Source organism: Musca domestica, unplaced genomic scaffold (assembly GCF_030504385.1).
Source record: "Musca domestica strain aabys unplaced genomic scaffold, Musca_domestica.polishedcontigs.V.1.1 8, whole genome shotgun sequence".
Taxonomy (NCBI): Eukaryota; Metazoa; Arthropoda; class Insecta; order Diptera; family Muscidae; genus Musca; species Musca domestica.
This window is the reverse complement of record NW_026712409.1, coordinates 13,482,545-13,601,121: the sequence shown is the minus strand read 5'-3', so window position 1 is coordinate 13,601,121 and position 118,577 is coordinate 13,482,545. Positions and strand designations below refer to the sequence as shown.

The following is a 118,577-nucleotide window of genomic DNA, read 5'->3' as shown; positions in this document are numbered from 1 at the left end:
GGTATAGGGTATCATAAAGTCGGCCCCGCCCGACTTTAGAACTTTCTTTACTGGTTTTTAAAGTAAATTTGGATAATTTCGTAGCATTGTTCAAGCGTGAGTCTATTCATGATGATTTGTCAGAGTATACTGAAACAAATAAAAAAAGTTTCATCAAAATTTAATTTTTTGTGTTATTTTTTACAATTTCAAGTTCTGTCTAGCTTAAAAAACGTCCTATATTTTATTATCCCAGGTCAATTGAAAATTGTGTCGTTTAGCAATGGATGGGGGTGGCGTATGATGAACATCAACACAATTTATTACTCATACCTACCATGGACCCCCAAACGAAATCCTTGTAAACATCAGACAATTTATAATTAAATATATGTTCTTTCCTTTTATTGTTATTATTGTTGTTGTATTTAAAAATGAATTTATTTCAAAATATTTCTTCTTTAAATTTATTTTACTTAACATAATTCTTTTTCTTTTATAATTCACTTAGACTTAATTTAGTTTCAATAGTTTGTTATCGTTAAATGATTAGCCTATAAAAAACACAATTGTTTTGTTGTTGTTGTTGTTTTTGTTAACAGTTTATAATTTCTTTGTTTTGTTGTAGTTGTTGTTGTTACGGTTGTCATCATTTTATCATCATTTCAGTTTAACTAAAAGTTTAATGAATTCTAATGAAAAATAGAAAGAAAAAATAAAATTAAAAAGCAAACGATTTGAAGGCCTATCCATCCTTCACTGTTTAGGGGGTGTATGTATGTATGTGTGTGTGTGTGTTATTGTTTGTTAGAATATTTGCATGTTTTCTGTCAATTTTCAGAATTTTAGAAATATATTTGCATTTTATTTTAAATAGAAAAAATATATAAATCAATATTTGCTTTATACATATAAATTTTGTTTGCTGTTCACTTATTTAAATATTTTTATATTATTTGCCTTCTGTTTTTTACATTAAATATTTACAAAATATTTTATTTCTTTTTAGATTAGTAGTGTTTTTGTAGTTTTTGCACGATATGCTCCCCTTTTTTTGTGTTTCTTTAATAGCTAATTATATATGTCTGACATATATATTTTTGTACTGAACATATCAGGTGAAATCAGGAGAAATGACTTAAACTGTGCGAAATCTATGGAATCTGAGAACTAGTTTGAGAAATGGATACTGGGTTGAAATCTTAGTTTATATTGGGAATTTATGTGAATTATATGATTTCGGTAAGAATTATATTAAAAAACCAGTAAAGAAAGTCTTAAAGTCGGGCGGGGCCGACTTTATGATACCCTACACCACTTTGCTAATTAAGTAGAGCTCCACATAACAATTAAAAGTTTTCATGGAAGAGTTCAATCATACACGCTACGTTTATAATTATAATTTAAAGTTCAAAAAACTCAATATGCCGAAGCATTTGTATCTTTTTAATTCGGACTTGTATTGCCCATTTGGTGCACAAATTATTTGAAATTGGATAAAGATATATATGGGAGCTATATCCAAATCGGAACCGATCTCGATAAAATTTGGCAAAGATATTTCTGAGCTGTATTCGATAAATTTCCCTGAAAATCGTTGTTACGGAGTGCATAATACGGCTGTGGGTAGCAAATACAACAAATCGGATGAACATTATATATGGGAGCTATAGCTATATCTGAACCGATCTTCACCAAATTTGACATACTAGCTTCTAGACTCAATTCGGTCGTAAGTGCCAAATTCCATCCCATTTGGACAAATATTAGACGTTTGGTGCACAAAAAAGGGTAAATCGGACGAAGTTATATATGGGAGCTATATCCAAATCTGAACCGATCTCGATAAAATTTAACAAAGGTATTTATGAGCTGCATTTGATATATTTCCCCAAATATTGTTGTTACATAATACATATTACGGCTGCGGAGGACAAAAATAACAAATCGGATGGACAATATATATGGGAGCTATAGCTATTTCTGAACCGATTTCGATCAAATTTGGCATTTTTATTTTCAGGCCTAATTTGGTTGTATGTGCAAAATTTCATACTATTCGGGCTGATATTACACGTTTGGTGCACCATAAAAGGCAAATCGGACGAAGATATATATGGGAGCTATATCTAAATTTTTACCGATTATCTCCAATTTCAATAAGGTTCATCCTTGGGCCAAACAAATGTTGTTTAGAAAATTTCTTCTCAATGATGATAAATTGGACCTGCATTTTGTTCACAAAAATACTTGGAGAGACGGACGGACGGGCGGACATGCATAAATCGACTTAGAAAGTGATTCCATGAATGTTATAAAGGCACCAAAACATAAAACCCTTACAAACCAAAGCGAGTCACTATTTGGTGTAGATTTTCGTTAAAAGGCATAATTGGGCTATTTTTCTTCGAAAATGAGCAAGCATTTTCCGTTACTTTATCCGACCCTGCAGAGCAATTTTCTTTTTTTTAAAATGAAAAGGAAGATATGGGCAACATTTGTTTTCGCAAGGTCGGCGCTACGAGTCACAAAGTCGAAGACCGTGCCACAAAGCAGTCGATTTGAAAAAAAATCAGGTGAAAAAGCCGTATGTCCGGCCTGGCTCCACCATTTGGTAAAAATATAAAAATTTAAAAAAAAAAATTATAAAAATTAGATTCGATAAAAATTCTGTAAAAATTTTAAAAATATGAGATGTTTTGTTTTTCAAGATATTGAAACCTATATTGTGGTGGTATATTGGGTGTAACCCGAAGAAATGGTTCGATCTCTAACATCTTTATAACAGATCTTGTGTTCATGGAGATGTTGAGATATGCCAAATCAGAATGGAATCGGATGTTAATTTCGCGTTTTATTAGCTTCATGAATATTCAAAATATTGGCCCTTTGTGGAGGAGGTACCAGAAGGAGTGAACCGATATATTCCATCTTCACACCAGATCTTGGGTTACTAAAAATATTGCGATGTGTGCAATTTGAAGACAATCGGACTCTCAAATCACCTTTTACAAGAGTTATGATTATTCCAAATATTGACAATTTTTGGGGGAAGGTACTTTAGGGAGTTGACCGATATTGTCCATTTTCGCACTTGACCTAACACTGATGCAAATATTAGGATTTGCAAAGTTGGAGCAAAATCGGATTGTCCTTTTTCTCTCTGTGCAGTAAAATATTTTCTTTAACAATTCCGACCTTTTGTGGGGTAAGTACCAGAAGGAGTTGACCGATATTGGCCATCTCCGAACTCGACCTAAGTTTGACAATAATATTGCGATGTAACAAGTTTGGACCAAATCGGATACTCGCTTCGAGAGTTATCGTGTGCACTAGCCAGCCAGTCAGACAGACAGACTGACGGACGAACGTGCCTCATCGAAATAACTTTTTTAGACACTGGGTTTCTTTGAACCAAATCCGTTTCAGAACATTTGGAGTCGTTTTAGCGATGTCCGTTTGTCTGTCCATTTCTCTGTCTGGCTCTCGAAGGGAGTACTCGATTTGGTCCAAACTTTGTACATCAAAATATAATTATCAAACTTAGATCGAATTCGGAGATGGGAAATATCAGTTCACTCCTTCTGGTACCTCCCCACCCCATCGGTTGGAATGCCTCTCAGGCTTCTTGATCTAGAGGTACTCGCTTATAGATCGTGTATGTCCTTCCTGACACGCCTGGGTGGGGGAGTTGTATCCACCATATTATGGTTGGGATGACTCTCACTGTAACACCCAAGTAGGTACTGGAACGAAAGCACATGATTATGCTGACGTAAGGGAAAGACTTTCGCCTCCTCATGTAGATGGTGCACTGGTGTCATGAGAAGGCACCCTGTCGCAGTTCTCAGGGCAGCGTTTTGGCAGGTCTGGATGTGCTTCCACTGCTTAGCACTAGTATTTGCGGACCACACTGGAGCCACATAGCTGACCACAGACCGACCTGTCGCGTTATACTCGTTTTGTTGATATTCATTTCACTGTCGTTAATATTACCGAAATGATCAGGAGATCCTTGCAAAATTTCTTAAAACATAGTGATTTTTCGTCAGGAAGTCCATGGAAAAAATCTTAAAAAAATCGACGACGGTCGTACTGAAGTTCCTTGGTAAAAATTCTTAAAAAATCGCAAGTATTATTCAGGAAGAGAAAAATCTATTAAAAATTTCACGAAGTTTATTCAAGCGATTCTTAAGAAATATTTCGCAAAAAATCTAATATTTTTAGAAATCTTAGGTCCTAGAAATAATTATTTCTGGTCATGAAACAATGATTTCTGGTCAGGATGTACTTTGAAGAATTCTCGCAAAATGTATTTTTGGTTAGGAAGTCCGTGGAAAAATTCTTCAAAAATCCATACTTTCTTGGTTTAATGGCCTACAAAGATTTTTGGCCAGGTGGTCCTTGAAACGATGCCTTCCAACAAGGAAGTCCTTTTCAAAAAAAAAAAAAAAAAAAAAAAAAAAACCCACGATTTAAGGGTATTGAGATTCCTTTAAAATATTTCTTTAAAAATCTGAGATATGCACCAAGAAAGTCCTTGAAAAAAAAACTTTAAAAGTCTACAAGTATAGCTCAGGAATTCATTGACATTTTTTATTAGGATTTTTGTTGAAAAAATCTTAAAGAATCTAAGATTTTTGACCAGGAGGTTCTTGGAAAAAAAATTAAAAAAATTGAGGATTATTGTTCGCGATGCCCTTGAAACAAATAATTTTTTTTTAAATAGATTTTTGTCAAAATAACCTTTAAATTTTTTTAAAAAAGTCCATGATTTTTAGTCAATGTTTTCAGGTCAGGAAGTACCTAATAATATAATTTAGAAAAATTTAGAAAATGTCCTTCGAAAATGTCTTCAAAAATTAGATTTTCGTCAAAATAACCTTGAGCATTTTTCTAAAAAATCCTAGATTTTTAGTCAGAAATTTCTTGAAACAATGATTTTTGGGTAGCAAGAAATGCATCAAAGAAGTCCTTGACAAAAATCTTAAAATTTACGAACATTGGTCCGGAGGTCCTTGAAATTTTTTCTTAAAAAAAAACCTGATTTTTGTTCAGGAAGTCCTTAAAACAATAATTAAAAAAAAACATTATTTTTAGCCAAGCCTTAAGAAAATCTCAAAAAAAATTTAAGATTTTTGTTCAAAAATTCCTTGAAAAAAAAAAATACGATTATTGGTCGACCCTAAAAACTTAAAATGAACGATTCCAAGGAGTATAAATACGAAAAATGCAGAAAGTCTCGAAGAGTATGTAAATTGTCCGCTTCCCTTATTTTGGCGTAATTTCAATGTAAAAAAAAAATCCGACTATATTTAAAATGCCGAAACAAGTGTCTTTTTTTAGCTCTTATTCCATAATCTACTGATTCTTTTTCTAATAATTTTTTTGTTGCACGGTGTAATTGTAAGTTCTTTTGATGTAAGTTTGAAAATAAAATATGTTGTTGGTTAGTTATGTTCAATACAAAAATATTTTAATGAAACAACAATTTTTATAGCTTCCCTCTCCCTTCCTATCTTTCTCTCTCCGTCTCTCTTAAACTAAAACTCCCTGATTAAATTTCAATCTATTTTTGACCTTTCAATTAGGAAACATTTTTTTCACTTTGTATTATTCATTTCATGAGGTACATTCGACTCCTTGTAACAGTTTCTTAAGTAGTGGGGAAATTGTTTTTTTTTATTAGATTTTATTAATTATTCTAATTTATTTGTGTATACATAAATACATATAATTGGTTTATGCCAAACACATACTTTTTTAATCATTTATTAGATATATTTTACTCACAAAATATATTTTATAAAATTATACTTCGTCATATTTTTGTTTGTCTTCCATTAGCTTAGTTGAGATAAATTTTAGAGCCTACCTTTTTTTAGATGTACTTTTGTTAAGATGATAATTTCTATATAGCCTAAGAAAAAAAAAAAATTAAAATTATTTGTTTTCTTTATTAAAATATAGCTAAATCTCTATAGTGTTCTTTTTTTAAACATAATTTTTCTAATACATAATTTTTTAAAAATTACTTTGAGGCACATTATCTTTTTTGTTTAACATACGTTTCTTATATTTTTTTTTTCACTTAAATTTCATATTTTCTAAATTATAGTGGAAAATTAGTTTTTATGTTTATTTTAAAAATATATACTTTTTTTGTTTTTCTTAAGTCTTAATTTTAAAATTTAATGTTAACATTCACATTTATTTGGGAGAAAAGAAAAATAAAAATAATGGTATTTTATTGGCAAATTTCTAGGTATGATGAGGAGAAGAAAATACATTTGCAATGTTTTTAAATAAAATTCAAAACAATTCTTAATAGGATTTAAATCTGATTTTCAATTCCTCTTAAAAAAATTGAACCAACATTTAATTGTTTCCTTGGCATTCACATTTTTTTGCTCCATTTCAACTGAAAAAAAACGAAAATGTTTAGGTATTCCTCCGCACGACCACACAATGTTTGACATTCTGCGACAAAGGGGAAAATATAAAACTTTAGATTTCTTTGAAACCATCGTCACCAACTGTGGAAAATCGCTGCCAGCATTTTCCGGCCAAAATCAATTTTACAATGTGTTCTGTTTATTATTTTCGATGGACTTGGAAGCGGTTATTGGTCTTGGCCTTGGACGTTTTTTGGGTTGCAGTGAATACAAACGGCCACTGCGTGGTGGTCGGGCATGCTGTTCCGTGAGTGCACTGTTTTGTGTTAATTGGTAACTGAAAAAAATGGTAAGAAAAAAGAAACAGCGAATGAAATAGAGAAGTCAATTAGTGGATGGATGCAATTAAATTTGAAGAAAAATAAAAGAAATACAAGCAACAACAATTTTAAGGAGCTATGCAATAACGGTCGATTTTTTCAGAGTAAATGTTTTTCTCAAGAAAATAATTTTGGAGTCAATTTTTTCGACAGAAAATAATTTTGGAGTCAATTTTTTCTATAGAAAGTAATTTCGGAGTTTATGTTTTCCAACGAAAATAATTTCGGAGCCGTTTTTTTCTATAGAAAATAATTTCGGAGCCGTTTTTTTCTATAGAAAATAATTTCGGAGTAATTTTTCCATAGAAAATAATTTCGGAGTCGATTTTTTCTATAGAAAATAATTTCCGAGTGATTTTTTCCTAATTTTAATTTCGGAGTCAATTTTTTCGATAGAAAATAATTTCGGAGTCAAATTTTTCTATAGAAATTAATCTCGGAATCAATTATTTCTATAGAAAATAATTTCGGAGTCGATTTTTTCCAGAGAAAATAATTTCGGAGCCGATTTTTTCTATAGAAAATAATTTCGGAGTCGATTTTTTCTATAAAAAATAAATTCGGAGTCGATTTTTTCTATAAAAAATTAATTCGGAGCGATTTTTTTTATAAAAAATCATTTTGGAGTAAATTTTTTTAAAGATAATAATTTCGGAGTAAATTTTTTTTAAAAAAAAAAATAATTTCGGAGTACATTTTTTCAAAAAAAAAAAAAAAAAAAATAAATAAATAAATAACTAATTTGGGAGTAAATTGTTTCTAAAGAAAACAATTTCGAAGTAAAAATTTTTCTAAAGAAAACAATTTCGGAGAAAATTTTTTTCTAAAGAAAACAATTTCAGAGTAAAATTTTTTCTAAAGAAAAGAATTTCGGAGTAAAATTTTTTCTAAAAAAAAACTATTTCGGAGTAATATTCGGAGTAAAAAAAAAACAATTTCGGTGTAAAATTTTTTCTAAAGAAAACAATTTCGTTGTAAATTTTTTTCTAAAGAAAACAATTTCGGAGTAAAATTTTTTCTATGGAAAATAATTTTGATGTAAATTTTTTCTATAGAAAATAATTTCGAAGTCGAGTTTTTCTATAGAAAATAATTTCGAAGTCGATTTTTTCTATAGAAAATAATTTCGAAATCGATTTTTTCTATAGAAAATAATTTCGAAATCGATTTTTTCTATAGAAAATAATTTCGAAATCGATTTTTTCTGTAGAAAATAATTTCGAAGTCGATTTTTTCTAAAGAAAATAATTTCGAAGTCGATTTTTTCTATAGAAAATAATTTCGAAGTCGATTTTTTCTATAGAAAATAATTTCGAAGTCGATTTTTTCTATAGAAAATAATTTCGAAGTCGATTTTTTCTATAGAAAATAATTTCGAAGTCGATTTTTTCTATAGAAAATAATTTCGAAGTCGATTTTTTCTATAGAAAATAATTTCGAAGTCGATTTTTTCTATAGAAAATAATTTCGAAGTCATTTTTTTCTATAGAAAATAATTTCGAAGTCATTTTTTTCTATAGAAAATAATTTCGAAGTCATTTTTTTCTATAGAAAATAATTTCGAAGTCATCTTTTTCTATAGAAAATAATTTCGAAGTCATTTTTTTCTATAGAAAATAATTTCGAAGTCAATTTGTTTCTGTAGAAAATAATTTCGAAATCGATTTTTTCTATAGAAAATAATTTCGAAGTCGATTTTTTCTATAGAAAATAATTTCGAAGTCGATTTTTTCTATAGAAAATAATTTCGAAATCGATTTTTTCTATGGAAAATAATTTCGAAATCGATTTTTTCTATGGAAAATAATTTCGAAATCGATTTTTTCTATAGAAAATAATTTCGAAGTCGATTTTTTCTGTAGAAAATAATTTCGAAGTCGATTTTTTCTATAGAAAATAATTTCGAAGTCGATTTTTTCTACAGAAAATAATTTCGAAGTCGATTTTTTCTATAGAAAATAATTTCGAAGTCGATTTTTTCTATAGAAAATAATTTCGAAGTAAATAATTTCGAAGTCAATTTTTTCTAAAGAAAATAATTTCGAAGTCGATTTTTTCTATAGAAAATAATTTCGATGTCGATTTTTTCTATAGAAAATAATTTCGAAGTCGATTTTTTCTATAGAAAATAATTTCGAAGTCATTTTTTCTATAGAAAATAATTTCGAAGTCATTTTATTCTATAGAAAATAATTTCGAAGTCAATTTTTTCTATAGAAAATAATTTCGAAGTCATCTTTTTCTATAGAAAATAATTTCGAAGTCATTTTTTTCTATAGAAAATAATTTCGAAGTCAATTTGTTTCTGTAGAAAATAATTTTGGAGACGATTGTTTTCTGTAGAAAATAATTTTGGTGACGATTTTTTTCTGTAGAAAATAATTTTGGAGTCGATTTTTTCTATAGAAAATAATTTTGGACACAATATTTCTACAAAAAATTATTTCGGAGTAAACTTTTTTTTTCAAATTTGAAAACTCCCTAAATTATAACTTACTTCAGTTCCAGTTTGGCCAAACGCTGTTTCATCTTGGCCTGGCTGGCCGTATACTCGGCCAGCAGACGTGCCAGACGCATATTGAGATTTTCCACAGAAAGTTCCAGTTTTTCAATGCCACTCTCGATGGTGTCATGGACACGCTGGGAATCTGTAACACAAAAACAAGGAAAACCACCGACAAATCGCATTAATTTTAACATGGCATTGAAAAATAAACTGCCAACACCACCAACCACCGGCAGACAACTTACCCGCAAACACTTGTTCATCCAGCAAACCATCTTTGCGCAACAACTGGCATCCTCTCTCCGTTAGGGTGGCCCTTGCTTCCGGATAATCGGCCAGCGTCTCCCACAAATCACGTTTGGCCAAACAGAATAAATCCGAATAGCCCAAGGAACGAACATTGGCTGTGCGTCTATTACCCGTACGATTGCCAGCAATCTCCAGGACAGACACCTCACCGAATACCGAACCAGCACCGAGGGTGGCAAACACCGTTACCCCATCATCGGCCACCACCGACAATTTGCCACGCTTGACTATGTACATTTCTTTGCCGACATCCCCCTTGCGACAGATGTAATCACCAGGACTAAAGACTTGCAGCTTGAGTTTCAACACCAATGCCTCCAGCAAGCCCGGCTCGGTGTCATGGAAGATACGCACTTGTCTCAGCGTATCCATGTGCACTTGAATGGCGATTTCCGCCTTTAGTTTGTCGGGCAGTGCAGCCAGAACCCGTTCCTCATCCAGGGCGCCACTCTGCGACCAGGTGTAGGCAAACCATCGAATGACGCGGGCCTCCAGTTCATGGCCCACCTTACGAAAGGCCATGTATTGTTTAACGCCATCCATGCGATTTTGAAACTCTACACGGGCCACATTCATGTTGGAGATCATGGAACCGATGTTACCTATGGAACGGAAAGGTGTGGTGTAAGGGGAAGATATTAGATAAGTTTTCTTCAAAAATAATTGGGAAGTAATTTCTCTCCTTTTCGGAGAATATAGAAGATAATTTCGAATAATTTAGAATATATTTTTTAAATTAAAATAACTTTTAAAAATGGTTTCGAAAAATAAAATTATGGCTTAATCGGTTGGCTTCGAAATCTTTTAAATCTGTGTTCACCATTTGTTACAGAATTGATCCAAGAGGTCTAGCGTTTTTAGCGGCTTTTCCAACACCTTGATTTATTTTCAAGGTAAAGTTAAGGTAAAATTTGTACAATTTACAAAGATTCCTTTGCTATGAGGTCCTTAAAAATGTCTACACAATTTGTTGTTCAACTACTTTTTGGCCAGGAAGTCATAAAAATATTTAGCAGGCAGTCCTTAAAATATGAATTTACCAGAATATCTTTAAAAAATGAATTGAAAAGGGAGTCGTGAAAAATATACACGATTTTTGTCAAGAGAAATATTAAAAGCATTCCTCAAAAATCAAAAATGTTTGTATTTATTAAAAAACAAGTAAGCAAAGGCTACAGTCGAGCGGGGCCGACCGTTGAATACCCTACAACACTATAATAAACGATACAGTTTATATAGGCGAGATACTCGAAAGAATTCCACAAGATATTGTGACAAATTATAAAAGAAAACCATCAGGTTTCGTTCTCTAATTTTCGAATAATAGCAGCTTAAACTAATTTGCTCATTTCCAATTTATTTGTAGATGTTGCACTTAAATGGTATTCCTAGATCTGGAACCAATATTTCCCAAAGACCCATAATCTCTCAGAAGTGGCAAAAGATTAACATTTATTATTGGTTTTTAACTGAAACGCATCTATATGAGATACAGACATTTGACTATATTCTTCAAGGAAATAGTGAGAAGTACGTCTTTCCTGTATTTGTGAATTCTCCAAAAAGTCACTGGAATGGACATTTTTGTATTTTGTCTACAAAAGTTGGCAAACTACTTCACACATTGAATATTTTTGGATGGCCATCCGAAACTGCTTGGCTTTTGCAATGTGCGGTAACCCCCATTCAAATGTGTGTGAGGATTGGGCGATAATTACGACCTGCCGACAATTTTGCAGTTTTTTGGTCCATTTCAACCCCTAAATATATGGCGATCATCTCCAAACAGAGTAGGCTTCTATTCTGATCCTCATCTTATCCCCATGCAAAATTTCGTAAGGATCGGGCCATAAATGCGATCTGTATATGATATTCTGATGTCATAACTACTTAGTTTCGTTAGCTGTAGAAATATTACCAAATGTTTAATTCAAAATGAAAATATGCCAAAAATATGACAAAATTGAAAAAATATGAGAAAATATTACAAAATCAATATTTTCATCTTTAGAGAGATATTTTTATGCGATTTTTTTAGACGTTCTTTCTTTCCTGCCAAGAGGCCATTCTGAATTAATGAGAACTGTCGAAATCAGTTCAGCCGTTCTCGACATATAAGAGATTGTTCAAGCATATCTTCTTTGATAAACGTATATATCGCACATATTTTGCTATATATCCGATTTGTTGGATGTTAACATCAATGTAAAGGTCAGAAGTAACCTTGTCATGGCTTTGTGATTTCGCCGGGATTTAAAATATTCGCGGTTTAATGAAAAATTTGGAATTTTTTCAACACAAAATATATGGTCTATTTTACCCGCTAAATATTATCCGATGACCACCCAGATTGGTAGGCTTCTTCCCCTCCCTGAACTCTAGCTACATGCGAAATTCCGCATCGATTGGTCTATAATTGCGACCTGTATAGCTACTGCAAAATCCGACATTTTTTCAGTATTTGGTCCATTTCAACCCCTAAACATTTGGCGATCATCTCAAAAAGAAATAGGGTTCTATTCTGGCCCAACCCCGACCTCCATTCCAAATTTCGTGAAGATCAGGCCATAATTGCGACCTGTAGAGTGATTACAAATTAACATGGATAGACGGACAGACGGACAGACGGACGGACATACATAGCTAGATCGACTCAGCTCGGCGAGCTAGGATGATCCATATATACTTTCCTATATGGGAAACCAATATTTCGTGGTGTTACATAATTTTTGGCCCAATCAAACTTATAATACCCCCAACACATAGTGTTGTAGGGTATAAAAACTCAGGTTCGTATATTGTTTAAATAAATTCTTAAAAAAAGGATAGTTTTGCTGAGGAGATCCTTCCTTAAAATATTCTCAAAAAAAAAAAAAAAAAACTCAAAATTGTGCTTTAGAAACTTTTTGCAAAAATTTTTCTCAGGAGGTCCTTGGAAAGGAACTTCTCAAGTGATGAGGTCCCTGACATTATTTCTTAAAAATCCCACGACCTTCGGACCAGAAAGATTGGTCCTTGAAAACCTTAGAAGTTTTTGGTTGTTACTAAAGTCATCAATTTCGGTCTCGAGTCCTCTGAAGAGTCCAAGATTCTTGCCCAGAAAGTCTATTAAAAGTCGTCCTTGTCCTTGACAAATATTTTTAATGCAATATCCATAACTTTTTCGACAGGAAGCTCTCTAATAAAATCAGACTCACGATTTTTGCCAGCATGTCCTTAATTTTTTTAACGTGCATAATGTTGGGCATGATGTCATTGGAATTAGTTTAAAAAATCCATACTCTTTTGCAGGGAAGCTCTTAGGGAAGGAAATCCATGAAATATTCTACAATTTTCGGCCAGGTTACCTTACATATTATTCTTAAAAAAACAAAGATTTTTATACAGGAGGTCCTTGAATACCTTTAAAAATTGCATGATTCCTTGAAATAAAGGCCGGGAAATCCCTGAAATTTCTTAAAACATTACGATTTTTGTTAAGGAAGTCCTAGAAAAAAATCTTAAAAAATCGATGATCTGGAGGTCCTTGATAAAAAATCTTAAAAATCACAATTCTTGGTCAGGAAGAACCAAAATTCTTTTGTAAAAATCTAAGAGTTTTAGTTAGAGGGTCCTTGAAACAATCATTTTTAATCAGGAGGATCTTGTAAAAATTTTCTAAAAAGTTCACGATTTCCGGTCAAGATGTCCAGCAATGATTTCTTAACAAATCTAAGATTTTGGCCAGGAGGTTTAAGGTTTTTTTGCCCACGATTTTTGGTCAAGATTGAAGAAATCACGATTTTTAGTCAAGATTGAAGAGATTTCCTAAAATATCGGTAAAGTTTGGCAAGTATGTCCTTGAAAATTTTTTTTAAATTCCATTATTCTTTGAAACAATGATTTTTTCAGCATATCCTGAAAAACATTTCTAAAAATCATCCCGATTTTTCGGAAGGAAATCTTTGAAAATATTTCTTAAAAACTCCAGACTTGTCGTAAGGAAGAAAATCTTAAAAATATGGATGAAAAAAATTCTTAAAGTAATCACTTTGTTTGGTCAGAAAAAAAAAATCAATTAAAAATTTCATGAAATGTATTCAGACAGTTCTTAAAAATCCTAGAAACAATGAAACTAGAAACATTGTTTTGGTCAAGATGTCCTTGTAAGAATTTTCGCGAAAATATGTCGATTTTTGGTCAAGATATCCGTGGAAAAATACATGATTTGACCTCAAATGTCCTGCAAAGATTTTTTTTAAAATATAAGATTTTTGTGCAGGTTGTCCTTGAAAAAAATTTTTGACCAGAAAGTCCTTGAAAAAAAATTTAAAAAATTCGGATTTTTTGCATAAGGATTCCTTGAAAAGGTTTCTTTTAAAATTTTACAAAGATTGAATAAATCTACGAATGACGGTCAGAAAGTCCTTGATTTCTTTTTAAAGCAGGATTTGTGTTCAGGAATTACATAAAAAAAACATAATTTAGAAACGAATTTTTAGTCAGGAAGTCCTTGAAAAAATCTTGAGTAGCTACGATAATTGTCCAGGAGACCCTTGAAAAAAAAAAACTAAAAAAAATTGATTATTATTGATCCCGATGTCCTTGACAAAATGTTTTTCAAAACTGATTTTTATCAAAATAACCTCGAACATTTTTTAGTCCATGTTTTAAGTTGGTCCTTGGACAATTTTTTTAAAAAGATTTAATTTTTTTTGTTCAGGATATTGATTATTATTGATCTTGATGTCCTCGACAAAATGTTTTTCAAAACAGATTTTTGTCAAAATAACATTGAACATTTTTTAGTCCATATTTTGGTAAGTTGGTCCTTGGACAAATTTTTTATGAACATTCAAATTTTTTGTTAAGGAAAAAAATTGTTTCAATATTTCCTAAAAAATCTAAGATATTTAGGCCGGAGGTCCTTGAAAAAACACTTAAAACATCCACGATTTTCGATCAAGAGGTCCTTGAAAATATTTATTTACATGATTGTGAGTTTTTTAGGAAGTCTTTGAAAGAAATTCTTTAAAAATGCACCAGGAAGTCCATGAAAAAAACTTAAAAATCGGGGATTATTTATCAAGAGCTCCTTGAGAATGTTCTTAACAAATCAGGATTTTTGGTCAGAAAGTAACTAATAATTTAAAAATTAAATATTTTAAATTAGGACGTCATTGTAAAAATTCTTATAAAATCGGAAGGTTTGAAATTGTTCAGAAGGTTCTTGAAAAAAAAAAAAAATAAAATAAAAAGTGGTCATTATTGGTCGGGAGGTCATCGATTTTTGGTCAGGAAGTTCCTAAAAAAATTATATAAAAATCTATGATTTTTAATTTGAAAGTCCTTGAATTATTTTGGGGGAGGAGATTCTTCCAACAATGCTTCAAAAATATTCACGATTTTCTATCGAAAGTTCCTTCAAAAAAATTGTTCACCAAAATTAAGATTTCTTATCTTATCCTTAAAAGAATTTTATAAAAAATGCACCAAAGAAGACCTTGAAAATTTTTCTTAAAGAAAGTCTTTGAAAAATAGTAACGATTATTGGTCGGGATGTCCTTGAAAAAATGTCTTTGGAAAACAGATTTTCGTCAAAATGAGCATTTTCTATAAAAAATCATGATTTTTATTCAGATTGTCTTTGAAGCACTTATTTTTTGTGAGGACCTCCTCAACTCCTTTACAAAAATGTATCAAAAAATTTACAATTTTTGTTTGGGAAGTCCTTTAAACTTTTTCTTTAAAGTCTAAGATTGTTTGGCCAGAATGTCCTTGAACATTTTTTTTATGATACGATGATGATTTTTAGTCAAAAGGAATGATTTTTGAAAAGGAGTTTCAACAAGAGTTTCTAAAAAAATCTTGATGTTTGGTTAGAAGTCCTTAAAAGTTCTTAAAAAATCGACTTTCGAGTCCGTTGGCCCTCAAAAAACATTTTTTATTTATTTTTTTTTGTTTTTGGTCCAGGAGTTCCTTTATAAAATGAATTTAACAATTCCATGATTGAAGAAGATGAAGGTCCTTAAAACAAAGATTTTCGGTACTTGAGCAAATTTTTCAAAAAATCCCATTTTTGTTCAGGACTATTTAGGACTTTAGGACTTTAGGTCAAGAGGCCCCTACATCAAATTCTTAAAAATTGTACGATTTTTATTTAGGTTGTCCCAAAATTACCTACAAATCCACAACTTTAGTCAGAAGGTCCTTGAAAAATGTACTTAAAAACCAAGGTATTTTCTCTAGGAAAATGGGTTATTTTTTTACGGAAGAATTTTTAAAATAATATCAGATCCACAAGATTTCTGCCAGGAAATTCTTCAAAATATGAACGAAAATTCCCACGGGTTTGGTCAAGGAAATTTTAAAAATATGTTTAAACCATCTAAAATTTTTGGTCAGATGGACTTCTTTCTGTTTGTCTTCCCGGTCAGTGAAAAAATACTTTTAAAGAAATTTAAGTTTTAAAGCTTTCACATGGGGGGAATGCAAAAAATTTTGCCCCAGTTGATTTTAACACCCTCTTAATTTTTCTTTCCCAAACTAAATTCCTGCTTCCCAAGAATTTCGTTTCTTGTTTTTCTACAGCCTTAAAAAATAACCTTTCCTTTTCGCACTGCCACCTCAGTGAGAGAAATTATCTAATTTCTCTGGCCAGTAAATTCCTGGTAATCTTTCATTGAAGAACATCTTCCCACCTTATGACAGCCTTGTAGCCATGGCAAGACAAAAAAAAACTGATGATACACAATTTCTGATGCAATCACCCAAACAACAAGTTAGTAGCACAGCCCCACCCCCTTCTCCACGACAAGGTGAAGTTGGGTAGGAAGTGTCCCTAAAAATATAACTAATGGTAATTGTGAAAAATCTTAAAAGCATGTCATCGCAGTCGTCGTCATAGCCACGCGTTGATAATTAATGCTTCCGCCATTAACCACTCGACTCGATTCTATTCTACAGGGCAAAATGGCTGGTCATCCATTCCAGAAACGAGTATTAATGACAATGATGTCTTTATGTTCCCAGTGTCCGATAGGCAGTAATGGCTCTGGTTGGCTAAAAACATGCCACTTGACCATAACTTCGGGACTAAGTAAACAAATTAAAGGGAGGCCACTAACACACACACATACGCACGCACACACATACAAAACCAACCACATACCGACAAACAGGAAAAGGAAGAGAAGCCAATGTAAAAGAGACATCAATATCATCATTATGGATGGATGGTATATTTTTTTGTTGTTTTTGTTGTTGTCACCATTATTATTATCATCATCATCATCATCATCCATGTTGTCATGTTTGGCAATGCAATCATTCTTTTGTTTAGTCATTGCCCATCGTTTTTGTCTTTTTATTGCTATTGTATTTTTTTGCTGTTCTTTCAATCTAATTAATATTTTAGCGCTAACAAAGAAAAGTTTTCCAATCCTCCAATAGCCAATATTGAATGGAAATTGTTTTGTTGCCAGCGGCATCAGTCTCAGAATTAAATGAATGAATGCTTGGAGCGGAACGGACCAGACCAGGCCAGACTCTGTGGATAATGGGCTGCATTGTTTGTTGGTAGTGTGGGTGAATGTGGGTGTTGCGAATGAATTGTTGCTACTGTTCGGGAATTTAAGTTCAGGAATTGGGAACATCAATTTATTAAAATTTTTTATTAATAATTTTATTATTATTAATGTTATTACTATTATTAATTACAAAAAAAAAAATCCTCTTCTCTAAGAAGATCTACCTTCTGTTTGAAAACGGATCTCCTGTTCAAAGACCTATTATTCTTCTGCAAGAGAAAGAAAATTTATACATTCCCTCGGAGAAGATCTATATATGTCTCATTAGAATATCCACAAGGACCTAGAGATCTTCTACAGGTACCCTAACAGAAATCTTACAGATGTGAGATTATCTATAAATCTTCAGAGAAAATGCAGGAATTTCTATCTTTCTCCAGAAGATCGAAAGAAATTCTTTGCAAAGGCCTAGAGATTTGGAGAGACTTACATTTTTTCCAAAATCTTGAAATTTTCTATAAAAAAAAGACATATAGATGTTTAAAGAGAAGATCTAGAGATCTTCTTTGAGAGGATCAACAGAACATAATTAAGAAGATAAGGAGATCATCAATGAGAAAACCTGTAGATTTTTTTTGAGGAGATCTTGAAAAAATCTCAAGATTTTTTCTAAGAAAAACGGTAGTGTTTTTTTTTTTTTTTTTTGGAGAAGATCTGCAAGTATACTATGGGAAGACCTGGATATCTCTGATAGGATCTGGATATCTTCTATAAGAGTTTCTGAATGTCTACATTGAGAAGATCCTGAAACCTTATTTGAAAAGATTTGAAGTTCATTTTCACTGAGAAAAACTGAAGATAAGAATATCAGCACGTCCTCTTTGAAAAGATCTCGTGACCTTCTTTGGGGAGAATTAGATATATATTTTGAGAAGATCCAGAGATCCCACTTGGAAAGACCTGAAGATCTTCCTTGAGAAAATCTGGAGATCTTCTTTGAGAAAATCTGGAGATCTTCTTTGAGAAGATCTGGAGATCTTCCTTGAGAAGATCTGAAGATCTTCCTTGAGAAGATCTGAACATCTTCCTTGAGAAGATCTGGAGATATTCCTTGCGAAGATTTAAAGATCTAGGGATCCTCGTTGAGAAGTTACGTGTGTCTTTTTTGAGACGATCAGCAGATCTTCTTGAGGTCTGTCTAGATATATTTTTTAGAAGATCTTATAATCATCCTTAAGAAGATTTGGAGATCTTCTTTGAGAAGATTTCGATAACTTCTTTGAGAAGATCTAGCGATCTTCTTTGAGCAGTTCTGGTGATCTCCTTTGAGAAAATCAGGACATCTGTTTTTGAGGAGATCTAGATATTTTTTTAGAAGTTTTGAATATCTCTTTGGGAAGGTCAGTAGATCTTTCTTAAGAAAGTCAAAATTTGTCTTTTAGAAGGTCGGGATATCTTCCATGTGAAAAGGAGGAGGTCTTTTTTGGGAAAATCGGGAGATCTTTTTTGAGAAAATGGGAAAGTATTCTTCTTTTGGGAGATTTTCTTAGAGTCGATCAAAATACCTCTTTTAAGGTCTTTCTTGAGAAGATCTTTCCGGATAAGATCAGCAGTTCTTCCTTGAAAGATCTTTGATTGGATCTGGAGATCTTCTTTGAGAAGATCTGGTGATCTTCCTTGAGTAGATCTAAAGATATGGAGATCATTCTTGTGTTTACGTTTTTTAATAATATTTCTCAAGGACTTTTAGGCTACAATGATGATTATATTTCAAAGGACATTCAGAGCTATAACGGTGGAATTTTTAAGAATCGTGTGCAAAGGCTTTTTTTGGATATTCAGAGCTACAATCGTGGAATGAATAACTAAGAAGGGATAAGGGCTACAATAAATTTTGTTTAAAAAAACAATTGAGGATGTCAAGAGTATTTTCTAAAGAACATTCAGGGTGGATTTTTTAAGAATGTTTTCCAAAGGATATTCAAGGATACAATCGTGGATATTTTAAGAATATTTTCCATAGGATATTCAAGGATATAAAAGTGGATATTTTAAGAATATTTTCCATAGAATATTCAAGGATATAAAAATTGATTTTTTAAGAATATTTTCCAAAGGATATTCCAGGATATAATAGTGGATATTTCAAGAATATTTTCCAAAAGATATTCCAGGATATAAAAGTGGATATTTTAAGAATATTTTCCAAAGAATATTCTAGGACATAAAAGTGGATTTTTTATGAATATTTTCCAAAGGATATTCCAGGATATAATAGTAGATATTTCAAGAATATTTTCCAAAGCATATTCAAGGATACAATCGTGGATACTTTAAGAATAGTTTCCATTGGATATAAAAGTTGATTTTTTAAGAATATTTTGCAAAGGATATTCCAGGATATAAAAGTGGATACTTCAAGAATATTTTTCCTAAGGATAAATTTCCGAATTCTATGTCAAACTGTTAGAAATGAAGTAAGGTCTATTAAATCCTGTTTTCCGGCAATATTTTTATCCATGTCCATAGATGTAATTTTTAAAGTTCTCCCCCTTAGCTGTTTAAACAAAATCAATTGTGGAGTTAGTTTCCTAAAATTTTCCAAAGCATATTTCGGTTCTGCTTAAAATCAATTTTTCAAACATTTCTTTAGGCAAAAACGTCTACACAAACATGTTTTTTAATCGAACACCATCAATTCCACCAAAATATCTAACAACCCCTCTCCACCCCTCTCCAAAAAAAAAAAAAACCCAAAAACAACTCAAAAACCCACAACATCCAACTTACCCACAATGGTGGCAAATATCAAAACACCAGCCAAAAAGTCGGCGACCACAAACAAATATTCAGCATCGTTTTCCGGCGTTGGAGTCTCGCCAATCGTTGTTAGTGTCAGTGTTGACCAGTAGAAGCTGTAAATGTACTGGCGCTGTAGCGTACTATTTCGTTCGCCATGCAAATTGTACACCCAATTGTCAGTGCCAAAGCCCAGCGCATAGCTAATGACAAAATACATGCACGCATTCCAATGGATGAGGACCAAAATGGCCAGGACGACTTTGCAGATGCGAAAGGCATTCGGATAGCTGGTGGCAGTTTCGGTGCGATCGAACCACTCCCACATGCGGGGCAGCCGTAGCAGGCGATTGAGGCGGACGATCACAGAACAGGGCAGCAGGGTGGGACCACATTTGCTTGGGGACCACCAGATGTAGGAGATGTCGGTGGGCAGCATGGACAGGACATCGATGTACCAACCTTTGTTGGAGAAATAGTGGCGTCTCAGCTTGTAGGCATCGCGCACCAGCAGACCTTGGTCCAGATAACCTAGAAGAAGAAAAATGCGAAGAAGAAAATGTAAATTTGAGTAAAACTTGAAAAGATAAACAGCCAATTTACAAAATAATAATCATAACAATGAAATCAAATTTAGCTTTATCCCCCTCTCTCCCCCTTCCCCACCTCATCCTAATTTTTGGGAAAACTTAAGTTGCTGTTTGTCTTGTCCATTATTTTTTTATTTTTTTTTTTTTTTTGCCACGACTATTGTTGCCATTTTGTTGTCCTTGAGCTGGCCGCCTGACAATGCCATCATTTCGCTTGTCTTCCAGTGATTAGTGCCGTTGTTTGTCGTGTCGTGTCTTGTCATTTCTCAGCTTCTTTTCAATTCCCCAGATAATGACTTTTTATGCCACTGACTGTGTTGAATATTAAATGCAACAACGTTTTGTTTTCTTTGAAGGGTACAAACGAAGAAGAAGAGGGAAAAATATAACCAAACTATGCAGTTTTTGGCACAAAGGACGATTTTCGTTTCGGCAAGGATGGAGAAGGGTGTTAGCAATTCTAATGGGAATTTTTCTATTGTGAGTTCCAAAGAAAACTGTGGCCATATTCAATTTCAAGTAACCGAAAATTATTTGTATTTTTGTGAAAAGTGTGGTTTGAACGCATTTTCCTTAGGTCAAAGGTCAGATTTTTGATAACTGTAAAGTGATTTGTGAAAGAGGTTATTTTGAGGAAAATTTGTGAGCAGATATATTTTTGGCCATTTTTGTAAATGGTTTAGTACTGTTGTCAAGTATTTGAGGAAAAAATCTGACCGAAACCAAAGATTTTTTCCAGCTTTGAAGCGTTTCCTGGATCTTGTATGCAAAAGATCTGCAGATGCTTTGCGCCTTAGATCTTCCCTTTGGGACAATTAGGACTGAAACCGAAAAATGTTCCAGCTGTAAATGAATTGCTGGATTTTTTATGGAAAGATCTACAGATGCTTTGCTTCTCCTCTCAGGAGGATAATATCTTCTCTTCGGTGATAAAAAAATACTGAGAAGATCTTTCTCGGAAGAAAATCAACAAGTCTTCATTGAGTAGAAACCTGAGAGAGAGAGAGTATCTTCAGATTTTCTCTTCGAATATCTAAAAATCTTATCTGAGAAAAATGGCACATCTTCTATGAGAACATCTATTGGGCTTCTCCGGAAAACCTTAAGGCTTTTTCAAAGAAAATCCTGACTCTATAGCTCAACGAGACAAGGATATTCTCTTTACCAAATAAACAAAGATTTTTTTTCTGAATGGACTTTAAGGATAATAATCTTGGTTTTATTCTAAAGAACTATAAGGAAAATCTGTTAAAACAAATTTTTACAAAATCCAAGATTATAGCCCTGAATGCCCTTCAGGAAAAAACTCTTAAAAATTATCGATTATTTCTGAAGGATATGCAGAGTTTAACTCATTTTATCGATAATAAGGCTATAAACGTTGATTTTTGATGAAGATTTTCTAAAGGACATCTATGAAAGTAATCACAAATATTTAAGAATAGTTTTTCTAAATTACTTCCTGGATATAACAGTGAATTTTTAAGGATATTTTCTGAAAATAAATCGATATTTGGAATTGCAAGCGTGGGTTTTCAGATTTTTTATTTTTTGTTTTTTTTTTTCTAAAGAATTTTGAAGAACATTTTCCTAAGGCATATGCGTTAAATATTCAATGATTTTTTAAAAATAATTTTTAAAGGACCTTCAAGACTAAAATCTTGGGATTTTTAAAAAGAAATTCCAAAAGGACAATCGTGGTATTTTTAAGAATATTTCTAAAGGACTATATTATTGGTTTTTTATGAGAAATTTAAAAGGAAATTTCGGGTTATTAAGGATTTTTTAAAATAATTTTGTAAATTACTATCTGCACTTAAAATAGTGAATTTTTAAGTAGGACTTTTTGGGATAATTTTTGGACGATATTCAGTGCTATAGTTATATTTTATAAATATATTCAACAGGACATTTAGAGCTATAATAGATTTTGATTCAAAAAAATAAAAAAAAATATTGAGGATTTTAAGAGTATTTCCTTAAGGACATTTAGGGATTTTTTTGGGAATATTTTCTCAAGGATTTTTAAGAGTGTTTCCTAAAGGATATTCAAGGATATAATCTTGGGTTTTTTAAAAATATTTTCTAAAGGATTTTAAGAGTATATTCTAAAGGACATTCAAGTCTAAATTTGTTATTTTTTAAGAATTTTTTCTAAAGGACATTCAAGGCTTTAATGGTGGATATTTCCGGTATATTTTCTAAAGGACACCTAAGGCTATAATAATGGATATTTTAAGAATGTTTTCTGAGGGATTTTGGGAATATTTTCGAAAGGACGTTCAAGGCTATATTCTTGGACTTTTTAAGAATATTTTCCGAAGGATTTTTAAGATTATTTTCTAGAGGCATATATATTTTCTAAAGGACATTCAAGGCCATAATCGTGAATTTTCTAAGAATATTTTCAGAAAATATCTAAAAAAATTTTAAAATAGATAAAAGAAAGATTAAAGAAAGGACATTCAAGGCTCTAATAGTGAATATTTTAATAATATTTCTAAAAAAAGTTCAAGGATTTTTAAAAATATTTTTTAAAGGATTTTCAAGTGAATTTTCTAAAGGGCATTTATTTTTGGACGATATTCAGTGCTATAGTCGTGGAAGTTTTATAAATATATTCAACGGGGAATTTAGGGCTATAATAGATTTTGATTCAAAAAAAATATAGAGGATTTTAAGAGTATTTCCTTAAGGACATTTAGGGATTTTTTTGGGAATATTTTCGCAAGGATTTATAAGAGTGGTTCCTAAAGGATATTCAAGGATATAATCTTGGTTTTTTTAAAAATATTTTCTAAAGGATTTTAAGAGTATATTCTAAAGGACATTCAAGTCTAAATTGTCATTTTTTAAGAATATTTTCTAAAGGACATTCAAGGCTTTAATAGTGGATATTTAAGGTATATTTTCGAAACAACACTTCCTAAAGGATATTCAAGGATATAATCTTGGGTTTTTTAAAAATATTTTCTAAAGGATTATAAGAGTATACATTTAAGTTAAAAATCGTAATTTTTTAAAAATATTTTCTTAAGGACATTCAAGGATTTAATCTTGGATATTTAAGGTATATTTTCGAAACATACTTAAAGTTATAATAATAGCTATTTTTAGAATATTTTCTGAGTGATTTTGGGAATACTTTTTAAGGCTATAATTAAGGCTATAATCCTGGATTTTTTAAGAATATTTTTCAAAGGATTTTGAAGAGTATTTTCTAAAGGACATTCAGAATATTTTCAAAAGAATTTTTAAGAAAAATTTCTAAAGGACATTCAAGGCCATAATCGTGAATTTTTTTAAGAATATTTTCAGAAAATTTCTAAAGAATTTTTAAAAAAGACATTCCAAAGGACACTCAAAGCTATAAAAGTGGATATTTTAAGAATATTTTTAAAAAGAAGTTCAATGATTTTTAAGATTATATTCTAAAGAATTTTCTAAAGGACTTTTAATGCAATTATCTTGAAGCTTTTAAGAATATTTTCTAAAGAATATACAAGGCTATAATAGTGGATATTAGAATAGTTTCTAATGGACGTTAAAAAATGTTTAAGGATATATATTTTTAAGTGTTTTTTTAAAGAATATTCTAAAGGACATTTAGGGTTATTATCTTGGATCTTTCAATTAATTTTCTAAAGAAAATTCAGTGCTATAAGAGTGAATATTTTATGATTATTTTCTAAAGGACATTCAAGGATTTTAAAGAATATTTTCTAAAGGATTTTTCAAAGAACTTTATTAAGGACATTTAATATCTTTTAAAACTATTTTCTCAAGGATATTCAGTGCTATAATGATATTAATAATGGATATTTTAAGAATATTTTCTAAAGGACATTCAAGGATTTTTAAGAATATTTTCTATAGAGTTTTATTAAGGACATTTAGGGCTATTATCTTGGATCTTTTAAGAATATTTACTGAATGATATTCAGGGCCGTAATAATGTAGTACGGGAAAGGAATTTTAAGGATATTTTGTAAAGCACTCTTGTATTTTCTAAAGGACATTCAGGGCTAAAATCGTAGATATTTTAAGAATATTTTCTAAAGGACATTCAAGGCTACACTAGTGGATATTTTAAGAATACTTTCTGACGTAGGTTCAAGGACTTCTAAGAATATTATTCAAAGGACTCTTAATAGCATTTTCTAAAGGGCAAAAATTACGGATTTTCTTCAAATATTTTTAAGGCCTTTGCGGGCACTTAAAGTGATTTTTGTAAGAATATTTTCTAAAGGACATTCAAGGATATAATCGTGGATTTTTTATGACGATTTTTAAATGACTTTTCTAAAAGAATTTTCTAAAGCATATGCAGGGCTAGTGTGGAGGTTTTGTTAAGATTTTTTGCTAAATGAGATTCAAGGCTATAGACGTGAATCTTCAAGGACTATTTCCTAAAGGACATTCAATGCTATAATAGCATATATTTGAAAAATATTTTTGAAGGACATTCAAGGAAATAAAAGCAGACATTTTAAAATTTTTACTGGACTTCTAGGAGTATTTTTAAAGGATAATGTTATAATGGTAGATATTTTAAAACATATTTTTAAAGAACATTCAGGACTACAATTGTAATTTTTTAGGGAAGTTTTTAAAGGATATTGCAGACTAGACTAGAATATTTTAAGAAAATAAACCTTAGAACCATAATCGAGGATCTTTAAAGCACATCCTCTAAAGGATATCCAGGACAATAATCGTACATCTTCTAAAGGAATTTTTAGAGAATTTCATAATGGACCTTCATAGCTTTAATCGTAGAATTTTATGAACTTTTAGAACTAAAATTATGGACTTTCAAAAGGATATCTTCTTAAATAATTTTTAAGAGTGTTTTAGAAAGGACAATTATGACTAAAGTCCTGATTTTTTTAAATAAAATTTTCTACAGGACATCCACTATTTTTTCAGGAATATATTCTAAGGGACATTAAAGTCCAAAATCGTAGAGTTTTTGAGAATATTTTCGAAATGGCACTCTAGGCTTTAATCGTAGAGTTTTGAAGAAAACATTCCGAAGGGCATGCAGGGCAACAATGGTTGATTTTTAAAAAAATTATTTTCTTAAGAATATTCATGGCAATAATCATGTACTTTAATTTCTAACCGTTTTCAAGAGTATTCTCGAAAGGACATGCTGGATTTTATCCGTGGATTTTTTTAATATTTTTTAAAGCTTCTTAGGGCTATTATCGAGAATATTTTCTAAAGAACTTTCAGGATAAAAAATGGATCTTCTCAGAATTCTTTCATAAAAATTTTTAAGCAGTTTTACGACGAAAATCCTTTATATTCTAAAATAATTTCTTAAGGTATTTCAGAGAATATCCATATATTTTTAAAGAATTTTTAGTAGCTTACAATTTTTAAAGGGGTTTCATGATGGTAACCCCGGATTTTGTCAAAATAATTTCCAAAGCTTTATCGGAACTATAATCATTTTTAGGAATATATTTAAAGGTCTTACAGAGTTTGGGAATTCAGAGGACAATAATACTAAGAATTTTCTAAAGGACATTTTGTTTCTTACAATATTTTCGAAAGGATAAGAATATTTTTAAGACAAACATGTAGCACTTTTCAAGGATATTTATTCTAGAATTTTTAAAGGATATTTTTTCTAGGACAAACAGACAAATTTTAAGGAACTTCAAAGGATTTTTCAAAAAAAATTTAAGGATATGCTATTCAAGGACAATCTGATCTATTAACATGCAATTTTTGAAGGATATTTTTAAGGACTGTCGTGGAATTTTAAAGGATATTATTTTAAAAAGTTTCAAAGGATAAATAATTATCCTTAACTCAAGCAACCAATTAAGTGCAACTTTTAATTTTTTTTAGTTTTTTCGTAAATTTGACCCATTGTTCCATTTGATGGTCTTCATAAAATCATAATCTCAGATTGTCTGTCCATGTATTTTGTGTGAATAAAGTGCAGGTCGCATTAATTGTTCGCATGAGATGAAATTTTCTCCCAAATTACTTGATTGACCCAAGGACGAACCCTGTTGGTGAGAATCGGTTCAAATCTATATGTAGCTCCCATATAAATTTTCTTCCGATTTAAATTTTATTGTGCGCCATATGCGTAATATTCGTCCAAATAGAATGATACTAATTTCGGTCCATCCAACCGATTCCAACCTAGAAGCAAGTACTTCAAATTTCTTGAAAATTGGGTATGATATGGTTATAGCTCCAATATATATGTTTCATTCGATTTCATATTTGAGTCCTTCACATCCGTAATTTTCCCTACACAACTATGATATTTGGCACCAAATATCAGGTACAGCTCAGAAATACCGATTTCTGTTGAGGGTAGCTCGACTAAATATAAATTGTGGTGTGGTGTACCATATAGTCGGCCGCACCCAACTTTTGACCTTCTTTACTGGTTTATGTACAGCCCGATTAATAAAATGTAAATTTCAACCTTCAAAGTATCTCCCGCGCCCAAAACTTACCTTCATGCATATGCACCAACGTGTCCATCAGATATATGAAATCACATAAATAGTCAAGGAAATACCAAACTGGTGTGGCGCGCTGATTAATTTCCCAAAAAACGGCACGGCCCACCACAAAGATGATATTATATAACACAGCTAGGGACACCACTGCCAGCCACTGAAACAAAACGAAACAATCAAAACAAAAAGCCATTAAGAGAATTCATCAATTTTATTTTGCCCATCCACTTACCCTATAATGTGACTGCAATGATGGATTGACAGATAGACGATTACACAGTCTACTTGAGCCACGTATCTCACATGCCGGACCCGAATCCGCCTCGGCTGAGGTACTTTCATTGGTCGTACTGACCTGTGTTGAGGCTGGGTTCTTGCCGATTTTATCGGCATTGGTGTTGTTGGAGAAACGTTCCACAAACCAATCGGGCGGTTTGGCGCGATTCCGTTTCGTTAGACGTTGACGCAGGGCATTTAGGGTGCGACGCAGTGTTGAGGGTTTGGAATGTTTTGTTTGGTCCTGAAAAAGAGGAAGGAGAGAGAGAGAGAGAAGATGTTAGTATTAGCCATGTTAATGGATTTATGAAATGTATATCACTTTGTCTAAAAATGAAGAAAATAAAATGTTTTCAAGGACAACAAGGCCAAAAAATAATTCCTGTCTCATTAACAATTTTTGCCAAGGTCTAGTATAGCTCGAATTTTGTATTTTTTAATTAATATTTTTGAGTAGCCGGAGCAAATAGCATAAATGGAGAATTGTGAAGGATGAAGAAATAAAATAGTATCAACATTTTTTTTATGAATTGTTATTGACAAATTATGGATTTTAATATATTTTCAGATTTTCTATTATTTCTATTACTATTATGTTAATACTACTGAATTTTTCATAAAATTTCAAGGAATATTAAGCCATACATGTGCATTTTTTTGTAACAGGCAAAAGGAAACGAAATAGACCCGTAGTTCCTTTTGATGATCTGCATAGAATCACATTCTGAGTCGATTTATGCATGTCCGTCCGTCCGTCTGTCCATGTATTTTTGTAAACAAAGTACAGTTCGCATTTATTGCCCTATCCAGATGAAATTTTGCACAAATCATTTTTTTGGCCCAAGGACGAACCCTATTGAAATTGGAGATAATCGGTCAAAATTTATATATAGCTCCAATGTATAACATCGTCCGATTTACCTTTTATTGTGCACCAAACGTCTAATATTTGTCCAAATGGGATGGAATTTTGCATATACACCCAAATTAGGCCTGAAAATATGTATGCCAAATTTGAATCGGTTCAGATATAGCTATAGCTCCCATATATATTGTTCATCCGATTTGTTATTTTTGTCCTCCGCAGCCGTAATATGCACTCTGTAACAACAATATTTGGGGAAATATATCAAACGCAGCTCAGAAATACCTTTGCTTAATTTTATCGAGATCGGTTCAGATTTAGATATAGCTCCCATATATAACTTCGTCCGATTTACCTTTTATTGTGCACCAAACTTCTAATATTTGTCCAAATGGGATGGAATTTGGCACATACGATGGAATTGAGTCTAGAAGCTAGTATGTCAAATTTGGTGAAGATCGGGCCAGATATAGCTATAGCTCCCATATATAAAGTTCATCCGATTTGTTATATTTGTTACCCACAGCCGTAATATGTACTCCGTAACAACGATATTCAGGGAAATATTTCAAATACAGCTCAGAAATATCTTTACCAAATTATATCGAGATCGGTTCCGATTTCGATAAAGCTCCCATATATATTTTTATCCGATTTCAAATTAATTGTGCACTAAATGGATACAAGTCTAAATTTAAAAGATACAAATGCTACGGCATATTTAGTCCTTTGAATTTTAAAGTATAATCATAGCGTGTATGATTGAATTCTCCCATAGAAACTTTTAATTGTTATGCGGAGCTCTACTAAATTAGCAAAGTGGTGTAGGGTATCATAAAGTCGGCCCCGCTCGACTTTAAGACTTTCTTTACTGTTTTTTTTTTTTTTTTTGTTATTGTGAAAGTATGTCTACAAAGGGTCTAGAAAAATTCCCGACAGAGTTGCTCAGATACAGGCATTGTAATAATATTTTGACTTTTTCGAGTTTGTGTCAAAACTTGTAGCCAAGCTAAATAAATCATTTAGAGAGCAGATCTTTTGGGTCAATAGTTCAATGCTTTCGAAAACAATTCAACAATTTTATGGCTATATTACAACTACAACAACAACAACAACCTGCAGTCCATCATCACACAAATAAGCAATCCTATGTATGTGCGAGTCTCACGAAGAAGAATGGATGGCTATTTAATCAAGGACATGTCATATTGTCGTGACAAACGGGGTTTTGCAACTTCAAGGATTTAATGTCAAGATATCTTTAACTTGTCGACGGCACACATACAAACTTATGGAATTGTGTGTGTGTAAGTAAAATAAATATTAAATTAATTCGACTGACATTTTCACACACACACATATGCACATCCAAATGTGGCGCCCAATCGCACGTGTGAGTAGTAATGTGTTCTGGAATTTGTTGACACTCACTTTGTATCCAGCCCCCCAAGAAGTCTCAAAAACAATGTAGCCGAGTGCAAATCTCTTGGAAGTCATGTCGGAGAGGATAAAAGAAAAAGGAAAACAACGGAAAAACGCAAACGTATGTCTGGTCCCAAAGAAGATAAAAGTACTTAACATTGTGGCTAAGTAGACGGTGAATATACATGTGCATCCAGCCAGTCAGCTTACCAGCCAACCATTCATCCATTCATCCATCCATCGAGTCATCCATCTATCTTCGATGAGTCTCCACTTGAATTCCCTTGAACGAGCTATGAAACCATGAAGTGTGAGAAAGTGTGTGTGTGTGAGAGAGAGAGAGTGCGTTTTAATACACTGATGCTATTAAACTCATTGATGTGACTGTGGCCGTCTTAGGTGGAGATAACGCGATATAATCACAAATTCAATATTGTCAACGACAGATGACATATACAGGTATATAGACACAAACATACCTAGATCTATTCCTTATCCTGTTAGCCACATGCCAACCTGTGTGGCAGAACAAATCGGATTAAATTTTAATTTTTAAATTAAGAATATTTTGTTTTTTGCACGTCTTCGTTTTTTTTTTTTTTTGCCAAAGTAACTCTCATCTCACATCTGCTGCACATAGAAACCGCTGTGGTTTCATTAGACACTTTTTCCTGCCTCCAAATGGCAAATGGAAAACCCACAAATGAAATGTAAGAGGAAATGAAGCCACGTGCCTTGGCACTTCATGTGGTAATCATAAAAATTAAATCAAGAGTAAATCTGCAAGGATATGGGGGCTATGAAATCTATATGACCCACAAAAAAAAATTAGAGATTTCAATTTTTATAATCGGTAAAGGTGAATGGAAGTTGAAGATAGGATTTGGTCATTAAACACATGTTTTCTAGGTTTGATGTCCGCAAAATCCGAAATGCTTACATTTTATCATTATTTATTACTGTTATATGACCTATCTTAATAATCGCATTGCATGATAGGATATTATTACGACCAGCAGTAAATGCATGCAACCAATTTTTAGAACGTCATTAACATAAACTGTGTGATGACCCAAAATAAATTGCCATTTTACAGGTTCATTGCAACAGAAATCTTTAAATAGCGGATATAAATGAACGAAACAAATGTTCCGCAAAATTACATATATGCATTGAAAACATTACGAGAAGAATAGAATATTGGCTTAAAAATGTTGTGCAGGTGTGATAACAAAAAAAACAGGTGAGGGATTTGTGAAATTATGAGGTATCGATTTCATAACCAACTGTAGAGTAGATAAGCTCAGAGGTCAGCTACTGTAGAGTAGATGAGCTGAGAGGTCAGCTACTGTAGAGTAGATGAGCTTAGAGGTCAGCTACTGCAGAGTAGATAAGGTCAGGGGTCAGCTACTGTAGTGTAGATGAGCTTAGAGGTCAGATACTGCAGAGTAGATGAGCTCAGAGGTCAGCTATTGTAGAGTAGATGAGCTCAGAGGTCAGCTATTGTAGAGTATATGAGCTCAGAGGTTAGCTACTGTAGAGTAGATAAGCTCAGAGGTCAGCTACTGTAGAGTAGATGAGCTGAGAGGTCAGCTATTGCAGAGTGGATGACCTCAGAGGTCAGCTACTGCAGAGTGGATGAGCTCAGAGGTCATTTACTACGGAGTAGATGAGCACAGAAGTTTGATATGATTGATGAGTTTAGCAGCATTATTTACCGGAATTGTTTCAAATTTGGTATTTGAAGTTCGTAATGCAGGTTCTCGTCTTCGTGTAGCCCCCATATAACGATACCTCCCAATATTCGGTATTTTGATGATTTTAGCGGTACTTTTCACCAGAATTGTTTCAAATTTCGTAAATTAAGTTCGTAATGGGTTCTACAGTCTATGACAAAAAATACTTATGAAGGAAAACGTATATCCCCCATATAAGGGGTTTCATTTGAGAGGCATTTTTTGCGGAGTTCTGTTTTTTTTATGAAATTTTCAAGTTGCTTCAAAATGGTGGAGGGTATTAAAAGTTCCGCCCTTTGCTGCTTTTTACTTTTTTATATAGTTTCACAAATCGGTAGATCCTTCGTATAAGTTACAGATGATAATAAATTTAGAGGTTTGCAGCCATGGTACAATAAGGAGGTAGAATAGCTTCGTAAAACTACAGAATTACAGCCTTGAGGCTATGCCCGCTTCCTGTCAGAATTTTTCAAAATTATCCAGAACAAGTTGTTTTCATTAAATTTGATATTTTTCCCCAATTTTGAAAAAGAGTTAAAAAGCCCAAAAGATGAATGAAATGTCTGAATTTTCTTTCAAAAATATGATTCGAACTATTTAATCTTTCAATTCCATGGCACAAAAGGTTATAACCTTTGCAATATAAGTTTCTTCCAATCATTGATTTTGAAAATATTTCGTTTTTGGTTTTCAAACCAATAAATACATACACAAAATTGGCAGAAGTCATTATTTCTTAATGAAATTTTTGGTTTAAATTTCCACCCGACCTTACTCATAGCTCTTCACTTCACTTGTTTTTTACATAATTTTTTTTATTTTTTTTTGTTGTTGTTTAAATTTATTCACTTTAATTAATTTATTAATTAAATTACATACAAAAGCAGCTACAAACATAAATATTTACCATTTCATTGTGACCTGTTATGGCTGCAATGTCGATGGCTTGAACCATGGCTGCGATGTCTGCTGCAGACGAAGGAGGCTTTGGCAGACAACGACGATGATGATGACGATGGTGATTCCGGCGTCAGGGCTGATGATTCAATGGCACTTGATTTCATTCAAAAGCGATTGGAATTTTTCAATTGATTTACTTGACTCGATAATTGTTTACAGATCACATGAGATTACAGGGTTTTGGGGTTGTTGGGGTATTTAAAATTAACACACCGACATTACATTGGCCTTCACAGCCTCGGCGGTGGGTAGTTAAGTTGGTTTGGAATATTTTATTTTTGAAACAAACTAATTACAAACACTGCGGGAAAATATATTTTCAACACTATTTCAAAAAAATATTTACAACACAATTCTTTTTTTTTCACTTGGCTGCGTTTGCACATGCGCCACTTGGAAGTATGACTTCAACTTTTTTTCTCGAACTTCTGTTTAAGGTCTGAGCCCAATTAGTTTTGCACTTTTATTGTTTGTTTTATGGGATATTTTTTTATTTCGCTTTTTCGTTTTTCGCTTTGATTGATTCTTAAACTTTAAACACAGAATTTATAAACGAGACACAGGCGGACAAATGGTGGCCACCGCACCACTGCCAAGCGAGCCATGTCTGTGATTGGGCGATAAGTGAGGGAGGCACAGCATTTACAAAATATTTCTCATTTGCCGCATTAAAATTCCAATAACGTTTTTTCAATTTTTTTGTCAAGTTAGTTTGTCGTTTTATTTGTCATTGCTTTTCATAAATAAATTTTGTTGGCATTTTTGTAACTTGTTTTGTATTTTTTATTTTTAGTTTTCAATTTTTCATTTGTTGTTGAAAAAAAAACACTCATTGGCAAAGGTTGGTTATGAGAATTGGGTTTGTGGCACTCTTTGGGGGGAAATTTGCATAAACTTCATTATTTTTAGCTTGGAGTTTATTCTGGAGTTTCCCTTTTTTGAAATGCACAACTGCAATGCTGTCACTCACACACACACACACGATGTTATAATTACATGTTCTGGGTTATCTTGATAACCTGATTCAGCTCGATCCGATATTTTGATAATATTTCATGCCACATTGTTGATGGCATTTGTAATACTAGCGGTTGGCTTTTGTGCGACAACAATTATCATTTGATTGAAATATTTGGAAAATATCTGAAAAATGTTCATGAGATTGTAATCAAGCAATGCGTTGCACATACATATGTACGTAATTTACACTGTTTTACAAAATGGGAACAGATTTCTGTTTTCACATATCAATTGTGGGGGCAAGAGAAAAAGAGTTCTGTGGGTGACTTTTAAGTGTGGGATGAAATTGACCAATACAACAACAAGTTAAACCAGTATAGAAAGTCCTAAAGTCGGGCGGAGCCGACTTTATGATACCCTACACCACTTTGCTAATTTAGTAGAGCTCCGCATAACAATTCAAAGTCTTTATGGGAGAATTCAATCATACACCCTATGATTATAATTTAAAGTTCAAAGGACCTTATGTGCCGAAGCATTTACATCTTTTAAATTCGGACTTGTATTACCCATTTAGTGCAAAATTAATTTGAAATCATATAAATATATATCGGGGAGCTATATCCAAATCGGAACCGATCTCAATAAAATTTGGCAAGGATATTTCTGAGCTGTATTTGATATATTTCCCTGAATATTGTTGTTACGGAGTGCATATTATGGCTGTGGGTAACAAATATAACAAATCGGATGAACAGTATATATGGAAGCTATAGCTATATCAGAACCGATCTTCAACAAATTTGGCATACTAGCTTCTAGACTCAATTCAGTCGTAAGTGCCAAATTTCATCCCATTTGCACAAATATTAGACATTTGGTGCACAATCAAAGGTAAATCGGACGAAGTTATATATGGGAGTTATATCCAAATCTGAACCGATCTCGATAAAATTTAGCAAAGGTATTTCTGACCTGCATTTGATATATTTCACCAAATATTGTTGTTACGGAGTACATATTACGGCTGCGGAGGACAAAAATAACAAATCGGATAAACAATATATATGGGAGCTTTAGCTATATCTGAAGCGATTTCGATCAAATTTGGCATACTTATTTTCAGGCCTAAATCGGTTGTATGTGCAAAATTCCATACTATTCGGGCTGGTATTACACGTTTTGTGCACAATAAAAGGCAAATCGGACGAAGATATATATGGGAGCTATATCTAAATTTTGACCGATTATCTCCAAATTCAGTCCAATAGGGGTTCGTCCTTGGGCCAAATAAATGATTTGTGCAAAATTTCATCTGGATCGGGTAATAAATGCGAACTATACTTTGTTCGCAAAAATACATGGACAGACGGACGGACATGCATAAATCGACTCAGAATTTGATTCTATGTTATAAAACCAGTAAAGAAAGCCTAAAGGTCGGGCGGGATGAGTTTAAGATATCATACACCCCTTTGCATATTTAGTAGAGCTTCATAAAAAAAAATAAAATAAGTAAAAAAGCAGTAAGTTTGAATACCCTCCACAATTTGGAACGAATTTAAAATTTTTCAAAAAATAAAATCCTTAAAAAATTCTGTTAAAATTTAAAAACGCCAAATATAGCCATTATAATGAGGCCTATACGACGTGGACGTACACAGGCATTGTTTGTCATAAGCCATTACCATATTCAAATTCGAAACATGAAATAAACGGTCAATAATGTAGCTAAAATCATCAAAATATCGTATATAGGGAGGTACCGTTATATCGGAGCTGTGCATAGACCTGGACCAGCATAGACAATTTTCTGTCATAGGCTGAAGCATCCATTACGAACTTCAAATACGACATCTCAAACAATTTTGGTGGGTATTGTACCTAAACTCATCAAAATACCGAATATATGCCTATACGAAGACCTGGACGTGCATAGACAATTTTCTGTCACATACAGTAGTTCTCATTACGAACTCTCGATACGTAATTTGAAACAATTCCGGTGAAAAATGTCGCTAAAATCACCAAAATACCGAATATCGGGAGATACCGATATAAGGGTGCTATACGAAGACGTGGACCGGCACAGACAATATTCTGTTATAGGCTGTAGTATCCATTACGGACATTAAATTCCAAAATTGAAACAATTCGGGTGAATAATATCGTTAAAATCATCAAAATACCGAATATCGGGAGGTACCGTTATATAGGAAGACGTGGACCTGCACTAACAACTTTCTGTCATAGGCTTCAGTATCCATTACGAACTTCAAATACCAAATTTGAAACAATTCCGGTGACTAGTGTCGCTAAAATCATCAAAATGCCGAATATCCGAAGGTACCGTTATATGGGGGCTATACGAAGACGTGGTCCTGCACTGCCAATTTTCTGTCTTAGGATGTAGTATCCATTACGAACTTCAAATACCAAATTTGAAACAATTCTGGTGAATAATGCCGCTAAAATTATCAAAATACCGAATATCGGGTGGTACCGGTATATGGGGGCTATACGAAGACGTGGAACTACATGGCCCATTTTCAATATCAAAAATCCTGCAGACATAATATGCATTTGAGTATTTTTTTTAATACATGGACAGACAGACGGACTTGCACAAAAACTACTCAGAATGTGATTTAAAATCTCGAACCCAATGTGGAAGAGGTACCAAAAGAAATGCTCTGATCTCTACCATATTTATAAGAAATCCCGTGTTGAAGGAAATATTGAGATGTACCAGGTCTGAATGGAAATATTGGAATCGGATGCCAATTTCACGTTTTATGGACTTCATGGATATTCAAAATTTTGTGGGGGAGATACAAGAATGAGTGGACCGATATATCCCATCTTCATAGCAGATATTGTGTTAGTAGATATAATGAGATGTGTGAAACATGAAGAGAGCTGGATGGTTATTTCGGATTTTATGATCGTTTTGGTTATTCAAAATTTTAACCCCAAGAAGGAGTTGATCAATATATCCCATCTTCGCAACAGATCTTGTGTTAGAGGAAATAATGGGATGTGTGAAATATGAAGTTAACCGGATGCTCATTTCGGAATCTAATGTCGTATTGTTTATTCGAAACTTTGACCCTTTGTGGGGGAGGTACAAGAAGGAATGATCTGATCTCTACCATATTTATAACAGATCTTATGTTGGTGGAAATATTAGAATGTGCCAAGTCTGAATGAAACCGGATGTTATTTTCGCGTTTTATGAGCTTAATGAATATGCAATGAATTTTTACCCTTTGTGTAGAAGGTACCAGAAGGAGTGAACCGATTTATCCCATTTTCACACTAGGCCTTGGATTAATAAAAATAATCTGATGTATCTCAATATTGATTTATAATTATTCAAAATGTTGACCCTTTGTGGAGGTATTGGATGTAGTGAACCGATATTGTCCATTTTCGCAACTAGAACTTATGCAAATGTTGGGATTTGCAAAGTAGGAGCAAAATCGGATTAGCCTTTCTCTTTCTCTGTAGTTAATTATTTTCTTTGAAAATGTTGAAATTTTGTGGGGGAGGTTCCAGAAGAAGTGGAGCGATATTGCTTATCTCCGAACTCGATCTAAGTTTGACAATAATATTACGATGTATCGAGTTCGGATCAAATCGGATACTTCATTCGAGAGTATTCTAGTGCACCAGCCAGTCAGACGGATAGACGGACGGACGGAAGGACAACCCCAGATCGACTCCAAGTGTCCTGAAACGGATTTGGTCCAAAGAAACCGACACGTTTTGGCCGTATCAAATGATATATACTCTCTCTAGCCATATGGCTGAAGGTATATAACAACATTTTTGACATCGTGTACGTTGATCAGTTTTTTTGTGGATCACCTATTTACTGGGCGTGAAAATGCGAGCAAAAACGTGGGGTTTTTAATCAAAATGATCCGTTTAAAAGTGTGAGTAGATGACATATGGGGGTTCTAGCAGAACACCACAAAATGGTTTCATATTTGACTTTGCAGCATTGCCAACTTCCAGTATTTAACAGCAATGGAAATGTGTTCCGAGTCTCTGCTTGACAAGTACAAAAGGTTGGTAACACCACATTGTGTAATATAAACCGTTTTGCTATTGAGCCCCCATAAACCATCTACCGATCTACAAGTGAAAAAGGTTGGTAACACCACATTGTCTAATATGAACCGTTTTGCAATTGAGCCCCCATAAACCATCTACCGATATTAAATTCAGATTTGTTGTTAAAATATCCTGTCGCCATTTATTATTTCTCTTTAGCAGCCCATTGCTAATCTCAACATGAGTTTATTTATCTAGAAGTGTGGTTCAAAGGTATTAGTAGAAAGTTTATGGGGTTCCTACCACACATTGTAAGAATGAGTCATATTACACTTGGGAATGTTGCCAACGGGGAAATTGGTCCGTGTCTTAGCTTAACCAGTTGTAAAAGTTGGCAACACGGCGAAGAGTAATATGATATGAGTTTGCTGTAGAACCCCCACTAAATATCTACTGTTATTCAGTTCACATAATATCTCTTACAATATCTTCTGCGTATATGAAATATAAACAATTTTATATACAGTAGCAATATTTTATCTCTTAAAATGATTTCTCTTTTCTAAAAAAAAATGTTGAAAATCCTTTTATTTATCTAAACTAAATTAAAATAACTTCTATCTATGTAAATTCCATTAAAAACTGTTCCTTCTACAGAAACCCCTTCAAAGCTGCTTTAAACCCTGGACAAATATTTGTATGGGCTCATATTTTAAAATGCGATACATTTTTTTATTTACGTATTTATTTTATTTTTATTTTTTGTATTTCAGTGTATGTTTTCGGTTTTAATTTGAAATTCATTAAACGAATGTTATTTTCAACATTGCCACTTCATTTATTTTCCAATATCAAAGATGTTGATTAATTTATGATTTTTATTATTTAATATTTTAAACGGTGATTTTTCTTCTCGAATAAACATAAAGTCAGTTGAGGTATGTCGTTTGGAATTCAAATCGATATTAAACTGGGGGATTTCCGCTGGTGTATCAAATGGGGAATGTATACCCGTCGTCAGATATAATATCAACGAAAATTTTGAAAATGGCTTCAAGAGAAATTAGAAATCTGGGAAGAGTTGCAAAGGAAAGAGAAATGAGACAGAGAAATTTTGTTCCCATAACATCGGGCAAAAGATTTAATTTGCTTTGAAAAAATTCCATCGCCTCAATATTGGAGCTAGACAAGATCGCAGGAAAAACACTTTTTGGGAGCTCCAAAAATTGAAGGGGTCAAAATAGACAAGTCCCGTGCACGAAATAAATAAATAGTACATTATTTAATATGGGGTTAACATATAGTGCTTGAAATCTGAAATTTAGAATTGATATGGGAGATTGTTTCGGAAATATGTACTATATTTGCACCAAAAGTATGAAATGGTACTTTATTTGATATTGGGAGAAGGTATAGGGCTGGAATCCCTAAATTTTATATTGAAGCCTACGTTGGTGATTGGAATTGAGAAATGGAGGTGGTTTTGAAAATATAAGTGATCTAAAAGTACTAAATGGTACTAAATTGGGTGTTGGGTGAAGTGATACAGCTGGAATCCTGAAATTTGTGTGAATTTCAAATTTGGTGTCTGTAATTGAGAGAAGGAGGCGGTTATGGAAATGAGTACTATAGTTGTTCGAAAAGTACTAAATGGTACTAAAATTGAAGGAGTAGAGTTGTAATCCCGAAATTTGATGTCACTGTTGTAATCTGTAATTGGGAAATGGAGGTGGTTTTGGAAATATGTACTATAATTGTTCGAAAAGTACTAAATGGTACTAAATTTGACATTGGATGAAGGAGTACAGCTGAAATTCTGCAATTTAGTATGGATGTCACTGTTGGTGTCTGGGGTCAAGATATGGAGGCGGTTTTGGAAATGTGTACCATAATTGTACGAATAGTACTAAATTGTACTGAATTTGGCATATGGTGAATGGAATAGAGCTGATATTCTGCCAATTGACATTGAGGCCTCTGCCAGTATCTGGAATTTAGATATGGTGATGGGTTTGGAAATGTGTACCATAATTGTTCGAAAAAGTACTTAGTGGTACCATATTGGGTATTGGGTGAGGGGATCGGGTTGGAATCTCGAAATTTGATATAGATGTTACTGGTGGTATATGGAATTGAGATATGGAGTTGATTTTGGAAATATGTACCATAATTTTACAAAGAATACTAAATAGTAATAAATTTGACATTATAAAAAATTGTGAAAATTTGAAAAACTGAAAATTTGGGACGACGTATAAAGTTTTGAATACATTTTTTTTCCAAACTGTACAAATGGTGTATTTTGATTTCTAAAAAGGTCTAACGCGAACTGGAACGAATCTAAAATTTTAAGGTGGACTATTCTCTGACGAGGTAGCGGGCACTTGCTAGCTAGGTATAATTTTATATGAGCTTCTCAGAGAGCACAACTTCTTTCAATAGAAATGAATTTTAAATATTTGAGCCACAATTTTAAAATTAAATGATTGAAATTAGGCTTCTTGAGTTTTCGTAGAATAAAAGTTACGAACAATTTTATAGCAGGTAAGCTCTATTCTGAGAGTTTTGGAAGTCCCAGCCGAATTCTCCGCATATAAGTCTCTGTAATTTATAATTATGTAAATTATATATTATAGAATTTCTAATAATTAACTTCGCAAAGAATGCTTAAAGTAGGTTTTTGAAATAGCCCCCATTTAGCGCCAGACCTTTGATATGGACACTGGGCTAGCCACATTTTCCCCACTGAATTAACTGCATGTGTATACCCTACACCACAAGGTGGTCAGGGTATTATGTCTTTGTGCGTTTGTTTGTAACAGGCAAAAGGAAACGAGATAGACCCCTCTTGATGATCTGCATGGAATCACATTCTGAGTCGATTTATGCACGTCCGTCCGTCTGTCCATGTATTTTTGTAAGCAAAGTACAGTTCACATTTATTGCCTTATCCACATGAAATTTTGCACAAATCATTTGTTTGGCCCAAGGACGAACCCTATTGTAATTGGAGATAATCGATCAAAATTTAGATATAGTTCCCATATATATCTTCGTCCGATTTGCCTTTTATTGTGCACCAAACGTGTAATATCAACCTGAATAATATGGAATTTTGCACATACAACCAAATTAGGCCTGAAAATAAGTATGCTAAATTTAATCGAAATCGGTTCAGATATAGCGATAGCATCCGATTTGTTATTTTTGTCCTCCGCAGCCATAATATGCACTCTGTAACAACAATATTTTGGGAAATATATCAAATACAACTCAGAAATACATTTGCTAAATTTTATCGAGATCGGTTCAGATTTGGATATAGCTCCCATATATAACTTCGTCCGATTTAGCTTTTATTGTGCACCAAACGTCTAATATTTGCCCAAATTGGATGAAATTTGGCACTTACGACCGAATTGAGTCTAGAAGCTAGTGTGTCAAATTTGGTGAAGATCGGTTCAGATATAGCTATAGCTCCCATATATACTGTTCATCCGCTTTTTATATTTGTTACCCACAGCCGTAATATGCACAACGATATTCAGGGAAATATGTATATCTTCATTCGATTTCAAATTAATTGTGCACCAAATGGGCAATACAAGTCCGAATTTAAAAGATACAAATGCAAAGTGGTGTAGTGTATCATAAAGTCGGTCCCGCCCGACTTTAAGACTTTCTTTACTTGTTGTATTTTGGGTTAGGAATGAGAAGAGAACTATATCGAAAATACATTTTTAAGAGCCTGACATTTCTCTCTGGCATTACCTACGTAAATATTCACGCGATGAAGGGTATGAAAAATCCGATGGAACTTTACTTTTTGTATTTTTTTTTTGTGGTAGTGTTGTACAGATTCATATCCTCTCGTCTTAACCCTGGCTATAAATTTCCCACTTCAAATAAATATATCCATACTTTTTGGCTGGCATTCATTCTCTTAAAAAAAACTACATAAAAAAGTCTAATTTGTTGCGCAGGCGCCCGTCATTGCAACCTTTAACAAAAAAAATATTTTTTTTATTTTTTGTTGTTGTTTTTATTTACTACAATTAAAAACATGTTGTTGCTGGTGTCACATTTTTTTTTTTTTTTCGTAATTTATTACAAATTAAATAACATTTATTTTCAAATTAATTGCGGTGTCATTTTAATTAAACATTTTTTTACCGCAATGTTAACGATATGTTAAGCGTGTGGAAGGCAAGGGGCGGATTTAACACTTTATTGAATTTTTTTGTAATTTTTTTTTTTTTTTTTTTTTTTTTTTTGTAAAACTTGTTTCACAGCACTTTTATATTTTTTCCACTTCGGAAAACTTTTTTTGTAATGATTTTTATTTCATTTTTTTTTTGTTAACTTTTTTCGAAACGCTTCTTTCAGCGTTGATGTCTAAGTTAGGCTTTGCCTTTTTTGGCCTAAGTTTATCGTTACGCGTTTATTTTCATACTAAAACTGTTATCAAGTGTCATTTTGCGTTTGACAGCTAGCTAATTTTTCGTACGCATCGGCCAAACCAATCGTCCACTCAAAAATGCCATAAACTAAAGCCGACCGAGACTGAGACAACGACCGATGCAGAGACAAACGAGTCAGACAGACAGACAGGTCCAAAAAAGTGGCAAATCAAAATAATAACAGACAACAATTATAAAGAAACCAACAAAAAAAAAAAAAAACAAGTAAAAAAGCAATAGGTTCGGCCGAGGCGAACATTGAATACCTTTCACCATTTGCAACGAATTGGGATATTTTCAAAGAATAAATAATAATAATAATAGAATAAAAATATGGAATATAGGGAGTTGCCCTTATATTGAGGTCTATATGAAGACGTGGACCTGCATAGGCAAATTTTGTCATAGGCCATAACAATATTTAAATACGAAACTTGAAAAAAAATCCTGTGAATGTAGCTAAAATCATAAAAAATAATTTAGCTAAAATCATCAAAAAACGAATATAGGGAGCTACCGATATATGGGTCTATACCTGGTACTGTATATAAAATTGTTTGTCACATGCTGTAGACATGGGCCTGGATATGCAGTTTTTTGCCATAACCTGAATTACACATTACGAACTCTTAATACGAAATTTGAAACAATTCTGGTGAATAATGCCGCTAAAATCATGAAAATACCGAATATAGGGAGGAACCGTTATATGGGGGCTGTACAAAGACGTAGATCTGCACGGACAATTTTTTGTCACAGGCTGTTATACACATTACGAACTTTAAATACGAAATTTTAAACAATTCCGTTGAAAAAATTTCCTTTAAATCATCAAAATGCAGAATATCGGCGGGCTGCCACTATATGGGGCCATATGAAGACGTGGACCTGCACGGACAATTTTCTGTCATAGGCCGTAGTACCATATAGGAACTTTAAAGACTAAATTTGAAACTATTCCGGTGAATAATGCCGCTAAAATCATCAAAATACCGAATATAGGGAGGTACTATCATATGGGGGCTATACGAAGACGTGGGCCTGCATATGCAGTTTTTTGCCACAGGTTGAATTTCCCATTACGAACTCTTAATACGAAATTTGAAACAATTCCGGTGAATATTGTTCTAAAAATCGTCAAAATATCGAATATAGGGAAATACTAATATATAGGGGCTATTCGAAGGCGTGAACCTGCACAGACAATTTTCTGTCATAGGCCGTAGTACCACATAAGAACTTCAAATACCAATTTTGAAACATTTCCGGCGAATAATGCCGCTAAAATCATCAAAATACCGAATATATGGAGGTACCATCATATGGGGGGCTATACGAAAGCGCGGACCTGCTCGGACAATTTTTTTTGTCACAGGTTGAATTTCCCATTATGAACTCCTAATACGAAATTTGAAACCACTCCGGTGAATATTGTGCTAAAATTCGTCAAAATATCGAATATAGGCAGCTACAGCTATATGGAGGCTAAATGAAGACCTGGACGTACACAGACAATTTTCTGTCATAGACTGTATAAGGAAATAAGGAATTTAAAATAAATCCTGTGAATAATGAATAAAAATTTGAAACAATTCTGGAGAATATTGTATTTAAAATCGTCAAAATACCGGATACAGGGAGGAACCGATGTATGGGGGCTATGCGATGATCTGGACCTGGATATGTAATTTTTTGTCGCAGGCTATAGTACCCATTACGAACTTCAAATACCGAATTTGAAACAATTCCGGTGAAAAATATCGCTAAAATCGTCAAAATACAGAATATAGGGAGGTACCGTTATATGGGGACCATACGAAGACCTGGACCTGCATAGACAATTTTCTGTCACAGGCTGTAGTACCATATGGGAACTTCAAATTTGAAACATTTCCGGTGAATAATGCCGCTGAAATGATCAATATACCGAATTTAGGGAGGTACTATTATATGGTGGCTATACAAAGACGTGAACCTGCACAGACAATTTTCTGTCATAGGCTATAGTATCCATTACGAACTTCAAATACCAAATTTAAAACCTTTCCGGTGAATGTCGCTGAAATGATCAAAATACTGAATATAGGGAGGTACCATTATGTGGCGGTTATACGAAGACGTGGACCTGCAAAGGCAGTTTTCTGTCATAGGCTATAGTGTCCATTACGAACTTCAAATACCAAATTTAAAACTTTCCGGTGAATAATGTAGCTGAAATGATCAAAATACCGAATATAGGGAGGTGCTATTATATGGGGGCTACACGAAGAAGTGGACCTGCATATGCAATTTTTCGTCACAAGCTGAAGTACTTGTTACGAACTCTAAATACGAAATTTAAAACAATTCCGGTGAAAAATGTCCCCAAAAACCATCAAAATAACGAATATCGGGGGGTACCGTTATATGGGCGCTATACTAAAACGTGGACCTATGCAGAAAATTTTCTTTAAGGGGTTTAAATACTCAGAAGGAATCCCTTTTGTGTGTGAAAGACAATTCCGTTGAAAATTTTTCTTGAAATCATCAATATATTGAATATCGGGGGTTACCCTTATATCGGGGCTATACGATTTTGACCTATATAGACAATTCTCTTCTAAGGGATAGAGAACTCACAAGAAACTCCTCATGTGCATTTTCAGGCAATTCCGTTGTACAATGTAGATAAAATCATCAAAATACCGAATATCGGGAGGAACCGTTTTATAGGGGATACATGATATCGTGGATCTATATAGATAATTCTCTTCCAGAGAATAAAGTACTCACAAGGAGATCCTTGTGTGGATTTTCGGACAGTTCCATTGAAAAATGTTGTTAAAATAATCAAAAAACCGAATATGGGGGAGTACCGTTATATGGGGGCTATACGATATTATGGACCGATATAACCCATCTTCGAACTTGACCTGCCTGCAGACAAAAGACAGATCTGTGCAAAGTTTTAGCTTCCTACTTTTTTTCGTTTTGATTCTAGCTTGATTACAACAGACGGACATACGGACAGGGCCAAATCGTCTTAGAAATTTACGCTGATCAAGAATATATATGCTTTGTTGGGTCTAAAATTATTATTTTTTGGATGAGTTACAAACGGAATGATGAACTTAATACAGCCTCCATACTATGTATGGGGGAGTGTATAAAAATGATGTGCGTTTGTCTTTACACCACGTTGTCTTGCAACAAAAGGTTGGACAACGTGTATGGTGTTGTCTGGGTTGAATGATAAAATGAAAACCCCAAAAATTTCCCTAAATATTGAATTCTAAGAAAAAACAATGTAACATTTAGTGTTAGTTCTGGGAAAATTTTCCCCTCCCCCCTAAACATAAACCCCAAATTATTTGAGGGGGAGGTCATACATTTGTTTTTCTCTTTCACAGCCCAAAGGCATTTATTTCTCCTAATAATTATTCTCGCTTTTTAATAAAATAAACTAAACAATATTAAAGAAGAAATAAGTAAAATATTCTTATATCTTTACATGAAAATAAAATATTGAAACAAAATTTTCTTGATTACAACAAAACCATATGCAAATATTGACATTCTATGCACATTTATATATTTACATATTTATAAAAAATTCGCTTTTCCACAAAATTCACACACAAACAATTGAGTTTTCCCCTCTTTGCTAGCCTGTGACGTCAAAACGGCGTTTGAGCGAAACAACAAAAGCCAAGAATGCCATACCGCCGCCATTGACGCAACTCTGTGCATCAGTCAGACTTCATTGACACTGACAATGACCATCAACTGTCAAGGTTTGATGCCCTATTCGCATAGGCAAAATATATATGTATGTACATACATACAATACGATATTTATATGGACGTGGAGGTTTATTGAACTCGGAATATACAACGCTAATGGAACATAAGGAAGAAAACAAACAATATAAAATAATGTATGTTTGTCGAATGGCTCAAAATTTTGTTGAAAGACTTTGCTGACGCTGTGATGAGCCATCAAATATGCAATCCAGTACTGGTGACTTACAGTGAGATTTGATGAAGAATATTTTGTCTTTGTGAAATGTGAAGGAGGAGGAACTTGTCCCATCTATTTAGGTTACTTTTCGATATACACTTTAAAAGCGCTGGTTTTAGCTTTTCTTTCATATTAAATTGAAATCTTCAAATTTAAGTCTGGGAGGTAATAAGGCTTGGTGTTTGGAAATCCCAAATAAAAGGTTACGAAAAGTACTAAAATGTACTAAATATACTTTGTATTAATACTTTGTATTGGACAAACGGAATGAGCTAGAATTCAAAAGTTGGGAACGACAGAGACTGATGGAGTAGAGGATAGATCTACCAAAGGGGTTTTGGAAATTCGATCCTTAAGGTTACGAAAAGTTCGAAAATTTTACTAAACTTCTAAAATGGTAACATTTGGTATTATGTGAACGGATGGAGCTAAAAACTTGGTAAAAATTTCGTACGAAAATCAAGGTTCGAAAGTACGTTTGATATATGAAGGTGGTTTTGGGGAACAACTCTATTTTAGTAAAAACTTTTCGATTTTTTTTTCCAGAGGTAGGTACTTTTACCCTGATTCCGGGAAACTATTTTTTTCTTGGGGGTGGACCTGGGACCACCAGATTTTTGACTTGAAAGTCCGGGTTCAAGACCCGGGCGGGACACGGATTCACTTTCAGAGGTAGGTATTTTTACCCTGATTCCGGGAAACTATTTTTTTTCTTGGGGGACGGATCCTACACCCCAGATTGTTAGTCCGGGTTCAAGACCCGGATTTTTGACTTGAAAGTCCGGGTTCAAGACCTGGATCGAGACCCGGGCTGGACACGGATTCACTTTCAGAGGTAGGTATTTTTACCCTGATTCCGGGAAACTATTTTTTTCTTGGGGGACGTACCCGACACCCCAGATTGTTAGTCCGGGTTCAAGACCCCGGCTGGATACGGATTCATATACCTGGTATAGACAATGTATATATCGCATGAAAGCCTATGAAAATACCCATCCAACAAGTGGTCACAATGGTCAATGGGTATATATTGTCTATATCGGGTAAGTGGATTCGGGTCCAGCCTGGGTCTTGAACCCGGACTTTCGGGTCAAAAATCTGGAGTCCCGGGTCCGTCCCCCAAGAAAAAATTGATACCTCTGGAAAAAAATTTGGGAAAAAATCGAAGAGTTTTTACTAAACTAAACTTAAGCGGTTTTAGAAGTATATACAAAGTGTGCGAACTGTACGAAATAGTACTAAATTTGGAACAGTTTGGTTTAGGATGAACGGAAAAAGCTGGAATTTTGAAATTATTTTATTAATGGAGTCCCTGTCAGTGGTAGGTTGTGATAGAAATGTGTACTGCAAGCTCACGAAAAGTGCTAAATTTTACCATATTTGGTATTGAAATACCAAAATTTGGTAAAACCCGAATTCGGTGAAGAGATAGTGCTAGTGAAATCTAAAATTTGGTATTGGGGTGGCTTCTCATGTGTAGCTTGGAAATATGGAGGTGGTTTCGGAAATGTGTACAATACAGGGTGAGGTGGAAAAACCTGCAACAAACTTCAAACTGCTGTCATTTCTAAGCCACTCGTCCGACAGCTGTTAAAATTATTCCAGTGACAGCTCATTATATTGATTACAGGCTTACAAAAGCATTTTGGTGAGAATTTACCAGAAAAAAAGTTATTCGTGATGGAATTCGAGCGTGATAGTGTGATTTCTTTATATTTGGCTGGAAAACCACAAGAGGCTATCGTTAGAGCACTAGCGTAGCACCGACCGTGACTTCAGAATAAATGCCAAATATTTTCGCAAAAATATTCTGGAGGGTGTATTAAAGCCTTGGGCACGCAAACATTTTGGCTGCAGACCTTGACATTCCAACAGGACTCAGCACGCGCCATCCGAGAAAGGTTCCTCTCTTCAAAATCTCCGGATACCAATCCGTTGGACTATTGTGTCAGGAGTATTTTGGAAGCAAGGTTGGCACTAAAAAATACCAAAGTGTCGATCACCTCAATCATGCGCTTCGCCGCGAATGAGCCAAAATACCGCAGAGCAACAGTTCGAGCAGTGTGTGACGGTTTCATTGGTCGTTTGAAGGCCATAATTCGTGTCAATGGTGACCAATTTGAACAAATCTAATCTTATTCTAAAATTTGATACTGTTTCCGATATTTTTGCGTTCATTTAAAGAAAATATAAAAAATGTGAAAATTATGGCTTTTGACTTTATTGCAGTTTTTTTATTTCAATCCTTATATTCTTGATCAGCGTAAAATTGTAAGACCATTTAGCCCTGTCGGTCCGTCTGTTGTAATGACGCTAGAGTTAAAACGAAGCCAAAATTTTGCACAGATCAGTCTTTTGACTGCAGTCAGTTCGAGTTAGAACATGGGCTATATCGTTTCATGATATCGTATAGCCCCCGTACAATGGGGGCCATACGATATCATGAAATACCGATATTCGGTATTTTGATGCTTGCAGCCAAATTGTTCAATGGAATTGTCTGAAAGCACAATGACTTCCTTTTGATTAATTTACCCCCTGGAAGAGAATTGTCTATATATATCCACGATATCGTATAGCACCCATATAACGCCACCCCGCCCCCTCCCCCATATTGGGTATTTGGAATTGTCTGAAAATACACAAAAAAAAGTATCTTCTGAGCAATTACCCTCTGGAAGAGAATGGTTTATATAGGTCCGCGATATAGTATAGCCCGCATACAACGGTACTCCGATCTCTGATATTTTGACGATTTTAGGGACATTATTCACCGGAGTTATCTCAAATTTCGTATTTAGATTTCGTACTGGGTACAACAGCCTATGACATGTCTTTGTATAGCCTCCATAAATCGATACCTCCCAATATTCGTTAGTTTGATGATTTTACCTACCTGTTTTGTTTCCAGTTTGGTATTTAGCTATAGTCTATGCCAGGTTCAGGTATTCATATAAGCCCCCTATATATCAGTACCTCCCATATTTGGTATTTTGATGATTTCTGCGACATTATTTTCCGGAATTGTTTTAAATTCTGTATTTGAAGTTCCCATATGGTACTACAGCCTATGACAGAAAATTGTCTATAGAGGTCCACGTCTTCGTATAGCCCCATATATAACGGTACCTCCCGATATGCGGTATTTTGATGATTTTAGCGACATTATATACCGGAATTGTTTCAAATTTGGAATTTGAAGTTTGTAATGGGTACTACAGGCTATGACCAAAAATTTTTTATACAGTCCACGTCTTCATATAACCCTCATATAACGTTACCTCCCGATATTCGATATTTTCATGATTTTAGCGACATTATTTACCGGCATTATTTCAAATTTCGTATTTGAAGTTCGTTGCCATACGAATTCGTATGCAGGTCCACGTCTTCGTATAGCCCCCATACGACGGTACCTCCCGATACTTGGTATTTTCATGGCATTTTTCGGCCGGACCGAACCTAGCTCCTTTTTTATTATTATTTTAGATTTTGAAAGAATTTTTAATGGATTTCACTTTTTTTCCAATTAGTGGAGTGTATTTAAAACTCGGCCCGGCCGAACTTACTGCTTTTTTACTTGTTGATATTACTTTTGGAAAGGATTTTATTTTCTTGAAAGTTGTACTAAATTCCATTTTGAATTAAAGCCCTTGGTAAAATAGTTTTTCATGAAGGACGTAATAAATGCCTACTCTTTGTATTGTATGAGCAAGGACCATTCACAAACCTTCAGATGAACAGTACTCCTCCAATATACTACATATGTATGTATTTTTTTCCGAAGAAGTTTTATTAATAGATGATGTGGTGTACCTCTTTGGTGGTAAAATTATAAACAAATTGTACCCTTCATCTCAGTGCTGTGTTGGTGGTATAGAAACGAAACCTACTCTCGTCCTTACGATTCCTTTGAAATAACTTATCTTGTTAACCTTTAACGTTAATTTATCATCACAACATCGATGGAGATGCTCTGCACATAATTGCTACAAATTGAAAATGTGTACAAATTAACATTTCTATCGAAAGTCAAATTGATGACAAAAACAAAGGACACCAAATGAATAGTTCAGAGTTTTGTGTCACAAAAAATGGTCATTAATTTTGACAAATTGAAAAACGGAAAATAACAACTGGAAGGAAGGTTGGTTACCACCAACATAAATAGGGGATAGTCCGTTTGAAAACATAATTGGCTCCTGATGATATATGACCACAACAACCTAAAAGCTACAATTAAAATATATCGATAGGGGAACACATGTATGAGATGTCCTGTAATATTTCGTAAATAGTTATTGAAAATGACATTACGTTTGAGCTGGATTAGGGATGGCTTTTTCTAGAGTATTTATTTATTTTTATACCCACCACCATAGCATAGGTTTGTCATTCCGTTTGTAACACTTCGAAATATACATTTTAGACCCCACAAAGTATATAAATTCTTAATCAGCATAAAATGTCGATTTAGGGATGTCCGTCTGTGGAAATCACTCTAGCTTCCGAATGAATTGAAATAGATTGATAAAATTTTACTCAAATGTATATTATGTCTGCAGGACTTTTGGTATTGAAAATGGGCCATGTTTTTTCACGTCTTCGTATAGCCCCCATATAACAGTACCTCCAGATATTCGGCACTTTTATGATTTAAGCGACATTATTCTCGGGAATTGTTTCAAATTTGGTATTTGAAGTTAAAAATGGATGCTACAGCCCAAGACAGAAAATTGTCTCTGAAGGTCCACGTCTTCGTATAGCCCCCATACAACGGTACCTCCCGATATTCGGTATTTTTATGATTTTTGCGACAATATTCATCGGAATTCTTTCAAATTTTGTAATTGAAGTTCGTAATGAATACTACAGCCTATGACGGAAAATTGTCATTGCAGATCCACGTCTTCGCATAGCCCCCATATAACGGAATCTTCCGATATTCGGTATTTTGATGATTTTAGCATCATTATTTACCGAAACCGCTTTCAATGGATGCTACAGCCTATGAAAGAAAATTGCATGTACAGGTCCACGTCTTCGCATAGTCCCCATATATCGGTACCTTCCGATATTCGGTATTTTGATGATTTTTTGCGACAATATCCATCGGAATTGTTTTAAACTTGGTATTTGAAGTTCGTAATGGATACTACAGCCAAAGACAGAAAATTGTCGGTGCAGGTCCACGTCTTCGTATAGCCCCCATATAATGGTACCTTCGGATATTCGGTTCTTTGTTGATTTTAGCGACATTATTCAACGGAATTCTTTCAAATTTGGTATTTGAGGTTCGTAATGGATACTACAGCCAAAGACAGAAAATTGTCTGTGCAGGTCCACGTCTTCGTAAAGCCCCCATATAACGGTACCTCCCGAAATGCGGTATTTTGATTATTTTTGCGACAATATCCATCGGAATTGTTTCAAAATTGGTATTTGAAGTTCATAATGGATACTACAGCCTATGACAGAAAATTGTCTGTGCGGGTCGACGTCTTCGTATAGCCCTCATATAACGGTACCTCCGGATATTCGGTATTTTGATGATTTTAGGGACATTATTTAATGGAATTCTTTCAAATTTAGTATTTGAAGTTCGTAATAAATACTACAGTCTATGACAGAAAATTGTCTGTGCAGGTCCAGGTCTTCGTGTAGCCCCCATATAACGGTACCTCCCAATATTCGGTATTTTAATGATTTTAGTGATATTATTCACCGGAGTAGTTTCAAATTACATATTTAGAGTTCTTAATGGGATTTACAGGCTGTGACAGAAAATTGTTTATGCAGGTCCAGGTCTTCGTATAAGCCCTGTATATCAGTACCTTCCTATATTCGGTATATTGACGATTTTAGGTACAATACTCACCGAAATTGTTTGAGATGTCGTATTTGAAGTTCGTAGTGGATGCAACAGCCTGTGACAGAAAATTTCCTATGCAGGTCCAGACCTATGTAGACCCACGTCGTTTAGACCCCAATATTTTTTAAGATTTTAACAAAATTTTTAACGGATTTTATTTTTGGAAAATTTCCAAATTCGTTCCAAATGGTGGAGGGTATACAAAGTTCGGCCCTGTCGGACCCTCTGCTTTTTAACTTGTTATCATTTTCCATGTTAACAAATTACCCCCAACAAATATTTTTCTAATACCTTAAAACTCCCGCCTCGTCTCATTTTTGAATTTGCATTCATTATCACTGACTTTTTCTCCCTCTCTCTCTCCCTCTCTCGAAACGTTGTCATTCCTGTCATGGACATTGCGATACAATCCTGTGACAACTAAAGCTCACACCTCACACCCACATGATGGGTATTAATGAGAGCACTTCCTGGAATTTACAATAAACTCACTACCGTTCGATATCCTTGCAAACAACTCATTTACAATTTCTTTGTTTGTGTGAGTGGCTACGTGGGTGTGTGTGTGCGTCCATGAAAGTGTGTGCATGTTTATTTCGTTTTCCACACAAAAACCATTCATTTATTGAAAAGTTTATGGTTAAAATGACTACAAAAGAGCCAACCAACACCAACACCATCATCAATCTTAACAAATTGGCAGCAATAACAGTAAATTTCCCAAACATCAATGTCAACGGGGGAGGCAACTGGATGCATGGATGTGACTTTGGGGAGATGGGAGAAGGAGAGGTGAAACTGAAAATAATTCCAACACACCTACATTGCTTGCATTTATTCGATGAGTGATATAACTTTAAAAAAATATATCTTAATTTCGCAGAAAAATAATTGGAATATTTCTGCTGTAAAATGTCGTAATGCATTAAAATGGTAATAACTCATAAACTATGTTAAGGACGCAGGTCATATGTTTCATGGAACATAGGTGATATTTATTAAAAATAAATATTTTTTTATACCCTCCACCATACGGTATACCATACACGGCATTTTGATGGAATATCTTAAAACTCGGTATTTATAGTTTTTAATAGGTTTTGCCTTCTATGGTAGGTCCATAGGTTCTATAACCCCCATATAATGGTGCCTCCCTTATTCGGTATTCGGAGAATTTCAGCCGCATTTTCGGACAGAATTTTTTAAAAGCCAGTACATAGATTTCATAAATGGTTCTAATTCTGCAGCAGAACAATTTATATACAAGGTGAGATGAAAAAACTGCAACCAACTTCAGACTGCTGTCATTTCTAAGCCATTCGTCCGACAGTTGTTAAAATTATTCCAGTGACAGCTCGCTATATTGTTTACAAGCGTACAGAAGCATTTTTGTGAGAATTTTTCAGAAAGTTATTCGTGATGGAATTCAAGCGTGATAGTGTGATTTCTTTATATTTGGCTGGAGAACCACAAGTGGCTATCGTTAGAGCAATCCAGCATTTAAATGTGAATAAATCTTTTGTGCCTCGTACCATTGCTCGTTACCGTAGCCGTGATACTGGTAGCGTATCCCGACGTCAAGGAAGTGGACGGAAGAAAACAGCAACATCAGCAGAAATTATTCGAAAACTAAAGAAGCGACTTGATCGAAACCCGCGTCGCTGTTGCTGAAAGATGGCTCCTGAGCTGAACATATAGCAATATTCCATTCGGCAAAAATTGAAAAATGAGCTCAGGGTAAAGCCACTATAACTCAAAAAAGTGCAAGAACTTACACCGCAACAGAAACAGAAAATAGACTCAAAAGAGCTAAAGAGTTGCTTTGCTTGGCCAAAAGTGCTGAACTGTCGAATTTGGTTTTCTCCGATGAGAAATCATTCGTTGTCCAGCGGTTTGTAAACAACCTTCGGTTGGCCATCAAAATGAAGTGATGAAGTAGGCCGACATAAAAGCCGATGGTCGCTCTCCGTTCGTATTAATGGAATGTGACATCAGAATTTAATGCCGAATATTATCACGAAAATATTCGGGAGGATGTATTAAAGCCTTGGGCACGCGCCACCCAAGAATGGTTACAAAATTAGGCTCCTCGCATCATTTCCGGCGCACAATGGCCACCAAAATCCGTTGGAATATTGTATCAGGAGTATTTGAAAATCAAGGTAGCACTAAAAAATACCAAAGTGTCAATCAACTGAAGCAAGCGCTTCGCCGGGAATGGGCCAAAATACCACAGAGCAACATTCGGAAATTTGATACTATTTCCGACATTATTTGCTTTCATACAATAAAATTGAAAAAATTTAAAAATTATGACGTTTGGGAACTACAACCTATGGCAAAAAAATGTTATGCAGGTTCAGATCTTCGTATGGCCACCATATAACGGTACCTCCCGATATTCTGTATTTTGATGATTTTAGCGACATTATTTACCGGAATTATTTCGAACTTCGTATTAGAAGCTAGTAACCGGTACTACAGCCTATGACAACAATTTTTAAATGCAGGTCCACGTCTTCGTATAGCCACCATATAACGTTACCTCCCCATAGTCGGTATTTTGACGATTTCATCAACATTATTCACCGGAATCGTTTTATTTATTTATTTATTTATTTATGTATTTATTTATATATATATTTTTGAAAACACTGCGGACGAAAAATACTATACTATATAGTAGAGCTATGTGTCTTATATTGGAACTCGATATAAGTCTGAATATAGTCATATGGTATGCATTTTTTTGAGCATAGCAGCAACAATAACGAGGATTATTAACAAGTTAAAGTGTTTTGCAAACGACCGGAGCTGATATAAGTGACAATTATTACCGATTATTTATTTGCACTCAAATTATTTACGTATATCCTGAAAGATTGGCCCTTTATACTGTTGTTTGAGTTGCCTGTACAAAATATTATAAAAAATTAAAAATTTGTAATTTTGAAAACTCATTTTAAAATTAAACAAGTAAAAAGGCTGTAAGGCCGTGCCGAACTTTGAATACTCTCCACCATTTGGAACGAATTTGGCAATTCTCAAAAACGATAAAATCCGTTAAAAATTCTGTTAAAATCTTAAAAATACCGAGTGTAGCTCTTACATTAGGGTCTATACGACGACATGGACCTGCATAGGTATACCTTGTCATAAGTCATTACAATATTCAAATGCGAATCTTAACCACAAAAAAATCGGTGAATAATGTCGCAAAAATCATGAAAATACCGAATATCGGGAGGTACAGTTATGTGGGGGCTATACGAAAACGCGGACCTGCACAGACAATTTTCTGTCATAGGCTGTAGCATCCATTACAAACTTCAAATACCAAGTTTGAAACAGTTCCGGTGAATAATGTCGCTAAAATCATCAAAATACCGAATATCGGGGAGTAACGTTATATGGGGGCTATACGAAGACATGGACCTGCACAGACAATTTTCTGTCATAGGCTGTAGCATTTATTTCAAACTTTAAATACCAAATTTGAAACAATTCCGGCGAATACTGTCGCTAGAGGCATAAAAATGCCGAATATCGGGAGGTACCGTTATGTGAGGCTATACGAAGACGTGGTCCATTTTCTGCCTTAAGCCCTAATATCTATTACGAACTTTAAATACCAAATTTGAAACAATTTTGGTGAATAATGCCGCTAAAATCATCAAAATACCGAATATCGAGGAGTACTGTTATTTGGGAGCTATACGAAGACGTTGACCTGCAATGACAATTTTCAGCCTTAGGCTGCACTTTTCATTATGAACTTCAAATACCAAATTTGAAACAATTCCGCTGAATATTGTCGCAAAAATCATGAAAATACCGAATATCGAGAGGTACCGTTATATGGGGGCTATACCAAAACGTGTACCTACATGGCCCATTTTCAATACCAAAAGCCCTGTAGACATAATATACATTTGAGTAAAATTTCATCAATCTACTTCAGTTCGTTCGGAAGCTAGAGTGATTTTCACAGACGGACAGGTGGACGGACATCACTAAATCGACATAGAATTTTATGCTGATTAAGAATATATGTACTTTGTGGGGTCTAAAATGTATATTTTGAATTGTTACAAACGAAATGACAAACCTAATAAATAAATACTCTGGCAAAAGCCATAGGAATGGCCCAGCTCAACCTGTGACGTCATATTCAATAACTATATCCGGACAGGACATCTAATACATGTGTTCCCCTACCGATATATTTTAATTGTAGCTTTGAGGTTGTTGTGGTCATATATCATCAGGAGCCAATCATGTCTTCAAACGGACTATCCCCCAATTATGTTGGTGGTAACCAACCTTCCAGTTGTTATTTTCCGTTTTTTAATTTGTCAAAATTAATGACCATTTTTTGTGACACAAAACTGAACTATTCATTTGGTGTTCTTTGTTTTTGTCATCAATTTTACTTTCGATAGAAATGTTCAAGAATTTATATACTTTGTGGGGTCGAAAATGTATATTTTGAGGTGTTACAAACGGAATGACAAACTTAATATACCCTCCATAGCATGGTGGAGGGTATAAAAAACGACAGTCCAAAATTCTGATGTGATATTACCTCTCGAATTCCATCAAATATTTCTACAAACTAATTGATTCCGTTTAAAATTTAATTCAACGACATTTAACTGCTCACACTTACTCATCACATTACTCACGCACACACTCTCTCGCACACACTCTTCGCACACACATTTTTGCCAGACTCATTAAAATGCAGTTGTCCACTTTAAAAAAAACTGTCACAAATAAATATTTGTCCATTGCTCATATAATTTTGAATAGTCAAATTAATTAATTCACAATAATATTTATTCAGACCAAGAAAACAGTTCTCAATTCAGTTCATCCAGCACGCACAAGCTCTGGATGACATTGACTGCTTTGTTGTCGCACGATTTATGATGGCCATACACTCAAAGAGAAAAGTAAGTAGACTATGAAAATTACGGTGTTATTTATTGGGGTTCTTTCTTTGTTGTTCAGTTAATTGCTTAATAACTTAATACCATTTAATGTTGAGGTATTAGAGAGAATGACAGTTATTAGTCTGAGAGAGAGAGAGAGAGAGAGAGAGGGAAAGAGTCGTTAAGTTTTTTATGCTTATTGACCATAAAAGTAAGCCTTTGATAGACTTGATGTTTTGGGGGTGTTGGTAATAGAAGGGGAACAAAGAAATATGGACAAATTTTGTCCATAAAAACAGGTATGAAAAAAAAATTACTTTAAATGAGCAAAAAAGGCTTATAGATCTGATTTTTTAATAATGCCTCATATATGGTTACATAGCAGTAAAGAATGAAAAATGCTCTTCGAAATCCCATTTTCAATACATTACGAAATTTTCTGCAGAACTCCATTTGCAAGGATTTTCAAAAGTTTTTAAACGATTTTTTTGAAAGACCTTTAAATTACCCTTTGGGACATTCAGACATCTTTTGGAAAGGTAGTTTAGAGGAGCTATAGACCTCCTAAAACAATTTTCTAAAGATTTTACAGAATTAAAGATTTTGTAGATTTTTTTAAGATCATTAAAAAGCAATCGCAGAATATTTATGCCCTACAACACTATGTGTTGGGGGGATCTCGCTCTGTATGTCCGTCCGTAAATAAAAGTCAAATTTTCCATAATTTTGAATTATATATTTTGTAATATTTTTTCCGATCTTCACGAATTTTTTCACAAGGGTAGGCTTAGGCTCAGAAGGGCTAGGCCTACTGTTTTCAAAGATGTCCGCAATATATTTAGGGGCTGAAATGGATCTAAAAATGTTCCTGATTTTGCTGTCGCTATAAAAGTCACAAATAGAGTTTAGGACAGCGGATGGAATAGACTACCCCTTTTGTGCGAAAAAAAAATACAACCATTATTTACAGGCGATATCCGAAATACACAAAAGGCGAACTTCTGGCTTTTTCATGCTGATTTCGTTGACGAATATAGCCAAATATTGTACATAGGCAAATCATATAGATGAGTCTAAATTTGGAGATACAGAGGTGCCTCTTGCTTTTGGAGATGATCGCAAAATATTTAGGGGTTCAAATGAACCAAAAACAGAACAAAATTCCTGAAGCCAACTGACACGCCTGAGAAGGGGGAAGGGAAGAATTCTAGCATTTTGGATGACCCTGGGATTATATTTAGCTGTAAAATGGATCACAACAACTAACAGCCCGACGGATTGGGCAAATGTCCCTTGCCAAAATGCCAAAGGTAATATCTGGGCAGTGCTCCGTGACATAATTTCAAAAGCGAAAGCTTCCAAAATTGATTTGGGCACAAAGGGGCTTCTAACATATTGCAGTGCTGTAGGACATCATATGGTCTGCCCCGCACGTCTATAGCCTTTGCTTTACTTGTATTAAAGACGACCTTCAGAAGAGAGTATCTAACTTTTTGAAAACCATTGACACGATCTTTGGACAATGTTTTACTAGGGATCTTTGGAAGGATTTTTCTTTTAACTCTTTTCAAAGGTGCTTTGCAACAAAAAAAAAAAAACATTTGGACATTTTTTTTTCTGGCCCCTGGGAAGGTCTTACATAGACCATAAAAATTATGTTTTCGAAATCCGTTATAGATATTAATAAGGACATTTTTCGAGATCCTGTAAAATCCTTTGAAATTGTACTTTGACCTTTGAGAAAAATCTTAAAGATGATTTTTGAAAGGTATGTCAGAAGCCCTTAAAAAATATTATTAAGAAGAGCTGTGGAAAGATCCTACCGATGACTTCAAAAAAGTTTTACAAAAGGCGTATGGAATGAACATATAAAAGGTTCTGAGCCTTAAAACCTCTTGCAAATGTCCTTCAGAAAGTTAATTAAAATGTCCTTAGAAAATCCCAAATAGGCGAGAAAAGAAGAAGATATTAGAGAAGACACTTGGAAAGGGCTCTCGGCAGATTTTTGAATCCGTTTTACAAAAGACCCCTTCATCCTAGAGAAGACCTTAGGAAAGTCTTCGAAAAACTATTATTAGCTGCTTAAACTCTTTTTATAGGTTTATAAAAAGAGCCGTTAAAAAATCCTACATATGATTTCGAAAAAGTCTAGGTCTATGGTTCTGACCCTTAAAACCTCTTGCATATGATCTTCAGAGAATTCATTAAAGAGACCTTTGAAAAGTCCTAATAGGCGAGGAAAGGGCTATCGGCAGATTTTTGAATCCGTTTTACGAAAGAGCCCTTCATCCTAGAGAAGACCTCGGGAAAGTTTTCGAAAAACTATTTTTAGCTTTCCACAGCTCCTTTTATAAAGTTTTTTTTTTAATGTCTAAAGACCCTGCAGATGACTTCAAAAAAGTCTTAGAGAAGGCGTGTGGAATGACCCCATAAAATGTTCTGCCCCTTAAAACTTCTTGCATAAAATCTTCAGATAATTCATTAAAGAGACCTGTGAAAAGACCTAATAGACTAGAAAAGAACAAAATCTTAGAGAAGACAATTGGAAAGGGCTCCTGGAAGACATTTCAATCGGTTTTACGAAAGACCGCTTCCTCTTAGAGAAGTTGTCGGAAAAGTCTTCGGAAAGCTATTATAGAATACTTCAGAAAGCTTTCCAAAACATAATTAAAATTTTACCTCTCCTACAAAGAAAGCTTTGAATTGTTTTAATATAAGACATTGACAAGGTTTTACAACTCATATAGGTCTTTAATGGATAGATAGCCTCATACAGGTCTTCAATGGATAACATAACTTATACAGGTCTCCTATGGCTATAAGACATTTTACAGATTTACATGGACAAAAGACCTTATGCAAGTCTTCTATGGAAAGAAGGCCTAATACATGTCTTCTACGTATATAAAAGACATAGGTCTTTTATGGATAGAAGACCCTATACTGATCCTCTATGGATGGAAGAATTTATAAAGGCTTTTTATATTCATAGAATACCTATATAAGGTCTTCTATCCATAGAATACCTATATTAAGTCTTCTATCCATAGAAAGAGCTTATAAAAGTCTTCTATGTATAGGAGACCTTATACAGGTATTCTATGGATAGGAGACCTTATATAAGTCTTCTATGGGTAGAAGACATTATACAAGTTTCTAGATAGAAGATTTTATAAAGATGTTGTCTATATAGAAGACCTTATGAAGGTTTCCTATGAATCAAAAACCTTATACAGGCCTTCTATGAATAAAGACCTTGTACAGGTATCCTATGGATAGAAGACCTTATACAGGTCTTCCATGATATAGGACCTTATACCTGTATTCTATGGATAGAAGAACTTATACAGGTCTTTTATGGATAGAAGACCTTATACAGGTCTTTTATGGATAGAAGACCTTAAGCAGGTCTTCCATGGGTAGAAGACCTTAAGCAGGTCTTCTATGGGTAAAAGACCTTAAGCAGGTCTTCTATGGGTAGAAGACCATATACAGGTCTTCTGTGGGTAGAAGACCTTAAGCAGGTCTTCTATGGGTAGAAGACCATATACAGGTCTTCTATGGGTAGAAGACCTTATACGGGTCTTATATGTAGAAGACTTATAAAGGTCTTCTAAGGATAGAAGACTTTATACAGGTCTTCTATGGATAGAAGACCTTATACAGGTCTTCTATGGATAGAAGACCTTATACAGATCTTCTATGGATAGAATACCTTATACAGGTCTTCTATGGGTAGAAGACCATATGCAGGTCTTCTATGGGTGGAAGACCATATACAGGTCTTCTATGGATAGAAGATCATATACAGGTCTTCTATGGAAGAAGGCCTTATATATGTCTTCTATGGATAAAAGACCTTATACAGGTCTCCTATTGATAGAAGACCTTAACAGGTCTTCAATGGATAGAAGACCTTATGGGTAGAAGACCTTAAGCAGGTCTTCTATGGGTAGAAGACCTTAAGCAGGTCTTCTATGGGTAGAAGACCTTAAGCAGGTCTTCTATGGGTAGAAGACCATATACAGATCTTCTATGGGTAGAAGACCATATACAGGTCTTCTATGGATAGAAGACCTTATACGGGTCTTATATGTAGAAGACTTATACAGGTCTTCTAAGGATAGAAGACTTTATACAGATCTTCTAGGGATGGGAGACCTACTACAGGTCTTCTATGAATGGTATAAATTATGCAGGTCTATTAAGGATAGAAGATTTTCTAGAAGATATTCTACAGATCTTCTGTGTGTAGAAGATCTTTCACAGGTCTCCTATGGATAGAAGACCTTATACATGCCTCCTATGGAAGGTAGACCTTCTACAGGTCTCCTATTGATAGAAGACATTTTACAGGTCTCCTATATATAGAACAGCTTATGTAGATCTCCTATATGCCTTATACAGATTTTCTTTGGATAGAAAACCTTATATGGGTCTTCTATGGATAGAAGACCTTACCCCGATCTTCTATGGATAGAAGACCTCATACAGGTCTTCTACATATAAAAGACCAAATATAGATATTCTATGGACAAAAGACCTTTTACAGGTCTCCTATAGATAGACGACCTGTGTAAAGTCTTCTATCCATAGAAGGCCTGTATAAGGTCATTTATCTATAGGATACCTGTAATAGGTATTCTATCTATAATACAGGTCTTCTATGAATCGACGACCTTATACAGGTCTTTATGAAAAGAAGACCTTACACATTTCTTCTATGGATAGAAGACCTTATACAGATCTTCTATATATAGAGGATCTTATAGAAGTCTTCTATGAAGAAAAAATCATTTTACAGGTCTTCTATGGATAGAAGACCTTATAAAAATCTCCAATAGATAGTAGACAGAATTATGGACCGTATACATGGTTTTTATGGATAGAAGAACTTAAACAGGTCCTCTAGGTATAGAAAGTATTCTTTTGACCTTCTATGAGTAGAAGATCTTCTACAGATCTTCTAATCGAGTGAGATCACTTTTGGTAGGCGAAAAAAATTAAATATACTCTATGTCAATGTTTTTCATAGAAGGTCATTTGGAATATTTTTAAAACATTCAGGACTTATCCTCCTTTCTTCCTATTTTTAATTTCTTCTACAAAGTATTTAGCATTTTTAAATTTCCAACTTTCTCCCCTTCCCAATAATCCGCTATTGTTTGCTGAAGGGATTACATCTCATCATGGAAAATAATTGGACTGTAAAGTGTCCTGATGACATGAATGCTCCCAGTTACCATTTCTTGTGAATGGGTTCAACATTTTCAAAATATTTGACAGTTAATGAAAACAATGTAAGTGTCATGTGTAGCTATGTTGACAATGGCCATCTATGGCGATAATGGTGATGTTTTGTAAATGTTTGTTGTTCCGATGATGAAATACCCACAAAACTGACAACAGCTGCTTCCACTCCTGATGTTGATGCCGTTTTCCAATTCAGTGCTTCGATGTTGGAGACAAGTGAATGAAGACAACAAAGAAATGTCAAATTCTTTTTTTCTGTTCTGTATGTACAATGTAAGGCTGTTAAGTACTTTTAGGAGAAATTATGTAATGTATGGAGAAAATTCAATGGAAAATCTTGTCCGCCTAAATGGAAAAAAATAATTTTTCATATTGAGACAGTTACGGGCTTAATTTTGTATAGGGAAATGGAAACAAATACAAAAAAGAAATTATCAATAATGGAAGACGAATACATATAAAATCCACTAAAAATAGAAGAGGAACAGAATTAAGGTTCAGTCATTAGGAAATATTAAAAAAAATATATATTTAAAAATTTTGATGGCTTAGGTCTTGAGTATTTCCCCATTGACTTAGCTTAACTGACACTTTTTCCGATCTCGACCAATATCATGATTTCATCTATAGTTCACGGGGGAAATACTCCTACTGATTGAATCTCCAACAATAACAAAATCATTTAACAGTTTTTTTCTACTCGAAATTTCGAACTATCCTTTTTATACCCTCCACCATACTATGGAGGGTATATTAATTTTGTCATTCCGTTTGTAACTACTCGAAATACTCATGTCAGACCCAACAAAGTATATATATTCTTGATCAGCATGAAATTCTAAGACTATTTAGACATGTCAGTCTGACTGTCTATCCGTCTGTGGAAATCACTCTAGCTTCCGAACGAATTGAAGTAGATCGATAAAATGTTACTCAAATATATAGTATGTCTGCAGGACCTTTGGTATTGAAAATGGGCCATGTAGGTCAACGTTTTGGTATAGCCCCCATATAACGGTACCTCCCCACAATTTTGCATTTGAAGTTCGAAGAGTGAAACTTGTCTGTGCATGCCCACGTCTTCGTATAGCCCCCTTATAACTCCCTATATTCGGTATTTTGATGATTTTAGCGACATTATTCAACGGAATTGTTTCAAATTTGGCATTTGAAGTTCGTAATGGATACTAAAGCCTAAGACAGAAAATTGTGTGTGCGGGTCCACGTCTTCGTATATGCCCCATATAACGATACCCCCCGATATTCGGTATTGTGATGATTATAGCGACATTCTTCACCGGAATTATTTCGAATTTGCTATTTGAAGTTCGTAATGGATACTGCAGCCTAAGACAGAAAATTGCCTGTGCAGGTCCGCGTCTTCGTATGGCCCCATATAAAGGTACCTCCCGATAATCGATAGTTTGATGATTTTAGCGACGTTATTTACCGGAATTGTTTCGAATTTGGCATTAGAAGTTCGAAATGGATACTACAGCCTAAGACAGAAAATTGTCTGTGCAGGTCGACGTCTTCGTAGAGCCTCCATATAACGGTACCTCCCGATAATCGATAGTTTGATGATTTTAGCGACGTTATTTACCGGAATTGTTTCGAATTCCTAATTCGAATTTCTAAGTTTCACATTTGAATATTGTGAGGTAATTATGAAAAAAATTACCTCTGCAGGTCCATGTCGTCGTATTGACCTCAATATAACGGCTACATTCGGTATTTCTAAGATTTTAACGGATTTTATTGTTTTTGAGAATTGCCAAATCCGTTCCAAATGATGGAGGGTATTCAAAGTTCGGCCCGGCCGAACTTACAGCTTTTTTACTTGTTTTTTATTAGAGTTATGAAATTCATCCATTAAATTATTTTATAATTCTTATCTGAAGTCGAAATATTCTCCAAATCTTTTAACATCCAAAAAAAAAAAAATGCAACATTCTTTTTTTCAACCGAATTCCATGCCCACTGCCAAAAAAAATCCAAGACACTTCTATTTTGAGTGGCACCACTTTTGCTAGTCCAAAATAGAAAGTGGCTCCTTCAAGCCTCTCTAACATCAATTGATTCTTTTGTAGAATAAATTGGCCACTGCTAACACAGTAAATATTCACACATTCATCGGTTGGATGTTCCTTGAACTTTTTGGATACTATCGCAAAAAATGACACACAAACATACATTCACTCTGAATATTCTCTTGGAGAGCTAGACAAAAATTTTCGAGGAAATACTCACACACACACATGGAAATGCACACACGATTAAGGCCAATATGAAAAACAGAAACGTGATTTGTTTGGCAAAAACAAATTAAGTTATATTCCGAACATACGAACACACACACACACTCACACATACTGGACACAAAAATGTAATACATAAATTGATGACTACATGCCTCCCCTTTGACCACTCCTCCCCCAATATTACTTTTCCTTGTGTCATTGCATCAAATGTATTTCCCTGTCTGTTAAATGGAATAGAACTGCTCTTAGCCCAGTTAGTTGAGGTGCCAAGACGGACTTCACCCAAAAGACCTCAGAAAACCACAACAAATGCTATTTGGCAAGCATTTGGGAATTTGAGTCAATTTATGTGTGTGTGTGTGTGAGTCAGTGTGTCAACCTATCGGATACTGATAAATGTTCTGTGGAAAAAAAACACCTGCAAACAAATCAACCCAAATGAATTCTTGAAACTCCATTGATATTCCACACGAGGTGTCTTGGTTTTTGGGTGAAATGAAGGAGGTATTTGAGAACTAAAGTGACAAATACAAATTCATTTTGTAACCACATGTAAATATGCATATATTGGTAATTTGTGTTTTTTTTTTTATAAAGCAATAGGGTTATTAATTTGGAGCTTAAATTTATCGTAATGGAAATCAAATTTTATGGGAACTTTGGATTTAAATTATATGAGCATTCGAAATGCAAAGTCCATGTAATTTTTACAGCATAGATGACATGAACTGGAGGGAACTAAGGGAGAGAGAAAGAGAGAGAGAGAGAGGAAGATTGAGAAAGAGGCTATACAATTATGCAAAGAGAGACTTGCTAAAAATCTATGTTAATTGGATAATTGGTTCTTAAAAGATTCTTTAAAGACCTACGAATATTTCCTTCGCGAGTTATGGTACGCACCAGCTGGACAGACTGGAAAACAAAAAACAGGGGGTCGAAAATAATTATTTCGATGAGGCGCATTTTTGCAGAGTAGACAGGAGACTTTCAACAGTTCTGCTATTGGGAGAAGACTGTGCCGGGTTTCTTCGTAGACAGAAAAGCATCCATTGCATTAAAATACCTTCTACATGACTTCTAGGGATAGAGGACCTTCTAGTGGTCTTTTATGGATAGAAGAGCTCTTATAGGTATTTTGTGCATAGAAGACCCTCTACAAGTCTTCTATGGATGAACGAGCCTCATCAGATCTTCTATAAATATAAAACCTTGTACAGGACTTTTATGGGTAGAAGACAAAATTTTAAGGCCTTCTAAGGATGAACACAGGTCTTCCCTGAATAGTAAACATTCAAAGGGAAAAGAGACCTTACACAGGTCTTCCATGGGTTGAGGTCTTCTGTGGATAGAACATCTTCTGCAGGTAGACCTTCTAGAGGTAGAAGACCCTCTTCACGTCTTTTATGGACAGGTCTTAAAGGGATAGGAGACCCTCTTCGGAATAGAAGACCTTCAATGGGTCTTCTAGGTATAGCAGATCATCTACGGGTCTTCTAGGTATAGAATACCATCCTCAGGTCTTCTAGATATAGAAGACCTTCCACAGGTCTTCCAGATATAGAATATATTCTACAGGTTTTCTAGGAATAGAAGGACCTCTGCAGGTCTTCTAGGGATGGTTGACCTTCTACGGGTCTTCTAGGGATAGAAGACCCTCTACATGTGTTCTAGGGATAGAAGACCCTCTACATGTGTTCTAGGAATAGAAGGCCTTCTACAAAACTCCTAGGGATAGAAGACTTTCTACAGATCTTCTAGGGTCCTAGGGATAGAAGACCTTTTACAGGTCTTCTGGGGTTAGACGACCTTGTACTGGGCCTCTAGGTCTTCATTGTAAAGGTCTTCTAGAGATCCTCCGATCCTTCTGTAGTGCTTCTACAGTTAGAAGACTTTCTAAGGGTCTTCGAAAGACAGAAGATCTTCTACAGGTCTTTCAAGGAAAGAAGGCCTTCTACAGGTCTTCTAGGATTATAAGGACTTCTTCAGTTATTTTACGGATAGAAGACATTCTGCAGGTCTTATAGGAATAGAAGACCCTATTTAAGATAGAAGACTTCTTCTTCTAGGTATAGAAGAGCTTCTGCAGACCTTCTACGGATAGAAGACTATCTATGAGTTTTCTATGGATAGAATAATCTCTACAGATCTTCTATTGGTAGAAGACTTTTTACAGGTCTTTATAAATAAAAGACCCCCTTCATATATTCTAAGGATAGAAGAATTTCTACTGGTCTTCCGTGGGTTGAAGACCTTCCAACGGTCTTCTGTGGATAGAAGACCTTCTCCAGGTCTTCTGTGGAGAGAATGCCTTCTACGAGTTTTCTAGTAATGGAAAACCTTGTACAGGTCTCCAAGGGATAGAAGACCTTCTCCAGGTCTTCTCCGGATGTATTGTAAGGATAGAAGACACATCTTCCACTGGTCATCTAGGGATCGAAGGAATTTAACCACTTTGTAGGGATAGAAAATTCCCTACAACTTGTCTATGTATAGATGAGAGATGGAAGTCCATTTAAGTGGCTTCTAAGGGTTAAAGATCTTCTACAGGTCCTTTTTTAGATAGAAGACTTTCTGCAGGTATTAAGGGATGGAAAACCTTTTACGCGTCTCCTTGGAAAGGAAAACATTTCAAGGGATAGAAAATATTCTACAAGTCTTCTATGGATAGAAAATTTAATATGGCTCTTCTATGAATGGAAGATCATATTCAGGTCTCTTATGTATAGAAGAATTTATACGGTCTTCTATAGATACACGCATCTTCTATAAATAAAAGACCTTCTATAGGCCTATGAGTGTATAGAAGACCCTCTAAGGTCTTCAATTGAAAGAAGACCACCTACGGGTCTTCTAGGAATAGAGGAACTTCTAAAGGTCTTCTACGATTAGAAGACATTCTATCGTTGGAAGACCTTCAGTTTTCCAATGAATAGAAGTCCTTCTACTTGTCGTCTAGGGATGGGAGACATGCTGCCGGTCTTCTATGATTAAATAGACTTCTCCATGAATAAGAGACCATGTTCTAGTCTTCCATGAATAGAATACTTGTCTTCAACGTATGAAAGAACTTCTACAGATATTATTTGGACAGAGCACCATTTTTAGCACTGAGGACTTCTCACAGGCCAGATACAAGCTACTTGAATATGTAGGTCTTCTCTCTTTAGAAGAAATTTTACAGGTTTCTGGAGACTGAACAAATTTTCCAGGACTGTTAGTGAGAGAAAATTCTTTGAAGAGTACTTATAACTGTTACACCATATCTACGTATCTGTAGTTACACAGAGCTTTACAGTTCTTTTATAATTGGAAAATCAATTAAAGGTCTTCAATAAAGCCTAGGTCTGCTAAACTGGTGCTATTTGTCATGTTCTTCTATCTTTCATCATAGTATCCTTTAAAAATCATAACCTAACAAAATCTCCTGTATTTCGGAGATGTTTTTCCATGTATTCCATAGGCACATCATACATTTACAAAATTCCTAGTAGGAAGCCTGTTTACACATCATTTGTGGACAGACAAATCTATGCTGCCCTTCTATAACCATGCCCTGCCATAACCCCCTTGTGCCCAGTCATGTTCAAATACTGCCTAATATAGTCAAATACCAATAAAACCATTCTACCTTATTCGGTAACACCACACTTGAATTCGATTATTATTATGGTCAGTCGGTGGCCATCACATGTGAGCGCACATACATGTACACATATGTATGCTCACATGTGTATGTACACCTACATATGTGTGCTTGAGTAAACAAATATGCTGCTGTGAACAGAAGACTGTGCAAAAAACTCTATCCCTTTATTGACCACCTAATGTGTACACACGCTCACACACACACACACACTCACTCACTCACACACCGACATTTGTGGGTAAACAAATTTTGTTTATTGGCCCAATTATGTAGAGCACCAGTAAAATTACAATGATAATGGCCAACCGGAGTAGACCACCACCACAGACACCACTACAACAACTACCAACCAGTCGAACATAATTCGAAGTAGATTTGGCCATTAAATTAACGAGACACTCACGCAAACTGCCATCAGCGGCGGTGATTTATGTTATTTCCCCTATTTGTTTGACTTAATGGGGCATAATTTGTTGGACAGTTTTTTTTTTCGATTTTTATGGATTTTGTTTCACACCCATAGCAATTGTCGCTGGAATATGACAACCAGTTGGACATAGCTTGGGGTATGGTGTTGTTAAGATCACTGAGATGGTGACTTCAGAAAGAGGGAATACCAGGAATAAAAGCTTTAAGAAATTAGCTTATGAATCATTAAAATCAACACTTTTTTTACTTTTTGTCTTCCAATGAAGAATTCCCTCAATTGTCCCCCTCAAACTCATTACAAAATTCCAAACAATATTGAAAATTCAATTAATTTTTTTTTTTTTGCAACTGTGACCGAATGGCAATGCCACACGTTAATCTAACGGTGGTTCAATCCAACAAAAAAAAAATGGCAATAAAAATTCGGTGTGGCTTTGTTGTTGTTTTCGTTTTGAATTTCTAATGGCATTCAAACTACATGTGTTCGGAATACCAGCCAACAAAAGCCAAGTTCAAGAGAATGCTGGAATTCCGTTCAGCCGGTGTGGGGAGGGGTGGAGTGTATGTTTGGGTGTTTCTGTATTTATGGCATAAAAATGCCAATTGATTGATTGACTGTTTTGATTATTTCGATTTGGTATGCCATCGACGTTAATTATTAGAATTGTTTGGAAAATTAAAAAAAGAAACAATTTGCAATTAACTAACATTTTAAAAAAGAAGAGAAGCAACTGTATATTTTTTAGTTTAAAAGAAAAATTTAGTATTTGGAAAAAGAAGTAAATCAAACAACTATTCTGAAATGGAAAGTTAAAAAATATCCAATTGGTGTTGACCCAAGGATGATCTTCAATTTATGAAAAATCGAATGAAGGCCGTTCAACCACGGAAGACTTTGGAAGGACTTTTCAATATAGTTAACCCATATATGAGTTGGAAGAGACTTCCTATGTATAACTTTCTATCCCCAGATTTAGAAACCGATAAATGCCTTAAGTTGCTTGAAATATCTATAAAAAAATCCTATCCATTTATGGATGACTTAAATAAAGTCTAGACATTGTGAGAATTAAATAGAACAATTTAAAGAACAGTCGTTTTTGCCGACTGAGGGTATACAGCCAATATGCGTTTATTCAAATCCAGGGTGAGATACAAAAACTGCAGCCAACTTCAGACTTCTGTCATTTCGAAGCCACTCGCCCGATAGCTGTAAAAATTATTCCAGTGACAGCCGATTATATTGTTTACAAGCGTACAAAAGCATTTTGGTGAGAATTTTCCAGAAAAAAACTTATTCCAGATGGAATTCAAGCGTGATGTTGTGATTTCTATATCGTTGGCTGGAAAACCACAATTGGCTATCGTTAGAGCACTCCAGCATTTAAATGTGAATAAATCTTTTGTGTCTCGTACCATCGCTCGTTTCTGTGATACTGGTAGCGTAACCCGACATCAAAAAGTGGACGGAATAACCAGCAACATCAGCAGCAATGCTTCGAAAAGTAAAGAAACGAATTGATCGAAACCCGCGTCGCAGTGGCCAAAAATGGCTCGTGAGCTGAACATATCGCAATATTCCATTCGGCAAATATTATAAAATGAGATCGGGATAAAGCCATTGAAATTCCAAAAAATGCAAGAATTTACATCGCAACGGAAAGAAAATAGACTCAAAAGAGCTAAAGATTTGCTTGGCTTGGCCGAAAGTGGTGAAATGCCGAATTTGGTTCTCTCCGATGAGAAAACATTCGTTGTCCAGTAGTTTGTCAACAAACAAAATGCTCGTGTTCACTTGCCAAAAAGGTCTGAAAAGGCTGAAAATGTGCACCTTCGGTTGGCCACCAGAACTCAAGCCTCAAGCCGTCCATGGTGATGGTGCGGGCCGCCATAACAGCCACTCGTATTAATCGTGTGTGTCATCAGAATAAATGCCGAATATTATCGCGAAAATATTCCGGAAGGTGTATTAAAGCCTTGAGCACGCAAACATTTTGGCCCCTTTCCTTGTACATTCCAACAACACTCAGCACCATCGCACTTAGCACGCGCCACCCAAGAATGGTTTCAAAATGAGGTTCCGTTGGACTATTGTGTCTGGAGTATTTTGGAAAGCAAGGTTGGCACTAGAAAAAATACCAAAGTATCAATCATCTCAAGCAAGCGCTTAGCCGGATATGGGCCAAAATACCGCAGAGCCGTTTGAAGGCCATAATTCGTGCCAAAGGTACCAATTCGAACAAATGTAAATTTATTCTAAAATTTGATGTTATTTCCGACATTTTTTGCTTTCATTCAATAAAATGGGGTTATGACTTTGTTGCAGTTGTTTTATCTCACCCCGTATGAACTCCACAACTATGATATTTGATCTCGGACATCAGATATAGCTTGAAAAAAACTCTGCCAAATTTTATCGAGATCGGTTCATATTTTCATATAGCTTCGATATACCTCTTCATCCGCTTTTACGGTTATTTTTCGCAATAAATGTAAAATAAGCCCAAATTGAATAGATTTTTTAATATAATCTTATGGAAGTCATATCACGCACTATAAAGCAATGTTATTTGGAACTGAGGTACAAAAGCCTCCGTCAAATTTGTAGATAATCGATTCAGGGTTGAATATAATCAAATAAGGTTCATAGTTGGTATGACCTACTTCACATAAATCCCCAATATTAACTTTTGTTGTTACGGGACACTACTGAATACGCAGAGTGGTGTAGGGTATAATATAGTCGGGCCTGCCCGACATTTAACTTTTTCTTACAGTTTTATACCCTCAGCCATATGGCTAGAGGTATATATCATTTGATACGGCCCAAACGTGCCTTGTCGAAATAACGGTTTTAGACCCTAGGTCTCTTTGGACCAAATCCGTTTTAGGACATTTGGAGTCGATCTAGCGATGTCCGTCTATCTGGTTGGTGCGCACGATAACTCTCGAAGGGAGTATCGGAGATGGGCAATATCGGCCCACTTCTTCTGGTACCTCCCACACAAAATGTCGAAATTTTCAAAGAAAATAATTTAATGCACAAAAAGTGAAAGGATAAATAGATTTTGCTCCAACTTTGCAAATCCTACTATTTGCATCAGTGCTAGGTCAGGTGCGAAAATGGACAATATCGGTTCACTCCATCAAATACCTCCCCCATAAAGGGTCGAAATTTTTGAATAATTATAACTCTTATAAAACGTGACGTAAGAGTTCGATTGTCTTCAAATTTTACACATTCCAATAATTTTATCAATACAAGGTCTGGTGTGAAAATGGAATATATCGGTTCACTCCTTCTGGTACCTCTCCCACAAAAGGTCGATATTTTCAAAAAATATTTTTTACACAGAAAGAGACTGGATAATCCGATTTTGCTCCAACTTTGCGAATCCTAATATTTTCATCAGTGCTAGGTCAGGTGCGAAAATGGGCAATATCGGTCGACACCATCCATGACAAAGGGTTGAAATGTGATGTAAGATTATGATTGTCTTAAAATTTCACACATCCCAATATTTTTATAAACCCAAGATCTGGTGTTAAGATGGAATATATCGGTCCAGCGATTCTTTGCAACTTTCTATACTTAAATATAACTCCCTTTTCCAGAAACTTGAGATTAATATGAAATTTTTGATTTTCCATTAATTGGAAAGAAAATCGAACATTTTCTTGCAATACTGCCCATACCAATGTTTTTATATGTATACGATGAAGCACAATAATGGAATACTTCGGTCGACTCTATTTGGTACCTCACGCACATGTTACATTTTTCTAAAAAGTATCATATATGTCATGTAAAGTGAAGGACGGAAGTTTACAATAAAGTCAAAACCTGGCACGTCGCAATATTTATATCATCCTTATTTAGGTCCGATACGAAACGGCCAATATTGGCACATTCCTCACTCAAGGGGTTAAACATTTGAATAATCATAGCAGAAGTCAAAATATTTTTAAATAATCGTACATTGGCTGAGGTATAAATCTGTTGGCAAAACCGACAGATACTTTTTAACTTGTTCAGAATGTCTGTAGATTCCCCCCCTATCTGCGAAACTCGTTATTTTATAAAATAGAACCTACAATAGAATTCCAGTTCTAGAGAATGGCAAGAAGACATAGAACAGATTATATTAAATAGAAACCATTAGAATGCCACAAAATTTACCATAAAAGAATTTCTACCGGTAGATTACCCATAGAAGGACTTCTTGTAAATTTTGTAATTTTATGAATAACTTGAAGATTTTTCTTAAATTTTTCTACATGAGTTAAAATACTTAAGTCTTCTAAGGGTGTAGGTAAAGTTTATCCTCATAAAAAAAGACCTATAGAGGGTATTATGCCTATAAAATTCCAGTATAAAAATTCGCCCTTACCAAAAAATTTGAGTATTGTTGAAATTTTGGTTGTCAATTTGGTATATTTAATCCTAGCTTATGAAACATGGATACAATCACCTTCCAGAAAAACTCCTTATTTTAAGACATTTTTTTATATATATAAACCAGTAAAGAAAGTCTTAAAGTAGGGCGGGGTCGACCTTATGATACCTTTGCTAATTTTGTAGAGCACACCATAACAATTAAAAGTTTTTACGGGAGAATTCAATCATACACGCTATAATTATAATTATAATTTAAAGTTCAAAGGACTAAACATGCCGAAGCATTTGTATCTTTTAAATCCAGACTTGTATTGCCCATTTGGTGCACAATTAATTTGAAATCGGATAAAGATATATATGGGAGCAATATCCAAATCGGAACCGATCTTGATAAAATTTGGCAAAGATATTTCTGAGCTGTATTTGATATATTTCCCTGAATATCGTTGTTACGAAGTGCATATTACGGCTGTGGGTAACAAATATGACAAATCGGATGAACAGTATATATGAGAGCTATAGCTATATCTGAACCGATCTTCACCAAATTTGACATACTAGCTTCTAGACTCAATTCGGTCGAAAGTGCCAAATTTCATCCAATTTGGGAAAATATTAGACGTTTGGTGCACAACCAAAGGTAAATCGAATGAAGTTATATGTGGGAGCTATATCCAAATCTGAACCGACCTCGATAAAATTTGTCAAATGTCTTTCTGAGCTGTATTTGATATATTTCCCCAAATATTGTTGTTACAGAGTGCATATTACGGCTGTGGGTAACAAATATGACAAATCGGATGAACAGTATATATGAGAGCTATAGCTATATCTGAACCGATCTTCACCAAATTTGGCATATTAGCTTTTAGACTCAATTCGGTCGTAAGTGCCAAATTTCATCCCATTTGGGCAAATATTAGACGTTTGGTGCACAGTTAAAGGTAAATCGGACGAAGTTATATATGGGAGCTATATCCAAATCCGAACCGATCTTGATAAAATTTGGCAAAGATATTTCTGAGCTGTATTTGATATATTTCCCCAAATATTGTTGTTACAGAGTGCATATTACGGCTGTGGGTAACAAATACAAGAAATCGGATGAACCGTATATATGGGAGCTATAGCTATATCTGAACCGATCTTCACCAAATTTGACATACTAGCTTCCAGACTCAATTCGGTCGTAAGTGCCAAATTTCATCCCATTTGGACAAATACTATACGTTTGGTGCACAACCAAAGGTAAATCGGACGAAGTTATATATGGGATCTATATCCAAATCTGAACCGACCTCGATAAAATTTGTCAAATGTCTTTCTGAGCTGCATTTGATATATTTCCCCAAATATTGTTGTTACAGAGTGCATATTGCGGCTGCGAAGGACAAAAATAATAAATCGGATGAACAATATGTATTGGACCTATAGGTATATCTGAACCGATTTCGATCAAATTTGGCATACTTAATGTCTGGTCTAATTTGGTTGTATGTGCAAAATTCCATACTATTTGTGCTGATATTGCACGTTTGGTGCACAATAAAAAGCAAATCGGACGAAGATATGTATGGGAGCTATATCTAAATATTTATCGATTATCTCCAATTTCAATGGAGTTCGTCCTTGGGCCAAGCAAATGATTTGTGCAAAATTTCATCTGGATAGGGCAATAAATGCGAACTGTACTTTGTTTACAAAAATACATGGACAGGGGGACAGACGGACGGACAGACATAATACCCTGACCACCTTGTGGTGTAGGGTATAAAAGTGGATTTTTTCCATTGGATCTGCCAAAAATGCCTACATTATTTCCATCAGTTACCCATTAACATAAAACTTAGGTTAATACACATTGGTTTCATACCCAAACCGATTTCATTGCTAGATTAAAAAGTCGCTTTTTTCGAACTTGCCTCCCTTCAATCAAAAATTCAAAATAAAGAATTAAAGATCCCCCCAAAAAAAAAAAAAAAAAAAAAAAAACAAATACAACAAATCACCCAAATCTTAAAAGCAAAAAATATAAAACACATTTCGCACTGAATGATTCTGACATTCAGAATGGTTACTTAAGTGAGGCATGTTACAATAATAACAATAACAATGACAGCAAAAATAAAAATAAAATGTTCTGGAAAAAAAATCCCGCAAAAATTACATTCAAAGGACATCAACACCGAAACATTATTACATTTCTGCTGTTCTGTTCTGTTCTGTTCTGTTCATGTCACAATGATGTTCTCCCAAGTAAGAATGGTCCAAAATTTCTGCTGTCAGTCCATTCATTCATTCTGTCAGCCATCCATCCATCCATCTATCTCTTAAATTCGATTACAGTTTATTTTCCTTCTGCCTGGCTGCCTGCTTGATGTGTGCGGGTGTCTTCGTCTACTTACTCCTGTCAGTCATTCCCTGTTCTGTGGAAATTTTTGTTTATTGTCTGCCAGCCTTCCAACCTGCCTGCCTGACAAGACATTCAAAGAATCTTCCTTGGCAAAGTTTCATCTTTATTTTGATTGAAATATCCCGAGTGACGGTAAATGGAAAGTGATGTAATGCCAATACAGCACGCACACACACACCATTCCATTCACATACACATTCGCACAAAAGCCTGGCTAATAAAGAAGTTCACTTTAATGTTGATTTGGGGCTGTTTTTTTTATTGTTGTGTCCATTTACTTTATGGGCGGCACTGCAGATGATCATCAAGTGTATGTGTGTGTGTGGGAGAGAGGGATTTAAGGGAAAATGATAATAGGCATTCCTTTTCTTTGTAATTTTAATGACCATAAATATGAAGCGAATCAGCAAGTGGGGTATGGCTTTGGAGAGATTATTGGCATTTAAGGTATTATTTTCGAATGCTAATAAGAAAATTTTGTAACTTTTTAAAGTTTTTTTTTTTTTTTGAAAATGCCATGGTTTGTAATGAAATGCTATTTCCGTCGTATGACAGTGGATTAATCGTTGCAGATGGCCACTAATTTTAATTTATATAGTCCAAGTAAAAAAGTATCTGTCGACAGATGTATACCCTAAGTCGATTATTAAAATATATTTTGACTTTTGTTATGATTATTCAAACTGTTGACCCTCTATGGAGTAGGTTCTGAAAGAATGGGCCAATATTGTTCATTTCGTATCGGACCTAAATAAATTTGGTATAAATATTGCGACGTTCCAGGTTTGCACCATATTGATTACCTCCTTCACTTTGTACGAAATATGTGATAATGTGATAAAATGTGCGTAAGGTACCAGGTATAGTTGATGGAAGTATTCCATATTCATACTTCATCTAATACAGACAAAAATATTAGTATTGGCAAAATTTGAAGAAATTCGAACATTTATATCCAATTTTATGCGAAATCATAATTTCCATATTCATCTCAGATTCCTGGTTGAAAGAAATATTTAGATATTTGAAGTTGTAAAGTATTGCTGACTTATTTCGCAAGTTTAACAGAAATAAGTATTGAAAATTGTGACCCTTTGTGGGTGAGATACCAGAAGGGGTTGGCAGATATCTATTTTCTTCACAATAGATCTTGTATTAGTAAAAATGTTTGTTTGTGTGGAATTTGAGGAGATTTCAATGCTTATTTCGCATTCTTTAAGCGTCCTGTTTTTCAAAATCTTGAACCCTATGTGGGGGAGGTATTAGAGAAAAATGTTTCGATCTCTACCACCCTTATAACAGATCTTGTGTTAATGGAATGATTGAGATGCACCAAGTCTGAATGGAATCGGATGTTAATTTCGCGTTTTATGAGCTTCACAGATATTCAAAATTTTGACCCCTTTGTGGGGGAGGTACCAGAAGGAGTGGACCGATATATACCATTATTACAGCAGATTTTCTGTTAATAGAAATAATGGGATGTGTGAAATATTAAGAGAAACGGATGCTTATTTCAGATTTTATAATCGTTTCGGTTATCCAAAGCGTTGACTCTTTGTGGAGGAGGTGCCAGAAGGAATGTTCCGATCTCTTGCGCCTTTATAACAGATCATGTTTTGATGCAAATATCGAGATGTACTAAGTCTGTATGGAATCGGACATTAATTTGGCGTTTTATGAGCTCTATGGATTTTCACAATTTTGAGCCTTTGTGAGGGAGGTAACAGAAGAAGTGGACCGATATATTCCATCTTCACACCAGGCCATGTGTTGGTAGAAATAATGGGATGTGTGAAATATGAATAGAAACGAATGCTTTTTTCACATTTTATAATCGTTTTGGTTATCCAAAGCTTTGACTTTTTGTGAGGGAGGTACCAGAAGGAATGGTCCGATCTCTACCATCTTTATAAAATATTGTGTGTTGATAGAAATATGGTCACCAAAATCTCCGGATACCAATCCGTTGGATTATTGTGTCTGGAGTATTTTGGAAAGCAAGGTTGGCACTAAAAAGTACCAAAGTGTCGATCACCTCAAGCAAGTGCTTCGCCGTGAATGGACCAAAATACCGCAGAGCAATATTTGGGCAGCGTGTGACGGTTTCATTGGCCGTTTTAAGGCCATGATTCGTGCCAAAAATCACAAATTCGAACAAATCTACTTATTTTAAAATTTGATGACATTTTTGGTTTCTTTCAATAAAATGTAATAAAAAATTATGGCGTTTGACTTTGCTGCAATTTTTTTATCTCACCCTGTATATTTAAATAATCAGATATTAACTGAGGTTATAAGTTTTTGGGCAAAACCGACTGATACTTTTTAGCTTGTTATCCCTACTTTCATAACCTGCCGGAATGTTTCTCTAATTAGCTGTGGTGTTGCACATTGGTGGCTTTATAAAACTGAGATCCAAAAATTAATAATGGAGTTAGTTTGGGTATTTTCTCAGAAGCACAAATCTTGAACAATTTTATTAAAGTGTTTTAACGCATCGACTTATTTTTATGATATATTTTATGCCTCTTATCTAGTTCACGTAAATATTTCGATCTTTATAAAAAGCATTTTATTCATTAATTTTACAAATAATCGAGAAAAAAATTTAAGATTTTTTATCATTAATTTAATTAATTTTTCAAATAATCTTTTTTATTTGATATTTCCACTTTTTTGCGGATTTTGAAATAAATTCCATTTTTTAGGTATGAAATATTTTCGACGTTTTTGATTTTTTTTTTGTTTAATTATTTATTTTGTATTTATTTATTTTTTATATTTTTTTTTTTTAACCATTGCTCCTATAATAGGAGTTTATTATTATTATTCATTATCCAATTTTAACAAATTAATTTATGAATTTATTTCTTTATAATTTAATTTATTCATATATTCTGTTATTTATTTTTGTTTAGATATTTTTTTATGTATCTTTACATATTTTTCATTAATTCTTAGAAAGATATAAGAATAATAATAATTATTTTTATTATTACTATTACTATTACTATTACTATTATTATTATTATTATATTATTATTATTATTATTATTGTTATTATTATTATTATTATATTATTATATATTATATTATTATTCTCATTATTATTATTATTATTATTATTATTATTATTATTATTATTATTATTATTATTATTATTATTATTATTATTATTATTATATTATTATTATTATTATTATTATTATTATTATTATTATATTATTATTATTAGTATTATATTATTAATTATTATTAATATTATTATTATTATTATTATTATTATTATTATTATTATTATTATTATTATTATTATTATTATTATTATTATTATATTATTATTATATTATTATATTATTATTATTATTATTATTATTAGTTATTTTATTATTATTATTATTATTATATTATTAGTATTATTATTATTATTATTATTATATTATATTATTATTAATTATTATTATTATTATTATTAGTATTATTATTATTATTATTTTATTATTATTATTATTATTATTATTTATTATTATTATTATTATTATTATTATTATTATGTATTATTATTATTATTAGTTAATTATTATTAATTATTATTATTAGTATTACTTATTATTATTATTATGTATTATTATTATTATTATTATTATTATTATTATTAGTATTATTATTAATTATTATTATTATTATTATTATTATGAGTATTATTATTATTATTATTAATTATTATTATTATTATATTATTATTATTATTATTATTATTATATTATTATAATTATATTATTATTATTATTATTATTATTAATTATTATTATTATTATATTATTATTATTATTTATTATTATTATTATTATTATGTATTATTATATTATTTATATTATTATTATTATTATATTATTATATTATATATTATTATTATTATTATTATTATTATTATTATTATTATTATTATTCTTATATTATTATTATTATTATTATTATTATTATTATTATATTATTATCGTTATTATGATTAGTTAGTTGTATTTTTATTATTGTTATTTATTTGTTTTTATTTATCTTTTATTACTTATGTACATAGTTTCTTATCCATTAATTATTGTTATTTTAGCTATGTAAATTTCTCAAAGTAATTAATTTCGTTTGACTTATGTTTTATTAAATATGTACATTGACTTATTTTTACCTGCTTAGTCATTTGTTTATTTATTTTTTTTAACAATTTATAAATATATTTACATGTTATCTTTTATTTTTTATTTATTTATTTATCAATTTTCTTATTTATTTTTTTCGTTCATTTATTTTTTATTCATTTTATTTATTTTTAGATGTGTTTTGTATGTTTATATATGTATGTATTTTTTTATTTATTTACAATCTTTATCTATTTCATGTTTATCAATTTATTTTTTCTCTCCATTTTTATATTTTTTATTGATTAATTATTATTTTATTTATCTTACATTTATCAAAAGGTTTTTTATTAATTAATAAAATTATTATTATTATTATTATTATTATTATTATTATTATTATTATTATATTATTATTATTATTATTATTGTTATTATTATTATTATTATTATATTATTATTATTATTATTATTATTATTATTATTATTTAATATTATTATTATTATTATATTATTATTATTATTATTATTATTATTATATTATTATTATTATATATTATTATTATATTATTATATTATTATTATTATTATTATTATTATTATTATTATTATTATTATTATTATTATTATATTATTATTATTATTATTATTATTATTATTATTATTATTATTATTATTATTATTATATTATTATATTATTATTATTATTATTATTATTATTATTATTATTATTATTATTATATTATTATTATATATTATTATATTATTATTACTACTATATTATTATTATTATTATTATTATATTATTATTATTATTATTATTATTATTATTATTATTATTATTATTATTATTATTATTATTATTATTATTATTATTATCGTTATTATGATTATTATCATTATTAGTTAGTTAGTTGTATTTTTATTATTGTTATTTTATTTGTTTTTATTTATCTTTTATTACTTATGTACATAGTTTCTTATCCATTAATTATTGTTATTTTAGCTATGTAAATTTCTCAAAGTAATTAATTTCGTTTGATTATGTTTTATTAAATATGTACATTGACTTATTTTTTACCTGCTTAGTCATTTGTTTATTTATTTTTTTTAACAATTTATAAATATATTTACATGTTATCTTTTTATTTTTTATTTATTTATTTATCAATTTTCTTATTTATTTTTTTCGTTCATTTATTTTTTATGTATTTAATTTATTTTTAGATGTGTTTTGTATGTTTATATATGTATGTATTTTTTTATTTATTTACAATCTTTATCTATTTCATGTTTATCAATTTATTTTTTCTCTCCATTTTTATATTTTTTATTGATTAATTATTATTTTATTTATCTTACATTTATCAAAAGGTTTTTTATTAATTAATAAAATTATTTATTTATCGATGTCCTTTTTTAAACATTTAAATTTAATTATTTTATTTTTGGCCCTCCTGTTTATTTATTTTTATTTATTTTTTTATTTTTATTTATTTATTCATTCATTCATTACTTCTCTCTTTATTTATATATGTATATAAATTTATTTTTTTATTCACTCTTTGCCCTTTTAATATTTTTTATTAATTTTTTAATTAAATAATAATTTATTTAAAACTAATTCGTAAATTTATTTTATTATTTATCTATCTCCTTATTTATTTTTCCATTTTTAAACATTTTATTTATTTATTTATAAATTTATTTATGTGTTTATTTACTTTTATTTATTTATTGCATTTTTCTCTATATTTTTTATTAATTTTTTCATTCATTAAAATTTATTTTTTTTTTTTAATGTGGATATAAATATTTGACATCTTGTATTGACCCCAAAAAAACTTCCAATTTGGGTTAGGGTACCACACATCACTTAAGGAAATTAAATATTCAACACTTCATTGCTTGGTTGATTTGATTGAAAACCGTTCTTTATTCCTCTCTTTTCTTTTTTGATAACCGAAATTTGATATTTTATTAAAAACCGTAGACCAAAAAAAATATTTCATTAAAATACCCGCCGTTACCGTTTTGTTTTTTTGTCGCTTACATTCAAAGTCGATGGGGGATAACCCTGTTTCGTACTAAACCTTCTAAACGATATTCAAGACTGATTTTGCCCGCACAAAAGACCGTCATCATCATTCCGAGTCAAATATCAATATCTGTCAGGTTTTTGGTGTGCCGTGCCGCTGTCCTACCCAGCAACTCCACAAGGATTTGGATGGGAAAAGTCAACACGCAAAATACAATAACAACAACAGTAGCAAAAAAACAACAACAAAAAAGAAATGCAAAAAAAAAGAAAACAGAATTTGTTGCTAAAGCTGTCAATTGAACTCAAGAGAATTTAACCAAGTAGAGGACAGTTACAGGCCCAAGTCTGGTGGTGGGGCTGCTGATGACACCAGCAGCAAACAGGAAATGATAACCGCAATTGTTACAACGGCTAGATACCGCACGAACATCACAAAATTAATAATGTCAATAATATCATATTTAAAGACAATTTAAGGAATACCGACCACAACGAAGAAAGATATACACACGTACACACAAAATTAATCGTGTTTTCTGTTGTTTCTACTTTTTTTTGGGGGGAGGTCGTAGGGGAGACCAGGTAAACAAACAAACGTGGCAATAATGAAAAACACAACAATGTAAATGCTAAATTCACCCGGCCCTTCTCCCTTTTCATTTGGCCAAATATTCGCATGTTTTCCCCCTCTGCTTTGAATTTTATCAGCCGCCCCACAATGGAAGGAAGGCAATTGTCTAATTGTCCATCGATATTTCACGAATACAAAGTGTCGTCAATTTTGAGATACAGAAGTGTGGCGACGTTGCCCTTGAATGTACACAAGTAGCCAATAAATTCTGAGTGTGTATGTATGTGTGTATGTATGTGTGTATAGATGTCATGGATGTCTATTCTAACACTTTGAAAACGAAAGATGGATAGAGGAGTCATAAATATATACAAGAGATGAGGGGGAAGTTTACTTATTACCAAAGGTAGACGACAAAGAAGCAGAATGGAGAGAAAAAGCCAATTGTAGATAGCTAGTATTTAGAAGATGTTTAAAGTAATTCTTGGTACTGAAGAACAAATTCTTTAGAATTTCTAGAAAGAAAACCTTTTAAATGATATGGATATTTAACAAGTTAAAAAGTATCAGTCAGTTTTGCCGGCAGATGTATACCGTCAGCCAATGTTCGATTATTTAAATATATTTTGACTTCTCTTATGATTATTCAAACTGTTGAGCCTCTATGGAGTAGGTCCCGGAAGAATGGGCCAATATTGTCCATTTCGTATCGGACCGAAATAAATATGATATAAATATTGCTACGTGCTAGGTTTTGACGATATCGACTACTAAGACCCTTTGTATAAGATATGTGATAATTTTTAGAAAATTTTGAAGTGTTAGTGAGATCATAAATATAGTGGACCGAAGCATTCAATTTTCAAACTTCATATAATGCAGATAAAAATATTAGTATGGCAAAATTACAAACAAAAAAAAAAATAATAATAATAATAATTAAATAAATAAACTCTCATGCTTCAAGCCATAATGCTCTCGAGCAGGTTTCGCTCCTGAGTGAAAATATGAGCTCTGCCTGAATATCCTTAACGCATAGAAGATCTGTTGAAGGTCAGATGAAGAGAAACCTGTAAAAGGGTTTTTTACGTACCGCTTGACGATATTCTACTTCTAGAAGAGCTGTTGAGGATTTTTTAGGCATGGGAGACATATTGAAGGTCTTCAAAGTATAGAAGGTCTGTTAAGGGTCTATCATGCTTTGAAGACTATTTAAGGATCTTCTTCGAATAGAAGACCTCGTGAGGTTCTCTTTGTATAGCAGACCTCTTGAGGGTCATAAAGGAATATACGACCTATTCAGGGTTTTCTACGGATAATATATATATATATATATATATATATATATATATATATATATATATATATATATGTATAGAATACCTCGGGAGGGTCTTCTTAATATAGAATTCCTTTTTGGAGTCTTCTACGAATACGGCCTTCTACATATACAAGACCTCTTGAGGGTCCTCTATGTAGAGAAGACCTCTTAATGGTCTTCTACGTGTAGAAGATCCTCGTGGGCCTTCTGGAAGACCTCTTGAGCCTTCTGGAAGACCTCTATTCTTCGAATAGAAGACCTATGGAGTGTCTTCTACTTCTTGAGTGATCTCTGCGTATTAAGGACCTCTTGAGTTTGCTCTACGTATAGAGGACGTCTTGAGATCTTCTACGGTCTCCTACATTAAGAAACCCTCTTGAGGGTCTTCTAGGTGTGGAAGGCTTCTTGAGGGTCTATTAGGCCTAGTAGACATCTTGGGGTCTCCTACATATAGACGATCTTTCTACATAATGAAGCCATTTTGAGGGTCTTCTACGTGTAGAAGACCTCTTGAAGGTATCCTTGATATAAAATAACTCTTTTGAGACGTTTACGTACAGAAGACGTCCCCTTTTTGGATTTTCTACGTATAGGAAACTTCTTGGGGGACCTCTTTAAGGTCTTCTACGTGTATAAGGCCTAGTGAGGGTCTTCTTGATATAAAAGATTTCTTAAGGATCTCATGCTTTTTAAGGCATCTCGAAGGCCTTCAACGTTTGGAAGAACTCTTCAGGGTCTTTAATGTATAGAAGACCTATTTTAGATTTTCTAATTAGAATTCCTATTGAGGGTCTTCTACCGAGTGTCTTGAGAGTTTCTGAGTACAGAAGACCTGTGGGAAATCGTCAATATATAGCAGAAGGTCTTTTATGTACCGAAAATCTCTACAGGGTCTCCTACATATTAAAGTACTTCAGTAGACCTTCTACGTATAAAATACCTCTAGAGGATTTTTCAAGTGTAGAAGACCTCTAAAGGGTGTTCGGCTCATATAAGACATGTAAATCTTTAAGAGGTTTGGTTCTTACAAATGAATGCTACATAACCCCCTTAGTATAAGAGATCCACAAAAGGACTTCTAAATATCGTTAAAAATCTCCAATTATTATTATTATTATTATTATTTTTTTTTTTTTTTGAAAAAATATGTGTCGTTTGTTTGTCGAATGATCCATTCATTAGTCTGAAGGTCCTCAAAAAATATTCAAAAAAAATTCCACAAATTTCTCAAAAGGTCCTTGCGAAATAATTTTTCAAAACTACAATAATATTTCCGAATTTTGTTGAAATAATATTATGTAAAAGGTTCTTAAAATATATTTTTATTAAAAAGACCTACTTCAGGCCTAGAAGTTAATTTTTCTGTGAAAGGTCTCTTAAGATCTTCTGCGTAAAAAATTAACTTTAGAAGAGGTCTGTTGTCTAATCGCCCTTAGAAAATTTTAATTTCATAGAGTGCCTTTAGAATGTCTTTTATCTGTAATCGATGACGTTTAGGAGCTTGTCTGTGTTTGGAAGATCTCCAGAAAGAAGAAGACCTATAGAAGGATATAAACATAGAAGTATTTCCATGTATAGCTATAAAAATAGTTCTATGTATGGAAGACCTACAGCATGTTTTTTATGTATAGGTGTCACACAGAATGTCTTTCATGTATTGAATATTAATTATAGATTTTCAATATGTCCTTTGGTATTGCGCATTATTTTTTTTTTTTTTTTTGTTAATTACATTTTCGATTTGAACCCCAATATTTCCCTGGAGGGAGAGTCAGGTTGATATAAATAAAACTTCCATATGATTTTCCCTTATCCTCACTTACAATTGTACTTTACCCTTTATTTGCAACCATATTTCCATGGTGTGTTTGGGCAATTGCGTCCCACAAAACCTCTCTCTCTCTATTTTAATATGCTATTTCGGTTGGCTTCATTAGCCATTCTGTTTAGTTGGAAATTTGTTGGAACAAACAGAAACTAAAATTCGAATGAAATCAACAGAGAGCACAGCGGAGGTTCGTGTCGCCGTTATCAAATCTAATGAATGTCATATTGAAACTTACAAAACTATACATTTGTATGTCAAAGGGTATCAGCGTTCCAAGGGATTTTTTCACACCATTTCAAGGATGGTGGGTAAATGGAGTTGAAAGCAACACATAGTAGTTTATGAATACTGGATGCAAGCTGAGAAACTATTTGCGAAATTAACCAAAAACCTTAAAAATATGTATGTGGCAGATTAACCTAACAAAAATATATACAGGATGAGATAAAAACCGTGTGATGGTTTCATTGGCCGTTTGACGGCCATAATTCGTGGCAAAGGTGACCAATTCGAACAAATCTAAACTTTTTCTAAAATTTGATGCTATTTCCGACAATTTTTGCTTTCATTCAATAAAATTTAAAACAAAAATGTAAAAATTATGGCGTCTAAAACAAAGTCAAACGCCATAATTTTTACATTTTTTTTTTTAATTTTATTGAATGAAAGCAAAAAATTTCGGAAATAGCATCAAATTTTAGAAAAAGTTTAGATTTGTTCGAATTGGTCACCTTTGCCAAGAATTATGGCCGTAAAACGGCCAATGAAACAGTCTCACGCTACCCAAATATTGCCCTGCGGTATTTTGGCCCATTTCCGGCGAAACACTTGCTTGAGGTAATGGACACTTTGGTATTTTTTAGTGCCAACCTTGCTTTCCAAAATACTCCAGACACAATAGTCCAACGAATTGGTATCCGGAGATTTTGGTGGCCATTGTGCGCTGGACATGAAGCGAGAAAACTCATTTTGTAACCATTCTTGGGTGGCGTGTGCTGAGTGCAATGGTGCTGAGTCCTGTTGGAATGTCCAAGGACTGCGGCCAAAATGTTTGCGTGCCCAAGGCTTTAATACACCCTTCAGAATATTATATTCGGCATTTATTCTGATGCCACGGTCGATTAATACGAGCGAAGAGCGACCATCGGCTGTTATGGCGGCCCACACCATCACCATGGCCGGCTTGAGGCTTGACTTCTGGTGGTCAACCAAAGGTGCAAAGTTGACCTCTTTGGCTACTAAATACGAGCGGATCATTTTGTTTGTTTACAAACTGCTATACAACGAATGTGTTCTCATCGGAGACAGAGAATTCCATATTCGGCTGCTCACCACTTTCGGCCAAGCGAATCAACTCTTTTGCTTTTTGAGTTTATTTTCTTTCAGTTGCGGTGTAAGTTCTTGCACTCTTTTGAAATTTCAATGGCTTTACCCCGAGCACATTTTTCCATATTTGCTGAATGAAATATTGCGATATGTTCAGCTCACGAGCCACTGCGACGCGGATTTCGATCAAGTCGCTTATTTACTTTTCGAACTATTTCCGCTATTGTTGATGTTTTCTTTCGTCCACTTCCTTGACGTCGGGCAGTATCACGGTAACGAGCGATGGTACGAGACACAAAAGATTTATTCACATTTAAATGCTGGAGTGCTCTAACGATAGCCACTTGTGGTTTTCCAGCCGAATATAAAGAAATCACACTATCACGCTTGAATTCCATCGCGAATAACTTTTTTTTCTGGAAAATTCTCACCAAAATGCTTTTGTAAGCCTGTAAACAAGATAATTAGCTGTCACTGGAATAATTTTTAAAGCTGTCGTACGAGTGGCTTAGAAATGACAGCAGTCTGAAGTTGGTTCCTGGTTTTTTTTATCTCACTCTGTATATGTGGCAAAATTTGGCTACATCTGAATTTTCGACATAACTCCATGAGTTTTTTTATAATTTCGCATAGAAATAGTTTCATTTGTATACAGTTTAGGCCGAATATTTATTAAAATAGAATTTTTTTAATTTTTTTACTGCTACCATTTAAAGCCTAAAAATCTTCCAAACCTTCCCCCTAATTCTCAACATAAGGTCAACTATCTCCTTTGTTGCGAAGGGACATGAAATAAAAATGGCACCAACATAAAAAGGGTGTTTTTGAGGTTTTGAAATCTCAAATGTCGACCCAAAAATTATTTTTATGCCGCAAACAGATGCAGCATGGGACATTAAGATTTTAATAATAACAGCATTCAGCCATTGTTCTACTTAAGGGGCGTTAAAGGGTTGCAGTTAATTCAACGTTTTTTGTTTCATTTTTAATATTTTTTAGAAAATTATTCTAAGGTAAAGGAAACGGATTTCATGCAGATGTCTTTACTAGTTAAGAAAAAAAGAGCAAAAAAAAAAATAAAAAGAGTCCCAGCCTTTAGGTAGCCGTTTTATTGAAAAACGTTTTTTCATTTTTGTAGATGGCGGAGATTTTAGTTTAAAAGAACCCAAATTTCTTTCTAAAAAACAAGGAAATTGTTAATAAAAACCAAATACGATTATGGATTTTATCACGTATCTTTGGATGGCCTTTTTAAAGACCAACAGAATTTTCAACAAAGTCAAACGCCATAATTTAAAAAAAAAATAATTTTATTGAATAAAAGCAAAATAGCATCGGAAATAGCATAAAATTTTAGAATAAGTTTAGATTTGTTCGAATTGGTCACCTATGGCACGTATTATGGCCTTCAAACGTCCAATAAAACCGTCACACGCTGCCCGAATGTTGCTCTGCGTTATTTTGGCCCATTCCCGGCGATGCACTTGCTTGAGGTGATCGACACTTTGATATTTTTTAGTGCCAACCTTGCTTTCCCCAAACACAATACTCCGTACACAATAGTCCAACGGATTGGTATCCGGAGATTTTAGTGGCCATTGTGAGCTGGAAATGAAGCGTGGCGCTGTTGGAATGTCCAAAATGTTTGCGTGCCCAAGGCTTTCATACACCCTCCAGAATATTTTCCCAATAATATTGGGCATTTATTCTGATGCCACGGTCGAGCAGAGAGCGACAATTGGCTGTTATGGCGGCAGAGTCAACAGCAAGAAAAATATGCACTTTTTAAAAATATTTTTTATGGACCTTCAGATTTTTTAAAACATATTTTTCAAGGACCTGCACATAATAATCGTGTGATTCTTAAAGAATATTTTTTGGAGACAGCCAGGAAAATAATATTGGATATTTTAAAATATGTTTTAAAGTACCTTCTGAACATGATCATGGATTTTCAAGGACCTTCAGAGAAATACTGGACGATTTTTTAAACAATTATAATCGAGGACCTTCAGATTGGATCAAAATCAAAAAATATATTTAAAGGAACTTCAGATAAATAACCATGGAGTTTTAGAGATAGCTTTCAAGGAATTATAAAATAATAATAGTTTATTTTTCCAAAGAAAAATTTTCAAGGAAATCAGGATTTTTAGACAATATTCATTTTCTAAGGACTTTCAGAGCAATAATCATAGACTTTATAAAGAATATTTTTGCAAGGACCCTCATAGAAGTAATCATGGATTCTTAAAGCATGTTTTGTACAAGGAGCTTCGGTGAAACAATCATTGAGTCTTTTCAAGGACCTTAAAGAAATAACCGTGAAATTTTAGAGATAATTTTTGAAGCACTTATAAAAAATAATAGCGTACTTTGTAGAGAAAAAATAAGAATTAGGATTTTTAGACAATAATAATTGTCTAAGGACTTTCAAAGCAATAATCCTGGATTTTAAAAAGAATATTTTTCAAGAACTTTCAAAGAAGTAATCGTGGATTCTTAAAGAATGTTTTTACGAGAACCTTCAGAGAAATAATCTTGGATTTTTTTCAAGGACCTAAAAATGTAATTCTAAGTACCTTCAGAGCAATTATCCTGGATTTTATATAGAATTTACAAGGACCTTCTGAGAAGTAATCGTGGATTCTTAAAGAATATTTTTCGTAGAATAACTTTTAGAGATCTAATTGTGAATATTTATCGTAAAAATCAAAGATTTTTTTGGAGAATATTTTCTTCAAGAGCCTTAAAAGTAATAATAGAGGGGTATTTAAAAGAATATGTTTCAAGGACCCTCAGAAAAAATATCATGTATTCTTTAAAGAATATTTTTTATGTATTATCGGATCAATTATAGTGGATATGTTTTTAAAATATTAAAATTAAAATATTTTTTAATGCATAATAATCGTATGTAAAGACCAATATTTGTGAGTTTGTAAAGAACATTATTCAAGGACTTATCAAGGAACATATTTAAAGAACCTGCAGAGTCTTGGAGTTTTTCCGCCATTTTCACTCCTCGAACAAATTTTTTTTTGAAAAATTTGACCAAAATCTCCAATTACTGGTTTTAGAAAAAAAATGTGTCGATTATTAGTCGGATGTTCCATTTACCACTCTAAAGGTCCTTCAAAAAATATTCTCAAAAAATTCCACGATTTTCCAATGAAGGTCCTTGAAAAAGCATTTTTAAAAAAATCAATATTTTTTTTGAAATGGCGGAAAATTGATTTTTTTAAAAATACTTTTTCAAGGACCTTCATTGGAAAATCGTGGCATTTTTTGAGAATATTTTTTTAAAGGACCTTCAGAGTAATATATGAAATATCCGACTAATAATCGACACATATTTTTTTTAACCAGTAATAGGAGATTTTTGACGAATTTTAAAAAAAAAAAATTGTTCGAGTAGTGAAAATGGCGGATTAATTTTAGAACAATGACTGTGGATTTTTAAAAGGGTTTTTAAAAACCAAAAACAGTTGAAAAAAATATTTTTTCAAGAACCAAGTCAATAAAAAATGTGGATTAATAATATTCTTCAAACACAACATTATCGTTATTTTTTTAAATATTTTTTTAAATATAACCTTAATTTTTAATTATTGAAAAAGAAATCTATGAAGATTGCATTTTTCCAAAATTCAAAAAAAAAAAATGGTCCAAAAATTCCATCTCCAGAATTCCAGTCAATGTTTATTTCTCCGAAATTATTTAATATTCAAAATGAATATTAGTCTCCATAAGCCTGTAAATTTTAACATGAAACTAATCAAATCAGCTTACGACAAATTCCAAATTGTAAAATAAAGACTCCCGTACAAAGGAAAAAGGTAAACATCTATCCCTCGATTCAGTGCAGGGTCATAAAGTTTGCTTTAAATTTAATATTTTGCCAACAGCTTCTGGCCTAATAAATATTTCATTTAGGATTTACTATTCTCGAATAAAAAAGGCCATAATTTCCGACAGAAATCTGTGTGGGGCGGGCGGGCGTTTAGAGAGAAGGACAGATATGGCCATAAAACAATAACAAATACCCAAACGAACACTTCTTGGAAGTGTCAGAGACAAGTTTAGAGACACTCCTGTTTGTTATGGTTCCTAGTTTTTTTTTCTATCGTCGGATTTGCAAAACATAAACATTTACTTTGGCCTGATGAAGAAGTATGTTTGGGTGTATGTATGTATATGACATTCATCGTGAGTGTGTGGGGATACGGGGAGGCGTTCTTTCTATTCCATGAATTTGCAGTGGTGACCTTCATATCCTTCATTCCCTTACAATAATATTTCACCATTTTTTATTTGTCTGCCATTGTCTCTCTTTGGCTTATCCCTGCTGTTCTTGTTGTTGTCTTCATTTAAGTCGCTTTTTTTTAATATTTGTCTTTTGTTTATTCCTCACCACACCCTGACAATGAAGCAACACAAATAAGTTATTGCAAAGAGAGTTAAAAAAATATCCTCTGAATGCATCACCCGCAGCCGAGGGTCACCGACGGCGAAAACTGAAAATAAATGTTTGACTGTCGTGTCATTCCAGTTCAGTTGATTTTCTGCGAATTATTTTGACATTCCAGCCATGTCAAATATGAAAAGTGACAAATGAATATTTGCCTAGCGTACTGAGAAAAAGATGGAGATAGATAAATATTATTTTCTGGGGAAATTGTTTTGAGAATTTTTTTTTTAAATATTTTAATGCCAGAAATTAGAAGAAACGGTAATTGTTCGACATTGGAAATTTATGTAGCCCGGAGACCCACAAATAATTCAAGGATATATGCTTTATTGATACTTGAAAACTAGCATTTAAAACAAGGCGATAGTGGTTCTAATGGTCCTTAAATAATCCAAGATTTTTAGTTCATGAAAAAAAAAAAAAAAAACATTTCTTTGAAACTCATATCCTAAAAAAATAGTCTTGAAAAAATCCAAAAATCCAATCAGCGATTTTTGTGCCGATACTAAACAAAAATTATCCTTTAAAGACTCCGGGATTATTTGTCGGACAATTCTTAAAAAAATATTCTGAAAAAATTCCACCATCGTTTATTACTTTTGGCGATGCGAAAGTATAAGACAAGCGGACTTTTATTTCACATTTTAAAAGAGTTATAATTATTCAAAAATGTGGCCCTTGATGGAATGGACCAATATTGTCTACTTTTACACCTCAAACAGGACTGATAAAAATATTAGAATTTGAGATGAAAATGTTGAACTTTAGTGGGAGAAACACTAGAAGAGTTGGACTGATTTCTGTGAAAATGTTTAACTTTAGTGGGAGAGACACTAGAAGAGTTGGACCCATATTTCCCATGTCCGAACTCGATCTAAATTTGATATTAGTATTAGTATGTACAAAGTTTGGACCCAATTTGAAAATCCCTTCGAGACTTATCATACGCAGTAGCCAGCCAGACCGACAGACAGGCGGACGGACACCCCAAATTGACTTCAAATATCCAGAAACGGATTTGGTTCAATGAGACCTGAGACACGTTTTGGCCATATCAAATGATATATCTTCTCTGTTTCCATATGGCTTAGGGTATGAAAATCCGACATTATTTTCTTGACCAAATCTTTGTTCCTTCAACAAATATTCTTTAGAAAATTTACGATTATTTGTCTGTGTAGAAAAAATCCACGATTAAAGCTTTGAAGTTCCTTGAAAAAATTCCATAAAAATTTCAATAATTTCTTTGACAGTCCTTGGAAGGATTCAAAAATATTCGTTGAAAAATCCTTAATTATTGTCCTGATGGTTCTTGGAAAATATTTTTTTTTAAATCGACAATTTTTACTTTGGTGGTTCTTAAAACATATCCATGATTATTACATTGATGGTCCTTAAAATATTTTCTTAAAAAATCTACTAATATTGCTATAAAAATTGGATTATCTGCCTGAAGGTCCTTAAAAATAATTGTTTAAAATAATCGAATATTATTGGTTGGAAGGCCCTTGAAAAAAAAACTTAAAAAATGGTCTGATGGTCCTTAAAATTTATCCATGATTATTATCCTGATAGTCCTTAAAATTTTCTCTTTAAAAATTTTTTTTTTTGCTCTTATCGTCCTTGAAACAAAACTTTTTTTTAATACAGGATTATCTATTCGAATGTCCTTAAAAATATTCTTAAAAAAATTTACAATTGTCGGGTAATAATTGCGTAACTGCTTTGATAATCCCTGGAAAGATTGAAAAATATTTGTTGAATATATATATGAAATATATTTTTTTTAAAGTCGTTAATTTTTGCTTTGGTGATCCTTAAAATATATCCATGATTATTGAACTGATAGTGCTTAATGTTTTTTTTAATTTACTGTTATTGCTCTATATATATATATATATATATATATATATATATATATATATATATATATATATATATATATATATATATATATATATATATATATATATATATATATATATATATATATATATATTTTTTTTTTTTTTTTTTTTTTTTTTAAATCCAGTATTATTTATCTACAGTTATTGGTTAGAAGGCTCTTGAAAAAAATCGTTTTAATACGATTATTGCTTTGATAATACTTGAAATGATCGAAAAATATCCGTTGATTATTGTTCTAATTGTCCTTGAAATATATTCTTTTAAATTTGAAATTAATTGCTCTGATGGTCCTTAAAATATATCCATGATTATTGTACTGATGGTCCTTAATATATTTTCTTAAAAAAATCACAGAATTGATCTGATGATCCTTGAAACAATATTTTTTTTTTTTAAATCCAGGATTATCTTTCTGAAGGTACTTATTTATTTTTCTAATAAATCTTGAAATGTTTTTTTAAAATGTACATTTTTTGCCCTAGTGGTCCTTAATATATACTCCTCCAAACATTCCTAATTAGTGTACTGACGTTCCTTGAAATATTCTTTTGAAAAAATCCACGATTATTGCTCTGATGGCCCTAGAAACAATGCATTTTTAAAAAATCCAAGATTATCTGTTTGAAGGTCCATAAAAAATTATTCTTAAAAAATTCCACAATTATTGGTTAGAAGGTCCTTCAAAAAAAAAATACGACAATTGCTTTATAGTCCTTAAAAATATTCGTTGAAATATGCTTAATTACTGTCCTGATGGTTCTTGGAAAATGTTATCCTTATTTCACTGACAATCCATGGCAGATTTTGTTTTAAAATCTACGATTTTTGCTCCAATGGTCCATGAACAATATTCACACAATTAAAGCTTTGATGATTCTGAAAAAAAATCTTCAAAAATGTCAATAATTGCTTTAATGGTCTTTGAAAAGTTTGGAAAATATTCCTTAAGAATCTTTAACAATTTCTTCGATAGTCGGTTGAAAATGCAATTTTTGCATACGTTGCTTACGTTTTTAAAAAAAATCATAAATTACTTTTTTAAATCGACAATACTAACTTTGATGGTCATTAAAAATTCAAAATAAAATTACAATGGTCATTGAAAACTATTCCGAAAAAATCCAAAAGTTTTTTTCCGACAGTCCTTGAAAAAATACTATTTAAAAATCCAAGGGTTTTGACTTTAATGTCCTTAACATTTTTTAAGGAACAATTATTCCTTTGATGTTAGCATTACGGCCCTCGAAATGCATTCTATAAAAATCGTTATTATTGTGGAATGAGACCTTGATAAAGTAATCTTTGAAATGTCCACGATTATTGTTTTGACGGCCATAAAAAAATATTCTTTCAAAATTCAACTGATCCTTAAAAAGGTTTAGGGTCTTTGAAAAAACCTTCGTTTAATGATTTCATGGACCTTGCTCAGAGGGTTTTTTGCCCGAGGGTCCTTAAACAATCGACAATTTTTTTTGGGTGTTTGAAAAAATTCACAAATTCAGTTTTGATTGTCCTTGGAAAAAGTCTTTTAAAAATCCACGGTTATACCGTCAATGATCCTTTAAAGAATATTTCCTAAATTTCCTAAAAATATTTTTTAAAATATAAAACATTTTTGCTATGTCTGTCCTTGAAAAGATATTCTAACAATCTCCAAGATTATTGTTAGAATTCTCCCGCAATAAACGCATAACCCCATCTCACATTTGCTCTTCTCAATATTAAGTTTTATATACCTTTGCCATAAAGTAAAACCACACAGATAAGCAACGAATAATCTCTTTAAATGGTAAATGCAAATCCTTGGGTTTTCCTTGTTGGCAATAAACTTCACACCAACCAACAACAACAACAACAAAATGAAAAATATCAAACGAAAGTGAATTTTCAGAGTTCATTTAAACAAAGCATTTTTGCGGTAGCCGGTAAATCCTAAGTGAGCGCACGTTCCCTGATAAATAGTAAAGCGTTCAATAACCCTTGTCTTGTTTTACTGTTCGCAATATTCCAACACACACACACCCACACATTCACACGCAAGGAGTTGTTGAGAGATTATCTCTTTAAGGCATCTGCTGATGCTGTTCGTCTCCTTTCGCACAAATCCCACCACAGAAAATTCATGAAATTTTTGGTTAGAACTGTGTAAAATGCGATAAGACAGCGAGACAAAAGAGTGACAAATGTTTATTGTCTTGTTGTTGTTGTTGGTTTTTTTTTATATTCTAAAAGGAACTCAAGAGTATAAACGTCCCACGAGTGTAGTAAATTATTTCCTTTGTCACTGTTAAGTAAAAGGAAAGTAAATTTATGGCATGTTAAGAGGAGTCTACACAGGTGTCTTTGTTCTGCCTCCTAAGGAGGCTTCTTCTAATGGCGGAAATTATTAAATGGTGTATGGATTATTAAAATAATTTTTAATGCATTGTAGCCAGCAAGGAGTAAAAGAAAAAAATTAAAATAAAAAATTATCAAAAGATCTTTGAGTCCTGAAAACAATTCCAAAAATCTTGGGTAACAAGTCCAAGACCAAATTCTTCAAATCCGTGTTTAAACACCATGATTATTGATCTATAAATCCCAAATAAATAGCTTCACAAATTTTCTGATTATATATCGTATGGCCCTATAAAAAACTACTAAAATAATCCAGGATTATTAGTAATATATTCCGTAAAAAATAGTGTTCAAAAATCAACGAATATTGCATTAGTGAAGTTTTAACAAGTAGAAAAGCTGTAAGTTCGGCTGGGACGAACTTTGAATACCCTCCACCATTTGGAACGAATTTATTTCGTTTAAAATTCTGTTAAAATCTTAAAAATACCGAATGTAGCTGTTACATTAGGGTCTATACAACGACATGGACCTGCATATGTAACCTTTGTCATAAGCCATAACAATATTCAAATGCGAAACTTAAAAAAATCGGTGAATAATGCACCTAAAATCGATACCTCCCGGTACCGTTATATGGGGGCTATACGAAGACGTGGATCTGCATAGACAATTTTCTACCTTAGGCTGTAGTATCCATTTACGAACTTCAAATACCAAATTTGAAACAATTCCGGTGAATATTGTCGCTAAAATCATCAAAATACCGAATATCGGGAGGTACCGATACATGGGGGCAATACCAAAACGTGGACCTAAATGGCCCAATGTCAATACCAAAAGTTCTGCAGACATAATATACATTTGAGTAAAATTTTACCAATCTACTTCAATTCGTTCGGAAGCTAGAGTGATTTCCACAGACGGACGGACATCGCTAAATCGACATAGAATTTTATGCTGATCAAGAATATATATACTTTGTGGGATCTAAAATGTATATTTCGAGGTGTTACAAACAGAATGATAAACTTAATATACCCTCCATACTATGGTGGAGGGTATAAAAATATTCTTAAAAAAAATACACCGAAATGGGTCTGGAAGTTCTTAGAATAATCTGACTGACTTAATGATTCATCAGCGCCCAGACGAAACAGCTGAAGGTAGAATTTTGAAATTATGTTAGGATCACTCTTGGAAATCACTAAGGAAATTTATACAAAAACGATATGAAAAGTACTAAATATGACACTCTTTGTATTTAACGAATCAGTTGAGCCAGAACTCTTAAATTTGGGATGAGGGTCACTGATGGAGTGTATGGCGGTTGTACCAAAATAAATTCGCACTAGTGTACGAAAAGTAATAAAATGTTATACATTTAGTACCACTTCGTATCATGTTAACGCTAAAATGTTAGAGCCAAAAACTTGAAATTTTGAGTGGCAATCAAGATTGAGTAGTAGAGCCAATACAAGGAGGTAGTTTTAGAAGTGTGTGGAAGAAGTGTGGAAGTGTCTTGTATACAAAAAGTACCAAACTGTACTAAGTTTGGTACAATAAGAATTTGGAGGAAAGGATGGAGCTGTAACCCTGAAATGAAATACTATTGCATTGTAGGACTGGAGTTTTCAGGTAGTTTTGGAAATCCGTACTTATGTTTACTAAATGGTACTACATTTAATAAAATCTGGATTTTGGTGAACCAATAGAGCTTGCATCCAGAAATTTGGAAATAAGATTACTACCGGAGTGAAGGATTGGGATATGGAGGTAGTTTTCGAAATTTGTACTTATGTGTACTAAATGGTACTAAATTTGGCACAGTCTGGATTTGGGCGCTTGAAATCTGAAATTTGGTATTAGGATCACAGTTAGTGTGTATGATTGAGAATTGGAGGTAGTTTTTGAAATACGTACTCAAAAGTACTATGTGGTACTTATTTTGGTTTTTGGGTAAGAGATTGAGTTGGATGTCTAAAATTTGTGCATTGGGGTCATTTTTTGTGTGGTACAATATGATATTTGGAGTGAGAGTCCTTGATGTTATGTGGGATAGACAAACTAAAGATTTTTTCGAAATTCTAAGAACACGTACAAAAGTACTAAAATGCACTAAATTTGGTACAATTTGGAATTATGTGAACGGATAGTGGTAACATCTTGTAATTTCGTATGAAAATTAATTTTTGGAAATGTATTTGTTGTGAGGAGATGGTTTTGGAAATGTGTATGTGTTGACTTAGAAATATTTAAAAAAATTATAACCTTTTTGGGGGGATGTACTTGATGGAGTGGGCTAATTTTGTCCATTTTCGCACCTGACCTAGCACAGATAAAAATATTAGGATATTCAATGTTTGCCAAAAATTACAAGATTCTTCCTTGTTCTTTAAGGAATATTTCCTCCTGTGAAAATTTTGACCAACTATGGGGGTAGGTACCAGAAGGAGTGAACCGAATAGACCTCGGGTATTTAGCTGTTATTTCTATTATTAATTGATATTTAGCCTCTGTAGGCTGTGCGGCTGAGGGTACACAAAAATAACGGTGATACTAATCCCTAAAAATATGCATTAATAATCCAAGAATTTAGCTATTCCTTAATTTTTATAGCCTATATATATGGGTAACATGCCTTTGTGCATTTATTTGTAAAATGGAGAAGGGAGCGAGATATACCCATAGTTACTTTTGAGGATTTTCATAGAATCACTTTCCAAGTCGATTTATGCATGTCAGTCCGTCAGTCCATGTATTTTTGTGAACAAAATGCAGGTCGAATTTATTTTCCGATTGAGATGAAATTTTGCAAACAATATTTGTTTGACCCAAGGACGAACCTTATTGAAATTGGTAATAATCGGATCAGATTTAGATATAGCTCCCATATATATCTTCAAACGATTTCGGGTTAATTGTGCACCAAATAGCTAATATCAGTCCAAATGACCTGAATTTTGGCATATCCGACGAAATTCAGTCTAAAAGCAAGTACATCAAATTTAGTGTAAATCAGTTCAGATATAGCTATAACTCCCATATATATGTTTCATCCGATTTGGAGTTTTTGAGGTCCCTCACATGCGTAATATGCATTCGTCAACAATGATATGTGGTAACAGATGTCTTATAGAGCTTGGAAATACCTCTGCCAAATTTTTTGAAGACAGGATCAGATTTGGATATAGCTCCCATACATATCTTCAACAGATTTCGGGTTAATTGTGCAACAAATGGACAATATCTGTAAAAATATATCCTGAATTTTGGTACATCCGACTGAATTCAGCCTAGAAGCAAGTACATCAAATTTGGTGAAAATCGGTTCAGATATAGTTATATCTCCCCTATGTTTCGTCCGTTATATGCATTCGACAACAATGATATTTGGTACCAGATATCTTATAGAGAAATACATTTGCTAAATTTTATCGAGATCGGCTAAAATTTGGATATTTCTCCCATATATGTCCATAATCCGATTACAGGATTATTGTGCAAATAAAAGCTAACATCAGCCCAAATGGAGTGAATTTGGGAACGTATGTTTCCGTTTTGTGGAATTCGGCTCCGGTATAATTTTTTTTTAATATAATCCTTCTCGAAGTGATATCATGCCCTCTATAGCAATGTTATTTGGTATGAAAGATTAAAATTTGTCCGTTAAATTTAGTGAAAATCGATTCAGAATTGGATAGGCCTCCTATACATTAGTTCCCTCTGAAACCAAACTATAACTGCTCTAAAGCCAAATGTTGATAGGTGGTATGATCTACTTCAAATAAATTATTTTGTTACGGGAGCTCTACAAAATATGCATACTGGTGTAGGGTATCATATAGTCGACCCCGTCCGACTTTTGAATTTTCCTTGCTGATTTGTTTTAAATCCACAATTGGCTCTTATGAAGTATTCTTTAAGAAAAATCAGCTTATCATACTTATTCGAAGTATTTTTTAGAAAAATCTACCACTCCATTTAATCATCGAAACATAAGAAATCCACAACTTAATCTAGTCCTTAAAAATAGTTTTTTTCAAACACGATTTAAGCCCCAAATTTTTAACCCCCATTTATATATGGTTCTAAAAATATAAAAAATCCACGATCTTGACCCTTTATTCATTTAAAATGTGCTCTATAAAAAATCATTATTAAAGCTCTACAAACCCTTGAAAAATCACTTTTCAACAGGCCTTATAAACCAATTTCCGCCCCAAAAAAAATATTCACACAAATCAATATTCAATAAATTGATGTTTTTTTTTATTAAATATTTATTTGTAACCATCGTTTAACATCCACTTGAAAGTTGTTTTCCATGTTTTCACTTTTTACAAATATTTCAATGTCATTATTTTAAAAATAGCATCTCCTTGACAATATTTTGAGAATATTTTCAATGCAAAAAAGAAAAAAATAGATTTGTGTATCAGCGTGCCCACGCAATGGATTCCATTGAGGTAGCAGAAGGCTGTTGTACGCATTGAAATTAAATTTTATGTTTAAAAAAGTATGCAATATTGTAACAATAAAAAAGAAAAAAAAAAGAGGAACACAAAATAAAATCGGAAATGGGTGGAAATTGGAATTGTTCGCCATTTAACAAGAAAAAAAGGGCCGACGATTTAATCTTATTTTTTGGAATCACCAAAAAAATGGGATGATAGAGCTTTATTTTGTTTGCTTTATATTTATAATACCAGGAAGTGGTCGCAGCACCATTTGTAAGGATTAAAATTTGGATTTAACTTTGCGAAATTTTCACACAATGTGAAACGTATTGGAATAATATTTTAACATTTTAATTGGAAATTTCCAGCTTTGTTAAAAATTATTTCTTCGTGGATTTTAGGCTGAATTTATATTTCACGGTTGTATTAGCAGAATTACAAACCTATGTCACCCATTGTTCTACGACACATTCATACATCACATATTCTATAAATATTTTTCTTCCACTCGCCCATTAAACAATTTCAATGTCAGTTTTCACAGTTCACAAAAAAAATATTCTCAAACATATTTACAAAAAATCTCGAAAAAATTTCCAAGTAGTCATGTCAGAGATTTTCTTTTTTTTTGTGTTTTTCCTAATCGGATTTTGCATATTTCAACATGACAAAGAAGAAGATGGTGGCGAACAACTCATAAAATATTCATATTGAATTTTCCACCATTACAAGTATGAAATTGAATCAACGCTATTTTTGGCAGCAAAACGTTGCATAAATATTCGTTATTATTTAATTTGGTGTGAAAATGCTTGATTTGCTGTAAAATGTGATTTTATTTTACTTCAATGAATGGGAAAATGTTTAAAACAGCCATTCATATATTCAAGAATATCTTTGATATTCAGTGGGTGCGTATAAGTGATATTAGTGGCGTATACTTGTTGTTACCCATTACTCAAATGTTACGTATACGCAATGGGTGAATGTTAAATAAGGAAAATATGTAACAAGAAGAAAATAATCCAAAATAAAAAAAATTTATCAAATAAAACACTTTTAACACAACAAAAATAACAAAACGGATTAAAAATATATTTGAGAGCTATAGTTATATCTGAACCTACTTCCACCAAATTTGACTCACCTATTTCTACTATGAATTTGATCGTATATGTCAAATTCCATCCTATTTGGACAAATAAATAAAAGGTATATCGGACGAAGAAATATATGGGAGCTATATCTAATTTTTTTCCGATTATCTCCAATTTCAATAGGGTTCGTCCTTGGGTGGAACAAGTGAGTTGTGCCAAATTTCATCTGGATCGAGCAATAAATGTGACCTTTGTTTATAAAAATACATTGACAGACGGTCGAAACTCATTTTTTAAAATATCAGGTAAGGATTCTTTTTTAATTTTAGGTATATATTGTGTTTGGCAATATTGCAGGTAACAGGATGAGGATTATTTCGGTTGCAAATTTTAACCATCAAGCCAGTCACAAAAGGGACCTTTTTGGTTCTTTTTTTCGAAAATTCAATTAACTAAAAATAGGATTGTAGCAAATCAATTCAATTCTACATAATTAGTTGTCATAAAATTCTAATAGGTACCCGAAAAACGCCAGAAATCCAAATTTTGGTTATGTCGGTCCAAGTTTTACTATGGTCCCCATGTAAGTGTATTTCCCGATTTCATGTATTTTTTTTTACATTTTATCCATATTTTTTTTTACCTTCAGCCATTTGGCTACAGAGGGTATTTATCACAACTATAAAATTTAGATTGAGTTCGGAGATGGGCGATATTGACCCACTCCATTAAGTACCTCATCCACGAAGGGTAAACATTTTTAATAACCATGGAACTTATAAAACGGGCAAATATGGTTCGATTACATTCAAACTCAGCACATCCTAATATCTCAATAAAAATGGTATATTTTATAAAATCCACGATTTGAATTCTTTGATTCTTTGTCTGAAGGTGCTTGAATGTTATCTTACAAACACCATTTTTGGACTGCAGGTCCTTAAGAAAAGACGACTGTTGTTCTGATGGTCCTTCCAAAAATATTCCTTAAAAAATTCACGTTTATTTGTCTAAAGGTCCTTAAAAAATGATGATGCTTTAAAAAATAACTTTTTAGAAATCCACGATTATTTTTCAGATAATCCATAAAAAATATCCACTATTAGTGTTCAGATTGTCCTTGAAAAATATATTTTAAAAAATCACAATTGTTGGTTTGAAGGTCCTTGAAACAATATCTCCTAAAAAGTCAACAATTATTGTTCAGATGATGCGTTAAAATTTTCTCTAAAAATTCGTGATTATTGGTCTGAAGATCCTTGAAAAAATATTCTTTAAAAATTCACGATTATAGGCCTGAAAAAATTAAAAAAAAAAAAAATCTTTAAAAAACTCGATTATCGTTTAGACTGTACCCAAAAAATATTCTGAAAGTCCTTGAAAAAAATTCTTTAAAAAATCCACGGTTATTGGAGCGAAGGTCCTTGAAAAAATAATCTTTAAAAAATCCACGATTATTGAAGCGAAGGTCCTTGAAAAAATATTCTTTAAAAATCCACAATTATTGGTCCTTCAAAAAATTTTCTTTAAAAATCCTTCAAAAAATATTCTTTAAAAATCCACAATTATTGGTCCTTCAAAAAATTTTCTTTAAAAATCCTTCAAAAAATATTCTTTAAAAATCCGCGATTATTGGTTTGAAGGTCCTTCAAAAAATATTCTTTAAAAATCAACGATTATTTGTTTGAAGGTCCTTCAAAAAATATTCTTTTAAAATCCACAACTATTGGTCTGAATGTCCTTGAAAAAAATATTCTTTAAAAATCGACGATTATTTGTTTGAAAGTCCTTCAAAAAATATTTTTTTTTAAAAATCCACGATTATTGGTCTGAATGTCCTTGAAAAAAATATTCTTTAAAAATCCACGATTATTGGTTTGAAGGTCCTTCAAAAAATATTCTTTAAAAATCAACGATTATTTGTTTGAAGGTCCTTCAAAAAATATTCTTTTAAAATCCACAACTATTGGTCTGAATGTCCTTGAAAAAAATATTCTTTAAAAATCGACGATTATTTGTTTGAAGGTCCTTCAAAAAATATTTTTTTTAAAAATCCACGATTATTGGTCTGAATGTCCTTGAAAAAAATATTCTTTAAAAATCCACGATTATTTGTTTGAAGGTCCTTCAAAAAATATTTTTTTTTTTAAAATCCACGATTATTGGCCTGCAGATCCTTGAAAAAATATTCTCTAAAAATTCCCCATTATTGGTCTGAAGATGCTTAAGAAATATTATCCTACAAAACCTTCGATTATTTGTGCGAAGGTCCTTGAAAAAAATATCTTTAAAAATCCACGATTATTAGAAGAATGAAGATCCTTGAAAAAATCACGATTATTGGTCTGAGAATCCTTGAAAAAATATTTTTTTAATTTGTCTGAAGATACTTGAAAAAATTATTATTTTTTTTAAATCTACAACTATTGTTCTAAAGATCCTTGAAAAAAATTTTTTTTTTAAATCAATGATTATTGGTCTGAAGATCCTTGAAAAAAATATTTTTTTTTTTCAAAAAATTGATGGTTATTGGTCTGAAGATACTTGAAAAAATATTTTTTTTAAAAATCCACAACTATTGGTCTGAAGATCCTTGAATTTTTTTTTTTTAAATCAATGATTATTGGTCTGAAGATCCTTGAAAAAATATTTTTTTCAAAAAATCGATGATTATTGGTCTGAAGATACTTGAAAATTTTTTTTAAAAAATTCACGATTATTTGCTTGCAGATCCTTGAAAAAATATTCTCTAAAAATTCCCCATTATTGGTCTGAAGATGCTTAAAAAATATTGTCTTACAAAACCTCCGATTATTTGTGCGAAGGTAATTGAAAAAAATATCTTTAAAAATCCACGATTATTAGTCTGAAGATCCTTGAAAAAATCCACGATTGTTGGTCTGAGGATCCTTGAAAAAATATTTTTTTTTTAATTTGTCTGAAGATACTTGAAAAAATATTTTGTTTTAAAAATCCACAACTATTGGTCTGAAGATCCTTGAATAATTTTTTTTTAAATCAATGATTATTGGTCCTTGAAAGATCTTTGAAAAAAATATTTTTTCAAAAAATCGATGATTATTGGTCTGAAGATACTTGAAAAGATATTTTTTTAAAAATTCACGATTATTTGATTGCAGATCCTTGAAAAAATATTCTCTAAAAATTCCCCATTATTGGTCAGAAGATGCTTAAAAAATATTATCCTACAAAACCTCCGATTATTTGTGCGAAGGTTCTTGAAAAAATAATCTTTAAAAATCCACGATTATTAGTCTGAAGATCCTTGAAAAAATCGACGATTGTTGGTCTGAGGATCCTTGAAAAAATATTTTTCAAAATTTGTCTAAAGATCATTGAAAAAATATTGTTTAAAAATCCACGATTATTAGTCTGAAGATCCTTGAAAAAATCGACGATTGTTGGTCTGAGGATCCTTGAAAAAATATTTTTCAAAATTTGTCTAAAGATCATTGAAAAAATATTGTTTAAAAATCCACGATTATTGGTCTGAAGATCCTTGAAAAATATTTTTTTAAATTTGTCTGAAGATGCTGGAAAAAATATTGTTTAAAAACCCACGATTATTGATCTAAAGATTCTTGGAAAATATTTTTTAAAACTTGTATGAAGATCCTTGTAAAAAAAATATTCTATAAAAATCCACAAATAATGGTCTGTAAATCCTTGAAATCCACAATTGTTGGTCGGAAAATCCTTGAATTGTATCTTTAAAAATCCACTATTATTACTCTGAAAATCCTTGAAAAATATTTTTTTTAAATGTCCTTGTAAAAATATTCTTTAAAAATCAACAATTATTAATATGAAGATCCTTGAAAAATATTTTTTTTAAAAATCCAAAATTATTGCTCTGTAGATCCTTGAAAAAATACTTTTTAAAAATCGATGATTATTGGTCTGAAGATACTTAAAAACATATTCATTAAAAATTCACAATTATACGTCTGAATGTCCGTGACTAAAACATTATTTAAATAAAAATCCACGATTTTTGGTATGAAGGTGCTTGAAAAATATTCTTTAAAAATTCTCCCATTATTTGTCTGAAGGTCCTTAAAAAATATTCTCTAAAAAATCCACGATTGTTGTTCAAATGTTCCAAATGGACTGAAGATCCTAGAAAAAATATTCTTTGAAAATCCACGATGATTGGTGGGAAGGTCCTTGAAAATATATTCTTTAAAAATCCATGATGATCGGTTGGAAGGTCTTTGAGTAAATATTCTCTAAAAAATCCATGATTTTTGGTCTAAAGGATTGTATAATTTATACTAATATGGTGGCGTATACTCATCATCACACCGAATGGATACATTACTCATACGCAATGGGTAAGTGGTAAATAAGGGAAAATTTTACCAATAAAAAAATAAAAATATGAACAAAATTTTCAAAATAATAAGTTTTATTAGAAACGTTGTCAACAGCTTATTCTTACTCACTTTCACATTTTGCTCTTCATTACAACATTTCTCCCCCTATTTTCCTTAAAAAACATTATTCCCCCTGTTCCCTGCCTTTACACAGTCCTCTTAAATTCTCCACATCCATTTTAGTCTCGAATGTCTTTTTTTTTTTTGCTTCTCTTTCTTTGCCATTTAAGAAATTGAATGCCTTGCCAGCATTTAGCACTACAGAGTCGTAAGAGACCCAACCATATACTCTACTTTGGATGCGAATGATGATCATCTTCAAACCCCAAAACGTGGAAAGAGGCAAAGAAACAGAGGCAGAAGAACTTGTTAACAAGCATCTCCTCAATTGAGTTGTAATGATGCGAAACTTAACTCTACTGCAGTTGCAGCTGTTTCCACCAGTTTGCTGCAGCAGTTTTGAGACCATTATCCTGTGTGTCAATAAAGAAAAAGCTGTTCCAAGTGGTAGGGACAGAAGGGTGGAGCAAAAGGAAGTGGATGACACCAAATATCAAATACCCCTGGACCAAGAGACAAGTGCTTTACATTATGGAGTATGACAGACTGAGCTGCAATGTGGGCGATACCACAAAATGTCACAGGCTATGAAGTTGATCGGTTTGTTGGATTTTTTTTTATGGGAGGAGGAGATTTCCATCTGCTGCACTGGTGTCCATTTCAAAACATCTTTGTGACATATCCTGTTGTCGCATTGCATAGCCAGCATTCTCTGGGGTTATTATTGCTACTGTCACAGATGACTTTGGGAATTTGCAATCTTTTGGTTTTCGCCAGAAGTTTGTTTCGTTTGGTTCGTGAAACATAAGGATTTTCTAGGGGTTCCTTTATATTTTTTTATTTTTCTCTTTGCATGCATTTTTTGTGGAAATTTAAAGAGTTTTTGACCCCAGCAATAATGTATTCATTTTCATGTTTGTCATGCAGTGACCCTTGTTAGACTTGGTTTTGGCTTGTATTGTAATAAAAAATAACTTTGTGGCAATGAAATATTTCAATGGTTTCATTTGATTTTTAGTTATTTTTTGTCGGGAAAGGTGCATAAATTTTACTGGAATTGTAAATAAATGTTAGACTTAAAAATGTCCTTAGAAAAAAAATTGGAAAAAATTTCCTTAAAAAGAGCTCTTAATAAACAAAGGACATGAAAACCTTCAAAAATATTAAAAAGGAAGTCCTTTAAAATAGTCAATAAAAATCCAGAATTTGTAGTCAGAAGTTCCTTTAAAAACTCCAAAATTTTTTCTGAAGTTCTTTAAAAAAGTCAACGATTTTTGATCAATTTTGACAATGTTTTTAATCTAGAACAAAATCTAAGATTTTAAATTAGAATGTCATTCAAAATATTTTTTATCAAATCTACGGTTTTTGGTTAAGAGGTCCTTCATAGCATTCTCAAAAAATATTACTTTTGATCTGGAGATCCTTTTGTATTTGAAAAAAAAAAAATACTGAAAAATTTAACTGTATTTCGGAAACAAATAGCTGAAAAATATTCCTTAAAACATACGATTATCTTTTAAATTTAAATTCCCTATTATCCTTGAACAAATTTCCTTTAAAAATTCACGGTTACTGGAACGAAGGTCCTAGAAAAAGTAGTATTTTTAAAAACCCACGATTATTGGTCAAAATGTCCTTGATTTTTGATATGGTGGTCCTTGATTATGAATCTGAAGGTCGTTTAAAATTTAAAATAATTTTTGGCATGAAGATCCTTTAATAATCCAGGAGGTCCTTGAATTTTGGTCTGAAAATACTTGATTATTGGTCTGAAGGTCCTTGAAAAAATAATCTTTAAAATATTCATGATTATTGGTTTGAAGGTCGTTGAAAAAATAATCTTCAAAAAATCCACAATTATCGGTCTGAAGGACCTAGATCCAATATCATCTGAAGGTCCTTGAAAAATATTATCTTTAAAACTCCACGATTATTGCACTGAAGGTTCTTGAAATAATATCCAATAACATATATAATTATTGGCCTAAAGGTCCTTGAACAAATATTCTTAAAAAAAATCCACGATTATTTAAAATTTCGCGATTGTTGGTCTGAAGATCCTTGATAATATATTCTTTGAAAAATTCACGATTATTGCCTTTAAGATGTTTGAAAAAATATTATTTAAAAAAAATACGATTATTGCTATAAAAATCCACGAAGGCCCTTAAAAAATAATCGTAAAAGAACACACCATTATTGGTCTGAAGGTCCTTTAAAAAATATTCTTTAAAAATCCAAAATTAATGGTCTCAAAGTCCTTGAAAAAAATTCTTTAAAAATCCACAATTCACAATTATGGATGGTCCTTGAAAAAATATTCTTTATAAATCCACAATTCACAATTATGGATAGTCCTTGAAAAAATATTCTTAAAAAAATCCACGATTATTGGTATGAAGATCCTTGAAAAAATATAATTAAAAAACACATTACTTTTGGTTTAAAACTTCTTGAAGAAATACTCTATAGAAAATCCAAGATATCTATCTGAAGGTCCTTGAAAAAATATTCCTTAAAAAATCCAAGATTTTTTATCTGAAGGTCCTTGAAAAAATATTCTTTAAAAATTCAAGATTATTGGTCTGAAGGTCCTTGAAAAATATTCTTTAAAAAATCCGCGATTATCGGTCTGATGGTCCTTGAAAAAATATTCTTTAAAAATTCACGATGATTGGTTTGAAGGTCCTTGAAAAAAGTATTTTTAAAAAAAATAAGAGATAATTTGTCTGAAGGTTCTTGAAAAAATATTCTTTAAAAAATCCACGATTACCAGTCTTAAGGTCCTTGAAAAAATATTCTTTAAAAATTCACGATGATTGGTCTGAATGTCCTTGAAAAAAGTATTTTTAAAAATAATAAAATATTATTTTTCTGAAGGTCCTTGTAAAGATATTCTTTAAAAATTCACGATGATTGGTCTGAAGGACCTTTTTCTTAAAAAATCAAAGATTATTTGTCTGAAAGTCCTTGTAAAGATATTCTTTAAAAAATCCACGATTATCAGTCTTAAGGTCCTCGAAGAAATATTCTTTAAAAAATCCACTGTTATTGGTCTGAAGATCCTTGAAAAAGTATTCTTTAAAAAATCCACGATTTCTGGTCTGAAGATCCTTGAAAAACATTCAGGATGATTCATCTGAAGGTCCTTGAAAAAATATTCTTTAAAAATCCGTACAATATGTTTTAAGGGTCCTTGAAAATAATGGCCTTCGAAAAATTCACGATTGTTGGTCTGAAGGTTCTTTAAAAAAATTCACGGCTATTGATCTGAAGGTCCTTGAAAAAAAAATATGGTAAAAAACTAGATTATTGGTCCTTCAAAAAAATATTCCTCAAAAAATCTTGATTTTGCCTCATTTCGGTGCTTTAAACGTTTGTTTATTCAAGGGATATTGACGAAATATGCTTTAGAATTCCACAATTATTTGCCTGAGGGTCCTTGAAAAAATATTCTAAAAAAAATCTCAATCCAAAGAAAATCTTTGAAAAAATATTATTTTAAAAAACCATGATTCGTAATTGACGTTACTGAAAAAAAAATCCTATGCTATGCGTGTGATGGTTCTTGAAAAATATTCTTTAGAAAATCCTTGAATTGAGGTCTAAATATCCTTGAAGAAATATTCTTTTAAAAATCCACGATTATTACCTTCAACAAATATTCTTAAACAAATCCGTTGTTATTTTTCTAAAGGCCCTCATGACAATATCTTAAAAAAATATTTTTTTCAGAAGGTTCTTCAAAACATTCGTCAAAAAATACCCGATGGTTTGGCCAAGAGGTCCTTTTTGAGAAATTCTGGCTAAAACTTCGAAATAAATGAAATGAAATGAAAGCTCAAAATCCTGAAAATTAGTTACATCTTTTGGAAATTATTTGGAAGGATAACAAATGTTAATCACATTCAAATAAATTACCATTCAATGATTGTCAAAATTCCAAACATTACCCCCCCCCCCCCCCCCTTTTTAAGGACATCATCCTCAAAAGAAATACAAACATCCTTAAGCCCCTTAGAACAAACTGATAGAAATCATTAGACTTACCTGTGACAGGCGTTTGCCATTTTCCAAGTAATTGGCTCTTTTTCGATCCTTGTTAATCTCATTGCCAATACTGACATCATCGTTGTCTTCATCGGCATCGTCGTATACATCTTCGTCCTCGCTGTCAGCATCGCCCAAATCATCGGCAGTGGCATTCCGTGTGTCATTAACACCATCATCAAAATGACCACTACTACTTCTCCTCATCCTCCCACCCCGCGACTGCTTTCGTATACTCCGCTGATGATGATGGTGATGGGATTGGTGCTGGGGATCAATTAGCCTGGTTTGTGGCTGACGACTACCTATGGTAGTGGCTGTCATGGCCGTTGCCGAATCACCCGATGAACATCTTACAATTTGGGCATAGTCACCATCGTCGTCATCGTCCTCATCACTCTCATTGTAGTATGGGGCCGATAGTTTACGTGATGCCGATGAGTTGGGTAATCGCACCACGGCAGCCTGGCTGCCAATATAGGAGCTGTGTTGCCTCGATTCCACGTCCATCAAGTCATCCATCATCATTTCGCCAAGGGGCCTCATCGACGAAGATGTCGTCGTCGTTCCCGCCACCGTCGCCAAGGAATGCAGTTGATTTTGCGAGGAATTCGAGGAGGAAGACATCAGGCGATGTTTTCGGGCTATAAGGACTGCCGTGTCGATTGGCATCGTTGTTGTACTGCTCGGTGCAAGCGGTGAGAAGAGGCTGGTGCTCTCTTCCATGTCGTCGGCATAGGGCGATGTTGAGACATTACTAACCGGATTAGTATAAACATCGTCCTCAATGCCAATAATGTGATGTTGACCCGTTTCATGTTGATGCAGTAGTTTTTGCTGCTGTTGGTGGGGATGGTGGTGCAGGGCTGCCGTCGTTGATGCCGACGACGAAGACACTGTCGAACCATAATGACTCGTTGACGTGGTGTAAGGATATGAGCCACCCAATGAGGTGGTATGGCATTGCGTTGATGGTCCATTATTGTGACGTATGGAACGGTACATGGGACGGGAGAGGCTGCAAAAGAGAAAGAGAGAGAGAGAGAGAGAGAGAGAGTGAGAAATTTCAAATATTTAATCAGTTGCTGCTACGCCATCTAAACATGTTTGCTCAACTTAAAATAAGGAAATCATGTCAACAGCGTATTCAGGCTGCTAAGAAGATTTTCAATGAAAATACAAACACACACACAACATAAAACTCAACATCTTGTGTCTGAAAACTTTCGAAATATTTAATGGATTACGTTTTTAATTTACTTAGGAAATTATTATTAAAAAATGCAGAGTTGGAATACGAAAAATTCGATATAAACTAAAGCATTTGCAGTTTTTTAATAAAATTAAAAGCTTTTCTTGCACGGAATTGGAGAAGACAAATGGAAGACATTATTTAAAGCAAATCTGATTATTTATGGAAGGATACTTAATAAAGTGAATTTTTGTGGAATTTTGTGTGAATGTGGATAATTATTGGTTCGAAGGCGCCTGACACGTGATGTGGCTCGATTTCTGGTAATTTTTACTAAGTAATACGATTTTTTTCCAGGAAGTCCCAAAAAAAATTTTTAAGAAATTTATGGATTCTCCGATAGATACAAGAATTTTTTTGCCAGGAAAACACGTTCATATTTCCTAAAAAGGATTTACTTTAAAAAATCATAATTTTACCAGGAAGTCCTTAAAAATCGGCGATTTTTGGCCAGGAAATTTTAAAATATGCTTAAAAAGCAAAAACCAGGTGTTCTTAAAAAAAAAACAGTAAAGAAAGTCTTATAATTTAAAGTTCAAAGGACTAAATATGCCGAAGCATTTGTATCTTTTAAATTAACTTCAAATCGGATAAAGATATATATGGGAGCTATATCCAAATCGGAATTGATCTAGAAAAAATTTGGTAATGATATTTCTGAGCTGTATTTGATATATTTCCCTGAAAATCGTCGTTACGGAGTGCATATTACAGCTGTGGGTAACAAATATAACAAATCGGATGAACAATATATATGGGAGCTATAGCTATATCTGAACCGATCTTCACCAAATTTGATATACTAGTTTCTAGACTCAATTCGGTCGTAAGTGTCAAATTCCATCCGGGAGCTAGAACCTATTATGACCAACAAATACCAATTTTTAGACAAATCCGTGAAAAAATTGTGAAAAACCATCAAAATACCGAATATTGGGAGATACCGTTATATGGGGGCTATACCAAAGCGTGGACCTATACATACAATGTTTCGCCACACGAACAAGGACCCATTATGACCAACAAATACCAATTTTCAGACAAATCCGTGAAAAAGTGTGGCAAAAATCATTAAAATACCGAATATCGGGAGGTACTGCTATATGGGAACTATACCAAAACGTGGACCGATATATCTCATTTTCAATACCAACCATACTAGACACAATGCAAATTATTCTGCTAAATGTTGACACTCTACATCAAATAATGTGGCATGTATCGTAATTTCAACAGACAGACAGATAGACGGACAGACAGATGGACATCGTTAAATCGACATAGAATTTTATGCTGATTATGAATATATATACTTTATGGGGCCTACGACGAATATTTAAGGATGTTTCAAACGGAATGACAAAGTTAATATACCCTCCTTTCCAAGGTGGAGGGTATAAAAATACTAAATTGTCGATCACCTTAAGCAAGTGCTTCGTCAGGAATGGTCTAAAATACCGCAAATCAACATTCTGGCAGTGTGTGACGGTTTCATTTGCCGTTTGAAGGCCATAATTCGTGCCAAAGTTGAACAATTCGAACAAATCTAAACTTATTCTAAAGTTTGATGCTGATTTTCGACATTTTTTGCTTTCATTCAATAAAATTTAAAAAAAATGTAAAAATTATGGCGTTTAACTTTGTTGCAGTTTTTTTTATCTCACTCTGTATATAACATATTACAACATTTTTGGCCTAATCAAACTTATAATACCCCCAACATATAATGTTACAAGGAATAAAAATGCCCTTCCTAAAGGAGGTATCAGAGAGAGAGAGGGCCGACATTTTTGATTTGATCTCCATTTGAGAGTCATCGTGAGCACCAGAGAAAGACACGGTGAGAGAAATACAAATGGATGGACATGGTTAAATCGACTCCAAATGTCTGGAAACTGATTGTGTCCAAAGATATATGGGATCTGGACCCGAGAGGCAAATTTTTGCCGTGTTAAATGATATATACCCTCTGATGACCTAAAAAGCAAGCGTCTTTGAAAAAAAAAATTATTATTGATAATTCATACTTACTTATAACCATATTTAGGTGATTCAGTTTCATTGCGACGCCTGGACGCCATCATAGAGTTGGCCCGATCGCCGCGGGCAGCTGCCATCATATACGTCCACATGACGAATCATGACATGTACGCAAAATCACAAATGTCAGCGGAATACAAGAAATAATCAAGGCAAGGCTTTCAATGTTGCTGTTGTTGTTGCTATACTCGAAGAGGGGCTCAAGATTCAATAGAAAAGTTAGCGATGTGTTTATGTGTGTGCGTGTGGCTGGAACAGGAAATAATGCAATAAGGATTGGCAGCTGTTTCGGGGTTTTCTCTCTTTCGTGCGTTTTAGGCCAAATTTTTTTGTTGGGGGTTCTGTGTGTGTGTCCGTATTTGTTTGGTGCTACCCCAAATTGTATAAATTTTTAGCTTCGAACACTAAATGAAAGTGATTTATCTTCTGGTCTTAGACTTGATTGACACATCGATGAAGCCGAACATCAATGACAATGTGGTCGGTCGTCGTCTTCGTATACACGTGTTGTGTTATTTTACCTCTCCTCTTTAGTTACTTTTGCACAGGGGGGGACAAGAGATGTTAAGTGAGTGCTAAGGATATCTCTGTTCATATGATGAGGATTTGTGTTGGTATTGGTGTTTGGGGTAGTGGCTGATATTCTTCTGCTCCTCGTAATTTATGTCGATGAAGAAGAAATTTGATAAAATTTATTCCCAAATTTTATTGGCAAATTTCTCATAAGACAATATTTATTGGCACAAATATCCTGTCCATATATCCTTTGGCCAATTTCAGCATAAATGTCTTATTAATTTTCTGGGAATCCTTACTTAAATCCTTGTTTTCAAATACATTTATTTTTTTTTTTTTGAAAAAAATAATTTCTGATATTGATTTCTTGATAGATGTCTCTGTGTGTCAGATTTTCAAGGACCATATGGTTACGCTGCAGCTTGAATCTGGTGAGCTATTGATGGAGGCACGAGTGGGAACAGTTCATGAATATTTTTTTTTTGTTTATTTTTAAACCATTCACCATTTATCCTTCGTGGCAATGTAGCACCGCTGTCATGGAGAGGGTTACCCAGGCCACATCCTCATTCAGCCATACCGATGCATGACATACAAATCATCGATTTAGCCAAGTTAATGAATATTTTTTCCACGTCCATATGGTTGGTGTTTAAAAAACACGCTCTTAAAATTGTTGGAGGTTTGGTGCTGTTGATTTTTCCTTTTTTTTGTTTTAGCTAGGCTTGATCCTTGGTACTTGCCTTAGTTTATGTGAGAGTGTTGGGCGTGTGTGTTGCGGCCCTCGTATGTGTGTCCAGTTATCTGTAACGATAAACACAATTAAGAGAATTTAATTAATTTAATTCCGTGTTCATCAATTTGATTGACATTTCTTTTTCGGCGTTTTCATGGAACTGCTTTCGGTTAAATTATTAAAATGAGATAGGCGTTCTGTTTTCCTTTTTTTTTTGGAGACGGTTCCCTTGACATCTGGATGGATTTATTTTTAGCAGTCGCCGGATGAAAATAAATGAGATTTGTGGCTATAGTAATTTATTCAGGTGCCTTGCAGCAGAACAGCTAACGGATTTTACGGAGATTATGTTTTTTAAAGGATTAACAGGAATTTAATGAACAATTTTTCAAGGACGAAGTTTTTTAAGGAATAATTTTTTAAGGACAGACAGAAGCAAAAAAGCTAACGGATTTTTTTCGGAGATAATGTTTTTTAAAGGATTAACAGGAATTTAATGAACAATTTTTCAAGGACGAGGTTTTTTTTCTTAGGGAATATATTTTTAAGGACAGGCAGAGTATTTGAAAGATTTTTAAAGAATATTTTAAAGGATGTTTTCAAAAAAATAATTTTCATGGTCAGTGACTAACAAAACTTTTTTTGAACGATTTAAAAATAATGTTTTTTTTTAGTATCGGAAGAGATTTATAAAAAATATGTATTTTTTCAAAGACCAGAATATTTGTGAACAATTTAAATATATATTTTTATCAAAATTCCTGCACATTTTTAATATTCTCTCAATGATCAGATGTGAATTTTCCAAAACTAAAAGAGAAATAAATGGGTGAACAATTTATTTTGATTTATATTTTTAAGGATCAGGGATGTTTAAAAAAATTCAAATAATATTTTTAAACATTAAAACAAGCTTAAATTTTTAAAAAAATATTTTTCCTGGATCAGAAGAGATGAGGATTTCTTAAAGAAATATTTTTTCACCACCAGAACGGACATTGGTTTAAATTTGGTTTTATTAAAACAGGCTTGAATTTTTAAAAAATAATTTTTTCTGGATCGTGAAGCGTGGATTTTTTCAAAGAAATATTTTTCCAACGACTCGAAGAGATTTTGATTTTTTTGTGAAAGACAAAGAAATACATGGACTAAAAAAATAAATAAATAACCAGAACGGACGTGGATTTCGGAAAAAAATATTTGACACAGATAAGAACAGTCGAAGATTTTCAAAAAAAACTAGTAGTCGAAAAAAAACAAAACAAGTAAAAAAACTGTAAGCCCGGGCCGAACTTTGAATACCTTCCACCATTTGCAACGAATTTCGTAATTTTCAAAAAAAATGAGATCCGTTAAAAATTCTGTTAAAATCTTCAAAATACCGAATGGAGCAGTAATATTAGCGTATATACGGCGACGTGGACCTGCATAGTCAAATTTTGTAATAAACAATAATAACATTCAAATGCGAAGATTGAAAAAAGAACAGTCGAAGATTTTCAAAAAAAACTAGTAGTCGAAAAAAACAAAACAAGTAAAAAAACTGTAAGCCCGGGCCGAACTTTGAATACCTTCCACCATTTGGAACGAATTTCGTAATTTTCAAAAAAAATGAAATCCGTTAAAAATTCTGTTAAAATCTTCAAAATACCGAATGGAGCAGTAATATTAGCGTATATACGGCGACGTGGACCTGCATAGTCAAATTTTGTAATAAACAATAATAACATTCAAATGCGAAGATTGAAAAAAATCGGTGAATAATTTGGCTAAAACCAAGGATTAAAACAGGCTTGAATATTATAAACATTTTTTTCCTGGATCAGGATAGGCAAGGATTTTTTAAAGAAGTATTTTTTCACTGACCAGAACGGATGTTGATTTAAAAAAAATAGAATTAAAAAAAATATTATCCATTAATTAATAGAGGCTTGAATTTTAAAATATATATATTTTTCCTGGATCAGGAGATGCAGGGATTTTCCAATGAAAAATATTTCAAAGACTAGAAGAAATTTAGTTTTTTTTTGTGAAAGACAAAGACTTACATGGATTTTTCAAACAAAAAAAAATATGTAACAAGAACGGAAGTTGATTTTGGAAAAAATATTTGGCATAGATAAGAAAAGTCGAAGATTTAAAAAAAAAAATAGTAGTCGAAAAAAAAAACAAAACAAGTAAAAGAGCTGTATACATTTTGTCATAAGCAATTATAACATTCAAATGCAAAACTTGAAAAAAATAAGTGAATAATGTCGCTAAAATCATCAAAATACCGAATATAGGCAGGTACCACTATATGGGGGCTATACCAAAACGTGGACCTGCAAAGACAATTTTCTCGTTTTGAAAATGAGATATATCGGCCTATTCGGTATTTTTATGATTTTTGGCACATTCACGAATTTGTCTAAAAATTGGTGTTTGTGGGTCATAATGGGTTCTAATGCTTCCTTTATCCTAAGGTGGAGGGTATTAAAAATTCGGCCCGGCCGATCTTAATGTTTTTTTACTTGTTTAACATAGTCTTCAAAGGCCAGGAATTTTTCCCAGGACCACCTAGACTTTTTAGGATTATTAAGAATAATTAAGGCAACAATTGTGGGAAATGAGATTTTTTTTTTAACACCAAACCAAGATTTATATAACATTTTTTCATAGACCAGGAGTTGTTAAAGAATGTTTTTAAGGACCTTCAGAACAAATATTTTGAAAACCATTCCAATGAGCTACCGACCGATCGATTATCATTGTTTGGATATTGGGAATTTTTTATGATCAACATTCCAGGACTTTTTGAAGCAATCCTACTTTTTGTTAGGACCAACCGACCAATAACCGTGAATTTTATAAAAATTTGATAATAGATTCTCTTTTGCTTAAGAGAAAACTGGGTTTGGTAAATTCACATTAACTAAATACGAAATGTACCAAAAGGTACTAAATATCCTACCGTGAGAAAAATTATCCTAAAATTATAGAGTTTTGAATTCATCAACGGAGTTATATAAAAAGCAGTAAGTTCGGTCAAACAGAACTTTGAATACCCTCCACCATTTGGAAGAAATTTGAAACATTTCAGAAAAAAAATCCGTTGAAAAATATTATTAAAGACATAACAAGTAAAAAAGTTATAAGTTCTTCCGGGCCAAACTTCGAATACCCTCCACCATTTGAAACGATTTGGCAATTTTCAAAAAAATAATATCCGTTAAAAACTTAAAAATACCAAAATTCCTGGATTATTTAGTGAAAATTTTCCTAAGTAAAAGCATACTACTAACAGTTGTGCATTTGCCTGACCAATGATCGTGGATTTTTATACCCTACACCACAAGGTGGTCAGGGTATTATGTTTTTGTGGATTTGTTTGTAACAGGCATAAATAAACGAGATCTGGGTCGATTTATGCATGTCCGTCTGTCCGTCCGTCCGTCTGTCCATGTATTTTTGTAAACAAAGTACAGTCCGCATTTATTACCCAATCCAGATGAAATTTTGCACAAATCATTTGTTTGGCCCAAGGACAAACGCTATTGAAATTGGAGATAATCGTTCAAAATTTAGATATAGCTCCCATATATATTTTCGTCCGATTTGCCTTGTATTGTGCACGAAACGTGTAATATCAGTCAGAATTATATGGCATTTTGCACATACAACTAAATGATGCCTGAAAATCAGTATGCCAAATTTGATCAAAATCGGTTCAGATATAGCTATAGCTCCCATATATATTGTTCATCCGATTTGTTATTTTTGTCCTCCGCAGCCGTAATATGCACTCTGTAACAAAAATATTTGGGGAAATGTATCAAATGCAGCTCAGAAATACCTTTGCTAAATTTTATCAAGATCTGTTCAGATTTGGATATAGCTCCCATATATAACTTCGTCCGATTTAGATTTTATTGTGCACCAAACGTCTAATATTTGCCCAAATGGGATGGAATTTGGCACATACGATCGAATTGAGTCTAGAAGATAGTATGTCAAATTTGGTGAAGATCGGTTCAGATATAGCTATAGCTCCAATATATAGTGTTCATCCGATTTGTTATGTTTGTTACCCACAGCCGTAATATGCACTCCGTAACAACGATATTCAGGGAAATATATCAAATACAGCTCAGAAATATCTTTGCCAAATTTTTTCGAGATCGGTTCAGATTTGGATATAGTTCCCATATATATTTTCATTCGATTTCAAATTAATTTCGCACCAAATGGGCAATACAAGCCGGAATTTAAAAGATACAAATGCTTCGGCATATTTAGTCCTTTGAATTTTAAATTATAATTATAATCATGCGGAGCTCTACTAAATTAGCAAAGTGGTGTAGGGTATCATAAAATCGGCCCCGCCCGACTTTAGGACTTTATTTACTGGATTTTAGAAAAAAGGCGTGCCCAAGGATCGCTTTAACACTTTGTTATGGAAATATCTTTAACATAATAATTAATAATAATTTTCTGGACTAGGACTAGGTAGGTAACCCATGATATTTTTTACGTATTTGTTTTTTATTCAAGAATTATCCGAGTAATATTCTTGAATCTTTCAAAAAAAATATTTTATTTTTCGTGTTATTAAGCCTTATTTTATATCTATCTCTCTTCATGAATTCTCTTCTGAATTGTTTTTTTTTTTTTCTTTCTTTTTTGTGACAATCAAAAGTCTACAAACCATATGCAATAGCAACATCAGAGAAAAATAAAAAAAATGTGGAGGATGTCCTTTTGACAATTGGAATGCATGGAATTGTCCATGCTGGGAACATGGCACCCTTGTGTAAACAACTGAAAATTGAATTTTATGCTACCGAATTGCATCAGTCGGAATATTTTTGTTTTTATTTTTTCAAACAAAATTGGCAACCTTAAACAAAGCACAGCGGTCAATAACCGTTTGGCATTTGAACTTGGAGGAGGAAGTTCAAGAGAATATTTGAAAATTAAAGATTTCTGCGGAATTTTTGGTAATTTTTTTATTTTTTCTGTAATGATGGAGGGCTCATCTAGTCGCATAAATTCTTTAAAAAAAACAAGTTAAAAAGTATCAGTCGGTATTGCCGCCAGAGATATACCCTCAGCCTATGTTGATTATCTAATATATTTTGAC

General features: G+C 33.0%; 1 protein-coding gene across 2 annotated transcripts; it reads right to left on the bottom strand.

The window, feature by feature from the left end:
- Positions 1 to 6,171: 6,171 nt before the first annotated feature.
- Positions 6,172 to 112,921, bottom strand: LOC101901711 (cyclic nucleotide-gated cation channel subunit A). Of its 2 annotated transcripts, XM_020038503.2 has the most exons (8): positions 112,195 to 112,921; positions 108,912 to 109,929; positions 27,193 to 27,480; positions 26,955 to 27,117; positions 19,868 to 20,407; positions 9,506 to 10,171; positions 9,252 to 9,402; positions 6,172 to 6,711 (listed from the first exon to the last, which is right to left on the bottom strand). In XM_020038503.2, the coding sequence occupies exons 1-8, from the start codon at positions 112,293 to 112,295 to the stop codon at positions 6,558 to 6,560; spliced, it is 3,081 nt and encodes a 1,026-aa protein (XP_019894062.1). In that variant the 5' UTR covers positions 112,296 to 112,921; the 3' UTR covers positions 6,172 to 6,557. The 2 variants fall into 2 exon arrangements, with proteins under 2 accessions (XP_019894062.1, XP_005188390.1); XM_005188333.4 differs by lacking the exons at positions 108,912 to 109,929; positions 112,195 to 112,921 and adding an exon at positions 32,167 to 33,187 and having other exon boundaries at positions 6,178 to 6,711.
- Positions 112,922 to 118,577: the final 5,656 nt, after the last annotated feature.

Coding starts and splice junctions, on each gene's coding strand:
- LOC101901711 (XM_020038503.2), bottom strand. CDS start 112,295: ATGTGGACGTATATGATGGCAGCTGCCCGCGGCGATCGGGCCAACTCT. Junction 20,408..26,954: donor GTTGGTGCATATGCATGAAG/GTAAGTTTTGGG, acceptor TTCTTCTTCTAG/GTTATCTGGACCAAGGTCTG. Junction 10,172..19,867: donor GATATTTGCCACCATTGTGG/GTAAGTTGGATG, acceptor TCCGTTCCATAG/GTAACATCGGTTCCATGATC.